The 144179-nt window shown below is 39.1% G+C and overlaps 1 protein-coding gene, 1 non-coding gene and 1 pseudogene across 2 annotated transcripts; 1 reads left to right on the forward strand and 2 right to left on the reverse strand.

The window, feature by feature from the left end:
- The first annotated feature begins 32663 nt into the window (after window positions 1–32663).
- Window positions 32664–96875, forward strand: TNKS2 (tankyrase 2). Its single transcript, XM_047759861.1, has 27 exons — window positions 32664–33234; window positions 50003–50227; window positions 52837–52932; window positions 54360–54396; window positions 54835–54910; window positions 55289–55383; window positions 57482–57548; window positions 59768–59954; window positions 61007–61128; window positions 63584–63675; window positions 63760–63838; window positions 66579–66750; window positions 69238–69317; window positions 72322–72467; window positions 73934–74099; window positions 74857–75076; window positions 77818–77927; window positions 79191–79379; window positions 81408–81660; window positions 83063–83145; window positions 84200–84320; window positions 86069–86166; window positions 86968–87042; window positions 89768–89873; window positions 91454–91640; window positions 93072–93228; window positions 94526–96875. Exons 1-27 carry the CDS (start codon window positions 33036–33038, stop codon window positions 94586–94588), a joined length of 3501 nt encoding a protein of 1166 aa, XP_047615817.1. The 5' UTR covers window positions 32664–33035; the 3' UTR covers window positions 94589–96875.
- LOC125116196 (60S ribosomal protein L15-like) lies at window positions 47070–48942 on the reverse strand (annotated as a pseudogene).
- Window positions 96876–143344: 46469 nt separating the features above from the next.
- LOC125117169 (U6 spliceosomal RNA) lies at window positions 143345–143451 on the reverse strand. The gene has a single exon (XR_007132527.1). It is a non-coding gene; the product is annotated as a U6 spliceosomal RNA (small nuclear RNA).
- Window positions 143452–144179: the final 728 nt, after the last annotated feature.

Raw genomic sequence — 144179 nt, forward strand, 5'->3', positions numbered from 1 at the left:
GCAAGTGCAGCCCAAAAAAGAAAAGGGGGAAAAAAGTAAAATAAATACTCAGATCTAATATAAAGAAAACAGCAAGTCTTTACTAAGAGGCACAAAGGGTAGTTGGAAAGCTGGAAAGATGTTCCATGTTCCTAGACTAGAAAGACTTAGTGGTAAGATGTCAATTCTATAGAAAGTAATCCAAAGCAACACAATGAAAATTAAAATGCCAACAGGATTTCTCTTCAATTTGACATGACTCAGAATTTCATCTGCAAGAATAAATATACAAGAGAGAAAAAAAAAAAACAGAGCAATGTAGAAGGACTATCAATGCTGAGAAACCCGTCCAACAAGCACACAAAATGTACTAAGAAACCATAAAAATGTAAGCATTAGGCTGAAATTTGGGCATAGACAGATCAGTGGAACAGAATTTAAAGTCCAAAAAATGACCCAGATATGATGACAGTAGCATCTCAAATCAAATGATATTCTAAGCATAAATCAAAAGAAGTCAAAATAATTTAAAAACTGGCAAAAAAATATTAAAATTCTTTCTAGCAGAAAATACCACAAAGAAATGGCAAATTGTTGAGAGAAAAATACAAAACATGACAGAAAAGGGATTAGTTACTCAAATACAAAAGGATCTCTAACAAAATAATGTGCCTCAGAAAAACATTAAATCATAAAATGCATTTTTAATTGATAATAGTTGATTTACAATATTGTGTTAGTTTAAGGTGTACAGCAAAATGGTTCAGTTATACATATATATTATTTTTCAGATTCTTTTTCATTACTGAAAGATATTGAATATAGTTCCCTGTGCTATACAGTAGGTCCCTGTTGTTTATCTATTTTATGTGTAGTAGTGAATGTATATTAACCCCAAACTCCTCAGTTATCCCTCCCCCGCACCCCCCTCTGGTAACCATAAGTTTGTTTGTTTTCTATGTCTGTGAGTCTATTTCAAACGGTGCATTTTTAAGAAATAAAAATAATGAGCAGACAAAAAGCAAACATAATATTACCAATTAATCTGAGAAATGGGAGTTCCCATCGTGGCGCAGTGGTTAACGAATCCGACTAGGAACCACGAGGTTGCGGGTTCAATCCCTGCCCTTGCTCAGTGGGTTAACGATCCGGCATTGCCGTGAGCTGTGGTGTAGGTTGCAGATGCGGCTCGGATCCCGCGTTGCTGTGGCTCTGGCGTAGGCCGGTGGCTGCAGCTCCGATTGGACCCCTAGCTTGGGAACCTCCATGTGCCACAGGAGCGGCCCAAGAAATGGCAAAAAGACAAAAAAAAAAAGAGAAATGCATATTAAAATAATGAGACAAAGATATCCCCAGCTGTCAAATGGTCAAAGATAGTATCAAAGCATAGTAACAGTATTTGGATAAGTGACTTTTGATTGCATTTGGCCAGTGGGAGGCACCAGCAAGAGATGGGAAGCAGGAGAGAGATTGGAATTTTTACTTCCCATATTCAGGCTGACCTTTGCTGTGTTTGTTCCTGTACCTTAGGCCAAAGTACCCCTTAAATGGTCCTCTCTTACAGCTACAGCTCCCCCAGTAACAGCCCCCTCCTCAGACTAAGGGTGGAAAAGTTTTCCTCATGTATCCAGTCATTAGATGCGCCATACTTGCTGGTTTCTCTAACCCTGGCCCTACACCTCAGTAAATGCTCCTTCTGTTAAGTTCCCTTTAATAACCCTCTTGAGGAGTTCCCTTTGTGGCTCAGCAGTTAACAATCCTAACTAGGATTCATGAGGATGCAGGTTCTATCCCCGGCCTTGCTCAGTGGGTTAAGGCGTTGCTGTGAGCTATGTTACAGGTTGCAGATGCGGCTCAGATCTTGCATCACTGTGGCTGTGGTGAAGGCTGGGAGCTGTAGCTCCCATTCAACCCCTAGGCTGGGAACTTGCATATGCCATGGATGCAGCCCTAAAAAGCAAAAACAAACAAACAAACAAACAAAAAAAAACCTTGAGTGTGGTTTCCTACAGTATGAATGTATTGTTTAAATCTCCATGTGTGTGTATGTGCATGGGCAGATACAAATGTAGACTTAGACACAGGTAGAGACACTCAGAAAATATCAGAATGTGCATACACCAAAATGTGTCAGAACAGATAACTTAGAAATGCACACTTACATATACCTACGCATATCTATCTGTGTGTATAAATTCAATGAGTGATAAATAATGCAGAAAAGAATTAGTCAAAAATGATGCCATTGCTTGGCTTTTTATACAGAAACTTCATTTAGACCTTCACTATACACAGACTATATAAAAACTTCATGTAAAAAAAAATTAAAACCTTAAAGAAAATATAAATTAAAATTTGCCCAGTCTCTGAGAGGAAGGAACTTATAAGCTCCACAGGGAACTTGGGAGGAGAAAGTCTGAAAAAGATGCATCAATTTAACTTCTAAAAATGTAATTTCTGACCACAAACAAAACTAAAATATATACAAAAAATCATATATATATAAATTATGAAACAAACAAAAAAGTCAAATTATTAATATATGTAGGACAGTGACCAATAAGGGACATGAATCAAAAACCCACAAAAGAGAAGATGACAGTTTTTATACCTCCATTCCAAACTTTCAAACCTCATTTCTCACAACACCTCTTTGAACCTATGCCTGATCCTTTGGCTCTAGAATTCTCATCACATTCCACCCCAACATTATCCCAAAGCCCCACATTCCCACAAATTCTCAACTGCACAGGCAAGCACCTCACCTGGCAAAACCGCAGCCAGGACCCCCCACCTCTGGGCCTGCACTCAAGTAACTGAGGTTGCTAGGAATAGCACACAACTGTGCAGACTGACCTCCCTTTAAATTAGTGACCAGCAATTTCACACTGCCCATAAAACCCAATAACTTCCCTGATGATCTTGCTTCCCTACTTTTAAAGACAATAATTTGATTTGAGAGCCTTGTTTACAAATGGAATCCACTTCTGTGTCTTTCATTCACTTTTCAACCTCCTCCCATTTTCCCCCTTTGCTAATGCACTGGAATAAAATTTTCCTTACTCAGCTTGCCAAACTCCAGAGACACTTTTCAATCCTCATTTTATTAAACCTCTCACTGACCACATTCTCCACAGGAAACACCCTTGTCTTCCCAGTCCATGAAACATCACCTCCTTAATTTCTTCCTAACCTTCCTGCTTGCACTATCTAGGTCTCCTTTTCCAGTCTGCCCATCTCTCCCCAGTCTTTAAAGAGTATGTGTGGTTATTCCAGGCCTTTATTCAGGGGTCTTCTCACTCTATCCTGGATGATCTCACCCATTTTCATTTATTCTACCATCAGTTCTATGCTACAAACTCCCAGATTTTCATCTCCATATTCTCTCTGACCTCAAGACTTATATCCCCATTTGGATATCCCATAAGCTTCTCACATCTAATATGTCCAACACAGAACTCTTATTCTTTCTAGACCCTCCCTGACTGATCCAAGCCTGTTGCTCCACATCTCATTAAATGGCACCTCCATTAAATTGGCTGCTCCAACCAGAAACCTGGAAGTCATCATTGATAGTTCCCTCTTCCTTACTTCCCAAATCTAATTCACCACCAATTCCTGCTAATTCTGCCTCCAAAATAGATCCCAAACCCATCCTCTTCTCCTAAGGACTTGGTCCCATCCCAGCCACCCCCATTTCCCTTCTAGACTATTTTCACAGCCTTTTGATGGATCTCACTTCTGTTCTTACCCTTCCCAATCTGCTCTTACCCTGGCCAAGAAAAAAATATTCTGAAAAAAAAAAATCTGACCAAAACTCTTTCGTGGCTTCCTGCTAAAATCAGTATAAAAATCCAGAATCCTCACCATGACTCTATGTAATCTGGCTCCTTGTACCTTTTTGGCTCCATCTCATAGCCTTTCTAACTTATTCTCCTCCAGCCACACTGCTCTTCTTTCAAGTCCTCAAATGTATCAAACTCTTCCCACTTCAGGGAGTTCACCTGTGTTTTTCCATCTACTGAACCACTTTCCATGGCTCTTTTCTAGTCTCTTATCTTTCTGGCCTCAACTTAAATGCTATTCCCTCAAAAAGGTTTTTCCCTACCACCACCGCCCTCGATATAAATTAGGTCTCTCTACCCAAGGACATAGAAAACAGACTTATGGTTACCAAAGGAGAAGGGGAGTAGGGATAATTAGGAGTTTGGGATTAATACACACACACTTCTATATATAAAATAGATAACCAACAAGGACCTACTCTATGGCACAGAGAACTATGCTCAATATTTTTTAATAACCTATAAGGGAAAAGAATCTGAAAAAGTGTGTTTGTGTGTGTATATATATGTTTTTTTACACACATACATGTATAAAGTTAGTTTTGCCATCACATGCCCACCTTCCAGCTGCCTATGACAGAATGCTACCTGCCTTAGTGACAAAAATCAGCAACCAGCATGCTTCTCCCTCCACTTCAGTGTTAATGAGCCATCCTGCTTCTTCCCTATTTGGAAATCATGGCCAGATGCCTCTAACATGCCAAAGGGAAGGGTGTAGGAACTTTGGCACCCTAATTTTAAAAGGGTGCCCGTCCATGATGTGAAAAGAAGACTACATTCTCCTCCAAGTGTGGGCGCTGCCTATTTCCTTTGTTGCAGTCATGAGTTGATGTCTTTGGCAGAGAACAAATCAAGTAAGCTTTTCCAGGACGGGCTTGTATCTTGGAAATACATCTTCCAAAACAAAAAGTCAAACTTCTAATTGTTTCTCACACATTCACCAACTCAGGTCATTTTTTAAAATTTGTTAAGGTTTCTTTGAAGTATAGTTGATTTACAATGTTGTTTTGTTTCAGGTGTACAGCAAAGTGATCCAGTTATACATATGTTAAAATATTTTTGAGCAAAGCAAACCAAAGGAGTTCCTTGGTAGCCTAAGGGATAAGGATCCAGCGTTGTCACTGCTGTGGCTCTGGTCTCCGCCAAAGTGTAGTTCCATCCCTGGCCCAGGAACTTCCACATGGCATACTCCCTTTTGCCCTTTACAAATGGCAAATCATTCAGATTTTTCATTTCTTTCTGGACTATTTCCTTTCCCTTCTCAATTAAAACAAAACAAAAACTTGTTTTGTCACCAGTCACTATTACATTACCCATTTTCCCTTTTCTCTTCTCTGGCTTCATTTTTCCTGTCATCCTCATGAACAGAAATTTTTAAAACTCAGCTGAATTGTAGGCAATCTATAATTGAGATTTTAAGGTCACCACATTAAAACTGGGTATGAATAGGATTTGACTCAAGAGATAATTTATTTCTTTATGAATCTGAATGCAGATTACTTAGTATTATTATAAAGTGCTTTTAAGGAGAAATGTAAAATTTTTTCCTCTGGAAACCTTGATTTTGGAAAGTTGCATCTTTGCATTGTGCTTGCCAATAGCATGTAATGATAACAAAAAGAAGCATGAGCTACTATAAACTCTGCTGGATTCAGTGACATAAGTTTATCAGGCAATCCAGAGCCCCGACTTCATCGTTAATCAATTCCAATGTCAAATGTCTGATTATCATATGATCTATTTAATGAGTAACTAGCTAGAGAGTAAGATCTCAGCTTGATTGCAGCATGCTATGTACAAACCATATCACTGGATTTTCTATTTTTAACGCAGTTAAAGAGTAACAAATATGTTTTTAAAGGCCTTGGAAAAATACCACATAGCTGGGAGAATTGAAAAACTAAAGGCTTTTAATTACAGGTTAAATTACCTCCATAACCTGCGCTTGATTTTTCCTTAATATCTCAGGAAGATTTGATATATTGGGCTACAGAAACAATAACTGTCTTCCACCAACGTCTACATTATTTAAGCCATGTTTGTCTTATGTAAGGACTGAGCCAGACAGATTCAAGCATACCCATGATTTTTATTAAGATGTTCCTCAGAATTCATCAACTTCTACCCCTCAAGAGCCATGTGACACTTAGATTGTGATTAGCTTTTCTGGGTCTCAGTTTTCTTATTTGTAAAACAGAGGTACTTCACAGGGCTGTTGTAGGAATTAATGAGAGAATATATATGATGGATTTAGTTGTGTCTCGAATCTAGTCAATTTCCCCAAAACCTCTCCCCATCTCTAAACATTCTTACTATTGTGAACCAGTAGGAATGGACATGAGCATCTTTTCTCTTCCTCCACAGCAATGAGTTGAATGAGCATCTTTTTGTTCATAAATGTTCTGGCAAAAACAGTAATTTGTGTGAATGTAATTTTAATTTCTATAGTCTTCTGTGATATATCTCATTTTATTTTTTTATTTTTTTGGTTCCAGCTTGAAGGAATTCTTTACTTCTCATTACTATGGGTTGGGAAAATCATAAAATCTGTTAAATATTAGTCCTTCACAGCTCCTTTTCAAGGGCAAATTCAAGAGCCAGATTTTCTAAGTTAGGTATGCCCAAACTTGCTTGGAACAACTTTATCTGAAGAGATTAGATATACATGCAAAGCAAATACATGATGAAAGGCTGCAGGGTTTGTTTGGGTTTTTTTTTAAATGTAGGTCTTTGTTTTTTTTCTTTTTTTGCAGCGGTGGGAGGGTGGGGTGGATTGCCCCAGGTACACAGGGTTGAGTTAATCATATTCTTCACTTCATGGCCCATTATCATCATTGGTTTTGCAAAACCTCGCCTTTATATTTTATTTATTTCCTTTAAACACCAATTCTCAGACCATCCTCCTTTATCCTCCCACAGGCAGCCATGCCAATAAATTGAATTGGGTTATCTTTTGCTCATTAAGTATACTTACAAAATATATTATTTTGTATAAACATAATTTTAATTTAGTTAAATAATGTTTTACTCTCCTATTTTTTCACTTGACACTCTGCTTTTTGGTTTTGTTTTGCCTCTTTTTTTTTTTTTTTTTTTTTTTTTTTAGGGCCATGCCTGTGGCATATAGAAGTTCCCAGGCTAGGGGTCAAATCAGAGCTGCAGCTGCCAGCCTGCACCACAGCCACAGCAACACTGGATCCTTAACCCACTGATGGAGGCCAGTATCCTCATGGATACTAATTGGATTCTTTTCCACTGCGCCAATGGAAACACTGACACTATGCTTTTAATTAAGTTCCTCTATCCTGCCATGTGTAAATCTGCTTGACTATTTCTAATTTTTGCCTTGTTCTATGATGAGCAACCACCACACCCAGCCACTTTCCTAGTAATGGACACTCAAGAGAGCATCTACCCAACTACCACTATAAGTAATATTGAAATTAAAACTCTGAGTTCCCCCTTTTACCTATGTGGCATTTCCTTAGCATACATACCCAAGAGCAGAGTTGCTATATGTGAAGGTATAGAAACTTAATCTTATCAAGTACTGCTGGATTATACCTGTCTACTGATACCAGTAGCACCTGAGAGTTCCTATAACGCCAAACTTGGCATGATATAGCCTTCTAATAAGTGGAAACATATCTCATTGTTTTAATTTGCATTTCTCTAATTATTGATACAGTTCAGCATTTCTTCATTTGCTTATTGGAGTTTCCTATATTGTAAGTTAGACAATTCATGTTCACATCCTTTGCACATTTTCTAATTAGAATTGTTGTCTTAAGAGTTCCTGCTGTGGCACAGTGGATTAAGAACCTGACTCTAGCAGCTTGATTCGCTGCGGGGGCAAGGGTTCTATCCCCAGCCCGGCACAGTGGGTTAAAGGATGCAGCACTGCCACAGCTGCAGCTTGTATTTAATCCCTGGCCTGGGAACTTCCATATGCCACAGGTACAACCATTAAAAAGAAAGGAAGAATTGTTGTCTTAGCTTTCAGAGCATTATCTGTTGTAGAAACTTGTCAAATTGTTCATGCCATGGGAACCTAAGGGTCATTTTCAATTAAAGTAAGCCAAATACGCACATGATCTCTCTAGTAAGCCAAATATGCACAAAATAATGCTTCCCATCTTTTTTCTTTTTTTCTTTTTAGGGCCGCCCCTGCAACATATGGAAGTTCCCAGGCCAGGAGTTGAATCGGAGCTCCAGCTGCTAGCCTCTGCCACAGCCACAGCCGCAGTCACACAAGATCCAAGCTGCATCTGCAACCTACACCACAGCCCCTCAGCAACGCCAGATCCTTAACTCACTCAGCAAGGCCACAGATCGAATCCACACCCTTATGGATCCTAGCCAGTTTCATTAACTGCTGAGCCATGACGGGAACACCCCCAGCTTTAAATTGGAGCATTTGGGTTGCTAAAGGCAAAAAAGAGGACAAAATTAAAGAAATGTCATTCAAAATTTCATCCCTTGTTGTAAAAACAGGTATAGGTTATAGTATTAGTAAAAGTTTGTACTCAGAGCATATCAATAAAATTGATATTTTTAGAAAGAAAGCATTAAGCAAAATTTATTCATCAGAAAACAGTATTGAAATCCGAGTATCTGGAATATAGCTGTGGAAGGCAATTACTGTCTCATAACCAGGTTAGAAGATACTTCACTCTACAGTTGCTCAAAACCACTGAAATTATGAGTTACTTCAAAATTCTATATACATTATACAGGCAATTGATGGCTTTATGTGTTTATCACCGGAAATACCCGCTACAAGGGGGAGAGGCTAGAGTTAGCCATAAGTCTATGAATCTGCGATGTGAAATGGAAAATGTATGGTGGATTTAGCAGTGATGGTATACCAGCTATCTATCAGAGCAAGGGATGTGCTGCTACGTAAATAAAAGAGGCAGTGTTTAAACGCAGGTAAACTACATATAATTCCCAGTCTTCACTCATTGTTACAGAAAATAGTGACAACTGTGACTATGATAAAGAGCAACTAACGAATACTCTGTTTGCAATGAGAAGACGTGTGCGCGCGCGCGTGCGTGTGCGTGTGTGTGTGTGTGTGCGCGCGCGCGCCTGTGTGCGTGTGTGTGTGTGTGTGTGTGTGTGTGTTTAGGGCCACACCTGCAGCAGATGCAAGTTTCCAGGCTAGGGGTTGAATCAGAGCTGCATCGTATGCCACAGCCAAGCAACACAAGATCCCAGCGCATCTGCGACCTACACCACAGCTCACAACGCCAGATCCTTAACCCACTGAGCAAGGTCAAGGATGGAACCCTTGTTCTCATGGATACCAGTCAGGTTCATTATCACTGAGCCACAATGGGAACTTCGATAAGACATTTTTCAAAGCATAAAACTTTTTCATGATGAAGTATGCCAGCTGATCACACAAGCACTTAAAATGAAGGCTGAGAAAAAAAATTTTGGTCTAGATTCTAATAATGCTAGCAAAGACCACTTTAAAGATTTCAAACTCTTTCCTTAAGCTGCACATCTCAGAAATATACCTAGCATCTTGACTAGCCAGAACCTTTCATTTTTAAAGTAAAACTGTCATAATGTTTATAACACTGAAGTTACAGTACCAAGATTTCATAAGAAAACTGAATTATAATGGCAATGACTCAAAGTCAAGATTTTCACTCTGCCAATACTTGATTCTCTTTATTTTTCAAGGAAAGAAATCTATGGCCTATTAGTAAGCATATTTTAACTACGACCAGATGCTGCAACAGAATATCAATAAATATTTCTCAGAGCCACATACAACCCAGGAGTGTGTTATTAGACATCCAAATGTTTGAAATGTTTGAAACGTTAGCATCTGACCAAGAAGAGAACCAAATGTGCTATTCAGAGGAAAGTCTCTCCTAGATTTTTGCATGTGTTCAATCCAAAAATCCAAAACTATCTGACAAAGTCAGCAAACATTTGTTCCTGCTGATGATGACTTAAAATTGTGAAGTAGCATTTTCTAACTCAGAGGAAAATAAAAAGTAAGAAAAGAGAATATTTGCATAAAACCCGACCTACCACCCATGATCAAACCAATCAGAGATTGTTATTAATAATTTTAATATGCTTTATTTTTAATGCTAATAGATTTTTAAGGCCAAATTTGATTATTTGCATATGCCCTAAAAATCCATTAAGTTCTCTGTGGACATCAAAAATTAGAGAAACACAGATTGATGCTAAGCTTTGATAAGGTAGTGTTTTACTGTGTGCCTCTAGGTATCACTGATTCACAAGCAGTATTCAAGGTTTCAGGTCGGAATCCATAGGAGAGACTCCTTCTTTTTCTAGGTATGGGTCCTGGGAATGCGTGTTATTATTATACTATTCTATTTTTATAAACAGAAAATTGGAATTTGGATAAGGAAAATGAGCAGAGTCATAAAGATTGTATATACCAGAAACAGACCTAACTCAGGTCTTCTCCTAACTCAGATTCTGCTTTTACACCATTCCTTCTCAGAACTGGGGCTTTGGGGTGCATAATGCTTTAGTTATTTAAACCATCAATTTATGGGAACTTAATATTCATCCAGGAACTCTAACTGGGTTTATGACTACTAACTAACTGAACTTCCTACATCACAACTAGGTGCTACTTGTTCAGCTTTCATTGCAAAATTTCCTGCTATTCTGCAAAATGTTTCTCTTCCTGCTACCTTGAAAGAGAGTTCAACACAGCTGAAGGAAGCATATATTTGAGTCCGGAGCTCTCTCTATTCTAAGGGTACTCTATTCCCTGGACCGTGTACAAAGTGCCAATTTCTCTCTCTACCCCACAAATTCCCCTCCCCCTTCACTTTTAGACCTGAGCATAAGATTAGGAAGCATCTGAATACTTTTTTAATATTTCTTTTTAAGCCTTAAACCAACATCGCATTTTGCAATTGGGCTAAAGGTTCATATTCATTCTATTTGCCAGTCTTTGAGTATAGCTTCTCCCACTAGATGGCTGTCTTTACCAAGAACTGTAAGAGCCATGACAGCTTGCAGCAATTTGCACATTTTAAAACTTCCCATTTATAGAGCTAAGTAGATATGCAGTCATTTAGTAGACTTACTAATACAAAGCTTCTATCTATGATTCCATTTTTAGCCTTCATTTTTTTGGTGGGGTTGGGGGGGGGCTTTTTATTGCCACACCTGCAGCATATGGAATTTCCCAGGCTAGGGTCCGAATCAGAGCTACAGCTGCCAGCCTACACCACAGCTTAAGCAACACAGGATCCAAGCTGAAAATGCAACCTACACCATAGCTCATGGCAACGCAGGATTCTTAACCTTCACTGAGTGAGGCCAGGGATGAAAACTACATCCTTATGGATACTAGTCGGTTTTATCACTGCTGAGCCACTACAGGAGCTCCTTAGCCTTCACTTTGGAGGAAAAAATGAATACATGTTTAAAATGTAACGTGGAGTTCCCGTTGTAGCACGGTGGTTAACGAATCCGACTAGGACCATGAGGTTGTGGGTTCAATCCCTGCCCTTGCTCAGTGGGTTAACAATCGGGCGTTGCCGTGAGCTGTGGTGTAGGTTGCAGACGAGGCTCGGATCCCACATTGCTGTGGCTCTGGCGTAGGCCAGCAGCTACAGCTCCGATTCGACCCCTAGCCTGGGAACCTCCATATGCCTCGGGAGCGGCCCAAGAAATGGCAAAAAGACAAAAAAAAAAAAGTAACGTACTTTTTTTTTTTTCTTTTTTGGCTGCCCCACAGCATATGGAATTCCCAGGTCAGGAATCAGATCTGAACTACAGTTGCTAGCTACACTGCAGCTGCAGCAACACCAGATCTTTATTTAACTCCCTGTGCCAGGCTGGGGATCAAACCCGTATCCTGGTGCTGCAAAGGTGCCTCTGATCCCATTGCACCACAATGGGAACTCCAAAAATGTAATGTACTTTTTAAAAAAACAGAAGATAAATTTTGTTTCTGGTTGAAACTGTTTTCTTTTTTAAAAATTGTACCTATAATGTTGTGTAAATTTAAAGTATACAATGTGGATTTCCTGTTGTGGCACAGCTGAAGCAAATCCGACTAGTATCTGTGAGGATGCAGGTTCGATCCCTGGCCTCGCTCAGTAGGTCAGGCTTCTGGCTTTGCTGTGAGCCGTGGTGTAGGTCGCAGACACAGCTCAGACCCCAGGTTGCTGCGGCTGTGGTGTAGATTGGCGGTTGCAGCTCTGATTCAACCTCTAGCCCGGGAACTTTCATATGCCTCTGTGTTGCCCCCCCCCCAAAAAAAAGTTAATTTGTCATATTTATATATTGTAATATGATTACCATCATAGCAATAATTAGCACCGCTATCACCTTACATAATTACATAATTATCATTTCTTTTTAGTGATTGGATCAATTCAATTCTAGTCTCTTAGCAAGTTTGATATTAATGAACAATATTGTTGTCAATACTCACTACACTGTGCTAATGTGCAGTGCTAATACACAGATTTCTAGGACTTATTTCCTACTCACTGCAAGTTTGTAGTCTTACACAACATCTGAAAGTTTTCTTAAAGAAATAAAGAATTTGGGGAGTTCTCATCATGGTATATCCCTAAAAGGGCAAAGAAAGAAAGAGAGAGAGTGAGTTTGGTGTTCCCATTGCGGCTCAGCAGTAACAAATCCGACTAGTATCCTTGAGAATGAGAATTGGATCCCTGGCCTCACTCAGTGGGTTAAGGATTCAACATTGCTGTGAGCTGCAGTGTAGGTCCCAGATGCGGCTGGGATCCCAAGTTGCTGAGGCTATGGTATAGGCTGGCAGCTGAAGCTCCTATTTCACCCCTAGCCTGGGAAATTCCATATGCCCCAGGTTCAACCCTAAAATGCAAAAAAAGTAAAAAGAAAAAAAAAGAATTTCACCCAGAAGAAAGACTGAAAGATATATAGAAAAAGCCTCTCTTTGTAATTATTGTTCATATTCTCAGATCAAAAAGTACTTGTTGGTTATATAAGTATATTATATTTGGAAGAAGAGATTTGCTATTACCCTTCACAGTCAACGTTTGTTTTGCATTTTTCCCCATGTGATAAAACTATTTTTAAGTTAAAATATAATCTACTGAGTAACATTTATCACATGCCACAATTTCTACTCCAATCATAAATGAGATTGTTTCTTCCTCTTACATGTTTTGTTATTTATTAGTATTTGGTGAGTTGTTATTTGATTAGTAGAAAAACTGCGCACCTTGTAACTTCTTATTGAAGTATAACATAGCTAAAGAAAAGTATAAATTGAAAGAGTATAACTTGATAAATTTTCACAGACTGAAATGAATGTAAATGTTTTGTGCAATTATAGATTTTATATTTTAAATTATATTTGCTATTTGTTTGATGACACCCAAGTGATGAGCACCTAGATCAAGAATTAGAACACTACTGCTACCCAGAATCCCATTCAGTCTCCCTCCTGGTCACCTCCCAATCGTTGTGACCGTTACCCTGACTTCCAATACTATAGGTGACTTTTGCCTGTTTTTGAAGCTTATATGAATCTTCTTGATTCTTTTATTTTAATTTTTTTAATTGAAGTATAGTTGATTTAAAATCTTCTTGATTCTTTTGCTTCCCACTGTGTTTGTTGGTCTCATCCATGTTGTTTTCACTGCTTTATATCACAACTTTATATTCTATTCTATTATTAGTGGGCATGTGAGGCTTCCAGTTTGGAACTATATGAATAGTGCTTCTATGAAGTTCTTGAATCAAAATGTGTATGCATTTATTTGGGTGGGTATATATCTAGAAGTGAGATTGTTGGGTCATGGAATTTGTACATATTCCACTTGGGTAGACATTGCCAGTTTTCTGAAATGGTTGTACCAAATCTACACTTCCACCAGCAGGATGTAAGTGTGCCATTGTTCTAGATCCTCCCAGCATTTGGTATTGTCATTCCTTTTTTTTTTCTTTTCTTTTTTTTTTTTTTTTGTATTTTTAAGGCCACACCCGTGGCATATGGAAGTTCCCAGGCTAGGTGTCAAATCAGAGCCACAGCTACCAGCCTGTGCCACAGCCACAGCAATGGAGGATCCAAGCTAAGTCTGAGACCTACACCACAGCTCACAGCAATGCCAGGTCCTTAACCCACTGAGCAGGGGCCAGGGATCAATGGATACTATTCAGGTTCATTACCACTGAGCTGCAAGGAGAATCCCTTGTCAGTCATTTTATATTGCAGCCATTCTGATGGATAAGTAGTGATATCTCATTGTGGTTTTACATTGCATTTCTTAATGAAATTTGTTTGCATTTTTGTTGAGTAAAAATGTTTCAATGTTTTGTTCATTTTTCTATTGTCTTTTGAATCATTTTAAAGTTAATCTATAGGAGTTATTTTTATGTATGTCTGAGACTTGTCAAATAAGTAATCAGACATAAATATATTCTCATTAATGCCTTCCACTCTGGGACTTGACTTTTTGCTCTCTTAATGGTATCTTTGATGAACAAAGTTCAGTTTATCCTTTGTTCTTTATAGCTAACATCTTCTTTGGTTCTATTTTCAAAACCCTTTGCTTATGAAATTACTGCTGTGCCTCAGCAGGTTAAGAACCCAAAATAGTGTCCTTGAGGATGCAGATTTGATCCCTGGCCTCACTTAGTGGATTAAGAATCTGGCATTGGCACAAACTGCAGCATAGTTCACAGATGCATCTTGTATCTGGTGTTGTTGTGGCTGTGGCGTAGGCTGGCAGCTGCAGCTGTGATTCAGTCCCTAGCCTGAGAACTTCCATATGCTGCAGATGGGGTTGTAAAAAGAAAAAAGGAATCTTTGCCTATTCCAAATTCATGGATATATTTTTTTTTGTCTTTTTGTTGTTGTTGTTGTTGTTGTTGCTATTTCTTTTGGCCGCTCCCGCGGCATATGGAGGTTCCCAGGCTAGGGGTCGAATGGGAGCTGTAGCCACTGGCCTACACCAGAGCCACAGCAACTCGGGATCCGAGCCGCGTCTGCAACCTACACCACAGCTCACGGCAACGCCGAATCGTTAACCCACTGAGCAAGGGCAGGGACCGAACCCGCAACCTCATGGTTCCTAGTCGGATTCGTTAACCACTGCGCCACGACAGGAACTCCCATCATGGATATATTTACTGTATCATTTCTTCTTGGAGATTTATTATTTAGCCATTTATATTTAGATATAATCCATCTGCAATTGCTTTTTGTGTATGGTGTGACATGGGAAAAAATTCATTTTTTTCATATGGATATCATGTCCCAATACCATTTATTAAATAGGCCATTGCTACTATATACAGTTTCACCTTTGTCACAAATACACTCATTTGATTCTTTCTGGACTTTCTATTCTTTTTAATTTTTCTGTTTTTCTATCCTTGTACCCATTATTTTCATTATTGTAACAACTAACAGGTCTTCATATCCCATAGTGTTGGTCCTTAAGCCTTGCTCTTTTTCAAGGTTCTATGGACCGCACTTGGTCTTTAGCATTTCCAGATAAACTTTAGAATCAACTTGTCAGTTTCTACAAGGAGAATAAAACAACTGCTGGGATTGTTATTGGAAGTGGATTAAATCAAGAACTGAATTGGGGGAAAATTGCTATCTATGGTGGCTTTATAATATGTCAACTTAGGCAAGCAAAACTTTATCTCACAGTATTCCCTTCCCTGTTTGCTTTTTAGTTAGAGTGAGCCATGGGAGACTTTTTTCTTATGAGATTTAAAGGGCAGAAGTGAAGCAATGGTTGTAATTTTCATGTTCAGAATTCCAGAGCAGGTATTGCTAGACCTCCCCCACAATGCCACTTATCTCTTGGCTCCCCTTGCTGGTGTGGGAACAGCAGTCAGGCCTATAATTACCCCAACTTCCTCTGAATCCTCTTTCAGCTTCTCTCACTCCTGGGCACCAGTATCTTCTACAGGATGCCCACAACATCAGGGTTGGAGGCAGTGAGAGCTGAGCTCACTCAAGTGTCCTTGTGTGTTGCAGCTTGGCCTTGTTCTACCCATTTGATATCCATCCTCCCTTCTCCACTGCCTGCCAAAAGGATTCCAAGCTCCATCATGAGATACTAAGACAACAGCTTTACAGAGACTGTTTAACCAGCTCCTGCATTATGTAAGATCAAATTCCTATTAAAAAATCTCATATATATACACACATATATTATACATACATGCACATGTATGTATATATATTATACATATATAACATGTTGTATTATTTCTTTTTTTTTTTTTGGTCTTTTTTGCTATTTCTTGGACCGCTCCTGCAGCATATGGAGGTTCCCAGGCTAGGGGTCGAATCGGAGCTGTAGCCGCTGGCCTACGCCAGAGCCATAGCCACAGCAACGCCAGATATGAGCCGTGTTGGTGACCTACACCACAGCTCACGGCAACACCAGATCCTTAACCCACTGATTGAGGACAGGGATCTTTTGTCCTCATTGATCCTAGTTGGATTCGTTTCTGCTGAGCCACGGCGGGAACTCCCAAGTCTTCTTATTTTAGCTTCTGCCGCATCTGCAACCTATACCACAGCTCATGGCAACGCCGGATCCGTAACCCACTGAGCAAGGGCAGGGACCGAACCCGCAACCTCATGGTTCCTAGTCGGATTCGTTAACCACTGCGCCACAACGGGAACTCCTGTATTATTTCTTTTTTTAATTTTATTGGAGTATAGTTGACTTACAATGTTGTATTAGTTTCAGGTATACAGCAAAGTGAATCAGATAGATAGATAGATTCTTTTTTCCCATATAAGTTATTACAAACTATTGAATAGATTTCCCTGTGCTATACAGGAGGTTCTTGTTAATTATCTGTTTTCGGTTTCTTTCTTTTTTTTTTTTTTTTTTTTGGCTGCCCCACGGCATATGGAGTTCCTAGGCCAGGGGTCAGATATGAACTGCTGTTGCCACCTAAGCCACAGCTGCAGCAACTCCAGATCCTTAAACCACTGTGCTTACACCAGGTATCAAACCTGCATCCCAAGGCTCCAAAGATGCTGCCAATCCTGTTGTGCCACAGCAGGAGCTCTGTTAATTATCTATTTTATACAGTAGTGTGTATGTTATTTTCATCTTCCTAATTCCTCCCTCCCCCCAATGATTTCCCCTATGGTAACCATGAGACTGGTTTTGAAATCTTTGAGTGTCTCTGTTTGGTTTTATTGTTATTGTTGTTGTTGCTGCTGCTGCTGCTGCTGCTTTTTTGGCTTTTCAGGGCCGCACCCTCAGCACATGGATGTTCCCAGGCTAGGGTTCGAATCAGAGCTGTACCCTCCGGCCTATGCCACAGCCACAACAAACCAAATCTGAGCCTACAACCTACACCACAGCTCACAGCAGTGCCGGATCCTTAACCCACTGAGCGAAGCCAGGGATAGAACCTGCAAGCTCATGGTTATTAGTCAGAATTTTTTCCACTGTGCCACAACAGGAACTCCGTTTCTGTTTATAAATAAGTTCTTTTGCATGATTTTTATTAGGGTCCACATATTAAGTAATGTGATATAATATTTGTCTTTCTCTGTCTGACTTAGTATCATAAGCTCTAGGGCCATCAATGTTGCTGGAAATGGCATTATTTCATTCTTCTTATGGCTAAATAATATTCCATACACACATATACACACACACACACACACACACACACACACCATCTCTTCTTTATTCTTCTGTGTTTTTTGTTTGTTTGTTTTTAGGGCCACACCCACAGCATATGGAAGTTCCCAGGCTACAGGATCCAATACGAGCTGCAGCTGCCAGCCTACGCCACAGCAAGAGCAACGCCAAATCCCAACTATGTCTGTGACCTACACTGCAACTCACTACAGTGCCAGATCCTTAACCTACTGAGCAAGGCCAGGGATTGGATCAGCATCCTCATGGATACTAGTCAGGTTTTTAACTCACTGAGCCACAACAGGAACTCCAATCTGTTCTTCAGTTGATGAACATTTAGGTTGATTTCATGTCTTGGCTGTTGTCAGTAATGTTTCAATGAACATTGGGGTGCATATATCTTTTCAAATTGGGGTTTTCTCTGGATAGATGTCCAGCAGTCCCACTCCTAGGCATATATCTGGAGAAAACCATAATTCAAAAAAATATATTTAACTATTTATCTTGTCTTAGTGGTTCTGCTTTTCTGATTGATCCCTGATTGACACAACATCTTCACAAATTGGGTCTTCCAACTCAAGAACATGATGTAGTTTTATATTACTCTGATCATTTCTCTCAATAATGATTTATAGAGTTTTCGTCCCTTTTTTTTTTTTTTTGTCTTATTGCTATTTCTTGGGCTACTCCCGCGGCATATGGAGATTTCCCAGACTAGGGGTCTAATCGGAGCCGTAGCCACCAGCCTATGCCAGAGCCACAGCAACGCGGGATCCGAGCCGCATCTGTGACCTACACCACAGCTCACGGCAACACCGGATCGTTAACCCACTGAGCAAGGGCAGGGACCGAACCCGCAACCTCATGGTTCCTAGTCGGATTCGTTAACCACTGCGCCACAATGGGAACTCCTTTTTTTTTTTTTTTTTTTTTTTTGGCTGTCCTGTGGCATGTGGAGTTCCTGGGCCAGGAATCAGATCTGAGCCACAGCTGCAACCTAAGCCACAACTGTGGCAATGCCAGATCCTCAACCCATTGTGCCAGGCTGGGGATCAAACCCACGTTCCAGCACTCCCAAGATGCCACCGATCCCATTGCACCACAGCAGGAACTCCATGATTTAGTTTTTTGATGTGATGGTCTTGCCCATCTTTCTTTATATTTATTGCTAGAAATTTAATGTTTTTGATGCATTTATAGATTTTGTTTTTTAAATTATATTTGCTGTTGTTTCTAAATGGCATATAGAAATACAAATTGACTTTTATATTTTGATCATGTATCCTGCAACCATGGTTAAATTCAGTTATTCATTTTAATTGTACATGGACCCTTTTGGATTTTCTACATACAAAACCATGTCATCTGAGATTAATATGTTTCCTTCTTCCTTTTCTTGCCTCTTTTGGACTGGCTAGGACCTTCATTACAGTGCTGGGTGGAAACAGTGATAGAGGAGTTCCCGTTATGGTTCAACAGAAATAAATCTGACTAGCATCCATGAGGACACAGGTTCCATCCCTGGCCTCACTCAGCAGGTTAAGGATCCAGCGTTGCCATGAGCTGTTGTATAGGTGGCAGATGCAGCCCAGATCTGGCATTGCTATGGCTGTGGTGTAGGCCGGTCGCTACAGCTCAAATTCGACCCCTAGCCTGGAAGCCTCTTTATGCCACAGATGCAGCCCTAAAAAAAAAAAAAAAAAAGAAGAAGAAGAAGTAGAAGAAGACAAACAAACAGTGATAGAAGGTACCCTTGTCTCATTGCCCATCTGAAGAGGGTGTTTTAAATACTTACTCTTATATATTATGTTTATTATGTTTTCTTCAGGTTTTTTGGTAAATATTCTTTATCAGATAAGATAAATTTCTTCTTTTGCTAAGAGTTTTTAATCATGAATGATTGCTGCATGTTCAAATGCTTTTTTTATGTTTACTAACATGATCATATGAGTTTTCTCTTTTTTCTGTTAATATGTTGACTTACAGTGATTAAATTTTATTTAAAGTCAATTTGGTCATGATTTATCATCCTTTTTATATATTGATGGGTTCAATTTGCTAATATTTTGCCCAGACTATTTATATATCTGTTCTTGAAAGAAATTGGCTTATAATTTTCATTTCTTAAATGTCTTTTTCAAGCTCTGATACCAAAACTTATGTTAGCTTCTCAAAATAAGTTGTAAGTGTTCCATCTTTTTCTATTGGAGTTGTATAAAATTAATATTTCTTCTGTAAATATTTGGAAGAATTCACCCATAAGGCCATGTGACTGGAATACTTCTTTATGGGAAAGTTTTTAATTTCACAATCAACTTATTTAGCAGGTATGAGACTATACAACATGTGCTGTATATGTTATCTTTATTGTATTTTAATATCAGATCTGTGGGAATGTCTTCTTTTTTTTTTTGTCTTTTAGGGCCACACCTACAGAGCATGGAGGTTCCCAGGTTAGGGGTGCAACTGGAGCTGTGGCCTCCCTCCTACGCCAGAGCCACAGCAATGCCAAATCCAAGCCACATCTGCAACAGCTCGTGGCAACGCCAGATCCTTATCCAACTGAGAGAGGCCAGGGATCGAACCCACGTCCTCATAGATGCTCATCGGGATTGTTAACCACTGAGCCACAACCGGAACTCCTTCTTTTTATTTCTAATACTGGAATTTTTGTGCTTTCTTTCTTATTTCCCTTGACTTATCTTGCTGGAGGCCTGTGAATTTAGTCTTTTCAAAGATCCAACTTTTTGTTCTGTTTTTCTATTGAGCATTTGTTATATTTTTAATTAATTTCTGCTCTTGTTTATTTCCTTCTACTTTTATAGATTTATTTTGCTGATTTTTCCCTAATTTTTCAAGATAAATATTTATTTATTTATTTATTTATTGGGTATAATACTATTTTATTAACACTTAAAATTTCACAGACAATGCTGGATTCTTGAAATAGACATAGGAACAGAGCTTTAATGGTGCAATGTTAAACACAGCATATATACTAACAAAATTTAAGAGATGGTATAACTATACCTCTGTACACAAGATGGGGACAAGTTCTGCAAGGGGAAGAAAAACTCCGGACTCAACAGAGGTCCTTGGCTGCTGACAGAATCTCCCCTTGACCTCAGACACAGGACACACCGAAGAGTCTGTCATTTTATGAAAACCACTGACTTCAGGACCAACAGTAACAGGATTGGAAAGAACTAATTCAAGACTGTGGGAGGGCAGTATGAAATGAGCTAGGTTAGCTGGGGGCTGTTGTAGATAGAATGGTTCATGAATTCTGAAATCGCTGGTTCCCAAACGAGTTCCTAAGATGCTTTTCCCAAACAGAGAAGATGAATATTTAGATTCTTCATTTTCATCTTCCTTCTTTTTTTAACTTTTTAAAATTTTTTGTTTATTTATTGTCTTTTTAGGGCCACACCCATGGCATATGGAGGTTCCCAGGCTAAGGGTCAAATCAGAGCTACAGCTGCTGGCCTACACCACAGCCACAGCAATGCCAGATCCAAGCCGAGTCTTTGACCTACTACCATAGCTCATGGCAATGCCAGATCCTTAACCCACTGAGTGAGGCCAGGGATCAAACCTGCATCTTCATGGATCCTAATTGGGTTCAATAACTGCTGAGCCACCATGACAACTCCAAGGCATGCTTTATGACCTAGCATTTGGTCAATTTTGATAAGTGTGCCACATGTACTTGAAACAAATATGTATTATGTTGTCATGTGTAATGTTCTATGTATGGCAATTAAGTGTTTTGTTAATCATGTTCAAACCTTCTTTATATTATGATATTTTGTTTACTTGTTCTAACAGATATTGAGAGATCCCTGTTAAAGTGTTTCCCTATGACTGTGGATTTCCCTATTTTGCCTTTTAGTTCTGTCAAATGTTTGCTTTCTGCGCTTTGAAGCTATCTTATTGAATATATATGGATCTAAAATTGTTATATCTTCCTGAAGGAGTCACATCTTTAAAATTATTCTCTCTTTATTCCTAGTAATGTTTCTTGCCCAAAGTGTTCTTTTCAAATATTAATATAGCTACATCAGTTTTTCTTTCATTAATTCTTTGTCTCAAATGTTCTGTGTTCTTATATTAAGGTGGTTTTTGTTTGGTTGTTTGGTTTTAGGGTTTTTTGCTTGTTTCTTTTGGTTTTTTGCTTTTTTAGGGCTGCACTCATGGCATATGGAAATTCCCAGACTAGGGATCAAATTGGAGCTACAGCTGCCAGCCTACACCACAGTCACAGCAACCCAGATCCGAGCCATGTCTGTGACCTACATCACAGCTCACAGATCCCCCACTCACTGAGCAAGGCCAGGGTGCGAACCCTCATCCTCACTGATCCTAGTCAGGTTTGTTATCACTGAGCCATGAGAGGAACACCAAGGTATGTTTTTATAAGAAGATATTGGAGGATTTTGTTTTATGTCCGAAATGATAATCTTCTCATTGTCATATTTAGTTAATTTATATTTAATATAATTAAATGTACAGTTAATGTAATGATTAGCATGTAATAGAATGGTAATATGTCTACTGTCTTATTTCTTGTTTTACATATACTCAGATGGTTTTTACTTTTCTTATCTTCTTTTGGATTGGTTAAATAATGCTGTATTATTCTGTATTTTTTTATCTATTATTTATACTTTTTAAGAGATTCTTTTAGTGGTTAGTCTAAATATTATAATTTATTACAGTGTTATTAGTTTTCTAGGGCTGCCATAACAAAATGCTATAGCCTGGATGGCTTAAAACAACAGAAATGTATTCTGTCAGAGTTTTAGAGACTAGAAATCCAAAAATCAAGGTGTCAGAGGGCTGATTCTTTTTTTTTTTTTTTTTTTTTTGTCTTTTGCCATTTCTTGGGCCGCTCCCGCGGCATATGGAGGTTCCCAGGCTAGGGGTCGAATCGGAGCTGTAGCTGCTGGCCTACACCAGGGCCACAGCAATGCGGGATCCGAGCCGCGTCTGCAACCTACACCACAGCTCACGGCAACGCCAGATGGTTAACCCACTGAACAAGGGCAGGGATTGAACCCGCAACCTCATGGTTCCTAGTCGGATTCGTTAACCACTGCGCCACGATGGGAACTCCCAGGGCTGATTCTTTTTGAAGGCTCTGAGGAAAACTATCCCATGCCTTTCTTCTAGCCTCTGGTGATAGCCAGCAGCTATTTGTAGATACATGATTCTAATCTCTGCCTACATTTTCATGTGGCATTCTTCCTATGTCTCTGTGTCTTTACATTACTGTTTTCTGATAAAGACATCCTATTGGATTATGGTCCCACTCTGCTCCAGTATGACCTTCTCTCTGCTTCCTAACTATCATTTGGAAACGACCGTATTTCCAAATAAGATCACATTCTGAGTACTGAGGGTTAGCATTTCAATATACTTTTTGGAGGAACACAAGTTAACCCACAACACAGCCCAAAATTATTGCTTTTACTACTTCCTTGACAGTATGAAGATTTTGGAACACTTTAATCCATTACCATTTCCTATCCGTTGTGTTATTGTCATTATGGACTTCATTCCACATATTTTAAATTGCAAGGAACATTACCTTTGTTTTTTTACACTCAAAATCCATTCATATTCACCCATATATTTAGCTTTTTTGTTGTCTTTCACTTCATCCACATTTCTTTTTTCCATCTTGGAGCATTTGCTTTCCCTTTTTCTGCTCATCTGCTTGTACTCCAATAACATATGCCTTAGACCTGTTTGCTATGTCCTATTTGTCTCAGATGAAATTCTCTTTTTCTCAGTCTAGTTCTTCCTCCTTTTTCTCTCCTTTCTTTCTTGGATATACTTATCATAATTTATTAAAATTTTTGGTTGATATCAATAATTCTGAATTGCCTGTCTGATGCTTCCCTTTTGTTTTAGGCCATTTTGTCCTGTTTCTTGGTATGCCTAATACTATGGTTGGCAACCAGATGTTGTGTGGAAAAGCTGTAGAAACTCTCAATGGTGAGGGACTCTCCAGAGAAAGTTCACCATTTCCCCTGTTAGGCAGGCAGATACAGGGCTAATCACCTTAATCCAGTCACAGACTGAACTGACTAGAGATTATGATGCAGTTTTACTACAGTTCTTTCTACCTCTCATCACTCGCATCCTACAGCATAGCCTGCAGAGTACCAACCAAAAGCCCAGGTAGTTAATGCCCCAGGGCCCCTCCTGCATGACTTGCCTTGAACTCCAATCCTTGACTGCTCACTAGCCTGGGTTAGCCAGAAACTCTACTCTGCTTTTCAGAAACTTTCTGCCTCATTTCTTAGCCTCCTGTATTTTACAGCTTCAGGATTCAGCAAATGCTCTTTAAAAACCTGACCAGTTGGGTTCAGTTTCTGCCCCTCCAGGCTCTAATGTGTGTTCCTTTAGACCCACAGATTACTAAATGCTCTGATAGTTTCTCTGCCTTCCAGCAACAGTCCTTTGCTCAAGACTTTTATTGCATTTTCAGCCAAATTCCCTTGAGCCCAGAATTGTGAAATAGCCCTTGGAAAAACATGTTTGCAGAATGTTAGTTCAGCTCTCCTTGGTATTCCCCCTCTAGAATCTTGACCTCTCAAGTTCTAAGTTGCCTTAGCTTTCCAGTACCCTTAAAGAGATTTTACTTTTTGTTGTGATTTTATCCAGCTTCTCTAGCTATTCTTAAAGGATGCATTTTTCTGCCCTAAGTTACTCTATCATACTAAAATTAGAAGTCTCAACAAGAATTTAACAGCTTCCCCCTCAGTGAAGCTATTGATTATGCATCAGGAAATTAGGTGGCTGAATAAGAGTTTCTCTCTCTTTTTTAAAATCAGGTATATATGGTCTCTACCAGCTGCACAGTAATTAGTGTGCCCTTTGGCAAAAATATAAATTTAAATTAATTATGAAAACTTATTGGAATATTTTGTCAAGAAACAAATGAGGAAAATAAGTGTACAAAAAACAAACATGCAATTAATAAAGCACATTGAAAACAAATTTTATTCAAGATTGAAGCAAAAACAAACTTGATAAAGTTTTCATAGAAATATTCTCATTATGTAAACATATGCTGTAGTAACCTAATAAAGTAATTTGCAATTTTTAAAAAAGATGGAAGCAAGATGTTAATTTTACTTCATTTATTTCATATGGGTATAAATGACCTAACTAGAATATTTACAAAATAAAAATAGGCTCCTTTCAAAAAGGGTTATATCTTAGTGAACTATTAGCAGAGGCTTTTTTTTAACCTCAGATGTATAAAACTAAATTGATAATATTAATTTAATGGCTTCAGGCTCTAATTTGTGTTCTTTCAGACCCACAGATTGCCCAATGCTCTGATGGTTTCTCTGCCTTCCAGCAACAGTCCAAGTTAAGGCCCCTTAAAATTTTTAAAATATATTTATTGTCTTTTTCTCTTATCTCTATCCCCAGTCCCCAATTCCATTTTCTTTTTTATTTTATTTAATTTTAATTTTATTTTATTTTTCCCGCCGCACAGCATGGGGATCAAGTTACTCTTACATGTATACTCCATTTTCTTTATACATCCCATCATAAGCTCTGTCTCTATGTATTTAATGTATGTTCTTCCAGGCTACCTTTCATTCATGTACTTGTCCTTGAAAATATGTGGCCTTTTTTTTGCATATTTCTTAATTTACATACATGCAATGATGCTATCAGTTGCATTCTTTCTCCGTTTTGTGCAGCCTTGTTTATGAGATCTATCCATGCTGCTCTATGAAAATCCAGTTCATTTCTTCTTATCACTGCATCATATTCAATAATATGCTTATATGTTTTCCTTATCCGTTCCTTTATGAAGGGCATGTAAGTTGTCTTCAACGCTTGGCTACCATAAGCAACTACCCAGGATGCAATAAACATCCTGCGTGGTTCTCCTTGTGCAAGAGTTTCTCTGGGTGAAAACTCCTCAGAGGGTTTACTACATCATAGCATATATACATACATTTTATTAAACGTTAGCAGACTGCTCTCCAGAATGGCAACACCATATCATTCAAGCATAAATAGTTTCCCGATATCCCCACCTTCACCTAATATAATCTAATAATCTTATGGGTGTAAAAGGGTCTCTCATTCTAATTCACACTGTAAATATGTCAGTCTTTCCCTCAGTAATCAATAAAGGAACACTGTAAACTAGCTATGATGGAAAAAATAAAATCATTTCAAAAATAAAAATTAAAAAGGAATTATATATATGTATGACTGAGTCACTTTGCTGCACAGCAGAAATTGGCACATTGTAAATAACTATATTTTAATAATAATAATAAAGACACTATGTCTAAAACAGCATTGAAAAAAAGAAAAAGAAAAAGGCATGGACCTGAATTTGTATTAACAAACATAACCTTGTTCACTACCCTTTTTCTGGCTCCCCTACCCACCCCACCCTCCCCAACAACAACTTCTTTTACCTTGAGCTGTAGATGGTATTTAATGAGGTAGCTTGGACCATTTGGGGGGAATTAGTGTTCCTGGATATCTACTATATATACAAGGGGTATATATGTTATTAAATTTCTGGGGTTTTTTTAAGCAATTCTAATTGGAATTCCAGGATTTTTGTGGACATAAGATTTTTTCTGATATTTATATAGAAAAATAAAGTCCACATATAGGAGAGTCAATTTCATAGAAGAGCGAAGAGGAGGAAACCCATCCTACAGGATATGAAAGTGTATTACAGAGTTGTAATAATAAAAACGTGTGTATCACAGGAATAGGCATATAGACCACAGAAAAAGAAGTAAAAATTCAAAAACTGATGGATATATGGGAATTTTGAAAATAATACCAAAAAAAAATAATAATGTGGAAAATGACACTGTCACAATTCTTCCTTTCTTTCGGCCACCACCATAGTTTCACTACGGACAGATATCCTTACCCCCACTGATTTGGGGTTTGGCCATAGGACTTACTTCGATCAATGGAGTATTAGTGAATGTGACATGAGGAGAGACTTTACACGTGTTTCGTGGCTTGACGTTTCTTGTATATCTTCCACCTGCCATAAAAAAAAGATAATTTGAATTTATTTCATTATATTAAAATTTGGGGTTGCTATCTATAATTCTGAATCACCTGTCTGATTTTTTCCCTTATGTTTTTGGTCATTTTGTCCCATTTCTTGGTATGCCTAATACTCTTTGGTTAACAGTAAGATAAAAAGTTGAAAAGTTGTAGAAACTCTGGGTAATGAGGGAATCTCCAGAGAAGTTTCAACATTTCTTCTGCTAGGCAGGTAGATATAGGGTTGATCACCTTAATCCAATCACATATTGAGCCGATTAAAGGTTATGTTGCAGTTTTACTACAATTCTTTCTATCTCCTCATCACGTCTATCCTACAGCATAGCCTACACAAAATAGTATTATGTATTTTTCAAAGATACGTACACAATTAAGGATATACACCAAACATATCAGGGGGAGAAGACTAGGTCTAGGGATTAATTAAAGGGAAAAAATAAAATAAAAGCAAATATTGCCAAAATGGATGGTGATAAATGGCACCACCTTAGTCAGCTTGGACTACCACAAAAATGCCAGAGATGGGGTGGCTTTAACAACAAACTTTTATTTCTCACAGTTCTGGAGGCTGGAGAGTCCAAGATCAAGGACTAGAAGATTCCATGCCTGGTGATATCCCTCTTCCTGGTTTGCAGAGGCTACCTTGTTGCTGTATCCTCAGGTAGTAGAAAGAGAGAGATTCTCTCTTGTCTCTTCTAAGGGCACTAATCCCATTATGAGGACTCCACCCTCATGACCTAATTACCTCCCAAAGTCCCCACATCCAAAAAGCATCACATTAGGGATTCAACCTATGAATTTGGCATGAGGGACACAAACATTCAGTCTATAGCAGCCATGAATGGCAGAACATGAATAACTAAATTTTCTACACCTATACGTGGTAGATACTGCAATGTGCCACCTGGATGCTTCTTTTGCAACAGAGGACTTATTCCCCTAAGTACTGGAGGTGCTTCAGGAAGACAGCCTGCAACTCTCAGCCCTCTTTGGGAATTGCTTTGCCTGCATAAAACTGGCCCAAGATCATACCTCCTTCCAACAGTAGCCTGTATTCAATGACCGATCAAGCAGGAGGTATAAGGGTCTGTTCCCCTTGCCCACATTTAGGCCACTTTTGAAGGGCCATCTGAGAGCCAGAGTTTGTCATCAGGTTGGTTGATTGGGACTGCATCTCAGATCAGTTTCTCCCACTACCCAATCCTGCTTCCTTCTCTTCCCTTTCACAATAACTGATCCCAAGACCATACCTTAGTAAGTGTCCTGCACGCTATTCTCCATCTCAGTCAGAGTCAGCTTCCCAAAGAACACAAGCTGTGACATGAACATTAGTATGTGTGTGTGTTAACCTTTGTTAACAAATGTTTCCTTATTCTGACCATTTTTCAAACTTTCAACAACAAATGTTTTATGAAAAAAGAAAGGTTTTTTTAAACAAAATAAGATGAGAATGTATTTCTGTCAGCTTTAGCAATAACAAAACATGCCAGATTTTCTGTGTTGAATATAAAATAGCTGAAAATACCTTAGATATTGAATATCAAAAACACCATCCCTATTTATCTAGAGAAACTCAAAGGAATACAAAAGATAAAAAGTAAATAGGCATATACCAGTTTCCATTGGGTAGTGAGTGAAATCATTTTGCAGTTGCTATCTCCTTCCCAAGCTCCTGCAACGTAACACTTGAGCAAAGGTCAATTAGTAACCCTTTTCATTCCCTCATAACGCCACAGCCATAGCAACATCAGATCTGAGCCACATCGGTGACCTACACCACAGCTCACAGCAACACCAGAGCCTTGTAACCCGATGAGAGAGGCCAGGGATTGAACCCACATCCTTATAGATACTAGTTGGGTTCATTACCATTGAGCCACAACAGGAACTCCCATACTTTTAGGTATTTGCTACAACAGCACCCCTCTTTTTGGTACCATAACCTGTTATGAGTTTCCTATGACTGCCATAACAGTACTACAAACTGGATGTCTTATAAAAACTGAAATTTATTCTCTTAGAATTTTGGAGGCCAGGAGTCTGAAATTAAGGTATTAGCAGGGCTGTGCTCTGAAGGCTCTGGGGAAGATCCTTCCTTCCCTTTTCTAGCTTCTGGTTGTTGCCTAAAATCCCTAGCATTCCTTGGCTTGTATATGCACCACTCTAGTCTCTGCCTCCATCCCCACATGGTCACATTCTGAGGTTCTGGGTGGATATGAATTTGGGGGACATTACTCAACCCTGGTATAAGCTTTTTCTGCACTTTCTTACTTCTGTTTTAACTCACTATCTCCAAATCTAATATGATTGCTTCCCTTTTAATGAAGAGAAAAATAAAGGTTGGCAAGGGAAAGTATCTTGCTTAAAATTAAGAAACATGTCAAATTTTGTCCCACGCCTACTTTAGTTATACATATAAATATCTCTGGAGTTATTTTTTTGTGCACATTTGTTTTGAGTTTGTTTGCTTGTTCTTCAAGCACCAGCTGATAATACATCACCTTTTTGGATTCCGTTAGCTTATCTTCTATTTAGGAGTTTTACATTTGTGCATCATTGAAAGTGGCCTGTAATTTCACTTTCTTTTCCTTACTTGCTTTGGTGTCAAGGTTATAACAACTTCATAGAATGAATTAGGGAGTATTTTCTCTTTATCTAGTCTCTGGAAAGAATTTGAACAAAACTGAAATTGTCTATTCCATAAAAAATTGACTTTAGAATTTGACTATACAACTCTCTGGACTTGATGTTTACTTTGTGGGAAACTTTTAAACTATTGATTGGTTTGATATCAGGAAATCCATAAATATAACTGATTACAATATAACAGATTAAAGAAGAAAAAAATGCAACTCGGAGTTCCCATTGTGGGTCAGCAGTAACAAATCTGACTAGTATCCATGAGGTTTCAGGTTCAATCCCTAGCTTCACTCAGTGGGTTAAGGATCCAGCATTGTCATGAGCTGTGGTGTAGGTTGCAGACACAGCCAAGATCTGGCATTGCTGTGGCCGTGGTGTATGTCACCAGCTCTAGCTGTTTCGACCCCTAGCCTGGGAACCTCCATATGCCATGGGTGCAGCCCTAAAAAGACCAAAAAAAAAATGCAACTCAATAGGTTTAGGGAAAAAAAGCATTTGATAAAATTCAACATCTAATTACGATAAAAACAACAAATAAGGAAGCATTTCATAAAAATTCAACGTTATTCATGATAACAATTCTGAGCGCAGTGCACATAGAAGGAAACCTCTTTTACCTGAAAAATATATAACTACCAAAACACTACTGAAACATTTCTAAACACTGAAACACACTGAAAACATTTATAAACCATTTCAAACACACTGAAAACATTTATAGAAACATCATTCTGTACAGTAAAGGGTTAGTTTTTAAAAACTCAAGACAATATCAATACTTGTATTCAACATCACATTGCATTAGAGGTCATAGTCAACACAGTGAGGCCTAACGCTTACAATGCAAACAGGAGAAACTTTTTCATACATTCACATTCACAAATGACAAGGCTGTCTAGGAAACTCCCCAAACACACTATTAGAAATAGTTTGGCACAGTTCAGTATTGTTGAGTATATTCGCACTGTTGTGCAACAAATCTCCAGAACTTTTTATCTTGCAAAACTGAACTTCTATTCCCACTCAACAACTCCTCATTTCTTCCTTACCCCAGTCCCTGGTAACCACAACTCTACTTTCTGTGTCTCTCTGCACTGGATACCTCATGTCATGGGTTAAATTGTTGGGGCCACCAAAATTTGTATCAGTTCTAAATGTGACTATAGTTGGAGATAAGACCTTTAAAGAGGAAATTAAGGTTAAATGAGGCCATGTGGGTGGCCTCTAATTTAATCTGACAGGTGTCTTTGTATAAAATGAGGAAGCTTGGCCACATGGACACTGGGGATATCCATGAACAGAGGAGAGGCCATGTGAGGATACAGTGGGATAATGGCTATCTGCAAGTCAAGGAGAGAGAATGAAAGAGAAATCAAACCTGCCAACACCTTGACTTTGGACTTCCAGCCTCAAAAACTGTGGAAAATAAATTTCTGTGGTTTAAGCCACCCACTCTGTTGTATTTTATTATGGCAGCCCTGAGAAATTAATACACCTCATCTAAGTGGAATCATACAGTATTTGTCTTTTTGTGACTGCCTTATTTCACTTAACGTCCTCTAGGTTCATCCATGTTGCAGCATATGACAGGTATCCTTTTTTAAAACTGAATAATAGTCTATTGTATGTATATACCACATTTTGTTGATCAGTTCATCTGATCATGGACATTTGGGTTGCTTCTACCTCTTGGCTATTGTGAATAATGCTGCTATGAATGTGGGTGTGCAAATATCTCTTCAAGGCCCTGCTTTCAATTCTTTTGTGCATATGCCCAAAAGAAGAATGACTGGATCATGTGGCAGTTCTATTTTAAATTTTTTGAGGAAATGTCATATTGCTTTTCTCAGCAGTTGCACCATTTTACAGTCCCACCAGGAATGCTCAAGTTTCCAATTTCTCCATAAATTTCACCAACACTTCTTATTTTCTGTCCTTTTGATAGTCGTCATCCTTATGAGTGTGTGGTATTATCCCACTGTGGTTTTAATTTGCATTTTTTCACTGAGAAATTTAGAAATTTGATACTTTTCAAAATGAGGACTAAGACCTCTTTGAGATACCATTTACACTCCATATGTTGGAAAAAATTAATCAGACAGTATCCAGCATTGATGAGGACAGAGATTTTTTTAAGACTCCTAAACTCAGCTAGTCTATTTTAAACAATCTCTTTGAAAACAATTTGGCTTTACCTTGTAAAGTGAACATTCATTCCTTGTGACTCAGTGATCCCACCCCTGGATAGTCCATTTCCTCAGTGTTTTTCAAAACTTGTGTTACCACTCATTTGTGAGTTCTGTAATCCATTAACTGAAAGTCATAACTAGCATTTTTCTAAACATTGAAGAAATGAATATTGTTTTATTATTTGATGACACTTTTGTTTTATGTATGAGTATGTTTACTGGCTGAAGACACAAAATGCATTTCTTATACTATAGGCAGTGGTCAAAATGTCTGCCTCTCATTTTAAATACTTGTACGTGTGCACCAGCAGAATGCACAGGAATATTCATAGCACTCTTGTTCATAACAAAAAATTGGAAAGAAACCAAATGGCAGCATTGTAAATTTGACCACATTCCCAAGCAAAAACTGAATTTGCCGAAAAAGAGGTTAAGAAATTCAGGGGAGGAAGAATATGCTTGCCTGCATTGCAAAGGTCAATATGTATCCCTTTACGTTTGCATTATCTTTCTTTTAAAAGTTTCCTACGAGTAAGGTTTAGCGTACGGGATGATCATGAACAGCTGCATCAGTACCTTAGGCGTGAAAATTAATAATGTGCTTTTCTTGCTTCGATAGTCAAAAAAGAAAAAAAGAAAATCACAATTCATTAAACTGTCAGCAATGTGTATACCCAGGATGAGCACACCTCAGCCAAGTCAACATAATATTGATTTATGGTGGGTCCTTCAATTAGTCCCGAGCTAATAACTATGGGAAAAGTAATTAATCTGAGCAATGCCTCTCCGTTATTAATTTATACTTGGAACAAACTTTCATCGCTTTCCTAATTTCCTAAACGATCTGGGGGCGGTTCATCCAAACTTCCCATCAAGCAAGTCATTCATTTCCGAGAAGTGGCTCACAAGAAACAACAAAATAGCAGTCCCCTGCTCCGGGCAGGGAGAAGGTTGGGGAGGTGGGGGTTGGGGGAGCACAAAAACAAACCAAACCAGAAAAGAAACCCTCAAGGAGAAAGTGATTGTGGAAGCTGAAAAAATGGAACATTTCCTCATAACAAGTCCAAAATAATATGTAAGATCGGAGAGAAAACTTTCGAGAGTTCTTTCCAGTGTTGTAACAGTAAGGAAATTCAGACCAGGAAATCCATTCTTTAAACAGAGACAATAAGCAGAATTGTTCGACTCCATCAAAAGCCACCACAAAGATGGCGGTGGGACGAAGCCCCTTCTTCTCCCGCGGCCGGAGGCTCTCGCCTCACATTTCCCACAAGCCCCTCCGCGCGGCCTGGCTCTCCGAAACCCAGCCGGCCGCTCTGCTGCCACTGCGCACGCGCGGCACGACGTCACGTGCGCTCCCGGGCTCAGCAGAGCTGGCAGGAGGGGCCTTGCCAGCTTCCGCCGTCGCGTCCCTTAGTGTCTCAAACGGCGGGTTCGCTGTGCCTCCACCGTCTCAGGGCATCCAGGGGTCGTGGGGCTGGGCGAGGGGTGCGCGGCAGCGCGGCCATGGGACTGAGTCGAGCCCGGTGACAGCAGGGAGTCAAGCGGCCCGGGCCCTGAGCTCCTCTCCTCCCGGGGCCCTCGCCCTCCTGCTCGCGGGGCCGGGGCTCCTGCTGCCGCTGCTGGCGCTGCTGCTGGTGGCGGCGGCGGCCAGGATCATGTCGGGCCGCCGCTGCGCCGGCGGGGGCGCGGCCTGCGCGGGCGCGGCGACCGAGGCGGTGGAGCCGGCCGCCCGCGAGCTGTTCGAAGCGTGCCGCAACGGGGACGTGGAGCGAGTCAAGAGACTAGTTACGCCCGAGAAGGTGAACAGCCGCGACACGGCGGGCAGGAAGTCCACGCCGCTCCACTTCGCCGCAGGTAACCCAGGCCATTGCCGCCTCGACTCGCCCCAGACCCCACCTGCGCACCCAAGCTCGCAGGCCCCAAAGCAGACATAGTGCTCCTCTGACTCCGGCCTTTCCCATAGGACCCCGGTCCCATTCATCTCGATGTTGTCGAATGGGGACTGAGGAAATGGGGGTAGGGGAGTAGGGGCGAGCGTGCTGAACTCACTGGAAGTTTTGTTGTTTTTGCTTTGTTTTGTTTTGTATCGACAATACCTGTACCAACTTCCGGTCTTACTAACCTGAAAGGCCTTGTACACACAGAGTAAGAGATGTAATAGACCTTGTGATTTTAAAGGCCAGTTAACTGTAAAATCTATCGTTCTTGCACGTTCCACTGTAACACTTAACAATCCTTTGGTATACAATCTTAAAGGCTTTTATAAAATGCAGGAGTGTAATTCAAGAAGAGTAGCTTAATTGACCATTGACACATTACCTTTAATGGGTTTATCAGGGTAGCAAGTTTCTAGAGAGACTAGAACTGGAAATAGTCGAGTTTGGGAGAACTGAGATCTGACTTAGGCTGGGTACGATTGGGTAGTCCCTGCCAGACACAACTTAGGGTGGAAAGTAGAATGAGAGGAAAGACGGTGCAGGTTCTCTAGCTTGGATTTAGAATTTAAATTGGTACTAACCTCGGCGCATTCTGAGATTTAGATTGTTTGAAGTACTTTCTTTTAATTTTTGCTAGGTTCACTTTGTAATATAAGCTTTTTAATTTAATTGAAAAATTTAAAAATTAAAGATGAAACAGCTCATTTCTACAAGGCATTTATGCTTTTCTTTTTGAGGAAAGATCGTGATTATCCTCAAGGGAGCCATGCACGATTAAAAGTGGGAATAGAGTGTCATACTTCCGTTAGTCCTGGTTTTTCATTTTGGGTATTACATGCTTGTTTAAAATAATTTTTTGAAAAAGCAGAACTATATGTTTTAAAGCACTGTTTTTTGGAGTAGGAATGATGTGCAGAGAAGGAAAGATTTCCGTATTCACAGACATTGTTGGGCTCCCACTGAGAAGCCTTTTAAGGGAGAAGATTTAGGAGGCCATTGGTGGGAGAAATAGAAACAAGACTGTAGGCAGCAGAAAGGGAATGGGGAAGAATTCTAAAATCAAATCTACTTTTTCACCATTTTGCCTAAAATTTTGGTGATCAGTGCTGCCTCTCCTCAGCTAATTTGGATTGTCGTTTTTGTCCATGTAGTCAACATTTAAACAACTGATTTGGCAAACTTTCATACCCAACTGATACGTAATCCAAAGGGTAGTGTTACTTAGATTCTGTTCACTTGATCTGTGGGATAAAAATAACCAAGGAAGATCTTAGTTGCTACCTTTCAAGAATTTGTTGTATTAGTGAGTTCATCTCTGAAAATAGTAATATTTGGAGGTTTAAGGTTATGGATTAGCTTCTGATTGACCTTGTTCCTCCCAACCTCCCCACCCTCAGTTCTGTCCCAGCATTTCAAAGTACTTTTTAATGTAGATTTCATGTAGTTTGGTCAGACTGAAAAGGACAATTTTATTTTAGGAACCAACTCACCCATCATAATTTACCACATACAAGTTATAAGATAAGAATTTATGGTATAGGAGTTCCCGTTGTGGCTCAGTGGTTAACGAATCCGACTAGGAACCATGAGGTTGCAGGTTCAATCCCTGGCCTTGCTCAGTGGGTTGGGGATCCGTCATTGCCTTGAGCTGTGGTGTAGGTTACAGACGCAGCTCAGATCTGCCATTGCGGTGGTTGTGGTGTGGGCCGGAGGCTACAGCTCTGAGTCGATCCCTAGCCTGGGAACCTCCATATGCCACGGGTGCAGCCCCAGAAGACAAAAAGACAAAAAAAAAAAAATTAAAAGAATTTAAGGTATGAAAGTAACAAAATAAAAAAATTACTAATGGCCTGCATTAAACCAGAGCTTTAAAGCCTTGCATTTAAATCTAGATAGATACTTTTTAAAAAAATTAGTCTTATAAATTTAAGTTAGTAGTTCGATTAATGAGAAAGAACCTGTTTTAATTTTTAAGTAAAATTAAAGGAGTTCCCTAGAGGCCTAGCCGTTAAAGATTCAGCGTTGTCACTGCTGCAGCTTGGGTCATTGCTATGGTGCAGATTCCATCCCTGTCCCCAGGAACTCCCACATGCCATGGGCACAGCAAATAAATACGTACATACATCCAGCTGCATTTTCTCTTAATATATGGAGAATACATTTTATAAACTCTTTGTAGGTGGTGAGTTATCAGTCGTGCTAATGTGCAGCATGTCTTTGGAAGCTCAGTGTAGGTGGGACTGCGTAGCTGCCTGACCAAGCAGTTTTTTATGTTTGTACATTATAGGGTAAGTGTGGGAGTGGGAAACTCTTTTTCTTTTTTTTTTTTTTTTCTGCTAGTTAAATTTGTAGGTTTTATGGGGGTAGGCTAGACATGATTTTGTTTTAAGTTTGGTTTTAGTGAAGCAAGTAAAGCATTTATTAGGAGAGAATGTATGTGCAGAGAAAGCACAGGTGGGCTCAAAGAGAGGCAGGGAGGGATAGCCTTGGGCTTTGGGGGTTTAAATCACTTATATGGGGTTTTTGTGTTGATTTCTAAGGAATAGAAATGAGAGATCTGTGCAGACCAAAGAAAATGAATTGTGATATAACAGTTTAGAAAAAAACTTGGTTTGTCTTTTCATCTAAATATTTAGTTCAGCAAGTTTCTGCTGTGGTGCAGTGGGTTAAGAATCCGACTGCAGCAGCTTGGGTGGCTGCAGAGGTGCAGGTTCAATCTGGCCTGGAGCAGTGGGTTAAAGGATTCCAAGTTGCAGCAGCTGTGGCTCAGATTCAGTACCTTGCCTGCCAACTTACATATGCCATGAGGGTGGCTAAAAAAACAAACAAACAAATACTGAGTTCAATAAAAGGAGTAATCAGTTGCCAGCCCTAAAGGAGTTAAGGTCCTCTGATATTTAAAAAAGTAATCAACATAAACAGGAACTTTTCTCCTATTAGGTGCTTTGTATTATTGTATTAGATTACATTTCTTAGATAAGCACTTTCAGAAGTCACTTCTTATGAGAAAAATTGTTTCCTCTTCAGTCCTCCTGCCACCAGCCCCCTGCCTACCCACCCCCACACACACTGAGGATATGAATGATTTTTTTGCGACACATCACAAAACTTGTAGAGGCAAGTTGGTGGTGGGGAGGCTGCAGCTCCAATTTGCCAAAAGCAGTAGCATCTGAAATTTTTGACAGTATAATCCCTTAGAAAACAGCAGAGTTCAGTAAAGGAGATTGCTTCTCTGAACTTATTTCTGAAAAATGAAGAAAAGGGACGGAAACTTCAGGAGAAAGTCATCTTATTGTCCATCATGGCCAAAGAAAGAAATGCAGAGCATTCTTTAGAATCTTAGAACTTAAGGGGACAGGAGTGAGGGATATAGAATGCCCTGGCTTAAGAATCTTAAATATTCTTTGGGGTGTGCAGAAAGGTGTCATTCTGTAGAAAAATAGGCAAAATAATTTATTAGGTTCAAGAAATTCAGGTCCAGAGATGGTGGAAAGATTGTGTTTGTGTGTGTGTATGTGTAAAATTGGAGAATGACAGGTTGAAAAAGGATTTGCATTGTTAGAGTTTAGTGAAACAAGGTAATACTTCTTTTGTATATGTAGTGTGTTTTGTTACTGTTCTGTATTTGTAGTATGCTACTGGGCCATGAACTTTGGAGTAGTCAGACTTAATTTTAATTACTAAGCATCTGGAATTTATTATACAAGCAGCTGATTTGAAAACTAGAGCTACTTACTTATTTCCGAGATGAAAGATGACTAAAGTTAAACAGTGTTGCTTGTCTTCACATGTATGTAAGATAGTCAAGTAGAAAAGTGAGTGGATACCACTTGTGTGGGCTTGGCAGTCAAAACTAGGGCTAATAGGTGAAAGGTTACAAGAAGTCAGACTGCCTTTAATCTGCTCAACCATGGAATTGCCTGGAAATCTCCAACAGTGGCTGGATTGGCATCTTTCAGAGATGTTGTAGGGAGTTCCTGTTGTGGCTCAGTGGGTTAAGAATCCAGTTAATATGCATGAGGATGCAGGTTTGATCCTTGGCCTCGTTCATTGGGTTAAGGATCTGGCGTTGGCTGTGAGCCATGGGGTAGGCCGCAGACATGGCTCAGATCCCGCTGTGGCTATGGTGTAGGCTGGCAGATGCAGCTCCGATTTGACCCCTAGTCTGGAAACTTCCATATGCTGTGGGTGTGGCCCTAAAAAGACATACCCACACACACCAAAAAAAAAGAGAGAGATGTTGTAGAAAGGATTTCTCTAAAATGTTGGCGATTGGACCAATGTGTCAGAGTCTGACTGGTGTAAGAAAGTGGCATGATTCCTCCAGTTGAAGATTTTAACAACTGAGCTACCAAAGGTGTTATAACTTTTGTGATTATCATTGATATCCTTTTCCAGAGTGGTGCTACTGAGGTACCCAATAATGTTTCAAAAGCATTTCCTTCTTTTGTCTGTAGGCCAACGTCATAATTATGGGAAATGTACAAAATGTACCAATATTTCTTACCTAGGACAAAAATTAGAGACTCCTGTTTCCAGGATTGGTTTTTGTTTTGGGGATAATTAAATCCTATATCAGTAGAAAACCCCAATATCAAATAAAGACCAGTCTATTTAGGAATTCACAATTTTTTCTTTTTGACTTGTCAGATCTCTTAGTATATTATCAAGACTTGAGCTACACCTTTTTCCTCAGCCCTTGCTGGATTTAGAGGTAGGCAGTGATTTCAGTAACAACCAGTTTGGAGTACTTGTTTCAATACTGCCACATCCATATTGTCAGAATGCCATCACTCCAGAGGCCCTGGTATCCTTTTCTAAGTCTCGCCAGACTCTTTCCCAAGTTGACCTAGGCAAAACTTCTCCATGTATTCCTCATTCTAAAAAAAATATATATGCCGGAGATACTTTTTTCTGGATCTTAGTAAACTAAAGTTAATAGTAAATGAGAAGTTTAAAATGACATCTCTTAGAAAAATCTGACAAGAGTCCTGGCTGTGTAAATCAAGCTGAAGGCTGCTTGATTATCTATTTCCGTCTCATAGACGTCTCATAGACCTCAGGAGTCTTCTTCGTTTTGTGGCATTTGTTGACATTTACTGTTTCTGAACGTTTCCTTCTGACAAAGCTCTACTTGATGCTAGGCTACCTTTACATTGGCAAGACATCACTGTCATTTCATTTTGGACCAGCTGCCTCACCAATGGCCCATTCCACCTTTGAACTATAAAAAAGGGGAGATGGTGGCACTCAGTGAAACTTCCTAAGAGTCTAAGTTGGTTTCTCTGTATTGACTTCCAGTGCTTTACAACTTTTTGGAAGCCATTCAGATAAAAGCATGTTTCCCATATAGCGGCAAAATATGATACTGTTACAGTAGTCATGGTTGGCAAGACAGTTCCAGAAACTATGGCATCTAGATAGTAATGAAACTTGACAAAAGAGAAATTGAATAGATTGCTTTTGCCAGTTGTCACAAATTATTAACTTCATGTTTTCCATGGGAGTCATTTGCTTACTCTTCCAACAAAATATCAGACATGCACTAAACACGTGTTTATCAAGTCCTCCTATGTGCCAGATACTGGCCTTGGCCAGTGAGCAGAAACGAACAAGATACAATACCTGCCATTAAGTAACACAGCTTATTTATTTATTTGGCTGCACCCTCAGCTCGTGGAAGGTCTGTGGGCCAGGGATTGAACCTGCATCGCAGTTGCAGCAATGCCTGATCCTTAAGCTGCTGCACCACGCAGGAACTTCCAAGTAACACAGTTTATTGATCAGCAAATTTATTTTCTAGATAAGCCTGTTTTGTTTCACTGTCAGTGCTTTATAGTAGATTCAAACTCATTGTCTCACTTCATCAAGTATTTTGTTTGTTTAAAGATGAGTGCTGTTCCATAATTATAAAATAAACCAGCCATAACTACTAACTGAAGGCTTCTGATTCCTTTATAAAGAGATCCTTAGGATATGGAGATTGGCACTTATTCTAAGAATATGCCTATTCATGTTTTACTTGACCAGCGAGAACATGATCAGAATATATCTTGCAAAGCTATTTTTTCCTTCCAAGAAATGAGTACCTAACAGAAGTGCTTTGAACTATTCTTGAGATCATAAGAATGGGGATTTCAGGGGTTCCCATCATGGGGAAGTGGAAACAAATACGACTAGGAACCATGAGGTTTCGGTTCCATCCCTGGCCCCGCTCAGTGGGTTAAGGATCTGGCGTTGCCATGAGCTGTGGTGTAGGTCGCAGATGTGGCTCACATCTGGCATTGCTGTGGCTGTGGTGTAGGCCGGTAGCTTTATCTTCTATTGGAAGCCTGGAAACCTCCATATGCCTCAGGGGTGGCCCTAAAAAGCAAAAAAAAAAAAAGAATGGAGGTTTCATTAGGGATTGGCCTCAGTTTGGGAAGCCACTTAAATCTAAAGGTTTCACCAAACTTCCAAAGTAGATTTTAAAGGCTGGAATAAATGCCTACTGACCTCTCTAAATAATGCTCTTTCATGTCAAGAAGTGGCTTCAAACATTAAAAATCTCAGACTCTTTAATCTACTCTTAGGATAGCAGCATGACCTCTGACACATATTGTAGTTCTTACACTGTGACTTGGAAAACATGCCAGTTTCCTGATGGGTTTTAGACATCGTAATGGCTAGAGAATCATGTTGATAGTTTCTGAGGTAGAAGTCATATGTGTCTTGGACTGATAGTAACTATATAGATGAAATCATCTTAACCTTTTCTATCCATATCATTTCCCAAGCTAAAACTTCAATTTTAGTGTTTCATCATACACATCAGTATTGATTCTAACTCTGGCTTGAAGCAACCATCTCTTCCCGATGATTCTTTTCTCTCTCTCTCTCTCTCTCTCTTTCTCTCTTTCTTTCTTCCTCTTTCTTTCTTTTTTTGGGCCACACTTGCAGCATATGGAGGTTCCTGGGCCAGGGGTTGAATTGGAGCTACAGCTGCTGGCCTATGCCTTGGCCATAGTAATGCGGGTTCCAAGCTGTATCTGCTACCTATGCTGTAGCTTGCAGCAACACCAGATCCTTAACCCAAAGCAAGGCCAGGGATCAAACCCACATCCTCATGGATACTATGCCAGGCTCTTAACTCACTGAACCACAACTTCCCAGTGATATTTTAACAAAACACTACTGTGGACCTTTTTTCAGGGTGATCACTGATCTTTGGGACAGATATCTTCCTAATTTGACACTATGTCTTATAACAACCAGATGTTAAACTCCAGCTATTTCTTGTTTTGTCTTTTTAGAACAGCACCGGCAGCATATGGAAGTTCCCCAGCTAGGGGTCAAATCGGAGCTGCAGCTGCCAGCCTAAGCCACAACCACAGCCACACCAGAAACAAGCCACATCTGCAGCCTGCACCACAGCTTATGGCAATGCCAGATCCCTAACCCCTCAAGGGAAGCTAGGGGTCGAACCCAAATCCTCATGGATACTAGTCAGGTTCATCACCACTGTGGCACAATAGGAACTCCTACTCCAGCTATTTCTGTGCCAGCTTCACACTCCTTTTTTGGGAAGTTACTCTGTAAGTCACCACTTTGATTACTTCAAATGTGTTGATTTCTACTGAAGAAATAATGATCCTTCTCAAAGTGCTTGGGTACATGAAGTAACTTTCCAAAGGAAGAGGTACTTTTACTACTTTTTCTTTATTCTGATTCCTTTTCTCTTAATCTCCAACTTAAGTCTTTTCTGAAAGCATTTCTTCGAGATGGGTGCTGAATGACTGAGATGTCAGAACCACTGATCGGGGCAGATGCGGGTGGCTCACTTGGGGAGGGCAGTGTGATCAACAGTTCCCAGGCTGTGATAAGGAAGGTTCAAGTCAGAGCGTAGTGGCAGCAGATTTGGCCTTTCCCGCCTTGAAATTTTCCCTCTTGGCTTCTGCAGTACCATTCTTAGTTTTATTTCTCAGTCTCCTTTTCTCATACCATAATGTATTCAGCAAATATCAGCAAATTGCCGTGTGGCCCACAGTGTGAAGGACATTGGGGAAGTAATGAACTAAGATAGACATTGGTCCAACTCTTTATGGAACTTAAAAAAGTTCAGGAGATAGCTACTGAACAGTAATTACAGATTTTAATAAGTGCCGAAGGATACTGCTATGGATAACAAAGACAATCCCTGTGGGTTTTTTGTTTTTTGTTTTTGTTTTTTTCCCCTGGAACTTACATTCTAGTGGAGGAGAGGGGGAAACCAGCTGAATTGAATGTGTGGGTGTGCAGAATGGACTGCTTTAAATAGGATCATCAGGGATGGCCTCCTTAAGGTGGAGACATTTAAACAAATTTGATAATGAGTAGAAATAAGGAAGCAAAGGGCAAGGGAGAAGCAGTCCAAGCAGACAGGTGACATGTACCACTGAAGTCATGTTGGCATCCTTAACTGAAAGAAAGCTGGATGGTAGCTCAGAAAGGAAAGAGTGATATGAAACGAATTTTGTAAAGTAGATAATGGCCAGTTCATGTAGCAGGCCTTGTAGGCCATACTAGTGTGATTAAATTTTATTCAAAGAACATCAGTGGAAAAAGCCCATGAATTATTTTAAACAGGACTATGATGTGATTGTTTTTATTTGCTTATTTATTTTTGTCTTTTTGCCTTTTGTAGGGCCGCTTCCCACGGCATATGGAGGTTCCCAGGCTAGGGGTCCAGTTGGAGCTGTAGCCACCCGCCTACACCACAGCCACAGCAGCGTGGGATCCGAGCCACATCTGTGACCCACACCATAGCTCACAGCACTGCCAGATCCTTGACCCACTGAGCAAGGCCAGGGATCGAACCCACAACCTCATGGTTCCTAGTCAGATTTGTTAACCACTGAGCCACAACGGGAACTCCTGATGTGATTGTTTTTGAAAGATTACTTGGGACAGAGTAGAAATGAGAAGCCAGTTAGAAAACTTTTGCAATAGTTCAGGCTAGAGACAAGGGTGGTTAGGTTGGGACAGTGTCAGTGGAAATGAAGAGAAGGTAGGAACATGTTGAATCTGAGATGCCTTTGAAATATAAGGTGGAGATAATGTCCAGTAAACAGTTTGGAATTCAGGTGAAAAGTCTAGACTGGAGATTTAAATTTGCAGGTTGTGTATCTAGATGGTATCTAGGTAGTACTTAAAGTCATAGGAAAAGATGAGATAATCTTAAGAGGGGAGAAGAGGGTAGAGAACTAAATCTTTTTTTTTTTTTTTTTTGGTCTTTTTGCCATTTCTTGGGCCGCTCCCGTCGCATATGGAGGTTCCCAGGCTAGGGGTTGAATCAGAGCTGTAGCCACCGGCCTATGGCAGAGCCACAGCAACGTGGGATGCGAGCCGTGTCTGCAACCACAGCTCATGGCAATGCCGGATCCTTAACCCACTGAGCAAGGCCAGGGATCGAACCTGCAACCTCATGGTTCCTAGTCAGATTCGTTAACCACTGAGCCACGATGGGAACTCCGAGAACTGAATCTTAAGGAATTCTTGCATTTAAAAATTATATGAAATAAGCAAGAAATCCCCACAGAGATAGGACATGTCCAAAACTTGAATTCATCTTCTGCCATGATCCTGTTTTGTCTACAGCCTTCCGCATCTGAGTTGATACCAACTTCACCGCTCCATTTGTTAGTTCGGAAGACTTGGAGTCATCCTCCATGACTCCTCTCTTGCCCCTGCCCTCTCTTACCTCCTCACCCCACATCCAGTCTGTGAGCAAACTGTGATGGCTTTACCTTCAGAGAGCCACTTAATATTCCGACAAGTGCTCCCACATAATGGTCTAAACCAGCATAATCTCTCATCTACTACCTGAACCCCCTTAAAACTAGTCTCAAAACAACAGCCAAAGGGTACTTTTCAAATGTAAGTCATATTATGTAATTGACCAGCTCAAAACTCTACAGTGACTCTCCATTTTCCTGACAATTAAAAAGCCAGAGTTCTTAGAGCCATCCTCAAGTCTTTCTAGCTGTTTCTCATTTCTTCTAACCTCATCTCCCACTATGCTACCCTTTCTCTCTCAGTTCCAGTCACTCTGGGCCTTCTTATTTCTGGTCAATAAGGCTTACTTGCTTTCAAGTCTTTAATCAAATGTCACCATCTCTACAAGGCCTATGGTGATCTCCCTAGTCCACTTTATGATCCCCCTAATATACTCACCCTTATGACTTCTTAGTCTATTCTTTTTCTAATTACCTCCTGATACACTTATTTTGTGCATTTATTGTTCACCTCCCCTACCTCCATAGAAGTTCCTCAAAGGCAGAGATTTGGTCTGCTTTGTACAGTAGTATGTCCCAGGCACCCAGAAAAGTGTCCATTACATAGTTGATGTTCCTTTATCACTTAGGAAGTGAATGGAGGAGACAAGAAAAACCAGTAGTGTGGAAACTCTGGAGAAGATATTTTGCAAAGGAGGTAGTAGTCATCCAGTGTTGCTAAGAGGCCTAGTCAGATGGGGACAGACATATGTCCTTTAGGTTTGGCAACGTGGAGATTGTAGGTGACCTTGATGAAAGCAGTTGTAAGGAAGAAACAACACTGAATTTCGGAAATAGAGAATTGATGACAATCCTTAGAGGTTTGAATATTCAGGGAGCAGAGAAATGGGTGAATTCAGGAAGAATATTTTTAATAAAATGGAAGATATAGAATATGTTTACATACTATTAGGAATGATCTGGTGGAGATTGATGGGGAAAGAGCGAAGACCTTGAGAATAAGACAGGGTACTGCCATGCATGCTAGGATTGATCTTTGATAACAGTACAGTTATTTCAACAAAACAGAAAACTAGTGCTCTCTAGTCAGTTTCATTCATTTTTCACACATGGCTTCAGACACCATTCTTGTGGTGGTGACTTCAGAATGTCAGCCTCTAGTTTAGACTAATTTCCTTTGTTCAAAATCCACAGAACCTTCTACTTACTGGGCATTTGTTCCTCAGGCTGGTCATTTCCAAAAACAATCTTATCTCACAAAACATCCTGTTTTACTTTGTATCTGATAGTCCTCCTCCATACCTTATCTAGTTTCCCTAAATTAAAGAAGTCACCAGATAGTGTCAGTTTTCTCTTTTCTCCTTAGTTATTCCTGACAACATTGTGTGTAGTAGCAAAAGATTAGAAACAAACAACCTGACTACTCATGAGGAAGGAACTAAAAGAACTAGTGAAATTTTGATACTTGAAATCAATAAAATATGTGCTGATAGTTGATTTCTAGGATGTTACTAGGGTTTTGTTTTGTTTAAGGAAGATGCAGAACAGAATGTGTGTGTGTGTGTGTGTAAGTATTTGCTTGTCCTTCAGTATTTTTCATACCCATTCTAAGGGTTACATCTGGAATAGAGGAATAATTCCCTTTGGGTCTTTGTGAAGGAGGAGGAGGAGAATTCAGCCTAAATAGTACTGTTTTAAATTGAATTCAGTTAATTTACAGCTCTATGAGTGCCAGCTGTGTACCAGGCATTGGGTATTTTTGCAATGAACAGGACATATGTTGGAATTTTATATAAGATTTCGTTAGGAAATGCTCACTCAAAAAGATTTTATGCACCACTGTGTTCATCACAGCATTCTTTCTTTCTTTTTTTAATTGAAGTATAGTTCATTTACAGTGTTTCTGGTGTATAGCAAAGTAATTCAGTTTTATGTGTGCATGTATTCTTTTTCATTATAGTTTATTACAAAATATCTAATATAGTTCCCTGTGCTATATAGTAGGACTTTCTTGTTTATCAGTTTTTTATATAGTAGTTTGTATTTGCTAGTCCCAAACTCCTAACTTATCCCCACTTTTCCCCTTCGGTAACCGTAAGTTTGTTTTCATGTCTGTGAGTCTGTTTCTGTTTTGTAATAAGTTCTTCTGTAACATATTTTAGTTTCCACATGTTAGTGATATCATATGATAATTGTCTTTGACTGATTTCACTTAGTATGATAATCTCTAGGTCCGTCCGTATTGTTGCAAATGGCATTGTCATTCTTTTTTTTTTTTTTGGTCTTTTGAGTGCTGCACCTGTGGCATATGGAGGTTCCCAGGTGAGTGGTCAAATCTGAGCTGTAGCCTCTAGCCTACGCCATAACAACATAGGATCCAAGCCTCATCTATGACATATACCACAGCACATGGTAATGCTAGATCCTTTAACCCACTAAGTGAGGCCAGGGATGGAACCTGTGTCCTCATGAATGCTAATCAGATTCGTTTCTGCTGAGCCATGACGGGAACTCCTATTTCATTCTTTTTTGTGGCTGCGTAGTATTCCACTGTGTGTGTGTGTGCGTGTGTGTGTGTGTGTGTATACGCACACACACGCACCCCATCTTTTTTTTTTTTCTAGATTGGAAACCATGAACTTTTTTTTTTTTTTGTCTTTTTGTCTTTTCTCGGGCCACTTCCATGGCATATGGAGGTTCCCAGGCTAGGGGTCGAATCAGAGCTGTAGCCCCAGCCTACACCAGAGCCACAGCAACACGGGATCTGAGCCATGTCTGTAACCTACACCACAGCTCATGGCAACTCTAGATCCTTAACCCACTGAGCAAGGCCAGGGAGGATCGAACCCACAACCTCATGGTTTCTAGTCAGATTTGTTAACCACTGAACCACGACGGGAACTCCTGGAAACCATGAAATTTTATTGACATCAGCTACATGACTTTTCTCAGTAGCCGTATGGTATTGCATAAAGTGGCATTACCAAAGAAAACACTACCACTGATTAGACTTAGCAGTATTCCTCCCCCCCAAGGTGGCTTAGAGAGAGTTCATTATAGTCACAAACTAATACATAAAACATTTAAAATTTTGATCTAAGTTTTTTCCTGTCCTCCCACACTTGAAAGGTATCTCATGGACACCAATTTCCCAATCCTACCTAGCATTACTAGCTTACAAACCTTAAGGCTAGTAACCCCCATCTCATTTAATGTTCAGTTTCCATCAGTTTCAGTATATACCAGTATAAATACCATGACTACTTTGCAGTATTCTACAGATCTGAATCATGGGATTGAACCACAAATTCCACCTTTTATGTGACCTTCAGTGGTACCATGGAGGCCAAGGCAATTTAATTTAGGTTTACCAGGATTCATTTCATTTTAAGAGAATCCTCTTGGAACAGGTTTATTCAGTTCTCTTAAAAATGGTGGCATTCTTTTACTTTTCTCACTTTTGAATCAGCAGCTATATAAACAGATTAGATTAAGTCTAAAAACATGGGCCTCAGTCAGCTTTCATTATTTTTCTGCATATGATCATGATAACGGATTAGGACATCCTTTACATTTTAAAGGAGAATTCAATTTATAGTTTGTCCCTGCCCAAATCCATAAAAACAGCCACTTTTAAAGTAAATTAGCAGACCATTGCATCACTCCCAATGAAGCTGTAGGTTTCATCACATGCACCAGCAAATCTACATGGCTAGTTTTTGCCTCTTTTACAGAATTTTACACCTATTGTTGCAAACAGCATTTTAAACAGACATCAGCTCCCTAATAAAAGCAAGGCATTTCCTTTATTAGAAACAAGATACACCGTCACTTAAAATCTTTAAACATTATTGTACTTTAACTTTGAAAATTTGACCATGCATTCAGTGAAACAATATTCAGACAACTAGTTTTAACAGACAAATTAAAAAACACTTCTAAGCAGACATGAATGTCCTGAATTGTTTATTAGGTAAGAATTTTACAAACATTACTTGGATTAGCAGTAATGGTGGAGCTGGAGAGTATTGGCGCCTTCTCCAAGCTGCATGGCCAGAACCACCAATAGTCTGGTGGAACTTGTGGCCCTCCTCGAGGCCTCGGCTCTTTCTTCCTGCAGAATTCAGCCCTCACATCTCCCTATGCTTGTGGACTGGTTTGGTGATCCACTGGGTGTCAGGATTTCTTCTGATAGCTTTATGGAAGGAATCAATGAGGATAACCTCAAAGAATTTGTACATAGAATCTTCACCAACCCAGTAAGAATTCAGGACCTTCAGAACCCCACAGTGGTGTCCAGCTTGCTCCTCGGCAACAGACTGAAGGCTTTGAGCAAACTTTAGCTGGTTGACACCATGGTGGACAGGCTTGCCATAGGTGGCACCCTTAGGAACTGGGCATTTGCAGGCACCGCGGTGCACACAAATCCAATATATGACATAACCTTTCTTGGCCTTGTACCCCAGCCTACTTGCTCTGTCGGGCCGGGTGGGGCAGGGTGCCCTGTGGAAGGCGGAGAGCTGGTGGTACTGCCAGCAGCGTACGTGGAGGAGAAAGCACATTATGTCAGACTGCTTCTTCCTCCATAGCTCTTGGATGTACTTATATGCGCCCGTTTCAGCTTACTTGATGGCTGCCGCCAGTTGGAAAGGCACACCACATCTTCTTTGTCTACCTGTTGATGGATATTTAGGTTGCTTTCATATGGCTGTTGGAGGTAGTACCATTGCAGCATTATTTACAATAGCCAAGACATGGAAAAAACCGAAGTGTTTATCAAGGGGTGTATGGATAAAGAAAACGTAGTGTATATACATAATGGAATATAATTCAGCCATAAAAAAGAATGAAATCTTGCCATTTGTGGAAACGTGAGTGGACTTTGAGGGCATTATGCTATGTGAAATAAGTTAGCCAGAGATCAACAAACTCCAAGATCTCACTTAGGTGTGAAATCTTAACAAAATAAAACAAAAAATCCAAACACACAGATACAGAGAACAGATTGGTGATTGCCAGAGGTGGGGGGAAGGGCACAATGAGTAAAGATGGTCATAAGATACAAATTTCCTTTAAATAGAATTCCTTATGGAGTTCCTGTCATGGCGCAGTGGTTAACAAATCCAACTAGGAACCATGAGGTTGCAGGTTCAATCCCCGGCCTTGCTCAGTGGGTTAATGATCTGGCATTGCCATGAGCTGTAGTGTGGGTTGCAGACGCTGCTTGGATCTGGCATTGCTGTGGATGTGGTGTAGGCCGGTGGCTACAGCTCCGATTAGACCCCTAGCCTGGGAACCTCCATATGCCACAGGAGTGGCCCTAGAAAAGGCAAAAAAATAATTAATTAATTAATTAAATAGAATGCCTTCTTATAAAATAAGTCCTGGGGATATAATGTACAGCATGGTGGCTATAGTTAATAATACTGAATTATATATTTGAAAGTTGCTAAGAGAGTCTATCTAAAAAGTTCTCATCACAAGTTTAAAAAATTGTAACTGTGTGGTGATAGATGCTAACCAAATTTATTTGTCCCTATTGCACACATAGCAAAACCCGAAACTAAATATAACCTTATATTTCAGTTAGATCTCAATTTTTTTAAAAGCACCCCCCCCATAAAGATTTTATTAAAATCTGTTGCCTGGAAGCAGCTTAAAAAACTCTAGTCTGTAGGATAAAGTCAAGATGCCACCTTAGTGTGACATGTAAGTTTCTTCATCTGGCTTCTGCTTAAATCTGTGTGCTGACTATTGTGAATGATTTTGCTCTTTCATGCTTCCATGCCTGTTTACATTTTGTTTCTTCTACTTATGATCTTCCCTTGCTTAGCTTTTTCCCATTCTCCACCTCTCCTCTCCTCTCTGTTCATTCTAACGACCCCTTAATTTTTCTGTAAGCCTTCAGCTCAGATGTTATCACTGGAATGTCTTCTGGGATGTTTCTTCCTAGTCTCTGCTTTCTGCGAGTTTAGGTATTCATGCCTTTGAACTCTAGTGGCATTTTATGTATACCTCTTTTATGACAGTTATGTATATTGAAATTATTGGTTCTTAATGTTTCTCTACATCTTAAATTGTAAGCTCTTGGAGGATAGAGAGAATCAAAGATACTCATCTCTATGTCATAGAGCCTAGAAATATTTAGATGAAATAAAGAATCCAGTTAATCTCTTGAATCATCTAACTGTTCCCTCAGTTGCAACCAGACCAGCGCCAAACATACACTGCTTTCTGATTCAGCTCCACTCTGGTCTTTCTTAGGACTACATTCAGGCCTGGTGATTTTAAGAATATTTTTGTCAGATTTCACATGAGTGAGGTCTTCTCTCTCTCTGTCCCAATACACACATATACCTACCTCCCCATCTGCTTTAACATATGCCTGAAGTCCTTTTCTTTTCACAGTTAACTGTAAAAAGATTTTAGGTGCTATTGTGTGGGAATGGTATGAGATTAAAACTCTCATACTAAATTTGTGAAGCAGTATAAATGAGTTATCCGACTTTTTTTTTTTTTTTTTTTAATGGAGCCAGTTCCAGCAGAACTATGGGACATTGGTTTCTAAAAGAGGCTTCCTACCTAGGAAGAAGTTGCTTGTGTTGTGCAAAGTGGCAAAGTAAGGGCTTCTTTGAAGACACCTGATTTCATACTTTGCCTCTATCTTCACTACATAGACAAATATAAACTTTTCTGTTGCTATCTTACAGTCTCCCAGTTTAATAGAAACATGTTATGAGATATGGAAAAGGGATTCTGGAGAGACCCTTTGGTTTTCCCATTAAGATTAGCTAGTGATATATTTCACCTTTTCACCAGTGAATTCTTGAGTTAGTGAATCTGTTACTATTTTTGCATAACTTGTACTTAGTGATTCTAATTTGATGTATTTTCTTTGGAGAATTTAAATATGGATAATTCATTTTCTTCTAGGTTTTGGACGGAAAGATGTAGTTGACTATTTGCTTCAGAATGGTGCAAATGTCCAAGCACGTGATGATGGGGGGCTTATTCCTCTTCATAACGCATGCTCTTTCGGTCATGCTGAAGTAGTCAATCTCCTTTTGCGACATGGTGCAGACCCAAATGCTCGGGATAATTGGAATTATACTCCTCTCCATGAAGCTGCAATTAAAGGAAAGATTGATGTTTGCATTGGTAAGACTTTTTACATTTCAGAATTTTTCTGAAATAGTTTGTTATTATTCTCAATCTAAATTGAATTCGTTTGTTAATGTGATCAATTCTGCCAGGCTGAATTTAAATATTTAAGAACACTTTGTGATTAATTGGATCACAGTTTACTGAGTGTCTTTTTTGTGTGTGGTACTGAGCTTAAATTTTTTAGAGAACAGAAGTTCTCGTTGTGGCTCAATGGCCCCATATAGTGTCCATGAGGATGTGGGTTCAATCCCTGGCCTGCTCAGTGAGTTGAGGGCCTGGCGTTACCACAAGCCACGGCATAGTTCACAGATGCTGCTGGGATCCTGCATTGCTGGGGCTGGGGCCTAGGCCGGCACCTGCAGCTCCAGTTCTACCCCTAACCTGGGAATTTACATATACCGCAGGTGTGGCCGTAAAAAGAAAAAAAAAAATTTAGCAGACTACTAGAACATTTCTCCTCTCTAGAAATGTGAATTCTCTTGAGAATAACACACACACAAAGAACCAGATGGAGGCCATGTAGAAGTGAACAGTGTTAGAGGATCATGAGTGCAGAGACTGGACTGGAGTTGAGTCCTTCCTTCCTGAGCCTTTCCAGGAAGTATTGGGGAGAAATGTTGAAAGGTAAGTAGTGACTTCGTTAAGGAGCTTGATGTTAGGTAGGTAGTGTGGAATCATTGGCTTTTTTTTTTTTTTTGCCCCAGCTGTGGTCTGTGGAAGTGCGTCAGAGTAGTGACAATGCTGGATCCTTCTTTAACTCTAGGCCTCAATGATGACTTTTAAGGAGAGGACAGTGTGCTGAGAGTAGTATATTTTAGAAAGAGTGATCTGGGAGAGGGCTGAGTAGAATAGATGGCATTACAGAGATTAGCTCAGAAGCTGTAGAATAATGCAGATTATAAATGATGAAGGCATGAAGTAGGGTGGTTGGAGGAGAATAGAAATTGCAGAATAAGTAAAGGAGCATTTGAAGGAAAAATTATCAGTCATTGAGAATACTTTAATGAATGAAATAGGATTTGCCTGACAGGTTGATCAGTGACAGATAATTAATGTGAGAAGGCTGCTTATATGAGAATTTTCATTAACCTGGTTTGACTTTTCTAACAGAGTGACAGGTTTTGGACTCTGCTACCTACCTGTATTTTCTGATGCAAAATAGGAACGGTTGAAATCCTTGAGACAGATAGAAAGCCATTTCTGTGCACTAGGAAAAGTCCTGGGGCTCTGTGTTAGACTTAGGTTGTTCTTTCTCCCCCCACCTCTCCCTGCCAAACCCCAAATCACTTTATGTTAAAGTCACCATCTTAGTTTAAATTAGGTAATCTTTAAAAATAACTGAAGGATTACCTAGTAACCTCTGTCTAGTTGCTTCCTATGTGTTAAGTTGCTGCTGCCCTCTGCTCCAAATTGAGATGTATTGTAAGGAAAAGATGCATACCAGATTTCAAAGACTTAGAACAAAAAAAGGGAATGCAAAATATCTCCATTTTATTTTGCTTATAGTGTAAATATTGAAATGACAGTATATAGGTATATTGGGTTAAATAATGTTAAAATTAATATAACCTATTTCTTTTTATTTTATAATGTGGTGGAAACCTTAAAATTACTTTTATGGCTCACATTTTGTTTCTGTTGAACATCACTGTTGTAGATAGGAGTAGAGTGGAATGAACATTAACCCTGTCAAAGAACAGGAGCTGAGCTTCCCATTTGGCATGTATTTGCCTGTATTTCCTTAGCTCCTCATTTATAGAATGTGCTGGAATGTCTTTATATAACCAATAACATTATGTACAGAGGATGGCACAAGTCTTCTCTTTTTATGTGCTTTGGGTTGTAATGTAGCTTTTTTTTTTTTTTTGCTTTTTAGAGCCGCACACATGTCAAATGGAACGTCCCAGGCTAGGGGTCAAATTGGAGCTACAGGTGCCGGCCACAGCTCATAGCAACACTGGATCCCGAACCTACTGAGCGAGGCCAGGGATCGAATCTGCATCCTCATGGATACTAGTTGGATTTGTTTTCTCTGGGCTACTAAGGGAACCCCCTGCAATGTAGCATTTTTGATTGGGGCTTCGTTAACTCTATAGAGATGTGGGGAATTTTTTGTTTTTTTCTTCTATCTCTTTTAATTTTTTTTAAGAATTTATTTGAGGTGGGGTTTTTTATTTGCCTGTTTTTTTTGTTTTTAATCCTACAGATCCCTGTTCCTGGGCTATTCATAGCTTTAGAAATTTCATTTCCTGTTATGATAATATTATCTTTCTAAGATAGGCAGTGTTCATTTGGAATGAGAAAACAGAAAACAAGCTTTCAAGTAAACTTGTCTTTTTTTAGTTCCTTATGCACTCTATCTGTCCTTAGTCACTTTAACAAAAATCTGACATTGAGCATAGGGGACCTTTATTAAATGTGTCTAATACATTAAATAATGGAATATTTTATATATTCTTCAGAATACATTTACCATATTATCAGGATATGTGAAAAAAATATTTAAATAACTTTGAGACTCCAGACCAGAATTTTTTGAGAAAATGATTTGCTAAAATCAAATTGTCACAATTACTGTTTTGAAAGGTAATGTTATTTTGCAGTGCTCCTACAGCATGGAGCCGAGCCAACCATCCGAAATACAGATGGAAGGACAGCATTGGATTTAGCAGACCCATCTGCCAAAGCAGTGCTTACTGGTAAGTCTCTGTACTCTTGTGAGTATTCTGGGAAGAATATGAAGAATGAGCTTGCTAGGTAGATAGACAGTTTCCTGCAGTTAATGACCTCAACTAGATTTTTTAAATAGTGTCAGTTCAGTTGCTAGTCTTTTCTGTGTCTGGACAGTTGACATTTGATTCTTGTCTAAGAAAGGTAAAGCTTTTTTTCTTTTGTGTGTGTGTGTGTTTAAAGTTGTGATTCCTGTCTTTTTGGTGGCAGAAGCAATAGATAATTGTGTGTTACTAACCATTCCTTTGCTTTTCTAAACAAAATTCTGGGCACACCCATTTCAGTACCATGAAGAGTGCCAGTTATTGTGCTCTACTAGAGCATATTCATGTCCTTGGAGCCTATTAAGATACATAAGGCCAAGTTTAGGTTTATTTTAGACTGTCAAGCTTTTTTGTATGGTGGTATCTACCTCACATATTTTCTCCCTTATCAGAGTGTTTCTTCATAAGCAACTCTCTACTATGTTATTTTCTGAATTTTTGTATACTACATAACTAACCATGTAGAACCATGTCTAATAGTCAAGAGTCTGAGGGGCTCTGTTGTGAGCTCTTGTGCTTGGACTTTGTGATATTTCTTCTCTGTTACTGAGAAGATTTAGACTAGTCCCCCAAAAGGGTTCTAAAAAAGTGAGCTGTTATTGTAACTAACAACTCAGTGATCGTTTCCTCCTTCATTGTTCCATGCTATTCCCCAGTTTTATCTTTTTAAAAAATCTTGGGGCTCAAAAGAGCCTTGCGCAACAATCCATACACAATTTGTATTGGACACCAGTTAGGATTTTGTTTAAGCAAATCAGTAAACATTATTATTGTACTTTAAATTGTATTAATTTAAAGTTTAAAGTATTAAAGTTTTGTATTAAAGTTTGAATTCATAAAATTCAATGGTTATATTCATTTGGTAATGCTGTAGAGTATCTTTTATAATTTCTGTAATATTGGTATTTTGAGTTTTGTTTTATTTTTATTTTGAATGAAGTTGTGGATGCATTTTGTCCATTAAATAACATTGGTTTTAGGAAATTTGAGAAGGAAAAAAAAGAGGAAAAGATCACCACCTAAGACAGACTTTTGTTAAAATTTTGGTTTATTTCCTTCTTGGCATTCCTTTTTCCGTGCATATTATTTTCATGCAGTTGTGGTCGTATTTTGTTTTATAACATTGAATCATTTTTTTCCACTTTAATAGCACAGATATTCCATGTTCTCCATATAAATATTTTTAAGCTGCATAGTATTGTGTTGATTAACCATTCTCCATTTCTTGGAAATTTACTTATAAATTTTTCTATTTTAAATATAGTTCAGTGAGCATCTTTATGTGTAAAACTGGCATTACTTTTTAATAATTTTTTTTTTAATTTCTACTCTTTTGTTTTTCTAATTCACAGGTGAATATAAGAAAGATGAACTCTTGGAAAGTGCCAGGTATGTACTAGTGTTATAAATATGTACCATCGGAGTTCCTATTGTGGCTCAGTAGGTTACAAACCTGACTAGTATCCATGAGGATATGGGTTCAAACCCTGGCCTTGTTCAGTGGGTTAAGGATCTGACTTTGCTGTGAGCTATGGTGTAGGTCACAGGCATGGCTTGGATCCCTCGTTGTTGTGGCTGCGGTGTAGGCTGGCAGCTGCAGCTCTCATTTTACTGCTAACCTGGGAACTTATGTATGCTGCAGGCACAGCCCTGGAAAGCAAAAGTAAATAAATAAATATGTACCATAAATACTCCATTATTTATTTATTTATTTTTACAATAAGCGAACTCTTTTTTAAAAGAGAATTTTTTTTTAATGGTCACATGTTTCTAGATAGGATCTGATAAAAGAATACAAAATTCTAATACATTTTTTATATGTGCTAGGAGTGGCAATGAGGAAAAAATGATGGCTCTGCTCACACCATTAAATGTCAACTGCCATGCAAGTGATGGCAGAAAGGTACTTCCTTTTGCAGCTAAGTTTGTATGCATCTCTTGGTAACATGAAATTATGTTTATCTTTTAACTTAAAACATTTGACGAAAGTGCTGATATTTTTTAAGCAATAACTTGGATTAAGTCTTAACCTTAGTAAAACTTTATTAGTAAACATTTAGTTTTCTTCCTATTAGTAGTAGTGAACGTATAGACTTTTGTACTATGCCTTTGGTATACATAATGGATTTTGTAAAACCAAATTATCACTGTTATTTAGATAATGAAGTTATTATAAAGTTTTTTTCTGGATTTCTGGTTTTATATTTTGAAATTTTACCTCTTGATGTCTATTTTTTAGCTATTATTTGAATTTCATTAATTCGTCTGTTTAATATTTCAGTCAACTCCATTACATTTGGCAGCAGGATACAACAGAGTAAAGATTGTGCAGCTGTTGTTGCAGCATGGAGCTGATGTCCATGCTAAAGATAAAGGGTAATAATAAGCATTTGAACAAAAATGAGGATTTCTGAAATGTTATTGTCCTTAGGATAATCTCTGTAATCTCGTGAAAGTCATATTTCTTTACTAAACAGCATAAACATTTATTGAGTTCTAAAACCTTAAGGGCATGACTTATAGTGCTTAACTTTAGCAGCCATGAAGAGATACCTAACAATATAAATTCTCTACTAAGTTTGGAGTGATAAGTAGAAGGAGATAGTACTACAGGAGTTCTTAGAGGACATGCTCAGTGCTGGCTGTAGCATTTGGGAAATCCCTCAGGAAGAGGTGATACTTGACATGGACTCAGTTCAAGAAAATAGTGTTTAGGAAATATCACTCTATGCAAGAGAATTGGTTTGAGAGAAAATGCTAAAGCAGATATTACAGCATATCTAAGAAAGTGACTAGACCAGCTTGGCTGAAGCAGATGATTCACATAGGGGAGAAATAAAAGTTAAGTTTGGAAAAAAATGGGTAAAAACTAGCTTTTAAAGGACTTTGTATTCTAGCCTAAGGAATTCAGACTTGATTCTGTGATCCACAATAGCCACTGAAGGATCTTAACCAGAGGGAATGATTCTTCTAAAAGAGGAGTTTTAGGGAGCATATTTAGGCAGCAGTATATAGCTAGGGTAGATGGAAGGAGACTGGAGGCCAAAAGAGCAGCTAGGAGCTGTTAAATGTAAGAATGGATAAGACTTGTTGAATATCTGGACACGATCAAACAAAAGAATAAGAGAGATTACTACATTTCAGATTCTAAAGCTGAATGAGGGAGACCCAATGGTAATGCGTACTGAAATCCAGGAGGCGAAATTATTTTGAGGGGAAAACATTGAGTTTACTTTTAGAAATCTTGGTTTTGGAGTTCCCATCGTGGCGCAGTGGTTAACGAATCTGACTAGGAACCATGAGGTTGCGGGTTGGTCCCTGCCTTTGCTCAGTGGGTTAACGATCCGGCGTTGCCGTGAGCTGTGGTGTAGGTTGCAGACGCGGCTCGGATCCCGCGTTGCTGTGGCTCTGGCGTAGGCCGGTGGCTACAGCTCCGATTCCACCCCTAGCCTGGGAACCTCCATATGCCGCAGGAGCGGCCCAAGAAATGGCAAAAAGGCAAAAAAAAAAAAAAGAAATCTTGGTTTTATGAGATGTTGATGGGAACTCAGGTGGGAGTAGCTAGTAGATATTTGGAAATGAAATTAGTACTCAGGTAAGTAAGAAATCATATAATCAAAATAATGAGGAAAGCCTTGAGCCTTTAAGGAGAGGACTTTTAGAACCAAAGACTAAGCCATGGTGACCATCACTCAGTAGAGGCCATTGTGATAATGTCTGTGGTAATTAGTGAGTGATTCCCAAAGTAGAGCTGCTTAAAGGTATAAGTCAGGATTGTAAGGTTCCATTGTACCTTCCTGTGTGGAAAATTCTTCCTCCATTGCCATGAAGGAATTGTGTTTTATATTAAGGAATATAGTAATTTATCTTAGAGAATCTCAAATAAAAATGCTTCAAAGAAGAGCCAGTGTTTGAGCTCTGAGTTTGGGAAAGATGTAGAGAAGGAAGTAAGAAGGGAGGGAAATCTATCCTTTTATACCCAGGGGACAGTCTGGCATTGAAGGAACGCCAAGTGATTTAGTATACCTTTATCAAAGGGAAAGGCTAGGGAGGGTCAGATCATTGTATGCCAGGCTGAACAGTTGGAACCATCTTTTGAAAGCAAGGAAGAACCAATGAAGGACAGTAAAATGAATCAGATTTACCTTTTAGAAAATCTGGCTGTAGCTTGGAAGATAAATTGAAGTGGGGGTTCTTTCAATAATAGTACAGGGAGAAATAGTAAAGGCCCAGACTAAGGGTTTTGCAGTAGCAGTGGGGGTAGGTAGGGAGGTAGGTGATAGATTTGAAGAAGACTTGGGAGTTAGAATTGTTAGGACTTAGGGTTCAAATACATATTAGATTTTATACATTTTTGATTAGGCAGTCACGTAAGCCATTTACTATTTAAATTTTTAAGTATACATTTAATTAAAATTAAATACCTAGGGAATCAGTAATAATACAGGGTTTTCCTTCCCCTCTCATATTGTAGTGATCTGGTGCCCTTACACAACGCCTGTTCCTATGGTCATTATGAAGTAACTGAACTTCTGGTCAAGGTTAGTTCTTGTTCCCTTTTCCTCTAGTTCTATAAAATGCCTTGAAATACATAGTATATATGTTTTCTTTGTGTTTTTACTGCTTGGTGGATAATCATTATAAAATGTGGGTGATTGTTTGGTCAGCATCTGACTGCTTAATTTGTGGCCAAAGGTGAAGTTTCAACACTCTTGAAAATATCAGAAAGCAGTTTTTAGTGAACCGTATATTACTAAAAGCGCTAGCTACCTTGAGAGTAGATCCAAGGATGTTACCCACGCCCATTTCTTTTTTGTCCCCCAGCCTCACATATGTATTTGACCACATTCTTTGAACTTCTCCCACTCTGCCCATTCTGCCCCTAAAACTTGGCTCATTCTTCAGCAGCTGTCTTGGAACGGGAAAGAGGAAATTTGTTTGTAATGCGTCTATGCTTCCTTTTGGGCATGAGCTACCACAGAATACATTTTTCCACAGTAACAACTTTATTATAATAATTAGATACTCTAAGTAGTTCATAAGCCTTTTAATTATTACACTTTTTTCTTTTTTTTTTTTTTTTTTTTTTTGGTCGCACCTGCAGCATGTGGAAGCCCTCAGACCAGGGATTGAACCTGAGTCATTGCAGTGACAATGCTGGATCCCTAACCCGCTGCGCCACAAGGGAACTCCATGTTACACATTTTTAACTAATTCTTTTGCTTATTGTAAAACTGAATCTTTGGATTCAGTAGAACATTTGGAATGTAATTATGGATGAGAGTGAAACATCAGACAGATTGTATTGGGATTTGAGGAAAACTGAATGGTGTTTTCCTAAGATGTAGTATTCACCAGAGAAGAGTGGGAGGCTGTCTAGAGGCTATGAAGGGCATTAACTGAGGTAAGGGTGCAGTTTCCAGAGAGTCAAATTCGAAGAGTCAGGGGTTACCTAGTAATTTTAAAAAGCCATGTTAGTTGAAAAATAGTTTGCCACCATTGAAAGTACTAAAAGAGGAAGTAACTGGTTTGCTTTCTGAAGCAATGCCATGGAAAGGATTTTGTATTTGATAAGTTGAACTAAAGTAACATCTGGGGTCCATCTAACTCCAGTGCTTGAAAATGTCTAAAATTAAAAACTAACAATATCAAGTATTAGCAAGAGCGTGGAGTACTGGAACTCAAACATTGCTTATGACAATGCAAAAATGATACAACCATTTTGGAAACTGTGCCGCAGTTTGTAATCAAAGTAACCATGTAGGAGTTCCCTCTGTCGCGCGACAGGATCAGTAATATCTTGGGAGCATGGGATGCTGGTTCAATCTCTGGCCTGGCACAGGTGTGTTCGGGATCCACATTGCCACAACTGCAGGTTAGGTCACAGCTGCAGCTCGGATCTGATCCCTGGCCTAGGAACTCCATATGCCGTGGGGTGGCCAAAAAAGAAAAAAAGTAAACGTACATCTTCCATATGATCCAACAGTTCTACCCTTAAGGATGTAGTAGTCAAAAACAGGAACAAACTTGATAGAACAATATAAGTGAATCTCAGAAACATTGTGCGAAAGAAACGAGACATGGAGGTTCCCACTGTGGTACAGTGGGTTATGGATCCAGCATTGTCTCTGGAACGACACAGCTTCCATCCCTGGTGCAGCACAGTGGGTTAAAGCATCTGGTGTTGCCACAGCTGTGGCGTAGGTCGCCTGCAACACAAGTCTGTACTGTGTTACTCCATTTTTGTGAAATTCAAGAACAAGTGATTCTAATATATAGTGCTTATATTGTTATCAGAATGGGAGCAAGAATTGTCTATAAAAGGAGCTTAAGGGAACACTCTAGGATAATGAAAGCATCCTGTATCTTGAATTGGGTGATGGTCTCATAAATATATGTATATGTCAAGACTCATCATACTGTATACTTAAGGAACTGTGTTTTACTATATGTAAATTAGAGCTTAGAAAAGAGAAAAAATAATTCCTGGAAAAGATGCAGGTTAAATTTAAAGCTTCATTTTTAACCGTTTTTAACAATAAAAGAGTTAAATAGGCACTGTGGGTAGGCCAAGCAACCAGTGATTGTTTTTGTGTGGGTGAAAAATGTTTTTTGTTTCTGAAATAATTGCTTCGGAAAGTGACTTTGGGGGACAGTAATCTTTTTAAGCTTGCATGATGTTAAATTACACAGCATTAATAATTCTAAATCCTCTTAAAATTTAAGCTCTAAATGTATGCTTTATCTGCCCTACTCCTAGCATGGTGCCTGCGTAAATGCAATGGACTTGTGGCAGTTCACTCCTCTTCATGAGGCAGCTTCCAAGAACAGGGTTGAAGTGTGTTCACTTCTCCTAAGTTATGGTGCAGATCCAACTCTGCTGAATTGTCACAATAAAAGTGCCATAGACTTGGCTCCCACACCACAGTTAAAAGAAAGACTAGCATGTAAGTATAAAGTGATGAATGTTAGCTAAGCTTTTAGATTGGTAAACTAAAATTTTTTCTCTCTTGTTTGTTTTTTTGGAAATTTTAAAATAATAAAGTATTTTCATTAGCTATGGATATCTGTTGTTCAGAGTAGCATTTAATCATTTAGAAGTTTCTACTCATTTTGTTCCTAAGAAGCTATGAAAAGAAAGTGTATTTGTATTTATTTTTTCAAGTCAAGTTAAATGCTTTTTATATGTGTTTGTCTTATAGATGGCATGCTTTTGGAAAGAAGAAATTTGAGTTTTGTTTCTGTCTTTGATGTGACTTTGTGTTTATCTGCTGTGAAGGAAAAGTGTTATTTGTAGGACTGCTATCTTATAAACATAGTCCCCAGATCTTACCATCTAATATTCTTTGGTATCTGGACAGTCCTGTGCTTTTCTAACTGAAATAGATGTAGTACTGAGAAATAGCTACCTAGTTCAGACATAGTATTACTACACATAAATAGAAGCTTGTGTTAAGCTTGCATTATTCTGAAATAGTAAAGGATAGTGGGTGGTTTTTCAAGTTCCATGAATAAAGAGAAATTTTGAGAAAGTATCCTCTTTCATTTGTTCATCAGTAATATCCACCTTGTCTAGTCCCAAGTTTGCTGATGAGTGAGCAAAACCATCTGCTACTGCTATAATGCTAACAGAGGGACTGAGATCACCTTTTATTTTATTATTTATTTACTGAGAAAAGTTCTGTGCTTTGCAAATTCTCAGAACTCTCTGGTCTGGGAATGCATTGCAGTAATCCAGATATCAGACCAAAACAGACTTCGAGTTGGCCATGGGCTACATCTCTTGTATACACATGGTGGTGAATTGGGTCATAACCCAGGCGAACTGGAGTATCACTGTCTCCCTTTTCAGTGGTTATATTTGGAGAATCTCTTTAGAGCCTAATCTGGCTACTTTCATAGATAACTTTGAAAATAACTTTAAGAAAAATGTTTTTACAGATAAGTACCATAAATTTGATAATTCTCATGCAGATTTAAATGCTTTTTCTTCGTCTAGATGAATTTAAAGGCCACTCATTGCTTCAGGCTGCACGGGAAGCTGATGTCACACGAATTAAAAAACATCTCTCTCTGGAAATGGTGAATTTTAAACATCCTCAAACACATGAAACAGCATTGGTAATGTTTCAGGTTTAAGTTTTTAAAATGAAATAACTAAAACATGCTCAACTAATTGTAATGTCCTACTTCTTTTAATGATACAGGATAACCAACATAATATCCTACCCTTAATAATAGCATTGTTTTTAAAATATGTGGTTTTTAAGAATTAACACCTGCAGATATTAAAGAAAAAAATTTCAAATATTACAGAAAAAGTCAGCATTATATTCCCTCAAAAGGCAGTACTTTTGTTCATTTGAGCATCCTTCCAGACAAAAATTTTATTCACATACTGGTATATGTATACTTTTATTACCATAGTTATATATATCATTTTCTTTTTTATTAAAAGAGTATAAATATTTATGCCTGAAAATTTGAAAGCCACTGAAAAAAAAAATTCTGCCATCAAGATAAAGGCCACTTTGGAGTTCCTCTGTGGCTCATCAGGTTTTGGACCTGGAGTTGTCACTGCAGCGGCTCAGGTTACTGCTGTGGCACAGGTTCAGTCTCTGACCCAGACGCTTCCTAAGTGCCATGGGTTCAGCCTAGGGGTAGGGGTAGGGGTGGGGACGAGGGGAACCACTTAGTTTTCCTTTCGGTATTGTAAGTTTTTTCAAAATTAAAGTCTCTATATCTTCCCTGTATACTGTGTGAATAAAGTATCTATGAAAGGAGTCTATTCCCTGATAGAGGTAATATCAACCCTGATGCTGTAACAAAGTGTGAGAATCAGGCAGTCAATGGAGAAGCAGTCAGAAAAGAATGGGAGCTAGTAGGGGTAAGTGGTAGAAGACAGAAAAGGGAATGTTGTGATCAGAGACTACCTTTGAAGTAGAAATTTAAAAGGAACAAAGCTGTTTTGAGTTGCAGAATGTACTTTGGGTGAGGAAAGATGACTCTAGGTAAATTAATGTGTCTAGGGACAGATTTAACTCACAGTAGCCTTACTTACCTCGTATCTTTTATAGTTAATTTTCTTCCTTATGCCGTGATGTAAACTCTGTGAAGTTTATGTGGAAACCTATCTATAAAGCATTTTAGACCTTTTTGTTACCTATGTGTAAAAGAAAATTCATGTTAAAAAAATAGCAGTTTCAGACTCATAAGAAATGCCAGTGCAAAATCAAAATCATAACAGCATCAAGGCAATACAGAGAAACTTGGAAAAACTGACATGGGAAATTTTCTGGTCTGATAAGTTAATTCTATGTGTTGTTTTCCCCTATGTACTTTGCTATTAAACCACTCATTTTTGTTATTAACCTTAAAACATACAAAGAGTTGAAACTGTTGGTAGGTAGTTGTGTTGCAGAAGCAGTGTCTTCCAGGTTTCTAAAGCTTACAGGCTCTGCCTGTAACAGGATGGGGCAAAGGAGCAAATGTGCAATTTAAAGTGGATGAGCTCAAGAATTCTTGCATATAAGCTATTTCCATTCTCTGTGCCATCCTGATAGATATCCTGGGGTGATAATTCAAAACATACCCAAAGAACTATGTTCACCAATTACAAATGGTTTTATTGAGGGCAAAAGAATGATTTTTGTGATAGCAACACCATCAAAAAAATGAATCTGAAACAAAGTCTTAAAGATCGGATAAGCATTAACAACAGGTTAAAATCAGAGAACAAATTTCATATGTACTGTGTTTAGATGTGTGCACAGTTTAGCTTGACAATTCCATGAATTCTCAGGTTTCAGTTTTAACTTAACATTCATACTTTGATTTAGTCATTCACTTAGTCTGACATTTATTGAACATCTTTTGTGGTTATAATCCTGGATGTTGGGGAGACAAAGATCTGGTGCATGATCATGAGATGCTTAATGGGTTTAAAACTGTCAAGTCACTGCCTCCTGTTCCCTTTCTTCCTTGATGCATCATAGACATAGATCCTGCAGCCTCCAACTCAGAGTGTATCATTTTCTATCACTGATTTTACCAAACAGGTCAGATCCTTATTCTGCAGGAGCAACTCATGGAGAGAGAAATAAATACCACCCAATTTGTCAGCTCTTCCATTAGTGTTTTTACCAAGTATAATCCAGAGCTGATGCATACTCTGTTATTTCTTTATATAAAGAAATCCCAACCATTGGGGTGTTTTATTAACCTTTAAAAATTACCATAAACACCACACTCTTTGGGAACAGTTTTGAAGGACTGTTGGTCATAGTTTAAAGTTTTCATCAGAGCAGTAGTAACTTTTTCACAGATGTAGGACAACTATATAAAGCTTGATCAAAATATTTAATAACATACCACTTGATGGGCTTTTTAGGCCCTGTCAGAATTTGGTAATCATTACACATTCTGTCCAATGGAAAGTCTTAGAGCAAAATTAGGTCAAAAGTGAAACAAAGGCATTAAATAACTTCTTGATTGTTCTTAATTGGAAACACAAATATTCTTAATAAAAATAAGTTATGTATAGTCCTTGATTAATGCTGCAATTTAAATTATCTAGCATTGTGCTGCCGCATCTCCATATCCCAAAAGAAAACAAATATGTGAACTGTTGCTAAGAAAAGGAGCAAACATCAATGAGAAGACTAAAGAGTAAGTATGCTTTTAATGATTAAAAATTATTGATGCTTTTATTTTTTGGAAACTACATTCATTGTCTGGCTTTTTCTCTTTAAGATTCTTGACTCCTCTTCATGTGGCATCTGAGAAAGCACATAATGACGTTGTTGAAGTAGTGGTGAAACATGAAGCAAAGGTATACTTAATTTTTGGTAGTCTTTGGTAATCCAGTGAGTTATTTTCTATTTAGGGGATGAAACGCCTGACTTCCTAAACTATTTACTCTCTCATAAGTATAACTTTTTTCCTTAAAATAGTCCTGCAGATACTTTTTTATATCTTTTTGATAGAAGGTCTGTGGATTTACTCAAAGATGTGTTATTCCTATGTATCCTACCCTCTCCCTTCCTTTTTTTTTTTTTTTAATTATTAAAGTATGGTTGATTTACAATATTGTGCCATTTTCTGCTGTCCTCTCCCTTCCTTTTAACCACACCCAGCTCTGGTCACATTATCCTTCAGGTCTTTTTCTAACAGTATACTCTTCAGAGTATTCCCAGCTAGACACGTTTATCCTGACCTATCATCTTTCCAGGATTTTCTTCTGGCATCTTCTGTTCCTTGGTAACTATGATAACTCCTTTTATTTACCCCAGCCACAGCCTCTTACCCTCTGTTATTTCATGACTAGGCCAAAGAACATGGAACAGTAGGAAATAAATTATTTAAATAACTTGACTAAAAATATAACTCCTCATATTGTGAAGTTACTGTTAGTTGGCATTTGTACACAGTACATTTTATTCATGGAATGATTAGGTTTTCATCAAAGCTAAAAGTCACTGCTTACTGAGGAACTTTGAAAAAAAGCTCCTCAGTAAGTGTTATACATAGCATCTCAGACTGGAAGCAATAACAGTCACCTAATTCAATAATTACCAGTTTTTAGCCATAGATCCTTGCTTGCTTCAGACAAAATCTTTGGTAGAAATTCATTACATAGCAGAATTGAGCTGCTCTAATGAAGGGAGAAGAAAGAAATAGAGCTCCCTTTCCCCTGGGGGCCTCTGAGGCTCTTTTCTAAATGAACTTTGCAGAATGGCTTTCTAATCTGTCCTTCCTTGGGTTTCCACTCAAGGATCACTGTAGAATTTTATAGTTTCTTTTTGTGTTACCTCTCTTTGAATTGGGGGAAATTCTTGATAATGTGTAATCTCAATCCTTCTTATTGTAAAGTATTGAAAAAATAAAGTTTATTTCTGCTTGACTGCTTGGCATATCTCATTTGTCTCTCTCTTCTATAACTTTTCATTGATTGCTCTTTTCTTACATGTGGTGCATTACTTAAAGATCTGGATGCGTATTAAATTTGAGGTGTGAAACTTGGTGAAATAATCTTGACTAGGGTGACCAACCATCCAGGTTTGTCCTAGACTCAGGGATTTCTGGGAACACAGGACTTTCAATGCTAAAACTGAACAGGTCCCAGACAAATCGGGACAAGTAGGTCACCCTAATCTTGACACAGAGTGGTACCCAAATAAAATTTTCAGTCAGATGTAATTCATATTTCAGTGGGTTTTGGTACATGAATAAATAGATTAATTGCCCCGAGCATTTTAAGTTGATTTTCAGATTCCATAAGCATGGAGACTAATTCTTTATAGGCTACTTTTAGATTAAATGAGAAAGTGCTACAGTATACTCCTCTTCAGATAGTCTCTGATTCCTTGAATATGAATTGCACAGTGTCTCAAAACACACTAGTGGTCACAGGATTGATTACTGAGGAATTTGAGTTCTCAATTATGTTTTGAATTATTTTTCAGGTTGAAGGGTGGGGATGAGATAGGAGTCTTCTAGGTGATTTTTTTTTTTTTATTATGGAAAATTTCAAAAATACAACCAAGTTAAAAGAATTTTATAGAGAATGTGTATACACACACACACACACTCACCACCTAAATTCTGTCACTAGCATTTTAACATTGTTTTCTTATATATTTATCAATTTCACTCTCTATCCATCAATATCTTATTTTTTGACACACTTCAAAGTAATTTGAAAATTACTGTACATGTCTCCCTAAATTATTTGACTAGACATCAACCTGAGGTCAGTATTTTGATTATAGTTTTTCTTTGGATATGGAATTTACATGAGAAGAAGTGTACAAAATGTACATTCACTGAATTTTGCCTAATGCATACGCTGGTATAAGCAAAACTCATGAAGCTAGAGAACATTACCTCATGGTAAAGGCAGTGTTCTTGCAAAGAGGCAACAACCATTTCGATTTTTTTCCAACATAGATTTGCCTGTTCTGGGCCTTCATGTCCATGGAATCATACAGTATACACTCTTTTTCATAAGACTTTCTGTTTAGGATAATATTTAGGAAATTCAGATACATATTAGTGGTTTGTTCCTTTTTATTGCTGAGAACTATTCCATTGTGTGAATATATCATAGTGTCTTTATCTATACAGATTATATTTTACATGGTAAATAAGATAGAAGATTAAGCCAATAGAAATGAGTGTTTAATGCTAATTTAGTCTCTGGTTTTGTTACTGTTATCTTGGGGTTGGTCTCCACATTTCTGCACCTCAGAGATGCATAAAAATACATGCATTGGAGTTTCATGGGCATGTCTAGCTCCAAGTGGGGTGAATCTGTGAATACTTTATTGCTAAACATAGCTGTTACTCAACATTTCATCCTTTTAATCCAAAATTGGGTCTTCTGATGTCAGCCTTCATGAGTTGGTAACTTTCTACTCTAGATTTGAGTAAAAATACTTGCTTTGTTACTAGATAGTTGGCTTCATAAGAGAATAATAGAGATTTGTAAATTAGTAACAAGTGCTAAATACATGAGTGGATTGTTTAAATTTTGCACCACAGGCTAATTTTGGCTTTTTCTGATTGTTAAGGTTAATGCCCTGGATAATCTTGGTCAGACTTCTCTGCACAGAGCTGCACATTGTGGTCATCTGCAGACCTGCCGCCTACTCCTGAGCTATGGGTGTGATCCTAATATTATATCCCTTCAGGGCTTTACTGCCTTACAGATGGGAAATGAAAATGTGCAGCAGCTTCTTCAAGGTATCAAATGCTTCCATGCAATTAGTCTTTTTTTTTAATTAACCTTTAAATTTTTCTCACATATCCTGTAGGAGTTAGTAGTAAAAGAATTTTCAGAATTGTTGGCTGTTATTTCTTCTTAATCGACTCATTGTACTCAGTGCCCAAATGTTAAGTCTTTTATGATTTTGTTCCAATAGCACTTACCAATTTCTCCGAGTTAATACCTGGCTCTTAAGTTTTTATCTAGAAAGGTTTTAAGAGTGGGATACAATAGTTGCTATTTCTTTTTCTTTTTAGAATCCACTTGAAGAAAATTTGTGTTGAAGTACAGTTGATTTACAGTATCATGTTAGTTTCAGGCATATAGCACAGCAATCAGTTATGCCGATATACCTCTGTGTGTGTGTGTGTGTGTGTATACATCAGTATCAATATATACACACACACACACATATATATATACATACTCATATACATATTCTTTTTCAGAGTTTTTTCCCTTATAGTTAATTACAAAATACTGAGTATAGTTCCCTGTCCTATGCAGTAGGTCCTTGTTGGTTATCTATTTTATATATTATAGTGTGTATATGTTAATCCCAACCACCTAATTAATCCCTCCCCTGAACCTCCGTTCCCCTTTGGTCACCATAAGTTTGTTTTCCATGTCTGTGAATCTCTTCCGCTATTTCTTTTTAAAGAAAAGAAAACTGAGAAAGGTAGATGTCTCTTAGTAGAGTAGCCATAGTGATAAAACTCTAAAAACTGGCCTTGCCTCTTCACTCTGTTTTAGATCCTTCACATAAAGCATGTAGAATTTGTACAGGTTAACCAACTACTTGACTTATTAAACATATTTAACTATTGAATTCACTGATACTCATTACACTTTAAAAATCAAATCAATTTAGATTAAATGTCTACGCATACGGCATAGGTTAACCATTTCAGCCTAGATGTCTGGTCCCATAAATTTTAAAATGTCTTTGCCTACATCTCTTTATTTAACTAGAATTTAAGCTCTAAGCTCAAATGAGAAGAAATGCAACAGATCAAACCTTTTGTACCTTTAACAGTCACTTGATTATTATTACGCCTGTGATCTGGAAACCACATTTTAAGAAAAACACTGCTTGACTAGATGAAGGCAAATTAATAGGATAGATCTCCTGGGAACTGCTAAAACTGAACTAACTACAAGACTGCTCTCATGATTCCCTTTACTTCCCCGTATACCACAGTATTCATTTCAGTGTCAGTTTGGGGGGTAATAACACTAGTTTTATAAAGTTACCTGGTCATGGACATTTACAATCTTGGTAGGTTTATGCTTAGTGATGCTACTTGCCTTTCTAGCCGATTTCTTAGAGTAAATTATCAAAGATTGAATTTTCACGTCAAGGAAAATGTAATGATTCTTAATCATTTCCTTGGGTGAATATGTGTGTGTGTGAATTACAGAAGTAGTAGATGTCCTTTTAAATGCAGATTTTGGAAATGTTGTCACTGTAGTAGCCCATTTGCTCTTTTCCCAATAATGGATGAAAAAACGCCCAATATCTCATTATTTTAATTTGCATTTCTAATATGTATATTGCAGTATTTTTTCCATTTTGATCTTTGTCTTTCATGTTGTTTAATGCAGTGTTATTGCCTGACGGATATTTTTCCATTTCAGTTTTGGTTCTGCTTTTGATGTAATACTTTAAGATATTTTTCTACTTGCAGATAAAAAATATTCACCTATATTTTCTTATAGTATTTTTAAGGTTTAATTTTTTTATGTTTTTAATCCATCTGAAGTTTATTTGTTCTAAGATACAAGGCACATATTTTCTTCCTTTTCTATGAGATTTAAAATGAGCTATGATTGGGAGTTCCCCACTGTGGCTCAATGATAACGAATCCAGCTAATCCATGAGGACGCAGTTTCAGTCTCTGGCCCTGCTCAGTGGGTTAAGGATCCGGTGTTGCCATGAGCTGTCGTGTAGATTGAAGACATGCCTGGGATCATGTGTTGTTGTGGCTGTGGTATAGGCCGGCAGCCACAGCTCCAGTTTGACCCCTAGCCTGGGAACTTCCATATGCCACAGGTATAGCCCTAAAAAAAACAAATAGAATTTTAAAAAGAGCTATAAAACATAGAATTTCAGATCCGAAAATGACTTCACATATCTATCTTCTAGTACACCTTCTCTTCAGAACTGAAAAAAAATCTGAGGCCCAAAATGTTCAAGTAACTTGCTGCAATTTGCATAGTTGGTTAATGGTAGAACCATGGTTAGATCTCTAGCTTTTGCTATCCTCCTTACACCAGTCAACAGACTTGGTTATAGAGCAGGCCTCTTTCATTACCTGTTTTACAGTTTTTACTGCCTTTTCTCTACTGCCGTTGAAATTTTCTGCATAATTACCATCAAACTGTAAAAGAACTTTAGTCTCAAATAAGATGCTTCCCGTAAAGCTTGATCCCACTTTAATCACTTTGCTTCTCTTTCTTTTTAGAGGGTATCCCATTAGGTAATTCAGAGGCAGACAGACAGTTGCTGGAAGCTGCAAAGGCTGGAGATGTAGAAACTGTAAAAGTAAGAGATGATCTTATGTTTTTTATTTTGACAGTGTTTAAAGAATCTGTACTGTTAAAGTGAAAAATCTAGTTATTTATATGAGTGTTTTAAAAGGTCAGTAATGCTAATCTAGTTCTGCTCTGCAAATAAGAATCATTATGAAAAAAATGAAGGAAACTCTAGTTTCACATGCATGTCAATAAATACATCACAGTAACAAACTTAAATAAACTGCATGTTTATGAAAGTGGATTTTGTTTTGAGGACCTGTTGGAGTTCCCGTCGTGGCACAGTGGTTAACGAATCCAACTAGGAACCATGAGGTTTCGGGTTCGGTCCCTGGCCTTGCTCAGTGGGTTAAGGATCCAGCATTGCCGTTAGCTGTGGTGTAGGTTGCAGACACAGCTCGGATTCTACATTGCTGTGGCTCTGGCATAGGCGGGTGGCTACAGCTCCAATTGGACCCCTAGCCTGGGAACCTCCATATGCCATGGGAGTGGCCCAAGAAATGGCAAAAAGACCAAAAAAAAAAACCTGTTTGTCCCTTTAAGGATTAAGATACATCAAATTATTGTCTGTTATTATTTACATATAACACATAAGCAGAAAGGGAAGAAAAACAGTGTGTCACTCTGCATATATAGTTCTGGTTTTTTCATTTCTTTGCCCTTCTGTGAGGACCTGGTGTTTAAATCTAGTAACAACACAGTGTCACCACTTTCAGAGCCACTGTCTCCTAATCTTCAATTTTTCTGGTCTATATTTTTTTTTTCTTTCTCAGAAGAGCCAACTTGAGCCCTTCTATGGCCCATCTCCTATAATGGCCTTCACTGGAATAATTTTTGCTTTTACTGTAGAGTCGTATGTAATGTCTTAATGCCTATACCACATATTTCTGTTGCCTACAGAAACTGTATACTGGGTAAATAACTCAGAAGACTCACATAACAAAGAACAAGACTACTTTTCAAGTCAGCTACTTCAGCATGTTTCATGAATTAAATCTTTAGTAATGCAATAATATTAATTTCCAGAGCTATTAGGGGGAAAAAGCCTTGTTGTGTCCTCCCTCCCCACCATACACAGATTTTTTTGAAAACGGTAATTGTTCCTATTTGAGGGGGCACTGATGGTAAGAAGTTTTATAATAAGCTAAATTTATTGATTTGAGTCATGGCAAAAGTCACTCTTAGAAGCAATTTCACTGTATTTCTATACGATGTTCTTAATCCTAAACAGTCCTACCGCATAAAGTCAATTTTAGATTTTCTGAGAACAAAATGTGAACATTGGTCTCATCTAAACTTGAGCTCTGAGGAAGTTTATTCACTCTTTTCAAATAGATTTCTAGAATTTGATTTAAAAGTCTGTGTGATCATTTCCTACTGCTTTATCTGTGTAGATAGTATAGTCATCTTCAAATAACTTCAGGTTTATTTTTTTAATAATTTAATTTTTTCGGAGTTCCCCTCGTGGCTCAGTGGCTAACAAATCCGACTAGGAAGCATGAGGTTGCGGGTTCGGTCCCTGGCCTTGCTCAGTGAATAGGGGATCCAGGGGTCTTTGTTTTTATCAGGGTAGAAGGAGCCCAGAGGAAGAAGATGAAAAGAAGAGACTCAGGGCAGGAACTGGACAAACTTGAGAGCTAGGCGGTTAGGGTAGCCAGTGATAACTACCAAACCTAGCGGAACTTGACACATTAAAAATACTCATTCCTCGGAGTTCCCGCCGTGGCTTAAAGGAAATGAATCTGAGTAGCATCCATGAAGATGCAGGTTCAATCACTGGCCTTGCTCAGTGGGTTAAGGATCCGCCATTGCCATGAGTTGAGGTGTAGGTCGAAGGTGCGGCTCCAATCTGGCATGGCTGTGGCATGGCAGTTTCCAGCTCGACCCCTAGCCTGGGAACTTCCATATGCTTCAGGTGCAGCCCTAAAAGACCAACAACAACCAAAAAAAACTCATTCCTCAAGCCTGACTTCAGACCCATGAAACACCAACTCTCAGTGATGGGACCCTGACGGTGTATATCTAACAAGCTCTTGTTTGGGAAGCTCCGAAGAGCTTTATCAGACATGTTATTAAACGTGTTAAGGTAAGCCCACTGATAGCTGGTTCCTTTGGTTTATAAGGCTTAAGTTATCCTCAATCTTAAGGGAAAGGGTTTTTACTAATATTCTTTACTAAAATACTCTTTTGACCTTTTTTTAAGCACCGTGATTTATTTTCTATATTGCTTTCCTTCCCCAGATTTTCACACTTTTCATGCAAAATACTCTTGAGTATTTTGAGTGATACTCTTATAACCTTTCTCAGCTAGACTCCCTCATCTGAACAAAAAAAAAACCCACAAATTATTTGAGTGACTTTTCTTAATTCTCCCAAGGATGAATGTCATTCTCTTAGTTAGTTCATTCCATTTAATACAGTATTAATTCTCTAAATGTAATTCCTTGACTGCCAGCATCAACTTCACCTGGTAGCTTGTTAGAAGTGTGACATCTCAGGCCTCATCCTAGCCATACTGGATTAGGAAATCTGGAGGTAGGACCCAGGGCACATGAAAATTTGACAACTATTGTTCTAGAACAGTACATCTCAAACTTTAATGTGCTTACTGATCACCTAGAGGTCTTGTCAGAATACTGATTCTGATTGAGTAGGTGCAAGTCTAAGTTTTAACAAGTTCTCAGACGGTGCCAATACTCCTGTGATCCACTGTATATCTACATATATTGCCACAAAATGAAAGTTGCAGTTGCTGCTAATTGGTACTTTAGGTAAATAGTGGTAGTGGTAATAATAAAATTTACTTACTAGCTTTAGTAAAGAAGAGAGTTATAGATAAGAGAACTAGAGGAACAAGAAATAAGATGAATTAAGAATAAATAGCAAAGAGTTTCTGAGAATAGCAATATGATGAGACAAAAAAATAAATCAGGCATTTGAAATTTCTACTAGGTAAAGGAAAATAAGAAATCAGAGTGTGCAGCATCATGTGTATACTGTGTTTCATCCTGTAGAAATTGTGTACTGTTCAGAGTGTCAACTGCAGAGACATTGAAGGGCGTCAGTCCACACCACTCCATTTTGCAGCGGGCTACAATCGGGTGTCTGTGGTGGAGTATCTTCTGCAACATGGAGCTGATGTGCACGCTAAAGATAAAGGGCAAGTACTAACGATCGTCATGGCCTTGCTGACCCTTTATCAGACCATTTAAGGAAAATCTGAAAATGTTGTTAATGACAGTTGGTAGCTCTTTTATTTTCAGAGAAGTTTGTTTCCTAAAGTGGCTTAAATAGAACTTCTTCATTTCAGTTATGATTTTATGATAATTAGCATTTTTACGAAGACTTCTTGGTTGCATAATACCTTTTTATAATGGCTAAGGAGATTCAGCATTAGTGTATACTGATTTTTAATGTAGTAGTTTAATCAGTTTGCAGTGGATACTTGAGATTTTCCAGTTTATCTTAAAATTTTTTTTAAATATGTGATTCTCAATTCTAGATATTGAATATATAGATATTATATTCTCTGCAGTGTTTTGTTTTTTGTTTGTTTGTTTGTTTGTTTTTGGCTGTGCCTGTGGCATGAAGAAGTTCCCGAGCCAAGGATTGAACCTGAGCCACATCAGTGACAATGCTGGATCCTTAACCTCTAGGCCAAGGAACTCCCTCTGAAATTTTTTTTTTTCTTTTTACAGCCACACTTGGAGCTCAGCAGTTAATGAACCTAACTAGTATCCATGAGGATGCAGGTTCGATCCCTGGCCTTGCTCAATGGGTTAAGGATCTGGCGTTGCTCTGAGCTGTGACATAGGTTGTAGATGAGGCTCAGATCCTGTGTTGCTGTGGCTGAGGTGTAGGCTGGCAGCTATAGCTCCAATTTGACCCCTAGCCTGGGAACCACCACATGCCACTGGTGAGGCCCTGAAAAGACAAAAAAAAAAAAAAGAATACAGCCACACCCGTGGCATGTGGAAGTTCCCAGGCTAGGGGTTGAATTAGAGCTGCTGCTCCTGGCCTGTGCCACAGCCACAGCAACTCTGGATCCTTAAGCCGATGAGTAAGGCCAGGGATCAAATGTGCATCCTCATAGACTCTATGTAGAGTTCTTAACCCCCTGAGCCACAATGGAAACTCCTCTGCAATTTTAAATATTTTTAAAATTTCTTTCCTGCCTTTTCCTGCAAAGTTAATTCCATTTCTGCTTTAGATAAATGTTTTGGGTTCTATAAAATACAATCAGGAGTTCCCATCGTGGCACAGTGGTTAACGAATCTGACTAGGAACCATGAGGTTGCAGGTTCGGTCCCTGGCCTCACTCAGTGGGTTAAGGATCCAGCGTTACCGTGAGCTGTGGTGTAGGTTGCAGATGCGGCCCAGATCCTGAGTTGCTGTGACTCTGGAGTAGGCCGGTGGCTACAGCTCCTATTCGACCCCTAGCCCAGGAACCTCCACATGCCGAGAGGGAGCAGGCCTAGAAAAGGCAAAAAGACAAAAATTAATTAATTAATTAATTAAAATACAATCAGGAAAATGCCTTATGCAATTCAAGAAATTTATCAACTAAATGCAATTAAGTTAAAATATATTTTTGTGTTGTGTTACTTATTTAACTTTTCATTTCAGAGGCCTTGTACCTTTACACAATGCGTGTTCTTACGGACATTATGAAGTTGCAGAACTTCTTGTTAAGCATGGAGCAGTAGTTAATGTCGCTGACTTATGGAAATTTACACCCTTACATGAAGCTGCAGCGAAAGGAAAATATGAAATTTGCAAACTTCTGCTCCAGGTATATTTAAGAACTTACTGTGGACAGGATGCATTATGTAGAATATGTTTATGGTATTTCAATACCTCTGATGTAAACTTAAACCAGTAAGGGGGTAAGAATCAAAGTTAGCCAATTCTGTACCTAGATTTCAGAATAAATATGAATACTCTAAGCCAGGTCTTTTATTTTGGGGAAGGTTTTTTTTTTTTGGCCCCCACAGCATATGGAGTTCCTGGGCCAGAGATCAGATCTGAGCCACAGTTGTGACCTATGCTACAGCTGCAGCAATACCAGATCCTTTAGCCCACTGTGCCAGGCTGGGGATTGAACTGCGTCTTGGCACGGCAGAGATGCTGCCAATCCTTTTGCACCACATTAGGAACTCCTGTAAGCCAGATTTTTTTTTTTTTTAAGCACTAATGAAATCAGTAGTACACTGATCGATCTATACTGGCACCATGTAGATATTTTACAGTAAAAAGAAGTGTAGTTAAATTTATACTTTGTACAAACATTGAAATATGGTTGTAAAATCTAAAAATAGCATGTGCAAAAGGTAATTTCTAATAAAATACTACCTTGTTTTGAATGTAGTTTAAAGTTTTGACTATATTATTATAATTTTTTGCTTATTAAACTAAACATGAATAACAGTCACATTAATCTTTAAGGTGGAATCTCTGTTTAAAATATGGTATGGTTACATTGACTGTTTTCTCATTGACCAAGGGCAAAATTAAGCCAGTTCCCTCCTTTATGTTTTTCACATGCCCAGCATGGGGCAGACCCCACAAAGAAAAACAGGGATGGAAATACTCCTTTGGATCTTGTTAAAGACGGAGATACAGATATCCAAGATCTACTTAGGGGAGATGCAGCTTTGTTGGATGCTGCCAAGAAGGGTTGTTTAGCCAGAGTAAAGAAGTTGTCTTCACCAGATAATGTAAATTGCCGTGATACCCAAGGCCGACATTCGACACCTTTACATTTAGCGGGTAAGTCAGTGCAGTGTCACAGACTGAGGCTGGTGACATCTATGCTTTATTTTACCTGAGTAAAATGCTTCCTCTAAGTAAACTTGAATGATTCAAATCAAATATCCTCTAATACCACCATTATACTCTAGTACTAGCATGTTATATTTAGTAAGAACAGTTGAAAGAGGCTCTGCCAGTCTCTGTGTTTTGGAACATTTATTCCAGGTAATCATAATATTTGAATCATCTTTGATGAGTGTGTTTTGTCTCTTTTTTTTTTTTGCCATTTCTTGAACCGCTCCCGCGGCATATGGAGGTTCCCAGGCTAGGGGTCGAAACGGAGCTGTAGCCACCAGCCTACGCCAGAGCCACAGCAATGTGGGATCCAAGCCACATCTGTGACCCACACCACAGCTCATGGCAACGCCGGATCCTTAACCCACCGAGCAAGGCCAGGGACCGAACCCGAAACCTCATGGTTCCTAGTCGGATTCGTTAACCACTGCGCCACGACGGGAACTCCTGATGAGTGTGTTTTGCCTACAGAAACTAAAAATATGCTTGCTTGAGCTGGTCTTCCTCTTGGGAAGCTTTCCATTCTTCTGATGATAGCTGTTAGGCACAAGCCAAGACTTTTCAGAAGTTACATAAACCTCTTGCCAAATTATTTGTTGTATTAGTTTGTTAGGCCTGCCTTAAATTACCACAGACTAGATGGCTTAAACAACAGAAATGAATTTTCTCACAGTTCTAGAGATGTTGGCAAGGATTGGTTTCTCCTGAGGTCTCTCTTCCTGGCTTGCAGGTGGCCACCTGCTCCCTGTGTCCTCACGTGGCCTTTTCTCTACACACTATATAGGCGCGTACTGGTGTCTCTCTGTCCTAAAAATCTTCCTTTTATAAAGACAACAGTGAGTTTGGAATACAGCTGACCCTAATAGCCTTGCATTTAGCTTAATTACCCCTTTGAAGGCCTTACCTCCAAACACAGTCACATTCTCAGCTACTAGTGCTTAGGGCTTCAACATAGGAAATTTGCTGAATGCAGTTGCGTACATGACATTTGTTCTGTTTTCACTCACAAAATTGTCATAGTGTATGTCTTCCTTGCAGGTAGGCGTATTGTGATTTCAGTACAACTTTTTCAGCTGCATTGATGATACTAGGGAATGGGCCATTAAAATCACTGAGCTGCAGCTAATACTTAAGTGGAGTTGCAATATAGGCACATTTGACTCATACAATTTTATCTAAATACACATGGTTTAAAAAGAGAAAGGGGGAGTTCCCACTGTGGCATGGTAAGTTACGGACCTGGCATTGCTGCAGCTGTGGTGTAGGTCACAGCTGAGGCTCAGATTTCATCCTTGGCTCAGGAACTTAAATGTGCTGCAGGTTCTACCCTTTTGTGAAGTGTGGGAGACTGAAGTATACGCTTCTTACAGTTCCTTTTTAGTCTCCCACTGCACCTAGTGTTTAAGAAATTGTTTTAGTATATGTGGTTTTTATCTTTAAAGTATGACCCCGTGTAAGTTGGGACCCCTCTGTTCAGGGGAAAGAATTACTCCATCTATGTGTCTTTTTGAGCATTTTGGAAGTGATGAGCCACAAATACTAACAAGGTGAGAAAAAGCTTTTCTCCTTCACTGGCAATCAGGAGTTTCTAGTCTATGTAAGACAAGATGTGGCCTGACCTCTGATTTGAATTGTACTGTCCATATTTATTTATATTGACTTCACGTATCTTTATGGTAGCTTATCTAGAACATTTAAAGTTTCAAGTGATTTCTGGTTTTATGTTGGCAAAGTTAAGTTCCAGATTTGCTTTTTACACTATGATTATATGTCGGATAAAATCTAAGTACTTGACCCATGAACATATACTAAGATAGCTGACCATTGCTAAGATGACAACTGGAGAGTTATGGTACATTGTATTTTATTTTCAATGATTTTTATTTTTTCCATTATAATTGGTTTACAGTGGTCTGTCAGTTTTCTACTGCACAGCAGAGTGACCCAGTCTCTCTCTCTCTCTCTCTCTCTCTCTCTCTCTCTCTCATACACACACACACACACATTCTTTTTCTCACATTATCCTCCATCATGTTCCATCACAAGTGACTAGTTATATAGTACCCTGTGCTATACAAAGTGGTACATTTTACTAAGTTTTACTTCATGGTTTTAGCAGCAATAGGTTCTGCTGCCAGACTTGTAGAAATGTGTACCCCTATGTTCTCTCCAGCAAAAAGCATGTCCTACATTGTAGCCTCCTGGGAAAATGGGACCCTGAGACCCACACTGGTGTGTTGTCTTCTGCTCTGCCAGCCACTTGTGTTCCTAAGTTGACTTTTATATGATTGGATGCCTTTTGCTTGCAGCCTTGAGACCATGTACCTGAGTTCAGGAAGTTGTGTATACAGCAACCATGAAGGCAGGGACTTTGGTAAGAAGGTTTTAAAAGGAAAGATTTAAGTAAATCACTTAATATAACTATTGAGTCTCTAAAACAAATGGGTATCATCACTCAAAGCTCCCAGTTCTTGGGAGTTTTCTGGTGGCCTGGCAGTTAAGGATCAGGCATTATCACTGTTGTGGCTCAGGTTGGATCCCTGGCCCAGGAATTTGTATATGCCACAGGCACATGGCCAAAAAAAAAAAAAAAAAAGCCTACTCTTATTATATAAGTATATACATATATGTAACTACTTTTTATACTAACAAGTGAAAGTAATTTTACTTCTTTTCTAAATTAGCTGGTTATAATAATTTAGAAGTTGCAGAATATCTGCTACAACATGGAGCTGATGTGAATGCTCAAGACAAAGGAGGACTTATTCCTTTACACAATGCAGCATCTTATGGGGTAAGTTCTTTTGTGTTACTTTTAAAAATCTGAAATTTTCAAAGTCATAATTGCCATTCAAAGGGAATTAAGGTTGACTTTCTCATTTTACAGAGAAGTAAATAAGAGAGCTAAAGAAGTTAACTTTCACGTTTCAATTCTGAATCTATTATAGCTCTTAGCACAGGTCTGAGTGCACACAGTGAGTCCAACCAAACCGAAATAGAAATGTTAGAGTTTGGAGCAGAGAAAGGTGTATTCCAGGGCCATGCAGGAAGACTGGTGGCTCATGGCCCCAGAATATCCCAAATTTCCCAAACCAAAATTGCAAAGCATTTTTAAAGGCAAGGCGAGGGAGGGGCATTGTTGGTTGCTGCAGATGTCTTGGTGCAGAAGTCCTTTGTTCTTGTAGCTGTCTGGAGAGGGTCCTATAAACCTCCAAGAAGCAGAGGATATGGGGGAAGGGGCTGCCCCAGGAAGGCCTCATGGGTTCCTGCTCCTTTGCATAGAAATGCAGTATGTTTTGTCTTTTGTCACTGCGGTCTTTAGCACATACCTCATATTTTCAGTGAGATGTTGGTGATCTTGTTTATTTGTTAGGGCCCAGAAAAACCCACTAGAATTCATACAGATCTTTAGAGATCAGATTTGTTGTTTTGCTTTTTAATAACTTTCAATGTTAGTCATCAGTATTGACCATTTTCAAATGAATAATTGAGGAAGGTTGCTACTTATAACAAATAAATGAGAAATTATTAAGATCCTAGGAGTTCCCGTTGTGGCTCTGGTTAACGAATCCAACTAGGAACCATGAGGTTATGGGTTTGATCCCTAGCCTCTCTCAGTGGGTTAAGGATCTGGCATTGCCGTGAGCTGTGGTGTAGGTCGCAGACGCGGCTCGGATCCCACGTTGCTCTGACTGTGGCGTAGGCCGGCAGCTACAGCTCCAATTAGATCCCTAGCCTGGGAACCTCCATGTGCCAAGGGAGTGGCTCTAGAAAAGGCAAAAAGACCAAAAAAAAAAAAAAAGATCCTATTAGTTTAGTTCCCTCCTCTGTAGAATTCTTAACTATTTTCTAGTTTCTCAAGTTATTAAAATGTCTACTGTAATTTTTAATTAACTGCCCATAAGTTAGGGTGATGAGTTTTTCATTTCTTAAGTGAGTTTGAAACCATGGGGGGAAAAAAAAAAATATATATATATATATATATAACTAGTTTCTTTTTAAGAACTAAAGTGTGATAAAATATATCAGACTGTAACAGGAGTGTTTTCTTTTACAGCATGTAGATGTAGCAGCTTTACTAATAAAGTATAACGCATGTGTCAATGCTACGGACAAGTGGGCTTTCACACCTTTGCACGAAGCAGCCCAAAAGGGACGAACACAGCTTTGTGCTTTATTGTTGGCCCATGGAGCTGATCCTACTCTTAAAAATCAAGAAGGACAAACACCTTTAGATTTAGTTTCAGTAAGTGATGGACTCTGAAAAAATCTCAGTGCTTTCCTGACTTTTTAAAATTCACTTGGTATGTACAAAATGTCTTTACAGTGAATGTGGCAAAATCTGGTCTTTAGCCTAATTTAAATTTAGGACCTCTTTGGTAAGTAAATAAGTAAGTAAGAGTAGAAGTATCCCTTAGTTATTGTATGCTGAGTATTTTTAGAAGTGGGAAGAGAAGAATAAGATATAGATGTTTACATCAGTTGGGAAACAAAACAGGCAAGGCCCTCAGTGAATGCCATTACAGTGCATAGGGCACAGAGTACATCCCTGTGGGTCCTTAGGAACTTCCCCAACTAGAAACATTGCCCTCAGGGTGCAGTCACAAAGCCTGCCTCAACAGAGACTTTCTTCCCTCCAAACAATGTCTCATCCCAAAGATTTTGTTGGAAAACTGTTCATGAAACAAATTTGTTCCTCCACTTTTCCATGGGAAGTCCTTTTTTTCCTTCCTCTCCCAAGGAAGCTCCTGGAGGTATCTCCATTGTGGCCTCCACCCATCCTTTGGCCTCTGTGATTCAGGTGCCTGTCTTGCCTCTGCCAGTGAGGACATTGACCCAGAACAGTGGAGGGAAGAAGAAATTCTTCTTGAGGTGGAAAGGAAGGGGAGTCTCTCCTGCAGACCCCTTTCTACTGAGAGTGCAATTCCACTGTTGCAATTACATTGAGGGATTACATTGAGCGCCTGACCTAGTTGGGGTTGAATAGAATTTTCTCAGCAGGTTGACACCCAACCATATTTGCAACATTATTTCTTCAGGGAAATGTCCTTCCAGTTCCAAACTGCTTTAGAAGTGAACTTTTCTAATTCATTCTGTGAATATGTTAGTCCACCAGATATAATTAAGTGACATTGAAACAGGGTATTGTAGAGAACATGCATGGGCTTTAAAGTCAAACAGACTTGCCTTAGAATTCCAGCTCTACCACTTAGCTTGCAAATTGCCTAACCTCTAAACCTCAAATTATCTAATCTATAAATGGGGATAAAATGTATCTGGTTAATCTGGTAATAAAACAAGGTGGTATACTTAAAGTTCCTGGTATGGTATCAGGTACATAAAAGCATCCAATAAATTGTGCTAATATTATTTTTGAGTGCTATATGCCAACTCAGTGTCATGGGAGTCCTCAGATTCAGGGGAAGAAAAAGATGAGGATTAAAAAGGTATAAATGATTAGCCATAAAAACAAGTACTGATTTACATCTTGCTAGATGTTAACTACTTAGTGTCTTAATTGAGCATTGTAAAAGAGTACTATTTGTCACTAATTAAACAAACTAATATACCAATAAATTTGGGTTTTTTTTTTTCCCATTCTTGCAGATTTGATTAAAATGATTATCTTTGTTCCCTGCCCTTCGAAATGTTCAATTTTGAGGGACAAATATATATTGCTGGATATTTTCCAAAAAATATAAAGTTATTTTGTTTGCTAAAGTTCTGTGTAGATTGAATTACTTCTTCAGAATGATTGCCTTTAAAAGTTTGGGTTTTTTAAATTTTTTATTATTTTTATTTTTTTAATTGTTATTTCCCCAATACAGTTTTTTTATCTACTCTACAGCATGGTGACCCAGTTACACATACATGTACACATTCATATTATCATGCTCCATCATAAGTGTCTAGACATAGTTCCCGGTGCTACACAGCAGGATCTCATTGCTAATCCATCTTGCCTTTTAAAATTTATATAATTCATTTTAGTGCTTTTCAATCATGGTATCTTAGGATTTTTTTTTTCTTGCTTTGTTACTTTTAACTGTTCTATTTTGTATGTCGTGGAATAGATTTCTGTATTGTTTTATGTTTAATAACAGTTTAGCTGAATAGCACTTAATTTGGTTCACATTTTCAAATAACTTCATGTAACAAGCAATACTAGTGTAAATCTGCTGGATTTTTGTCATATTTTTTAATGTTATATGGGGTATAGTAGAATTTTTAAACTAGCTTATTGCAGATTTCATCTCTCTGACATGTACCCTAGGCAGATGATGTCAGCGCTCTCCTGACAGCAGCCATGCCTCCTTCTGCTCTGCCTTCGTGTTATAAACCTCAAGTGCTCAATGGAGTGAGAAGTCCAGGGGCCACTGCAGATGCTCTATCTTCAGGTCCATCCAGCCCATCAAGCCTTTCTGCAGCCAGCAGTCTTGACAACTTATCTGGGAGTTTTTCTGAACTGTCTTCAGTAGTTAGTTCAAGTGGAACAGAGGGAGCTTCCAGTTTGGAGAAAAAGGAAGGTGAGTCATTCAGCCAAAATAATTAGTATTATAGCAAAAAAGTCAATTTTTTATCCTTAAATACAGCTGTCAGTATCAGATTAATTACCATAGCCAAAAAGTTTTAGTCTTTTATTGTTTTCTTCACATTATTATTAGAATTCTTTTTTCTTTTTTTTTTTGCTTTTTTTGGGCCATACCTGTGGCACGTGGAGGTGGGAACTTGGGGTCTAATTGGAGCTGTTGCTGCTGGCCTCCTCCACAGCCACAGCCACAGCCACGCCAGATCCGAGCCGCGACTGCGACCTATACCACAGCTCGCAGCAACTCTGGATCTTTTAACCCACTGAGCGAGGCCAGGGATCGAACCCGCAACCTCATGGTTCCTAGTCGGATTCATTTCCACTGCACCTCACACATGGGAACTCCCTAGAATTCCTAATGAAATTTCTCCCTTTAAGTTGAGACTTGATGAGTGTTCTGTTGCTAACCTGCTCTGTAGATGTAATAAATAGGCATTTTGGAAGGTATAGAAGTCTTTTTTGGTTGAGTAGTTATGCCTTTATTTATCTCTTCCAGTGTGTTATTATAGAATTATGAAATATTTTTAACCCCACATCAAAATATCTAATTTTGGATATTGCTTTTTTTTTTCCTGGCAGGCCCACAGCACGTGGAAGGTCTTAGGCCAGTCTCTGTAAAGCTGTTCCCTTTACCTTTTGCCTGTTAAAATTCATCTCACTCTTGTGGAACATGTTTTCATAAACCTTTTTTGTAAAGTAGCTTTACATCCTCAAAGATAGGGAAACTTTGTTTTTTTAATTAAGATATGATTGACATAACATTGTTAATCTATGTGAAAACTTATTTTAAAGATACAGTTAAAAATACAAATTTTGGAGTTCCTGTCATGGTGCAGTGGTTAATGAATCCAACTAGGAACCATGAAGTTGCAGGTTCGGTCCCTGGCCTTGCTCAGTGGGTTAAAGGATCCGGCGTTGCCGTGAGCTGTGGTGTAGGTTGCAGTTTCAGCTCAGATCCCGCGTTGCTATGGCCGTGGTGTGTAGGCCAAAGGCTACAGCTCCAGTTAGACCCCTAGCCTGGGAACCTCCATATGCCACGGAAGCGGCCCTAGAAAAGGCAAAAAGACCAAAAAATATATATATACAAATTTTTTAAAAGACTAGATTTCTTTGTAACATGCAAGTGCCCCCATTGGTTAACTCTTTTAATGATGTGGAAACTTTAGTTTTCTCTGAAATTTTTGATGTTATGTTTAATATTATATCCTGAATGCTATTAATATTTTGTTTCATTTTTACATTTTTCATGCATATAATAATAGTACAAAACTTTGCTTTATAATGTTAATATACATTATTCTGATATGGAAATTCTGTGTTCTGATTGTTTTATTTTCTAGTGCCAGGAGTAGATTTTAGCATAACTCAGTTTGTAAGGAATCTTGGGCTTGAACACCTAATGGATATATTTGAGAGAGAACAGGTAAATAACATGAATTGTTTTGCTTGGTTTGGTGTTTTTTGGAACCTCAAAAGGAAAATAGGCATACTTAAAATGCTCTGAACCATTCAGCCTATTGGTGAGGAGGGTGTTTGTTTTTTTTTTTAAGCCTGGAAATCAGTCACTCTTCTAATTTGGCTTGATCTTACAGTATTTGTTTAGTTTATTAGCACCTAAAAATTGATTCTCATGTTGTAACAGTAAAATAGCTTTCTTGAATTTGAAAATATTTAGCTTATTCAGTTCTTAAAAGTGAGTTCTTGAGCTCAATTTGTTCAGTTCGCTTGTGTCAGTCACTAGCCACTCTAAGCCTAAGACTTTGCTAGCCACTGTGAGGAGGCATATAGATAGACCAACTGTGTATCTGGGCTTTTCTAGAACAGCCCCAATTTAAAGTTTTAAAGTATTCTGACAGAATACATTTACTGATTTTTTTTTTTTAATTTTTGAAAATATAATTACTATAGACTCAAACCCCAAAGGAACTTTTGATCTAGTTATAGAGCTATAGCAAGAACATATGAAGATTTAAGTGTTTGGCTTAGAAATTAGAAATTCAAAGAAAGGAAATCTTAATTGCCGAGGATTTTTTAAATGTCTTTAGTCTCACTAAGTGGGAATAATATATTTGAGGTAAAAGGAATAGTTTGAACAGTGCTGCTAAAATATCAATGTAGTTCAGTTTGTAGGAACATTACATTAAGACATTGTATAGTTTGGATGCAGAGTGATGGTGAAAGATGAAATAGTGTGCCTAAATGTGATTAATTTGAAAAAATGTATTTTTGTTTTGTAGTTCATTTCTGTTCAGGTTCTTATGCTGAATGAAAATACTGGTATTTTTGGTAGTTTTTGACTCAGTGTTCTGTTTAATTAGCTGCAGCTTTTCAATTTCAGTTTAATAACTCGTGTGATTTTATTTATAAATTGTTCAAAATAATCTGAAACACATGTATGTCTTAGTACATTGTGAGACCACTAATACATGAATGTCGTCTAAACAAGTCTTCTAAACAGTTTCATCCTCTTTTGTAAGATCACTTTGGATGTATTAGTTGAGATGGGGCATAAAGAACTAAAGGAGATTGGAATCAATGCTTATGGACATAGACACAAGCTAATTAAAGGAGTTGAGAGACTCATCTCTGGACAACAAGGTATCTCATTTTAAATCATTGCTATTATCAGTTTAACAGTTTGCAAAAAGGCAGCCCTCAGCCTACTGAATGATTATTTTAAAATTCATAAGAGTGTATTTAATAAGAAGAGTACTGATTAGAATTCCTAAAACCTGGGAACAAATCCTAAGTATACTACTGTTAGGCTTCCTGAGCTGCTGCCTTTAACTCTGTGAACCTAAGTAAACTTTCTTGGCCATTCAGAAATGTGGACATTGCTTCAGCTCTGAAGTTGTTTCTGTTATTTCCATTCACTTTTGAAGTTATTATAGCTCTAAAACTGTACGGTTCTAAAAGATCTGGAACTTGGATCTCTCTTAACTTATGGTAATGTAATAGGTGATGACTAGGTATTCAAGCCTGCCTATGAAGTAATGTCGTAAATCTCTTTTGTTGTAAATAGTTAAATTCTAAACTGTTGCAGTAAAATTATTGGAAAACAGCAATGTTGCAACTGAGGAAACTTAGTGAAACAACATTGAATAATATTTTTATTTCTCTTGAATGTTGATACTTAAGGAAAATGAAAATTGTGTTTGTTTACCAGTTGTTAACATTTCCTGTATGTAAGGTTCAGGGTATAAAAGGTGAATTGTTTTAGGTGTCATAACCACATTTTAGGTTCACTGTTAAGCTGTGAGAGAGTGATAGACACCAAGGTTAGAAGTATCCTATAATTGAAGACCTGGCTGTACAGCTGGAGTTAAAGATACACTTCCATTAGCAAAAATGAGGGAATTTTTAGGGAAGAATATATGCTAGCCAGGATAGGGCCCATCTCTGGAAGAAGAAAAAAGAGAGCTTTGAAAATTAGGTGGGGAGTTCCTATTGTGGCTCAGCAGTAGCAAACCTGACCACTATCCATGAGGATGTGTGTTCAATCCCCAGCTTTGCTCAGTGGGTTAAGGATCTCATGTTACCATCAGCTGTGGTATAGGTCGCAGACATGGCTCTGATCCCAAGTTGCTATGCTGTGGTATAGGCTGGCAGCTGCAGCTCCAGTTCAACCCCTAGCCTGGGAACTTCCATACGCCATGGGTGCGGCCCTAAAAAGAAAAAAAAAAAAAGAGAGCGAGAAAATCAGGTGGTACAAGCTAAGGAATGCTTTAAACTGGAATTCTAGAAGAGGATTGATTAAAGGTAGATATACTTTACTTGCCTGGGATATACTAGGGCAAAATGTTTAAAATTTGAGATAACCTTTGACATTTCTAGTATAGAAAATAAAATTTTATGAGATAATCTTTATATGATAAAGAGGAGGGAAAACTCATGGCTCCTTAGAATGTTAGTATGAAGAGGAACTAGACCTTCAGTTTTGTACTGACATTGTTGCTCTGCTAGAAAACACATGGATCTGGTAGAAATGCAATTAAAACTGTCTTGAAAGGCTCAGGAAACCATGACAGAGACAAATATGCTGCCCCTGAGTGGCAGAGCTACCAGCTACAATTGGATAGGAACATTCGTTCCTACATGGAGTAGCAACGTTATGGCACAGAATGACTGTGTCTGATCTAGCACATCAGGGTCACTTTCCTACATAAAGTTACCACCTTCCTCATCTTCATTTGAAGGCAGGATTCTATATTATACCCAATATGCTAAGTGGAACCGGTGGCAAGCTTCTGACAGTCACTCACCTTGCTGACGTGGTTATTTTGGGCTGATGCTAATTGGTTTTGTTTACCTTTTTTTTTTTTTTCATTTCCGATTTCATTTGCTAGGTCTTAATCCATACTTAACTCTGAACACCTCTGGAAGTGGAACAATTCTCATAGATCTGTCTCCTGATGATAAAGAGTTTCAGTCTGTGGAGGAAGAGGTAAATACCTTAAATAAATGCTGGTTTAATAGCTAAATTTCCCAGAAGCTTCCAGATCTACTTGAACATTTTGCAGGGTTTTTTAAACTGTCGCTATATTCTGTACCACCTGGAAAGCTTCTGAAATCAGTATTTAAGCTACACCATTTCAGTAAACCTTAATCCTAATAATGTGGTTCAGCATTACAGTTAATACTAACATAGGATTCTGTTGAAGAAATTGCTAATATTCCCTTCCTTCATGAAGGCAGTTGCAAAGCCCAGGATCTTGACAAGACCCAGAACATGTGGATGCTACTTATCCAGGAAATTTTTTTTTTTTTGGCTTTCCCAAAAATTCTTGAATCTGCCAAAATCTTTGAATAGTGTCATGCACTTCAAAGAACACCACACCCTATATGTGTGAGTTGAGCACCAAGATAGACAGTTGACTAAAACTTTATAGAGCTCTAAAGCTCAAGAAATTCCCAACTCTCAACAGAATGCAAATTGTGCTTTATAGGTTTAGTGCACCTATGCACTTGCTTGTTTCTTTTTCTTCCTTTAGTTTGTGTGTATGGTTCTTTCTAGTTTATTGTTTAGTTGAAAGACAGGCTCTTTGAATTGTACCATCTAACAGCTATCTCTAGAAAACAGTATTTGTTTTACAGAACTTACAGAACTCATTCCTTAAACAACAAAAATATTAAAAACTGGTTTTATATTCTCAAAAATAGAATCATGGGTCAAAAATCATGTTCTCTAAATCAGGAAAAACATAAAAGCTAATGCATATATATTTGAAATATTTTTTTCCATCAGATGCAAAGTACAGTCCGAGAGCACAGGGATGGAGGCCATGCAGGTGGAATCTTCAACAGATACAATATTCTCAAGGTAATAAGTTTGTGAAAATAAAGTTTGCTGGGACCATAGTTTTCAAACCCTGAAGCAGAGAATAGAAGGATCTGTGCAGCACAGTAAGTCTTTCACATGGTATCAAAGGATATTTTGGAGAAAGAACATGTCCTTGGAAGTTTAAGATCCTCAAGTCCCTGTACTATTTTCATAAACAGTAATTCAGCCCCTGTGGAACATATTTAAGTTTAAGGGTAAAATTTAACACGAGATAAAAATAAATCCTATAGGTTTAGGACTTTAAATATATAAGCTACTATTAGGGTACTCCATTGTAACAAGGTTGAATTTTTTTTGCTTTTTAGGGCCACATCAGCAGCATATGGAAGGTCCCAGGCTAGGAGTCCAGTCGGAGCTGCAGCTGCTGGCCTATGCCACAGCCACAGCAATGTGGGATCAGAACCGAGTTTGTAACCTAGACCACAGTTCACAGAAGCGCCAGATCCATAACCCACTGAGCAGGGCCAGGGATCAAACCCACATCCTCATGGATACTAATTGGGTTCATTTTCTGATTAGTCACAACAGGAACTCCCACAAAGTTGAAATTTTGTGGCTCATGGGAGGACTCCTACCTTTATAGGTATTTTTTTTTTGTTTTGAACTTATCCTATGTGTGACTATTCCAGGTTTCTGAGAGTCCCCATACATACCACTTTTTTGTAATTTCAGTATATGCCCTCTATACCTTCCATCTTTCCCAAAACAGTCTTTTACAAGTAATTTAAAGAATCAGTGCAGTTCCCATCATGATTCAGTGGTTAACAAATCCAACTAGGAACCATGAGGTTGCTGGTTAGATCCCTGGCCTTACTTAGTGGGTTAAGGTTCTGGAGTTGCCAGTGAGCTGTGATGTAGGTCACAGAAGTGGCTTGGATCCTGCGTTGCTCTGTGGTGTAGGCCGGCGTCTACAGCTCCAATTAGACCCCTAGCCTGGGAAACCTCCATATGCTGCAGGTGCAGCCCTAGAAGAGACAAAAGACCAAAAAAAAAAAAAAGAAAAAGAATCAATCACTCTTCTCAGGACCTTTTCCAACTTTGCTGGGGGTTTTTTGGGAGGGGGGTTGCTATGTAGCAAGCAAAAGTGCATACTCTACTTGAGATGTATAATGGTGTGTGTGTGTGTGTGGCCACAGCCACAGCATATGGAGATTCCCAGGCTAAACTCTGGGTCCAAACTGTTTCTGCGACCTAGACCACAGCTCACGGCAATGCCAGATCCGTAACCCACTGAGCAAGGCCAGGGATCAAACCCACGTCCTCATGGATACTAGTTGGGTTTGTTAACTGCTGCACTGTGACGAGAATTCCAAGATGTATAATGATTTTATATTAACCACATTGATATAGTCTTAATAATCATAAATATGACTTAGAATTAAAAAGTAGCCAATATCTTGCTAATACCTGAAGTTTAACTCAAAAGTTAATAGTATCAAATCTCTCAGCTGCGTTATACTACCATTTCATAATAATATACTATTATGAGTATAGTAATAGATGTTATTTTTTTTGAATCAGCAAATACTTTAAAATATTCATCAGGATTGCTGTGTTCATACTATTAAAAATCAGTTGATTTAAAATGAGTGTACATTATTCAAGTGAGAGGGTCATTATTTTGAGAGCTGTTTTCATTAGTTCATAGCATAGTATGACATAAGAATGACATCTTGGAATTTCTATTCATCAACATATATGTCATAATTTTTAGCAAGACAAATAATTATGCCTACTACAGGGAAATTTCAGTCAAGTCCATATTGTCTGCAAGTAGGAACAAAATGTGTAGATGTTTGTTAAAGGTAAGGGCAAGAGAGAATATGTGTTTGATTTCCAGAGTTACTGAATTTGAAAAAAAAAGTTCTTTCCTTCCTCTTTAAAAGTACGTTAATACAATATTTAATGAATTTTTTATCAATTGCGATTATAAAACTTATTTTTAATTCCTTTTTTTTTTCAACATTAACAAGATCTGTTTATGTCAGTTTTGTTCCTTGATTTTATGGCTGTATGGTACTCTGAGTTAATTTCAACCAAGACTAAAAACCACCAGCTGCCACCAGCTGGTGTTGTCGGACCAGCAGGGGGCTGTAGCACCCTTAAATATAGCTAGGAACCAGTACTAAGATTGTAAATTTCGACCCTGGAAATACTAATGAAACTAGCATCCATCTTTAACTCTCCTCCAGATAAAAATTATAGGACTCGGAGAGATAGGGAAAGGCAGAAGGAGCAGATAGGGACATTGGTGTGTATGTGTTTGGTGTGGCTATTTCAAATGCTTTTAATTAAAAACAGAGATGGTCTTTTGAGCCAGATAAAGCAGTGGGGCAAAGATGCTGTTCTCTTTCTTACACTTCTATACAGAACTCAGCCTGTCTTATTTGGAATTTTTTAGTGATGATACTAAAGTAATGAGAACAGAAGTATTTTAATCAGCTTACAGTTCTCTTGACCTTTATATAAGACTCTATATAGCTTTTTTGCCCTTTGTAGTTTTTGATTTTGAAAATGTAACTATTTTCATCTTTATGGTTGGGCCAAATTTTTTAGCTGACTAAAAATAACACATAATTTGTCTTTCAGAAAAAAAGTTTAGCTTCTTTTCTAGCCATATGGGGCTCATTTTTGGTGAAAATTAACAAGTGGTTAAACAATTATTGTGACCTAAAGATTTTATTTTTCTGGTTTCCGTTTATAGATTCAGAAAGTTTGTAACAAGAAACTGTGGGAAAGATATACTCACAGGAGAAAAGAAGTTTCTGAGGAAAACCACAACCATGCAAATGAAAGAATGCTATTTCATGGTAAGATTCCTCTCCTCTACTGTACCATCATCCTCCTCTACATCTCATTTTTTTTTAATAGAAATTATTTCGGTAGATTTTTACATTTATGTTTATATTTTCAACCTGTTTTGAATTTGTGTATTTTACAATGAATGGTTTATAAATAGGCTATCTTAATGGGAAAAATATAGAATAAGAATGTTGACTATTCATTTTTTCTTTGTATAATAGGTTTTATTATATAGTTACTCTGAAAAAATGGTGCGTTTACTTTTAACTGCTTGATTGAATTAAAATTAAAATCAAAATAAGCTCTGAAAATTGCCTTAGAAGAATGTATACATCCTATTCTGACTTTAAATTATTCTCTAAGTGTCAAGACTGCATTTAACTTCAGTTTAAAAGAGCCATTATCATTGAATCTGAGGAGTTTTCTGAGAACTTTCGTTGAATTGAAAGCACCATTACTTGTCATTCTTGAAATTTCCTGTTTATGTTGCAGGTTGGCAGGTGTTGATTGGTCTTTCAAGTTTATGGCAAAGATGAATGTTAATGTAGTGTTTATCAGGTCTTCAAACACGTTGCTTATAATAGCTCCAATCTGTGCCTTCATTTGCCTTTGATTGCAGAGTAAAGTTTTATAAAACATAGCATTTAAATTTCACAATCCCCTGGTAAAATCGCCATAGCAGACTGAATTGGTATATAATATCTAAATGTTACTTCTCATTCCAAAACCCTAAAAATGATCATGGTAATCTCTTGGCACAGAGCATAATATTTATTTATGTATTGGCTTGATGGTTGTAATGAATGATTTTATTCTATTTTATAAAAAGAAATGGTTTTGGTTTTTCCAAGTTAGTTCAAGTAAGTTATTCTATTCAGCATTTCTGTAAAATGGAATTCAGTGTATTTTCCAGTCTCTGCACTGATCTTAATGAATCTGTTGTTATATTGCATTTTCTACTCACTTCCTCACTCCACTCCCTGGCCCGGTTCCCTTGCTCAGTATCTCCACCCCTTGGTTAAGCTCCTTCTTTTTTTTTTTTTTTTTTTTTTTGCCTTCCATTTTAGAAGTTTTATTGAGAGGTATAGTTGACTTACAAGGTTGTGATAACTTCTGCTCTACAACAAAGTGATTCAGTTATACATATACAAACATTCATTCAATTTCAGATTCTTTTCCTAAGTAGAACACAGAATATTTGGTAGAGTTCTCTGTGCCACAGCAGGTCCCTGTTGACCAGTCATTCCATATACCACAGTGTGCATATGCCAGTCCCAAACTCCCAATCCATCCCTCCCCCTCCCAGGTTAGGCACCTTCTTGACACACATGCAAGGAAGAAGAAGAAAGTCAATATGTAGGGAATGAAGGAACACGCCACATTTGCAGATGGAATCCGGTATTAGCAAGTGATAAAAGGCAGAGAAGTGGATGGATAGGAGAGAAGAGGTATAAAGAAGAGAATGAGCGTGGAAAGATTACTTTGGCCACTTCTAAGCTGCAGCTCCAATTTGCCCCCTGGCATGGGAACTTCCATATGCTACGGGTGCAGCCATGAAAAGAAAAAAATTAATTGTTATCCATTTTAGGGTCTCCCTTTGTGAATGCAATTATCCATAAAGGCTTCGATGAAAGGCATGCCTACATAGGAGGCATGTTTGGAGCTGGGATCTACTTTGCTGAGAACTCTTCCAAAAGCAATCAGTATGTTTATGGAATTGGAGGAGGTACTGGGTGTCCAGTTCACAAAGACAGATCTTGTTACATTTGTCACAGGTAAGAGATCACTTGTTTTCATTTATTTTGATAAGAATCAAATAAGAACTGGTTTTACATTGGAGGCATTTTCAGGGCAAGGCATTGTTTCTGACAACTTTAGATATCCAAGGTAGACATGCTTCGGGTTGCTTTTGGCCCTCTCATCAGTAATAATAGCTAATAATTAAATGATCTGTATAGGCCAAGCACAGTTCAAAGCACTTGGTCTCTTCAGCTTATTTAACCATTAGAACACATGGTGCTTTAAAGAATATGGAATGGAAAATATCACTGGGCATGAAAGAGATTTTATTGTGGCCCTTGAAAATATGAGACTGTGGACTCTTTAAAAAAATCTAGTATTCAGGAGTTAGTAGTTACCCTGGTGGCCTAGTGGTTAATAATCTGGCCTTGTCACTGCTGTGGCTCAGGTTCAGTCCCTGGCCTGGGAACTTCTGCATGCTGCAGGCGTAGCCAAAAAAAAAAACATCCAGTATTCAAATGCTAAAATGTCATTACTTGCTAGACCTAATCATTTCCCGGAAATGCATGAGGGAGTCTCTCTTCCACTGTGGAAGAGTGGAATCCTCAATTTGTGATATTATTACTTTAAAAAGTTATAATAAAAGACAACAGTCCCTTTAGAAAGCACATTATTACCAAGGAACTACTTTGTATTTTTTCCTACTTCTAGTTACCCTAGTCTAACTAAGTTTTTAAAATCATTCAAATAACTTGGCCCTAATTGATAAAACCATCAAGTAAGATTAATTATTGAGAATTATTCTGTAGTTAGGATACTGCTTGTAAAGATTCTAAACAGTAGCCATCAAACATTGCAAGCTCATAATCAACCTAGAGGGCTTGTTAAAACACAAATTCCAAGACCATGCCTCCTGAGTGGTCTGGGGTAGAGCCCTAGAACTTGAATTTCTATCAAGTTCCTAGGTGATGCTTCTGACCTGGATATCCTAGAGCCGTAGTTCTCAGCTTTGACGGCACGTTGGAATAACCCAGGGAGCTTTAAAAACTATTAATGCCAGAGTGTCTGTTGTGGCTTGGTGGGTTAAAACCTGACGTAAGTGTCTGTTAGGATGCAGGTTTGATCCCTGGCCTTGTTCAGTGGGTTAAGGATCTGGCACTGCTGTGAGCTGTGGTGTAGGTCACAGACGCTGCTCCGATCCTGCATTGCTATGGCTGTGATGCAGGCTGGCAGCTGCAGCTCTGATTGGCCCCCTAGCCTGGAAACTTCCATATGCCACAAGTGTGGCTCAAATTTTAAAAACAAAAGAACAAAAAAAACCTACTAAGGCCTGTGTAGATGCCACAGACATGGTGGGGAAAAAAAGTGTTTATATATAAATGCATTAAAAGGCTTATACAGTGTATGTAAGATTGTCATATACTGCTTTTTCTTGAGAAAGTGATTTTCCTTTTTATGTGTTACAGACAGCTGCTCTTTTGCCGGGTAACCTTAGGAAAGTCTTTCCTGCAGTTCAGTGCAATGAAAATGGCACATTCTCCTCCAGGACATCATTCAGTCACTGGTCGACCCAGTGTAAATGGCCTAGCATTAGCTGAATATGTTATTTACAGAGGAGAACAGGTAATTCCATTCTATTTGTTCATCTTCAAAAAGGCTTTAGATATTTAACCTCTTACTAATCTTTTAAATTGACAAAATATATTACCTTAAGAACTGAATTTTAGACTTACAGAAAAGTTGCAAAAATAGTGAAGAGAATTCCTTTATACCCTTTACCCAGATCTTCCACATGTTAACATTTTAGCATTCTCTCATTCTCCTTCTTCATTCTTTCCCTCCTGAGTATGTGTGTACACAGGTTTTTTTTCTGAAATGCTTTGAAGTAAGTTATAGCCATGTTCCTTTACCTTAAATACATCAATGTGTATTTCCTAAAGACAAGAGCATCCTCTTAAAGTTGTTAAAAGTCAGGAAAATACCATTGATATAATTTTTTTTTTTTTTGGTCTTTTTAGGGCCATACGTGTGGCATATATGAACGTTCCAATGCTAGGGGTCAAATCTGAGCTGTAGCCACTGGCCTACCGCTCATGGCAATGCTGGATCTTTAACCCACTGAGCGAGGCCAGGGATCAAACCTGCAGCCTCATAGATGCTAGTCAAGCTGGTTTCCACTGAGCCACGACAGGAACTCCCTGTTGGTATAATATTATATCTAACCTATAGACCTTATTCATATTTTGTCAGCTATACTGGAGGGAGTTTTTTAGCTTTTGTAAAAATATAGTTAATCAAACTCCTATATTTAATAGTTAACTTATGTTGCAAAGAAATGTATAATTCCATCTTGCTCTTAGTTATACAGACCCAGTCAAAAGCATCTCTAGAACAGTGTTCTGAAGTTGGAATATATATCATAATCACCTCAGTTATTGGGAGTTCCTGTTGTGGTTCATAGGGTTAAGAACTCGACTAGTGCCCATGAGGATGTAAGTTTGATCCCTGGGCTTGCTCAGTGGATTAAGGATCCAGTGTTGCCCCAAGCTGCACCATAGGTCACAAATGCAGCTCGAATCCAACGTGACTGTGGCACAGGCCAGCAGCTGCAGCTCCATTTCGACCCCCTAGTCCAGGAACTTCCATATGCCCCACATGCGGCCCTAAAAAGAATAAGGGAAAAGAAGAAAGAATCACCTCAATTATTAAAAACAAACAAACACATATCTAGTACTCATCCTAGAGTTGCTGATTCAAAATCTAAGGGATCGGAATCAAGGAAAGGCTGTTTTGAGAAAATGCCCTTTGATGATTCTGATCCACACCACTAATTTAGAACCTCTTCCCTAAAAATTAAGAATTCTTATAATTATTTCAAAAAAATTGTTTACGAATATTTGAATTAATCTTTCTCTTTCAGGCTTATCCAGAGTATTTAATTACTTACCAGATTGTAAGGCCTGAAGGTATGGTTGATGGATAAATAGTCATTTTAAGAAACTAACACCACCGAACCTAAAATCATCTAAGCAGCTGGTGGCCTTGTAAGTTTTACTCCTTTGCTGAGAAAAATCATCTTGTCCACAAGCCTATGGCAAAAGTATAAAAAATGTGAAAGAGTTTTAGCATTCTGACTTGATAAAGCTTTAATAATGTACAGTGTTTTCTAAATATTTCCTGTTTTTTTCAGCACTTTAACAGATGCCATTCCAGGTTAAACTGGGTTTGTCTGTACTAAATTATAAACAGAGTTAACTTGAATCTTTTATACATTATACATTGATTCTAACAGAAACTGTAATTCCCCTCAACAGAACTCATTTTACTAATAGAGTACTGTGTTCTTTAAAGCACAGCCTTTACACTGAATACAGTTTCATTTGTAAAACTGTAAATAAGAGCTTTTGTACTAGCCCAATATTTATTTACATTGCTTTGTAATATAAATCTACTGTTTAGAACTACAGCGGTTTACAGATTTTTTTCATATGTCCTGCTCATCTGTACTTCATCTTGCATCATCATGATTGAGTGATCTTTTTACATTTGATTCCAGAGGCTATGTTGAGTTGTTAGCAGAGACATTGTCAGTTGGGAAAGACTGATTTATCAGATTTAATTTTCTAGTGGAAGCATATATCTCTTATTAGAAGTCTTTCCTATTTAACAGCTTGTTTCATGAATACTCTGGGAGTTTAATTTGTGATAATTTTTTATGTAAAACACACATTCCAAAGAGCTCTAACTATCATGGTCGTGATTACTAAAGACACTTTTTTACTGGCCTCAAACTCTGGGTCGCACATTGGAAAATTTTTCTCACATCATTTTGGGAAAATTAGAGCAAGTTCTTCTATTTTTTAGAGAGGCTAAATCCTGCCACTCAGCAATTATAGTATTCTCTTCATGGAATGTAAATAAGACATTGAATTTCAGAGGTGAGAAGGGTAATCCTGAAATTTTTCTAAACTGTTCCTTAAATCTAAAGAGAAAAAAAATAGCAAATGGGAGTGGGTAGTTTTTTCTCCTAAGTATTTTTTTCCTGTTCTTTTTCTTCATCCTTACTCTTATAGCCAGTCTATACACCATAGGTAAGCTCAGCCCAAAACCATGAAATATAGGTGTCCCAGTTCTCTCTTGGCCTCCTGAATGGGCAGGAGCAGTGAGATGGGTGCTTCTGCTCCTGGGTTGCCTCCTTAGGACGTTATGCCCGATTAGAAATATGCTTTGCTTGTGTACCACCTGGTGACCAGGCTTGTTTGGCAGCTGTAGAGGGGAATACTGTCCCATTAAATGCCATTCCTGTTTTTTAACGTAAAGCTATCTTTTCCATGAAATATGCTAAAGCATCTTGGTACTGAGACATGAGTTACAGCTTGGCAGTCTATTGACACTATTTCCCTCAGAAGTCAAGGCAAGATTGTTAACTATTTAAATCTTTGTTAATGAAGATGTTCTCCTTCACTCTCTGTGCCAGTGCACATTTGTTTTTTACATTTTGTTCAAACTAAATTAACTGGGCCTCCGCAGTAACTTGTACATAAAGTGCTAGAAAATCATGTTTCTTGTCTTGAGTAAGAGTTAATCACAGTAAATGCATATCTGGAGTTGTTCCTATGATGTAAATTGTGATCATTATTTAAGAGGTCAATTCCTGATCATGAAGTGCTTTTATATGACTCTCTATTAATTGCAAATACGATCCTAAAGTCATTTCTTGGAGTACAAGTGGAGTATGCCAAATTTTATATAATTTTTCAGATTCTGGAAGCTTCCAGGTTTTATAACTAGAAGATAATGAGATGCATTAATGGACTTAATATTTACGTATTTTATCTCTCAACATTTAGCCCATATTATTCACTATATGAGTGAATCTGGAATTATCATGTAAAATCATGTGGTCTTTGAGTTTATGATATTGCAGCCTATGTTGTTTCATCTGATCCACTGCTTAATTAGTGTGTTGTTTTTCTATGAATGATTATACTGTGGGTAATATGTTAGCATGGCAATATTTCAGATAGCTTTTTGTTTGTTAGGAGCTTGAGGGATTTGGGGGGGCTGGGGATTTCTTTGAAGATTTTGCATGAAATATCTTGCTTTATAATGATGAAATTGTTTTTTCTTTTGTCTTGTGATTTTTTTTTTTTTTGGAAGGGATTTAACTTTTTGTGTGAGTAGTACTATAATACCCATCTTGAGTGTCTTACTTGTACTGTATCACATTCCATACCCTCATTTAATTCTTAATAAACTATTCACTTGTTTTTCTGGGTAGCGTGGTCTTTATTAATTCTTAATAAACTATTCACTTGTTTTTCTGGGTAGCATAGTTGTGCTGTGGGTAGCATAGTATAAAAATGTTGAATGGTCTTTGGGGGAATGGATTTAGATTACAATAAACCACACTTGCAGGAAAACAAGGTAGTTCTCAGTCTAATAGTGGAAAAGACTGCAGTTTAAAAGTTTGAAATAGGAGTTCCCTTCATGGCTCAGCCATAACGAACCCAACTAGGATCCATGAGGATGCGCGTTCAATCCTTGGCCTCGCTGGTTTAAGGATCATCGTTGCCATGAGCTGTGGTATAGGTCACAGACATGGCTTGGATCTGGCATTGTTGTGGCTGTGGCGTAGACTGGCACCTACAGCTCTGATTCGACCCCTAGGCTCAGAACCTCCATGTACAGCTGGTGTGCTCCTAAAAATAAAAATGAAAAAATGAAAGTTTGAAATATTGGAGTTCCCTGGAGGTCTAGCAGTTAAGGATCCAGTCGTTGTCACTGCCGTGACCCGTGTTCAATCCCTTGCCCAGGAACTTTGCGTGCCGTGGGTATGACCAAAACTAAAAAAATTAAAAGTTTGAAATATTCAATGTCGTGACCATACCTGCCTCAGATGCTTTAAGGTGAAAGTAACATAAGATCATTTTAGACATTTAGTCCACCTAACACATATTTTGGCAAACCTTAAAGCTTATTCCTGGGGAGTTCCTGTCGTGGCACAGTGGTTAACGAATCCGACTAAGAACCATGAGGTTGTGGGTTCGATCCCTGGCCTTGCTCAGTGGGTTAAGGATCCGGCGTTGCCGTGAGTGCTGGTGTAGGTCACAGACATGGCTCGGATCCCACGTTGCTGTGGCTCTGGCGTAGGCCGGCGGCTACAGCTCCAATTCAACCCCTAGCCTGGGAACCTCCACATGCCGCGGGAGCAGCCCAAGAAATGGCAAAAAGACGAAAAATTAAAAAAAATAAATAAAAAAGCTTATTCCTGGGAATTCTGTCGTCTTAAGTTGGTGATGTTTATGACTCTTAAAATATAATAAGGTGTGCATTTTAGATTTCATTATGCTAAGTATATGTGTGATCCGTTCCCTGCGTTCCATAATGAGAATAATGGTGCAGATAACCCATAAGTCATTTGGCTTTGAAATATTTTTCATCAGCTTGGTCTTCCTGCTTCAGTTGGGATAATATTAAGTGTTCGCTTGCTAGTTGCTAAGTATGAATGCCATTGTATGATGTGATCCTCTTGTTTGCCAGGGGATGAGGAAAGAGAACTTGCAAATAAATTTCTGTAAGCTTTTATTATTAGTATCCTTTTTCGTTGTTGTTGGCTGGGCCTGCTGGCATGTGGAAGTTCCCAGGCCAGGGATTGAACCCCATGCTACTACAGTGACAATGCTGGATCCTTAACCCTCTGCACCACAAGAGAACGCCTGTTATTAGTATTCTTGACTGGCCCTTTGCCTACTATCCTATCCTATTAGAGGACTAGAGTAATGGAGGAAGCAAGTGATAGTAAACATTCTTCACCAGGAGACCTGTCAGATTTTTTATAAAGTTACACTGTAATGTGGCCTTTTCAATACCTGCTGAATTCCCACCTGCCTCCTCCTTTTCATGTTGCCAGCTAAGGAAGACTGTGACCTGAAATACTTAATTATACCTTCTTAAGAGATTCTTGCTCTCCACATACAAGCCACCATTGTCAGAAGTGTCTTCTCCACTTTGCTGTCCACCCACAGTTGTCATCAATGTCACAAAAATCTGCACAGAGAGCCCCCCAGATGTTCTGACACATTGTAGAACAGTGCTACGTGTAAGTAGCCTACAGGTGCAGTTGGTCTGCACACTTTGTCATTCCACACATGTAATGCAGGATAACTATGGAATAAGAATGTTTAAAATGATTGATGGGAATCTTTTTAAAATGGAGGGTAATGTGCGAAAAAGAATATATGACTAGGTCACTTTGCTGTACAGTAGAAAGTAACACTGTAACTATAATGGAAAAAATAAAAATCTTTTTTAAACGATTGGTGGGGAGAGGAAAGCATAAAAGTTGTTAGAAAAGATGGCATTATGAAAAAGACCAAGTAGATTTGCAAAGCTAAGTATTTTAAAACAAAAAAGTCCATCATTAAAGAAATTAAGAGCTCAGAGGAGAGATTAAACCAAAAATTGGACATATATGAAGAGAGAATTGGTTAAGTAGAAGGTAAATAAGGAACATACCCAGGTTAGAACAGAGGAAGGGGGTAGGAAATAGGAAAAGGCTTAGAGACATGGAGAATAAAATGAGTTATTCCAATATAAATAATGTCTATGGGAAGAGATTTGAAGATTTTTCCAGAATTTATAAAGGAAATATGAATCAAAGAAGCATAGGAGTTACTGTTGTGGCTCAGCAGGTTAAGAACCCAACATAGTGTCCTTGGGGTTCAATCCCTGTCCTCAGTGGGTTAAGGATCTGGTGTTGAACAAGCTTCAATGTAGGTCACAGATAAGGCTCAGATTTGGTGTGGCTGTGGTGTAAGCTGGGCAGCTCCGATTTGACTCCTACCCCAGGAACTTAAATATGCTGCAGGTGTAGCCATAAAAAAAAAAACTAAATTAAAAAAGCATAGCAAATACTTAGAGTGAAAGCAAGTCTGCTTCTAGACAAAATAAATGTACAGTTGCCAAAGATGGAAAGATTCTAAAAGACATTATCTACAAAGGAATAATTACACTGGTAGCAAGCTTTTCAGTGACAGCAATATAGGCCAGAAAACAATAAAATAACTTGTAAGTGCTGAAAAAAAATTGATGTTAGCTTTGAATTTTATACAGAGTTATTTTATCATTCAAAAGAGGATGAAAAACTCATTTTCAGGTTTTCCTGAAAGAATTTAAATAGGATTGTTCTTCAGGAACAAAGGCAGTTGAATCCAGAAGGAAAGAGTGGACTACAAGAAGCACATTAAACAAGGAAATTGGTGGAGTTCCCATCGTGGCTCAGTGGTTAACGAATCCGACTGGGAACCATGAGGTTTCGGATTTGATCCCTGGCCTTGCTCAGTGGGTTAAGAATCCAGCGTTGCCGTGAGCTGTGGTGTAGGTCACAGACACAGCTCGGATCTGGTGTTACTATGGCTGTGGCATAGGCCAGTGGCTACAGCTCCAATTCGACCCCTAGCCTGGGAACCTCCACATGCCGTGGGTGGGGCCCTAAAAGGACAAAAAGACCAAAAAAAAATTTTTTTGGTAAACAAACAGAAATCATACTCATATGTAAAAAGAAAGTATGTACTTTATTAACTGATAAGGAATAAACCTCAAGATTAAATAAGCAAGAAGTTGACCAGTGTGTATGATTTGCTACTCTTTGTATTAAGTAGGGAAAAGTACAATATGTGTCCTTTTTTACACATTTAGTACCTCCAGAATACACTATTGGGAGGACACCTAGGTGTCAGAGGGATAGAGGTGTTAAGGAGACTTTTTACTGTATGTTCCTTTATTCCTCTTGAATTTTGTAGCAGGACTAGCTTTATCTATTTAAAACTATAATTAAAATAAGCATTGTTGGAGTTCCCATCGTGGCTCAGCAGTAAAGAACCTAACTAATATCCATGACGATGTAGGTTCGATCCCTGACCTCACTCAGTGGGTTAAGTCAGTGGGTTGCGATGAGCTGTGGTATAGGTCCCAGACGTGGCTTTGATCCTGCGTTGCTGTGGCTATGGTATAGGTGGGGAGCTGCAGCTCGCATTCAACCCCTAGCCTGGGAACCTCCATGTGCTACAGGTGTGGCCCTAAAAAGCAAAAAATTTTAAAAAATAAGCATTGTCTTTAAAAATACCGTAGAAGTAATAAGTAGATTTGGGATTTCTTTAAAAAAAAAAAAAGTGGAATTTAAAGTATTATTTGACAATATTATAAAAGATGGGAGAAATTTTAAGATGTTGATGAACTTCAGAGTTTGCTAACTGCATATTAAAATTTTTAGAATAATCACTGTTGAATAGAAATAGAAAAAGGTAAACAAATGAACACTCCAACAGAAATGGAATTAATAGATGACTCATGTACTTTTTCTTTCCCCAAAGGTCTGAAAGAATCTAGGGTGAATAGAAAATATCTGCAAAGGGCTAAGAATAGGCTAGACATTCCTGAAGGGAAAAAAAAAACATGAGGACCAGACATCAGGAATAACATTTAAATGCTCTAGTAACTAAGTATACTATTTGTGCAGGGATAAATTCATCTGACCAACTGAACAGAGTTATAAATGGGGTTTTTGTATGCACTGGAGGCAGCACTATAGATCACATGGAAAGAAGGGACAGTTCAGTAAATTGTTATGGAACAACAATAAATTGCATATGGAAAAAATGTACCTGGATGCATACAGAAAAATAAATTCCAGATGGATTTTATATGCAACTTAAGATGAAAATCAAAATATAGAGGACTTTCTGACTTAGAATTAAGAGCTTTTAACTGAACCTCAAAAGAATGCTAATCCTAAAAGGAAAAAATTGATAAATTTGTATTAAAATTAAGAACACCTGTTCATGGAGTTCCTATTTCAGCTCAACAGGTTAAGGATCCGACATTGTCTCTGAAGATTCAGGTTTGATCCCTGGCCTGACTCAGTGGGTTGAAGGTCTGATGTAGGTTGTAGACGCAGCTCAGATCCGGGGTTGCTGTGGCTGTTGCGTAGGCCAACAGTTGCAGCTCTGATTTGACCCGCTATCCTGGGAACTTCGATGTGCCACAGGTGCAGCCATATAAAAGGGAAAAAAAAAAAAAAAAAAGATTGCCTGTTCATCAAATGACCTCTGTAAAGAAAATAAAGAGGCAGATCACAAAATGTGAGAAAATATTCGCAACACATTTAAAGGGCAAACAGTTCACATCTAGGATGTATTTAAAACTTAAAAAAAAATGAGTAAAAGATAAATAATGGGGAGTTCCCATCGTGGCTTAGTGGTTAACGAATCTGATTAGCATCCATGAGGACGTAGGTTCGATCCCTGGCCTTGCTCAGTGGGTTAAGGATCCAGCGTTGCTGTGAGCTGTGGTGTAGGTCGCAGACACGGCTCAGATCCTGTGTTGCTGTGGGTGTGGTGTAGGCCAGCAGCTACACCACAGCCTGGGAACTTCCATATGCCTGGGAACTTCCATATGCCCCAGGTGCAGCCCTAAAAAAAAAATAATAAAAGACAAATGGTGGAGTTCCTGCTGAGGTGCAACAGGATCAGCAGCGTCCCTGGAGCCCTGGGACACAGGTTTGATCCTCAGCCCAGCACAGTGGGTTAAGGATCTGGTGTTTGCCACAGCTGTGGCATAGGTCACAACTGCTGCTTGGATCTGATCCCTGACCTGGGAACTCCATATGGCACAGGGTGGCCAAAAAAAAAAAAAAAAAACTTTAGAAAAAAATAAGTATTTCTCAAAATGGGAAACTCCGCTAACTACTAAGCATTCCAAAAAATGCTTAGCTACAATGGTAATCAGGGAAATTCAAAGTAGGTAACCTGCTTATACCATTTTATATATGCTGGAATTAACAAAGGTAAAAAAATTTGGCAATGCAAGTATTAGAAGATGTGGGGAGTTCCCGTCGTGGCGCAGAGGTTAACGAACCCGACTAGGAACCATGAGGTTGCGGGTTCAATCCCTGGCCTTGCTCAGTGGGTTAACGATCCGGCGTTGCCATGAGCTGTGGTGTAAGTCGCAGACGCGGCTCAGATCCAGCATTGCTGTGGCTCTGGCGTAGGCTGGTGGCTACAGCTCTGATTCGACCCCTAGCCTGGGAACCTCCATATGCCGCGAGAGCAGCCCAAGAAAATGGCAAAAGGACAAAAAAAAAAAAGAAGAAGAAGATGTGGATTTCTTACTCGTTGCTGTGGGTCCAAGTACTTTGGAAAACAATTTGGCATCACGGGTAAAATGAAAAATCCTACTCCTGGTATAAAAAGAAGCTTTGCTCAGGGGCTCCAGGATGCACGTAAAAGAATGCGTAGCCTCGTTAGCGATAATGTTTATGTGATGACTATCTTCTCTTTGCTCTTTTTTTTTTTTTTTTTTTGCTATTTCTTTGGGCCACTCCCGCGGCATATGGAGGTTCCCAGGCTAGGGGTCGAATCAGAGCTGTAGCCCGCCGGCCTATGCCAGAGCCACAGCAATGCAGGATCCAAGCTGAGTCTGCAACTTACACCACAGCTCACGGCAATGCTGGATCGTTAACCCACTGAGCAAGGCCAGGGATCAAACCCGCAACCTCATGGTTCCTAGTCGGATTTGTTAACCACTGCGCCACGATGGGAACTCCTCTTTGCTCTCATGATCCACTTTTTACTGTTTTCCACCCTCCTCTCTGCCTTGGAATACTGCACTTCACAGACCCCATGGACAGATTCACCTGCCCCCTGGCTTCCTGTTGGGTTTGGCCAAAGGGGAATCCCACCAGGATTCTGGAGGGAGGAAGGGGTGAGCTTTGACATTTATTTTCCCAGCTTCCATCCTGCCCAGGTGTCTCAAGACAGCCTTGGCCCTGTTTGCTTCCCCCTCTCCCCCCCAGGTACTTGTCAGATTTGTTTCCACTACGCTATGTATGACAACAACTCCCCAAATTTTTTTAATTAAAAAAAAAATGTTTGCAAAGCGTATCTACTGGTACTAATTCCTTTAATTTTTTTTTTGAAAAACTTTTTATTTCTCCTTCACTTTTTTTTTTTGTCCACTCTTGAGTCATGAAGAAGTTCCCAGGCCAGAGACTGAGCCTTCGCCATAGCTGTAATCAGAATCACAGCAGTTACAACCAGATCCTTAACCAGCTGAGCTATGAGGGAACTCCTCTCTTTCACTTCTGAAGGATAATTTCACAGGGTACAGAATTCTAGATTAGAAGGAGCAGTTCTCTTAGCACTTGAAATATTTCATTTGGAGTTCCCATCCTGGCTTAGTGGTCAACATATATGACTAGCATCCATGAGGTTTCGGGTTCGATCCTTGGCCTTGCTCAGTGGGGTAAGGATCTGGCATTGCCGTGAGCTGTGGTGTCACTTGCAGACACAGCTTGGATCTGGCATTGCTGTGGCTGTGTCATAGGCTAGCAGCTACAGCTATGATTTGACCCCTAGCCTGAGAATCTCCATATGCTGCAAATGTGGCCCTAAAAAGTAAAAAAAAAAAAAAGAAAAAAGAAAAAAAATACTTCTACTTTTTTTTTGTTTTGTCTTTTCTAGGGCCCCACCCGCAGCATATGGAGGTTCCCAGTCTAAGGGTCAAATCAGAGCTGTAGCTGCTGGCCTACACCACAGCCACAGCAACATGGGATCGAAGCCATGTCTGCGACCTACACCACAGCTCATGGCAATGCCGGATCCTTAACCCACTGAGCGAGGCCAGAGATTGAACCTGCAACCTCATGGTTCCTAGTCGGATTCGTTTCCACTGCGCCACAACGGGACCTCCATCTTGCAAGATTTTTATTTTTGAGCTTCTGTAGTTTGAAAATGATGTGCCCAGGTATAGTTGGGGTTTGGGTTTTTTGTTTTTTGTTTTTTTTTTTTGGTTTGAGGGGGTTGCATTTATTCTACTTATTCTCTGAGTTTCCTCATTCTGTGGTTTTGAGTTTGACCTTAATTTAGCGAGTGATTACCAGTTACTGTTTCAAATATTTCTACTGTTCCTTTATGTCTTCTCCTTCTGGTATTCCCATTATGAGTATGTTATACCTTTTCTAAATATCCAACAGTCCTCGGATATTCTATTCAATTTTTTATATTCTTGGTTGCTTTTCTTTCCAGTTGTTTTTTGGGTTTTTTTGTTTGTTTGTTTGTTTTTTGGTCTTTTCTAGGGCAGAACCTGCAGCATGTGGAGTTTCCGAGGCTAGGAGTCTAAACGGAGCTGTGGCCACCAGCCTATGCCACAGCCACAGCAATGCTGGATCCTTAACCCACTGAGCAAGGCCAGGGATCGAACCCACAACCTCATGGTTCCTAGTCGGTTTTGTTAACCACTGAGCGACGACGGGAACTCCTTCTTTCCAGTTTTCAAAGATTCTATAGATATATCCTCCAACTCAGAGACTCTTTTCTTAGCTGTGTCCAGTCTACTAATACATACATCAGAGACATTTTTGTTTTGTTAGTATTTTTTTATCTCTAGCATTTCTTTTTGGTCCTTTCTTAGGATTTCCCTCACTTTGCTTACATTGTCCATCTGTTCTTGCATGCTGTTCATTTGATCCTTTAAAGCCCTTATCATATTAGTGGTAGTTGTTTTAAATTCCTGCTCTGATAGTTCCAGCATCCCTGCCATGCCTCATTTTGATGCTTGCTCTGTATCTCTTTATGTTTTTTGCCTTTTGTATGCCTTGTAATTTCTTCCTGATAGCCTGACATGATGTACTGAGTAGATAGGCCTTTAGTGATGTGGTGGTGAGGTGTTGGGGGAGGAGGCATTCTATAGTTTTAGGATCAGGTCTCAGTCTTATGGTAAGCCTATACCTCTGGACTGTGAGTTTCACAAGTGTTTCCCTTTTTTTCTACCTCCTTAGGTGGGAATGGATGACTAGGGCCAGCTGGAGTTGAGTATGCCCCTTCCCCCAGATCAGTTAGGTTCTGATATTATCCCAGCAGGTTAAGCTCTGTTAACTAGTTTCTCCTGAAGGCAAGCCTTATTAAGAACAGAGGGTGTTGATGAACTTCAAAAGGATTGCCCTTCTCTTACCCTGCTGGGGGCTTGTGAGGATTTTTCTCCAGTATTTACTGGGTCTGTTTGAGCTCCTAGAGATAAATCTCACAATATCGTGGGAGCTTTCCTTTGACAGGTTCCCGTATGACTTGTCTGCACTGAACCTCCAGCTATTCATCAGTTCAGGATTTCCTTCCCAGAGCTGGTTCCCCTGCAGTTTGCCCTCCTTGAGAGTCTCTGCTCTGGTAAGTCCCAACTCCCTGTATTCACCTGCTCGGCTCCCCAGTCTTGGGAGCTGGGGTTTGCTCTCTGTCCTCCCCTTTGTTACAAGTGCAAGAAGACTTGATTTTTTTCAGTCCGTTAGCTTTTTACTTGTTTGAATAGACTGGTGACATTCCAAGTTCCTTAAATAGGCAGCCTGGAAACCGACCATTCCTAGTCCTCTGTTGATGGACATCTGTTTCCAGTTCTTCACTTTAAGAAATAATGCTGCAATGAGATATACTCATGTAAGTCTCCTGTAAGATATTTAGTTACATATAACTAGAAGTAGTGTCTCTGGCTTATAAGATGCTGTGTTGTCAACTCTAGTATACTTTACCAAACTTTTTTTTAAGGTTTTTTTTTTCTATTATAGTTGATTTACAATGTTTTGTAAATTTCTGCTGTATAGCAAAGTGACCCAGTCATCCATACATACATACATATATATGTATATATTCTTTTTCTCACATTACCCTCCATCATGTTCCATCACAAGTGACGAGATGTAGTTCCCTGTGCTATACAGCAGGAGCTCATTGCTTATCCACTCCAAATGCAATAGTTTGCATCTATTAACCCCAAATTCCAGTCTCTCTCCTCCCCTCCCCCTTGGCAACCACAAGTCTGTTCTCCAAGTCCATGAGTTTGTTTCTTTTCTGTGGATAGGTTCATTTGTGCTGTATATTAGATTCCAGATATAAGTGAAATCATGTGGTATTTGTCTTTCTGTTTATGATTTACTTCATTTAATATTAGAGTGTCTAGTTTCATCCATGTTGCTGCAAAGGACATTATTCTGTTCTTTTTTTTTTTTTCCATCTTTTTAGGGCTACACCCCCCCCCAAACTGTTTTCAAAGGTTAAAGCAAATTACTCTCCCCTGAGCAGTGCTTGAATGTTCTTATCTCCTCATTTTCTCAATACCACCTGGTATCATCAGGTTTTTTCTTTGTTGGTATGTTAAGTGTGAAATATTAATTGTTATTTTAATATGTTGGTATCACATTCTTATTTTAAAAATGATGATGTTGGGAGTTCCTATTGTGGCACAGCAGAAACGAATCTGACTAGGAACCATGAGGTTGCGGGTTCGGTCCCTGCCCTTGCTCAGTGGGTTAACGATCCAGCATTACCATGAGCTGTGGTGTACATCAAAGATGCAGCTTGGATCCCACATTGCTGTGGCTGTGGCGTAGGCCGGTGGCTACAGCTCCGATTAGACCCCTAGCCTGGGAACCTCCACATGCCATGGGTGCAGCCCTAAAAAGACAAAAATAAAAATAAAAATGAAGATGTTAATGCACAACAGAGTTGCTTTTTGGTTTTCATTTTTTAAGTTTTATTGTGGTTGATTTACAATGTAATTTCTGCTGTACAACAAAGTGATTCAGTTATATATATATATTCATATATCCATTCTTTTTCAGATTCTTTTCCCATAGAGGCTATCACAGAATCTTGGGTAGTGTTCCCTGTGCTATACAGCAGATCTCTGCTAACCATTCATTCACATAAAATAGTTAAAATAGTGTGCATATGCCAGCCCTGAACCCCCAAATCCATCCTCTCCCCACCACCCTTCACCTGTCCCCTTTGGTAACCACAAGTTTGTTTCTATGAGTCTGTTTCTGTTTTGTAAGTAAGTTCATTTATATCATAAGTGACACCATATGTCTTTGTCTAACTTAGTAGACATTCACTTAGTATGATAATCTCTAGGTCTATCCATGTTGCTGCAAATGGCATTATGTCATTCTTTTTATTGATGAGTAATGTTCCATTGTGTGTATGTGTGTATTATCTTCATCCATTCATCTGCCGATGGTCATTTGGGTTGTCTTGGCTATTGTGAGTAGTACTACGGTGAACATTGAGGTGCGTTATCTTTCAAATTACGGTTTTCTCCAGGTATGTGCCCAGAAGTGGGATAGCTGGATCATGTGATAATTCTGTATTTCGTCAAAATTCTCCTTCCGGAGTTGCTGTCATGGCTTAGCGGAAACAAATCTGACTAACGTCCGTAAGGACACAGGTTTGATCCCTGGCCTCGCACAGTGGGTTAAGGATCTGGCATTGCCGTAGGCTGTGGTGTAGCTCGCAGATGTGGCTTGCATCTGGCATTGCTGTGGCTGTGGTATAGGCCACCAGCTACAGCTCCAGTTCAGCTGGGAACCTCCATATGCCTCAGGTGTGGCCCTAAAAAGACAAAAAAAAAAAAAAAGGCATTTTCCTATTTATTTCTTCTTGGTTTTTTTATTTTTCCTTCCTCAAATTGTGCTTTGAAATTCTTCTTCTGAGTCTTTGCTTTTAGAATATTGTGTATACCCCATAGTTTCATTGAACAAGTATAATCATAACACAGCCAGTCCACTTGCTTGTTCTCTTTTCTGCCTCCAGGAGGCATAACATATTCTGGTGACAGTAGAGTTCATGGAAAGATTAATGTATATGTATTTATGAATAAACAAGTATTTATGTTCATATGTAAATTTTTTACATTGATATCTCACTTTTTAGGCAGTAAATGTTCCCACAGCTTTTTGGGAATGACCAGATAATTCTTTGTCGTGGGCAGTGTCCTGTGCCTTGTAGGATGTTTAATAGCATCTCAGACCTCTAACCACTAGATGCAAATAGCGTCTTACTTCCCCAGTTATGACAACAAAAAATGTCCCAGAAATTCCCAAATGTTCTTTTGGGGGCAAAATTTTGCCCTCAGTGAAAACCACTAGGTGAGCTGTCCCCTTGAATTAAAAAAAAAGGTCTCCACTTCTCACATAATGGCCTCCCCTCTCACACAACTCTTCTAGATTTCAAAACCACTGCCCCCACTTATGTCTTTGGGCCAAGGGCTAGAAACATCTTCATTCTACTGCACTACCTCTTAACATTTCCCTGTACCCTGACTGTATCTTTGTAAATAGTTTTTTTTATTAAATCTTCCTTGAATTATTGCACTTTGAGTATGGCATCTCTCTCTCTCTCTCTCTTTTTTTTTTTTTTTTTTTTGCTTTTCAGGGCTGCACCCTCAGCATGTGGACATTCCCAGGCTAGGGGTCAAATCAGAGCTGCAACTGCCAGCTTACACCAAAGCACAGCAATGCGGAATCCAAGCCATGTCTGCGACATGCACCACAGGTCACGGCAATTCTGGGTCCTTAACCCACTGAGCGAGGCCAGGGATGGAACCCGAATCCTCATGGATCCTAGTCAGGTTCATTAACTGCTGATCCATGAAGGGAACTCCAAGTATGGCATCTCTTTTCTACTGCAACAGTAATAAAGAATAGTTACTCCATAACCTCTTCCTGATTGTTTCTTCTTTGCCAGGCTCTGGGCAGGCACTAGACAGAAGGCCTAGAAAGGATGTGGCACAGACTGCCTTTTGGGGGAGAGGTGCACAAGTAGGCATGCCCCCTAGTCATCTGACGCTTTAGACTGCAAAGATTCATAAAACCAGCCTCTAAACTTGTGACTCACTAGAAATCTGTGACTTCATGTTAGAGTGAATTTAGTAGTTAAAAGTCAGCTCTGAAGCAAAACAATTTTTGAAGACTGCGGAAGCCAGCTCATAAAGCCAGCTCATAAAGGTGTATGGAAAACCCCCGTCATGGTGCCTAGCACATGGTAAGTGCTACAGAGTGGTTAATTAATCAGAAGGATACCTAGGATGTTGAGTCTGTCAAACAGATTTAGGCATTTACTTAAGACATTTACATGACAGGTCAAGGAGACCAAAAAAAGTAAAGATACAGGAGACCTAAATAGCATAATAACATAGATCTAATTGGTAATATATATATATAGCTGTATTCCCCAAGTGCTTGTGGAAAAAAAGCACAACAATTTTCTATGCATTTGACCATAAGTGGTTATAATTCACTCTATCAGTAACTCACAGGGCAAAAATTAGATAATAATTGTCCTGGATGGTAAAAAAAAATCATTTGACAAATAAAAATAGAAGTATATACTCCCTACTATGTATATATAAATCAATTTTATATGTAAATCAAAAACCAGGCTCATGGAGAAACCCTAGAAGCATTTAAGTCAAGAGTCAAATAAGACTGTCCATTATCATTGTTTAACGTTGTTCCAGAAGTATTAGCTTATGCTGTTAGTCGGGGGGGCGGGGGGGGGGGGAGACTGAATTAAAATGTTATAAAGGAGAAAGTAAAAAGTGTTTGTACTTACAATTGATACTCTCTGAAAAAAACAAAAAACTCAACTGAAAAACCATTCCAAACAATTATAAAAAGGAGTTCCCTCCAAACAATTATAAAAAGGAGTTCCCGCTATGGTGCAGTAGGTTTAGATCTGGTGTTGTCTCTATGGCGGCACAGGTTCCATCCCTAGCCTGGCACAGTAGGTTAGGAATATAGCGTTACCACAGCTGTGGCACAAGTTGCAGCTGCGGCCTGGATTTGATCCCTAGCCTGGAAATTTCGTATGCCACAAGTGCAGTCACTAAAAAAAAAGTTAAGGAGTTCCTGTCATGGTGCACCGGAGCCGAATCCAATTAGGAACCATAAGGTTGCAGGTTTGAACCCTGGCCTCAATAAGTGGGTTAAGGATCCAGCATTGCCTTGAGCTGTAGTGTCAGTCTCAGACTCGGCTTGGATCCTGTGCTGCTGTGTCTGTGGCAAAGGTCAGTAACTGTAGCTGCAATTAGACCCCTAGCGCCTGGGTACCTCCATATGCTGCAAGTGCGGCCCTAAACAGCAAAAAAAAAAAAAAAAAAAAAAAAAATTTAATTTAAAAATTAAAAAATTGAATGAGTAGGTATAAAATTAATAAAAAAAACTAATAGACTTACTATTTACATGTAAAAAGTAATTGTAACATGTAACATGTAATGGAGGAAAAGATCCTATTTATAATAAATATGTAATACCTAAGAATAAACAAAAAGACTGGCACAAATAGAATACCATAAGCTATTCTCGGACAGAAAAGTTTAATATTGTAATGATTTGATTCTCTCTAAATATATATATTTTCTATGACCTAATAACATACCAGCCCTTTTGAGGGAAGGGGTAGAAAACTATACAAACAATCTAAAGCTACTGTGGAAAAATAAATGTACAAGGATTTTTATGGAAAGTATCTGGGGGAGTTCTCATCGTGGCGCAGTGGTTAACAAATCCGACTAAGAACCATGAGGTTGCAGGTTCAATCCCTGGCCTTGCTCAGTGGGTTAAGGATCTGGCGTTGCCGTGAGCTGTGGTGTAGGTTGCAGATGGGGCTCAGATCCCACGTTGCTGTGGCTCTGGCGTAGGCCAGCAGCTACAGCTCTGATTAGACCCCTAGCCTAGGAACCTCCATATGCCTCGGGTGCAGCCCTAGAAAAGGTAAAAAGACCAAAAAAAAAGAAAGAAAATAAAAGTATCTGGGAAAGAAGAGTACTAAAGGGCTACTAGCCATATCACATATTAAAAATATTTTAGGAGTTCCTGTCATGTCTCAGTGGTTAACAAATCCAACTAGGAACCATGAGGTTGCACGTTCGATCCCTGGCCATGCTCAGTGGGTTAAGGATCTGGCACTGCTGTGAGCTGTGGTGTAGGTCGCAGACTCAGCTCAGATCCCGTGTTGCTGTGGCTGTGGTGTAGGCCAGCAGCGACAGCTCCTGTTAGACCCCTAGCTTTGGAAACTCCATATGCTGCCGGTGCGGCCCCAGAAAAGACAATAAATAAATAAGTAAATAAAAGTAAAAAATATTTTAAAACTATTATTAAAACAGCAATACTGGCATATAAGCTAATCACTGGAATGGAATAGAGAGTCCAGAAATGTTCTAAAATCCGCAGTATATGGTGAAGGTAAGATATGAAATTGTGGGAAAGATAATATTCTTGCAACAGCTGAGGAGCCATCTGGACAAAATAAGTTGGACCTTTGCTTCACTTACATCAGAATATTTCAGTCAAGTCAAATATGTAATGATAGGAAATGAAACCACAAATTACAAGAAGAAAAATGTAACAGATCAATGTTAATAGCCTTGATACAGTGACAAAAGCCAGAAGCTTAATGAGCAGAGAGTTTGCTAAATCCAACTTCACAAAAACATTATGTCTGCAAACAAAATTAAAAGGTAAATGGCAAACTTGCAATTTTGTAAGAAATACTTGCAATACATAAACAAAGAGTTTATTTCTTGACTTTAAAACCTCCACAAAATCGAGACTTGAAACAGCAACAACCCAATAGAAAATGAACAACATACAGAAAAGGAAATTAAAATGGCATCTAAAGGAGAGAATTTCGGCTTACCTATATATTGTGATACCATTTTCTACCTCTCCTGTTAGTAAAGATGAAGGAATGATATTCAAAATATTTAACACCCAGACACTGGCCAGTCAGAACAGACTCTGAAGACTCCCTCTTCTGCCTGGTGTTAATCCTTTAGCTGCTGGATTGTCAGAAATTATGGGGGAACTACACCCCCTGAGATATCAGAGAAGAGCCCTCAGGGGACTTGGAGCAACAGCTAGTTACCAGCTGGTAAAATAGTATGCGGGTATTTAACAACCAGAACAGTCCTACTGGTGCAACAGAGCTTACCTATCAGCCCTGGTGGAAAATAACCTCTCTCGCTTCTAGAAAGAAAACTGAGCATTATTTGTCCAAATTTTCAATGGGTATATCCTTTGAGTAAAAGGATATGTGATAAGGAAACATATTACAGCATTATTTGGAAAGACAAAGTTATAAAGAACACATCTCTCCATCAATAGGAGACTGGTTAAATAAATTATAGTGCATTCATACACCAGGAAGTCTGGAGTCATGAAGAGAATGAGCCAGTCCCACGGATACTGATCAAGAAAGAGTAGAAAAAAGAAAAGAAAAGAAAAAAAGCTGTGTTCAGAACTGTGTATATGGAGTTCCTCTTGTGGCTCAGCAGAAACAAATCTGACTAGCATCCATGAGGACGCAGGTTCAATCCCTGGCCTCGCTCAGTAGGTTAAGGATCTGGGATTGCTGTGAGCTGTGGGGTAGGTCACAGATGTGGCTCAGATCCCATGTTGCTCTGGCTGTGGTGTAGGCCAGCAGCCACAGCTCCAATTCAACCCCTAGCCTGGGAACCTCCATATGCCGAAGGTGTGGCCCTAAACAGACCAAAAAAAAAAAAAAAATCATGTGTATAGTAAGTTACCACTGTAAAAAAAAAAAATAGAAAATATCAATATAGAGGCTTATTTGTACATAGGCTGGGAGCAGGGAATGGAACGTAAGTAAGTGGTAGCAGTGGTCTGAGGAAGAGCTCTGACAAAAGAGATGGAATGAATAATGTTCCCTTCTGTGTTTATCACACTTATATTTTGTACTTTGTGCACTCATTTAAGAATGTGATTTATTGGGAATTCCCTTTGTGGCACATTGGAAACAAATCCTTCTTGGAGAGGAAAATGGAAAGGCTTGGGAGACTTAATTCAGTTATGGTCATGTTCTTGCAGACTTACAGCTTAAAAGAACTCTTAGATATTACCTAACTCAAATCTCATCTTTTGGAAGTTCCCAGGCTAGGGGTCGAACCAGAGCTGTAGCTGCTAGCCTACACCACAGCCACAGCATCGCGGGGATCCTTAGCCCACTGAGCGAGGCCAGGGATTGAACCCGCCTCCTCATGGTTACCAGTTGTGTTGTTACTGCGGAACAACAACAGGAACTCCCCACCTTATTTTATTTTTTATTTATTTTATTTTTTATTTTTTTATTTTTGTCTTTTGTCTTTCTGGGGCCACACCTGAGGCATATGAAGGTTCCCAGGTTAGGGGTCTAATCAAAGCTGTAGCCGCCAGCCTATGCCACAGCCACAGCAGCCACAGCCACAGCAACGCAGGATCCGAGCCGTGTCTGCAATCTACACCACAGCTCACGGCAACGCCGGATCCTTAATCCACTGAGTGAGGCCAGGGATTGAACCCTCATGGTTCCTAGTCAGATTCATTAACCACTGAGCCACGATGGGAACTCCATCCCCCACTTTATTTTAAATTCCATTCCATCCTCCCACTTCTTCCCCAGCTCACTCCCAATCTTCCTGACCCTGCTCTCTTTTTTCCTATTACACCAAACATGTTCTAAATTTATAAAATCTACTTAATATGTCTAGTCTCAGTCTCCTCACACTAAAAGGTAAATTTCACAAGGGTGCATTCCACTGATGTAGCCCCACTGCCTGAAACAGTGCCTGGCACTTAGATGGTGCTCATTAAACAATTGCTCAGTGAGGGAATGGGCTCATAGGATCTTCACTCAGTTCTTTTAAAGTCTACTCACCATTAGATGGAGAAATAGCCAGTAGTGACGTTATAGCAGCAACAGTAACAACAACGACTGTTATTTATCAAATCCACTACTGCAATAACAATACCAATAATCATAAGTATTATTTTAATATTCACCACCAGAATAGTAACATCAATAATCACAAGTAGTTATCAATTCACTCTCAGTTGTATCAGTAACCACGTTTAACTGCGTATTAAAGCCCTGCATCATGAACCAAATAATCCCATATGGAGGGAACTGGAGCTCCAGAGTTAAAGAAACTTGTCTAAAGCCATGGCTGATAAATCTTTCAGATGTCCTTTCTCCTGTGTTCCTTGACCCTCCTAAGTGTGCTGTGCTCTTGGCAAGCAGTAAGTCAGCCCTGGGGAGTAAAGGCCCTGTGGGAATGTCACTGGGCCTGTTACCATACGGAGATGTAGGATGAGCAGGTCTCTGACTTTCCTGACACTTCCAGTCTTAGGTCACGGAACTGCCATGTGTCTCTCCTAGAGCCAAGTCAGTGTGTAGAATCAGTCAGAGGAGACTTATGACCCTAAAAAGAAAAAGCACCAACATGCCTTCAGATAGGCTTGGACCATGAAGGAAGTTGATAGCAATCTGACTGTGCCTGCACACACACACACATACACACACATACCTCAACCCCCCACCCCCCCACCCCCCACCCCCCACCCCCCGCCACCAACCCCCTTGAAGCAAATGCTGGAAAGGATGTTTTTACTTAGAGTTTCTAATCAGTTCAATCGTAAAGTGACCTATTGGAGAAACAGATGGATTCCAGATAAAGCTATAATCGAGAGGCTGAAACTGATTTCTTTGATAGTTTCAACCCTGCATTTTTGTCAGGAGAGAATAGTAGGAATTCTATTCTGGGGGGGGGGGGGGGGAGCGGTGTTCTGTCCCAGAAAGAGGAGAACATTTCTGCTCTGACCACTAAATAAAGGGAGAATAAATCTAGGCAGAAACATCTAGGCTGAAGTTTAGTAGATTTTAATATAAACAGCCTAGCATATTCCAGTGGAAGCGAATATAGTCAACTTGGATTTATAGTCAGGAATTAAACGAATCTGACGTGAGTCAGTGCGGGCAGTTGTTTGGGAACAAGATAGATCCATCTGCGTGCAAGGATTGTGAATGAATGAGAACCCATGGCTCAGTGGGCAGGCGGGGCAGAGGGGAGACCACCAGTCCAGATAATCAGACATTCACATTTCCCACTGTTTTGTTCTATTGTATCCAAATGTGAGAAGCTGCTTTCCAGTCCCCCACATACAAAGCTCTTTATTGGACTTTACTGAGGCATGATCCCAGCTGCTTTACTCAAACTGCCAACCTCAGAAGGAGTTTTGCTTGATGGAGTTTGGCAGTTTGGCTTTGCCCCTAAGTAGATTTATGAGCTGTGAAAGATGGTCAAATTAACACCCCAAGCATTCCTGATAGGATTAGAGGGTCGGAAGACATGCCGAATTTGCATACCACCCAGAGGTAGCACAGCATCTTTGCGACTTCCCAGCCCTCCTGGGTGGGGTTCAGAGAGGGCGAGGAGGAGGTGACACCCACAGCCTTCTCCCAGCTGGCAACACAAAGGGTCACCAGCAGATTCCAGATGATGTTATTTTACATTTAATATGTTCTAATGGCAGCATCTCTCAATCAAAAAGCCTGAACCAAAGTGGTAAATGCACACCCTTTCAGGGCTTGATGCCCATCCCTGACTCCCTCTGCAGAGAAAGAGCCAGATTCTTCTCTGGGGTGAGATTGGCTCCTCCAGCCACCCTGACAAACACTGGGGGTGGGCCCTAAAGCATCCATTTAGTAATACTAATTACTCATTGTTCTGATTGCAACAGTAAAGCACATTCAACGCAGAAAATTTAGGAAAGACTGAAAAATATAGCTAAGTAAAAATTACCCATTACTTAGCAACAGCTTACCATTAACATTTTAGAGTATTTACAGCCTGTTTTCTATGCATATTAGACAGGTAATTTGTTAGATTTGTTATGACCTGAATCATATTGTTCTATCTGAATCTTTTAATATTATATCCTTAATATTTTTCCATGTTACTAAATATCTCCTTTTGGAAAAACTCCTTTTTTTTTTCTGTCTTTTTAGGGTTGCATACATGGCATATGGAGGTTCCCAGGCTAGGGGTTGAATTGGAGTTGTAGCTGCTGGCCTACATTACAGCCATAGCAACACAGGATCTGAGCCACGACATACGCTACGCTGGACCATTAACCAGCTGAGCAAGGCCAGGGATTGAACCCATATCCTCATGGATGCTAGTCAGATTCATTTCTGCTGAGCCATAAAGGGAACTCCAAAAAAGCTTCTTTTTAATGACTGATTCAATTAAGGACTGTCATCCAGGAATCATTTAGATTGTATTATTTAGTTCTGCGAATCAGTTGTGTTAGAGAGAGGTTCTCAATGTTGGTTGAGAACAACAAAAAAACCTGGGGATTTTTTTTTTAATTCAGTGAATTTTATTACATTTATAGTTGTACAACCATCATCACAACCTAATTTTAGAACATTTCCATCCCAATCACCTGGGGAGTTTGAAAAATATTGCTGCGTGGGCCTCACCTTTAGAGATTTTGATTCAGTTGGTCAAGAGGAGACTTAAAGAGTAATGGCATTTTTAAAAGGATCCCAAGAAATTCTGTGCAGCCAGAGTTAAGAGCCGCAATAATTGATCCCTTGTTCAACTGAGCTTCCACCTGGGCTACCAGGTTCATGTAGACGAGGATCACTTTAGTCTTGTCCATGACTGTCTTCCAGGCCTCCAGCCCAGGGCTGTGGACATATGTTTTAAATGAATGCAATGATATCAATGGGAGTTGGTTGATTCAAGACCTGAGTTGCAGCCTGTTAGACCCACCATTGGCTTTTGGGGGGATGTGGTTCTTGAGAATCAGTTTGAGCCATGTTTGGAGGTAACTGGAAGAAACAGTGAAGATAAGCACATGATGAGAGACTAGGGTTTGTGGGGGTTTTAGCAAGGGTCGGGGGTAGGCTCAGCTGGACTTGGTGTAAGAAGACTGATTCAGTGTAAAAGGCAATTATTTATCCCTTGAAAGACCCAGGGATGTCAATTGTATGGGGCCATTTAAGAGCTTGCAATGGAGATGGGAGGTGGCCAAACCTAGGGAGCTGTTGAGACACCCATGTTCACAGCCGTGCTTCTATTTTCCTATAATTCCAAGCACGAAGTTGTGCTATAAATCAGAGCTCTGTGGCTACAACAGTGTTCAGAGGAGAGGGCCAGGAAAGATTGATGAGGATAAGGGGGAACTTAGAAGAAAGAGGGGATAAATAGCACCGATCAGTTGTGAAGACTCAGAAGCTATAGGGAAGAGATGCTGCTTTGGATTTTCTGCAAATCACTATTTGAAAGGATGAAGGAAAGCCCAAGGGCTGGCTTCTTTAAAAGAGTGTTTTATTTTTTTTTTCCTGGCCCTGAAGCAAAACCATAATGGCCATGCCTAGTATGAAGAAGGGAGAAGTCAAAGTGCAATCTTTATATCTTTGTTTGTTTTAAAACATTATTTAATTTTTGAGTAGGTATTATATTTACATGGTTCAAAAATATTAAAGTACAGGGAATTCCTACTGTGGCACCGTAGGTTAAGTAGGAATCCAGTGTTGTCTCTGTGGTGGTACAGGTTCGATCCCTGGCCTGGCACAGTGGATTTAAAGATCTGATGTTGCTGCGGCTGTGGCATAGCTCACAGCCACAGTTCAGATTTAATCCCTGGCCGGGGAACTTCCATATGCCATGGGTGTGGCCAAAAGAAAAAAAAGAGAATTAAAGTACCAAAAGATATTCAAGAGTTCCTTTTGTGGCTCAGTGGAAGTGAACCCGACTAGTATCCATGAGGATGTGGGTTGATCCCTGGCCTTGCTCAGTGGGTTAAGGAGCCAGCATTGACATGGCTGTGGCATAGGCCAGCAGCTGCAGCTCTAATTTGACCCCTAGCCTGGCAATTTCCATATGCCATGCAGCCCTACAAAGCAAATACCTAGAGAGAGAAAATATATATATATATATATCAATAAATTCTCTCTTCTGTCCCTATTTCTCAGTCACCCAGTTCTCCCACATTAGATAAATGCTATTATGTGTGTCTAGTGTGTGTACCCTACCAGAGATTTTCATATGTGGACAAGAAAATATGAATGTGTGCATATTTTAACCCTCTCAAAATTCATATTATATACACTGTTCTGTATCTTCCTATTTTTACTCAACAACACATCTTGAGGCTCTCTGCATAAATAGTACCTGGAGAGCATCCTCAGCTTCTTCACAATTCATGATATTACATTTTGTGGATGAGCCGCAGTCTGTTTTGCCAGTCTCCTACCAATGGATATTGACAAGTTTTCAAACATTTGCCATTTAAAAAAAAAAAATTGCTTCAGTGAATGATATGGTCATATCATGTTTTGAATGCGTGAGTCTATCTGTTGGATCAGTTCCCAGAAGGGAAACTGCTGGTCAAAGGATCAAAGGGAGTGATAGGGGATACCAAAGTGCAACTTAAAAAGGTAAAAGGTGGGAGTTCCCTGGTGGCCTAGCAGCTGGGGACGCAGCGTTGCCATTACTGTGGCTCCAGTTCAATTCCTGGCCTGGGAAATTTTATATGTATCAGGCACAGCCAAAAAATAAAATGAAATAAATAAAATGCACACAGCAAAAATCAAAATGTATAAGAGAGTGAAAAGTAAGCCTCCCTCCCACAACTTCCCCTGCCACCCAGTTTCCTTCACGGGAGTAACCAGCATTAATCACTCTCCTGTGTGGTTCCCCAGAGTCTGTGCGTAATCAAATATATTTATATGGATTTCTTTTTTCTCTTATTGTTTAACACAAGTACATAGTGGTACACAAGACACCTTGCTTTCTATTCTCTCAACAATATATCTCCAAGATACTTGCATGTCAGTATCATATTGCCACAGTCTCAAGGGGAATTTTCTAATCATACGCCAGTATGGTACAGTTGTAATTATTCTTTTTTAAAATTTCTTTTCTCATCCAGTTAGAAAGCAGTTTTGCTGACATCTGAGATTCTCATACAGTTGGAGGTTACCTCTGTTTTGAGGATGTGTTTAACTTGGGTTTGGTGGTATTCGCATCTCCATCTCTGTGAACCATGGGGTCAGGGAAGAAAGGTGATACTGTTTATGTTACCAGCATATCACCCAAACCCAACAAACTTCATATGTCTTTGCAGAAGAACCACTGGGAGGATGTTAGCCATCTGAGCTCTCCAGCAGCACCCAGGGCTAATTGGTGCAAGGCCAAGGGAACACTGGACCCGAGAGCTCACAAGAACCTCACATCAAAATGAAACACTCCAGGATCTTGTCTGGGTGACCACTTACCAAATGTGATCCTTATCAGAATCATCTGAGCTATCTGCAGGTTAAAAATAATCTCCCTACTGCTGCCCCAGATGGTCACTGATCATCAGAGTGGAGTCCAAAACTCTGTGTTTTCATGAGCTCCATGGATGACTCAAAAAGAGCTAATAATGCTCAGCCCAGATTTGAAGAAATGCTAGTGAGTAGAAAGAGCACTTCAGAGTCATGCAATCATTGGATTTCCTGTCATGGCTCAGCAGAAATGAATCTGACTAGCATCCGTAAGGACGCAGGTTCAATCCCTAGCCCCGCTCAGTGAGTTAAGTAAGGATCCGGCATTGCTGTGAGCTGTGGTGTAGGTCACGGACGTGGCTCGGATCTGGCGTTGCTGTGGCTGTGACTCCTAGACTAGGAACCTCCATACGCTGAGAGTGCGGCCCTAAAAGGCATTAAAAAAAAAAAAAAAAGATAAGAGTCATGGATTCCAGGGGCAGCTCTTTTTGTATAAGACACTCACTCTCAGACTCAGTTTCTCACAGTGTTAAATGGAGGGAAAGAGGTTCCCATTGTGGCTCAGCAGGTTAAAAATCCGACATAGTATCCATGAGGACATAGGTTTGATCCCTGGCCTCACTCAGGGTGTTGCCTCAAGCTGCAACATATGTCACAGATAAGGCTTGGGTCCTGAGTTGCTGTGGTGTAGGCCTCAGCTGCAGCTCCAATTAGACCCCTAGCCTGGGAACCTCCATATGCCTCAGGTGTGGCCCTAAAAAGACAAAAAAAAAAAAAAGCTTTTATTTCCCCTCTCCCTTTTAAAGTGCCTGTAGGCTTGGAACTGCCATTTAAAACAAGAGGTAAATTGCAAGAGCCCATTTCATGCCAAGGTGGAGAAGCATCTCAAAAAATGCTTAGCTGGGAGAGCATGTTGGACAAAGCCTTCCACCACCTGAGAGCAGCAGGTGGAGAAGGTGGCTCCTGGGTGGAGAGAGCCCTAGGTTCTAGCCCCCTACAGCTTGCCTCGTCTAACTTGAAGGAATATACTTTTTTTCCTTTTTTCTTTCTTTTTTGGCCACCCCATGGCATATGGAATTCCCGGGCCAGAGGTAAGATCTGAGCCACAGCTGTGACCTATGCCGCAACTGCAGCAACACCAGATCCTTTAACCCACAGTGCTGGGCCTGAGATCAAGCCTATGTCCTGGCACCACAGAGTCACCACCAATTCCATGTGCACCACGGCGTCAGCTCCAGAAGGAATATTCTTCAGAGTGGCCTCCTCCTTAGGTTGCACTTAAGCTTTCGCGATTAATGTAGTCATAAATTTGACAGGCTTTGTGCTGTTTTAATAAAGAGGGGGAAGCCACTTCAATGGCTTTAGAAACAATAGCTCGTTAACTATTGCCTATGATGTGACAATTACAGCATTTTTTTCCCCAGGTGTCAAAATGTTGCTTTTTCACCTTCTCTTTAGGGGAGGACCCGCCACTGTAAGTTTTAAACCCTAATTAGTCAACAGTGAGTGCTAACCAGCATTCTTTAGGACAGCCTGGTCTTCTTATACATCCAGATATGGATTTGTTTTGCTCCAACTTCGATAACATTTCCTGAATGTGTGCTAGAGGCAAGGCAGTGCAAAGAAGTTGGAAACAAGAGCGATGACCAGTAACTATAACATGCCTGCTGGGCAAGCATCTTCCTTGAAAAAACTAAAAAACATCAGCTTCCCTCCCTTTGCTTTAGTAATTCCCCAAACTTTGCTCTTCATTGAGTTTACCTGGGTTTTAAAATAGTTTTTAAAAACACTGTTGCCAGGCTTTCACCCCCAGACATTGTGATTTAACTGGGCTGTGACCTGGGCCACAGGGAGTTGTAAAAGCTTCCCAGGTTAGGGAACCACTGGCCTAACTTCTTTCTTCAGGTTTCAGCTCAGGATCTCCTCCTTCAGGAAGCCTCCCCTGATTCCCCCTCTCCCATCACCTTCACCCACACCCCTAACCCTGACCCATGAGCTCCTGTAATACCTGGTACTTACTCTTTCATAATACTGACCACTTCACTCAAGGCTCTTCCTCAGGAATCCTAGGAGATTCTCAAGGGCAAGATGGGTGCCTGGGGCATTTGGGGTTCTTTAGTTACTAAAGGAGTGAATTAATTTTCTATTTGGACATTTCATTTTAGTCATTCTGTACATGCCAATTCACCTTTTCCAGGGATAAGAAATCCCAAATGTCCATTTAGTGTATTGCCCACTTAGTCACACTTTCTCTAACTTTCATGGTCATTGGATAGGTAATAAAAATGAAGCATTTACATTATTATGTTTTATAGAATATTTTAAGAAATATTGTCAGCTGAAGCTATCAAAGATCAAAAATAAGGTTTTTACAAGAAGAATAAATTATTAGACTTGGTGCAGGAGCATTATTTAGGAAAAGAATATTATTTCCATTGACGTTACTATAAACTGAAACCTGGTTCTTCTATTATTTTGTAAAGCATATATTATGAGATATGCTTTATAAAATTAGACAAGGGCAAAGCAGTAAAAGTGTCTCGTTTTTGTTTGGCTCATGTGCATTCAATGAAAAGGCATTGTGCGTGAACACACATTTCTGAAGTTGTACCATGCCTTATTCCAAAATTTAGACAAAGAACTGGATCTGCAAACACAAGCCTCCTGTCACATCACAGAAGGAGTCGGATTACAAGGCTGCTGGGGTGGGGTGGGGGGACTCTTCAGAACCACAGTGATGGTCTCCACGTTCTTCGCCCAGCATTTCTAGATTCTGCGACATCCCCAGACTTCTTAATGTCTCGCTTTGTAACCCTGTGGGGCCTCGTGAATGGTGGCTAAGGTAACGTGACTGCGGAGCTCAGGGTTGACCGGGAGGGGCGCGGGCCTGACCAGTGGGAAGGTTGGAAGCAGAGGGCGACATCACCCCACCGGCATCAGGCCATCGCCTCCATTCAGCAGCGGAATGTGGGCGGGCAGAGGATGTGGGGGCCCCTCTGCCTGCAGTTAACCCTGTGCGCGCCCGCGGTGGAGCATCACCCAGCGCAGCGCGGGGCATCACCGGACACGTGGAGCACCATTTGCTCCTGAGCACCTCTCACAGTGGCTTCAGCTTGCCAAATTCACTTCCCTCTACATACATGCACAGCTCTTTTGGTGGCAAACTTTTTTTTTCTTTTTAATCTTGCAGTTTAATCACCATGGTTACATTCTTCAAGACCACATTTTCTCACTACAATTCAAAAATTTAGAAAATATTTTAAGGTAATCATGAGGCCTGAGAAGCATCCCTTGAACAGTGTCCACAAGAGAGATGCCAGAGCAGCTATATTTCAATTAAAATAATAATGACAATAATAATAATAATAATATTTTTTAAAGAGAAGGAGGGGAGCCAGCAAATCAGTGATCGTGTCTCTCTTTTCTTCCTCTCTGTAACTTTATTTATTTCTTTCTCTCTTTCTTGTCTTTTTAGGGCCACACCCAGGGCATATGGAGGTACCCAGGCTAAGGGTCAAACTGGAGCTATAGCTGCTGGCCTATACCAGCCACAGCAATGTGGGATCAGAGCTGTGTCTGTGACCTACGCAACAACTCATCCAATGCTGGATCCTTAACCCACGGAGCAAGGCCAGGGATCAAACCTGCATCTTCATGGATACTAGTCAGATTCGTTTCTGCTGAGCCATGACAGAAACTCCCCTCTCTGTAACTTTATTATATTCCTAAGTAGAGGCATGATCAGTTTTCACTAGTTTTCTTCAGACTTTTTATTTAGGAAATATTTAAGAGTTCCCTTGTGGCATAGCAAGTTAAAGGATCTGGCTTTATAACTGCAGCAGCTCCATGACCATGGCAGTCACGGCTATGGTGCCAGTTTGGTCCCTAGCCCAGAACTTCCACATTCTGCAGATGTGGGGGAAAAAAGGAAGGAAAAATTCAGATCTGCTGAAAAGTTAAAAGTGTATTATAATGAGATAAAGGAGCTCCTCTAGCCTACATCTACACTCACCACATGGTATGTTTTGCAATGGCTTTAGCATCTACCTGTATAGAGTTTTCTTTCTCCTGAATTACTTAGTAAATTGTGGATCTCATAACATTTTGCCCTGAAATAATTCACATGAAGGAATTAGGCATAGGATGTTTTTCATCATAACCACAATACTGTTATAACATCTAAGATAATTTTGAAAAAAAATGTATTATAGTTGATTACAGTGTTCTGTCAATTTCTGCTATACAGCAAAGGGACCTAGTGATACATGTATATATATTCTTTTCTCACATTATCCTCCATCATGTTCCATCGCAAGTGATTAGATAGAGTTACCTGGGCTGTACAGCAGGATCTCATTGCTTAGCACTCCAAGTGTAATAGTTTGCATCTACTAACCCCAAACTCCCAGTACATCCCACTCTCTCCTCCTCCCGCTTGGCAACTACAAGTCTGTTCCAAGTCCATGAGTTTGTTTCTTTTCTGTAGATAGGTATATTTGTGCTATATATTACATTCCAGATATGTGATATCATATGGTATTTTACCTTCTCTTTCCGACTTATTTCATTTAGTATGAGAGCCTCTAGTTCCATCCATGTGCTGCTAATGGCATGATTTTGTTCTTTTTTATGGCTGAGTAGTATTCCATTGTGTATATGTACCACATCTTCTTAATCCATTCCTCTGTCAATCGACATTTAAGTTGTTTCCATGTCTTGGCCATTGTGAATAGTGCTACAATGAATATATGGGTGCATGTATATTTCTCAATGAAAGTTTTGTCCAGACATATGCCCAGGAGTGGGATTGCTAGATCATATGGTAGCTCTGTATTTAGTTTTCTGAGATAACTCCATACGGTTTTCCATAGTGGTTGTACCAATTTACATTCCCACAAACAGTGTAGGAGAGTTCCCTTTTCTCCACACCCTCTCTAGCATTTGTTATTTGTAGACTTATAAATGATGGCCATTCTAACCAGAGTGAAGTGGTACCTCATTGTAGTTTTGATTTGCATTTCTCTAGTAATCAGTGATGTTGAGCATTTTTTCATGTGCCTGTTGGCCATCTGTATGTCTTCATTGGAGAAATGTCTGTTCAGGTCTTCAGCCTATTTTTCAGTTGGGTTGTTTGTTTTTTTGTCGTTGAGTTGTTTGAGTTTTTCGTATATTTTGAAGATGAAGCTCTTGTCAGTTGCATCCTTCGAACCTATTTTCTCCCATTCCACATGTTGTCTTTTTGGTTTTTTTATGGTTCCCTTGCTGTGCAAAGGCTTGTAAGTTTGATTAGGTCCCATGGGTTTATTTTTACTTTTATTTATTTTGCTTTGGGAGACTGACCTAAGAAAACATTTGAAAACATAGAATGTTTGTCTATGTTCTCTTCTAGAAATTTGATGGTGTCTTGTCTTATGTTTAAGTCTCAAAGCCATTTTGAATTTATTTTTGTGCGTGTTGTGAGGGTGTGTTCTAATTTCATTGATTTACATGCATCTGTCCAGTTTTCCCAGCACCATTTGCTAAAGAGACTGTCTTTTTCACATTTTATAGTCTTGTCTGCTTTGTCAAAGATTAATTGTCCATAGGTGTCTGGGTTTATTTCTGGGTTCTCTATTCTGTTCCATTGGTCTGTAAGTCTGTGTACCAGTACCACACTGTATTGATTACTGTAGCTTTGTAATATTGTCTGAAGTCTTGGAGAGTTATGCCTCCTCCTTGGTTTTTGTTCCTCAGGATTGCTTTGGCAATTCTGGGTCTTTTATGGTTCCATATAATTTTTGGATTGGTTATTTCTAGTTCTGTGAAAAATGTCATTGGTAATTTGATAGGGATTGCATTGAATCTGTAGATTGCTTTAGGTGGTATGGCCATTTTAATGACATTAACTCTTCTAATCCAGGAGCATGGAATATCTTTCCATTTCTTTGAATCCTCTTTAACTTCCTTGATTAATGTTTTATAGTTCTCACTATATAAGTCTTTCACCTCCTTGGTCAGGTTTGTTCCTAGGTATTTAACTTTTGGGAGTATGATTTTAAAGGTATTATGTTTTTATATTCCTTTTCTAATATTCATTGTTAATATACAGGAGGGGAACTGATTTCTGAATGTTAATCTTGTATCCTGCTACTTTGCTGAATTCATTGGTCAGCTTGAGTAGTTTTTGTGTGGAGTCCTTAGTGTTTTCTATGTATAGTATCATGTCACCTGCATACAGTGACCATTTTACCTTTTCTCTTCCAATTTGAATACCTTTTATTTCTTTTGTTTATCTGATTGCTGTGTCTAGGACTTCCAATACTACGTTGAGTAAAAGTGGTGAGGGTGGGCATCTTTGTCATGTTCCAGATTTTAGTGGGAAGGCATTCAGCTTTTATCCATTGATATTATATTGACTGTGGGTTTGCTATAAATGGCTTTGATCATGTTAAGGTATGTTTCCAGTATGCCCTCTTTGATAAGAGTTTTATCATGAATCGATGTTGGATTTTCTCAAATGCTTTTTTTCTCTATCTGTTCAGATGATCATGTGGTTTTTGTCTTTTCTTTTGTTAATATGGTATGTGACCTTGATTGATTTGCAAACATTAAACCATCCTTGTGAACTTGTGATGAATCCCACTTGGTCGTGGTGTATGATCTTTTTAATGTGTTGTTGGATTCAGTTGGCTAAAATTTGTTGAGAATTTTTACGTCTATATTCATCAAAGACATTGGCCTGTAATTTTCTTTTTTGGTAGTATCTTTGTCTGGTTTTGGTATTAGGGTAATGGTGGCTTCATAGAATGTCTTTAGGATTATTCCTTCTTCAACCCTTTGGAAAAGTTTAAGAAGGGTGGATATAAATTCTTTGCATGTTTAGGTGAATTCACCTGTGAAGCCATCTGGTCCTGGACTTTTGTTTGTAGGGAATGTTTTTATTACATATTCAATTTCATTTCTAGTGATGGGTCTGTTCAATTTATCTATTTCTCCTTGATTCAGTTTTGGCAGGCTGTATTTGTCCATTTCTTCTAGGTTCTCAAATTTTTTGGCATATAATCATTCATAGTACTCTCTTCTTAGGTTTTTTTTTTTTGTATTTCTGCAGTATCCATTGAGATTTCTTTCTTTTTTTTTTATCTTTTTAAGGCTGTACCTGCAGCATATGGAGATTCCCAGGCTGGGGTCAAATCAGAGCTGTAGCTGCTGGGCTACACCACAGCCATGAAATGCCACATCAAAGCCACATCTGTGACCTACAACAACAGCTCACAGCAACTCGAGATCCTTAACCCACTGAGCCAAGCCAGGGATTGAACCTGTGTCCTCATGGAGCCTAGTCGGATTGTTTCCACTAAGCTATGGTGAGAACTCCTCCTTTTTCATTTCTTATTTTGTTTATTTGAGTTCTTTCCTCTTCTTGGTGAGTCTGGCCAGAGGTTTGTCAATTTTGTTTACCCTTTCAAAGAACTAGCTCTTGGTTTTATTGATGTTTGTCATTGTTTTTTGAATCTCTATTTTATTGATTTCCTCTCTGATCTTTATAATTTCCTTCCTTCTGCTGACTTTAGGTTTTGTCTGTTCTTCTTTTTCTAATTCTTTTGGTGGTCAGTTAAGTTGTTGATTTAAGAGTTTTCTTCTTTTTTTGAGGAAGGCCTGCACCACTATGAACTTCCCTCTAAGAACTTGCTTTTGTGGCATCCCACAGATTTTGAATGGTTGTGTTTTCATTATCATTTGATTCAAGGTAATTTTTTAATGTCCTTTTTGATTTTCTCATTGACTCATTGATTTTTTAGTAGCATGTCATTCAGTCTCTATGTAGTCAGTTTTTTCTCATTTCTTTTCCTGTGGTTGATTTCTTGTTTCATGCCATTGTGGTCAGAGAAGATACTTGAAATAATTTCTATATTCTTAAATTTGTTGAGGTTAATTTTGTGACCCATTATGTTGTCAATCCTTGAGAATGTTCCATGTGCACTTGAAAAGAATATGTATTCTGATTTTTTTGACTGTAATGTCCTGAAAATGTCAATTAAGTCTAACTTTTCTATTAGGTCATTTAGGGTCTCTGTTGCCTTATTGATTTTCTGTCTAGAGGATCTTTCCATTGATGTGAGTGTAGTGTTAAACTCTCCTATTATTATTGCATTTCCATCAATTTCTCCTTTTATGTCTGTTTGTTAGTATTTGTTGTGTGTATTTGGGTGCTCCTATATTAGGGGCACGTATATCGATGAGTATAATATCTTCTTTTTGAATTGATCCCATTTAACATTAAATAATGTCCTTCTTTGTCTTTCTTTATGGCTTTTATTTTAAAGTCTATTATTTCCTGATATAAGTATTGCAACTCCTGCTTTCCTGTCTTTTTCATTTGCATGAATTACCATTTTTCATCCCCTCACTTTCAGTTTATATGTGTCCTTTGCCCTAAGGTGAGTCTCTTGTGGGCAACATATCTTAGGCTCTTGTTTTTTTAATCCAGTCTGCCATTCTATGTCTTTTGATTGGAACATTCATTGACATTTAAGGTAATTATTGGTAAATATTTATTTATTGCCATTTTAAACCTTGTTTTCTAGTTGATTCTATGTTTCTCCTTTGTTCTTTCTTTTTTTGGTTGGATGATTTCCTTTTATTTTATGCTTGCGTTCTCTTTTTTTTAGTTTCTTGAATGTATTATTTGGTTTTGATTTGTGGTTGCCTTGTTTTTCAAGTATATTAACCCCTTTCTATATCTGCTTGCTTTAGCCTGATAGTCATATAGTCTCAATCACATTCTAAATTAAAAAAAAAAAGTTTCTTATTTTCCTTACCCACCACACATATTTGATTTTGATGTCCTTTTTTAACATCTTCGTGTTTATCCTTCTACTATTCCTTGTGTTTATCATCGCTTTTACAATATTTGGGGTTTTTTTCCTTTTAGATCTGTATACTGGCTTTTTTTTTTTTTGGTCTTTTTGCCTTTTCTAGGGCTGCTTCCTGCAGCGTATGGAGGTTCCCAGGCTGGGGGTCTAATCAGAGCTGTAGCTGCTGGCCTACGCCACAGCCACAGCAATGCAGGATCTGAGCCACATCTACAACCTACACCACAGCTCACAGCAATGCCAGATCCTTAACCCACTGAGCAAGGCCAGGGATTGAACTCGCAACCTCATGGTTCCTAGCTGGATTTGTTTCTGCTGCACCATGATGAGAACTCCGGTTATCATTTTCTTTCTTTCTTTCTTTCTTTTTTTGTCTTTTTTTGTGTAATATTGGCTTTTTTAAGTGATTACTTTCCAGGTGTGATTTCCTCTGTCCTATTTCTTCTAATTTATTTTTATTTAGAGGAGAACCTATCAATATTTCTTTTAGAATGGGTTCAGTATTGCTGTACTCTTTTAGTTTTTGTCTTTTGGAGAAATTCTTTATTTCTCCTTCTATTATAAATGATATTCTTTCTGAGTAGAGTATTCTGGGCTGCACATTTTCCCCTTTTAGAACTCGGAATATATCTTGCCACTTACTTCTGGCTTGTAGTGTTTCTATAGAGAAATCAGCTGATAGCCTTATGAGGGTTCCCTCTTTTAATTAACTCTTTGTTTTTCTCTTGCTGCCCTGGTAATCCTCTCCCTGTATTTAACTTTTGCTATTTTTATTATAATATGTCTTGGTGTGGGCCTGTTTGGGTTCAACTCGTTTGGGGCCTTCTGTGCTTCCTGTATCTTGATATCTGTTTCCTTTAGATTTGAAAAGTTTTCTGCTATAATTTCTTCAACTACATTTTCAGTCCCTCTTTCTCTTTCCTCTCCTTCTATAATCCCTAGTATGCATAGAATGGCTCACTTTATATTATACCATAGATCTCTTATATTGCTTCATGTTTTTTCCTTTGGTTTTCTGTCTGCTATCCTGATTGGGTGATTTCCATTATTCTGTCTTCCAAGTCACTAGCAAGTTGGACTGAGGACTCAGTCCATCGTTCCTTCACATTTTTCATTCTGCTCTTCAGTGCCTTTAACTCAGCTTGTGTCTCTGCAAATGAATTTTATATTTTTTCTTTGCTCCTCATATTTTTTAGTTCCTTTCTAAATGATCTGCATTTCTGTTCATTTCTGCTCTTAATTCCCTCAGTATTTTCACTATCTCTCTCTCTCTCTTTTTCTTTTCTTTTTTTTTTTTTTTAGGGCTGCATCTATGGCATATGGAAGGTCCCAGGCTAGGGGTCAAATCCAAGCCATAGCTGCTAGGCTATTCCACAGTCACAGCAATGTGGGATCCAAGCCACATCTTCGAACTACACCACAGCTCATGGCAATGCCAGATCCTTAACCCACTGAGTAAGGCCAGGGATCAAACCATCATCCTCATGGATCCTGGTTGGGTTCATTACCACTGAGCCACATTGGGAACTCCTTCACTATCTCCTTTTTGAACTTGATATCTGTTAGAATGCAGAGGTCTCTTTCATTGTTTGCTCCTTCAGGGGAATTCTCCTGTTTTTTTAACTGGGTATGATGCCTGAGCATCTTCATTTTGCTGATGTTATTCTGTGAGTTTAGGGAAAAGAACTACTGCAGTCTTAGAGGCTATTTATATGCAAGAGCACACTTGGGTATTTTGTGAGGTCTTACTAAGTTTTTTGGCATGAGGGCTGATTTTGGTTTGGATGCTTGCTGTCTCTTTCTTCAGTGTGGGCAGGCTGTTATCCCCTTGATAAGCTGATAAATGTGCTTCCAGGGAGATGGAAGCACTGGGCCTGGTAGCCAGTGACTGGTCACTGGGCTCTTGACAGTAGCAAGGACCTGCAGAGAGGTGGTGCAAGCTGCTCCTAGTTGCAGGCCCTCTGGAGCCTGAGTCTTAGCACCCAGCCCCCTTCTGACCAACTCAGGCTGTGATGTCCCAGGAGGTGGTACTGATGGTCTGTGCACCTCTCTCTGCTTTGCCCTCCTCAGTCCAACTGCTGCACTTTTCTCTGAGGCTCTGTGGTTCCTCTGTCTCAGCTGATCAGTTAGGTGGCTTCCCAGCATGTGGGTAACTTTCCTCTTTCACAGCTCCCTCTCTGGAGTGATAGTCCCATTCTTATTCTTTTATCTCTCTCTTTTTTCCCTTTTGTTCTACCTGGTTCATGTGGAGGATTTCTTGCCTTTTTTGGAGCTTTAAAGTCTCCTGCCACATCTAAGATAATTAACTCAGCTTAATTAATGTCACTTAAAATATAGGCCAGAAGTTCCTGCTGTTGTACGTCAGGATTGGCAGCATCTCTGGAGCACTGGGATGCGGGTTTGATCCCTAGCCAGCATAGTGGGTTAAGGATCCAGTGTTGCTGCAGCTGTAGCATATGTCCACAACTGCAGCTTGGATCTGATCCATGGCCCAGGATCTCCATATGGCTCAGGGTGGCCAAAAAAAAAAATGTGTGTGTGTGAGTGTGTGTGTGTGCCATATTTAAATTTTCTCAGTTCCAAAAAATGCCTTTTAACTAAACTTTAAAAAAATTCAGAATCCAATAACATTTCATGCATTGCATCTAGTTATATTTTTTCACTTTATGGTAATTTTGTTATATAATAATTATTATTATTTTCAGGCTCCTTGGCACATTTTTGGAGTTTAAATTTGTGGACTGTGGTTATTCTAGATCTGTCTTGTCCCCAAGGCTAGTTAGCACATCTTTAAACCAACCTTTGACAGAAAGCCTTTATTGCTAAGTTTCTGACACAAATTGTGGGTTTCATATGCAGACCAACGTGCTTCCCTGCCCTGGGGGTCTGACCCAACTCTGATGCAACAAACCTTCCTTTCCCAGGTCTCTCTAGAGCCATGTGTCCCATAAAGGCTCTTGGTCTTTCCATTTTCTCTTGCTTCCCCTTTGGGTCCCAATGATTCCCTTGCTCTCCAACTCTGATCAACTCCAAATAAAACTATTCTGTTTTCTCTTTTTAGGTGACTTTTAAAAACAAACATGTTTAAATTCCTCAAGTCCTGTCATTCTTCTTGTCTCATATCTGAACCTCAGAATTCTTTTCCTGTAGTCCTTATTGCCTGTCTCTCGGGTCTGTTTAAAATAAATGCTGCTATATGCCAGACACTGTGTTAAATCCTCTTTATATATCTCATCTAATTTCAGAGCAATCTTATAAAACTAGTGCTATTAATGTCACCTCCATTTTATTTAGTTTTAGTTTTAGTTTTTGGCTGTGCTGCAGCATATAGGGTTCCCACGCCAAGCTGCAGTTTTGACCTTAGCCTCAGCTGCAGCAATGCCAGATCCTTAACCTGCTGTGCTGGGCTGAGGATGGAATCTGTGACCCAGCATGCTATAGACCCCTCTGATCCCATTGCACCTCAGTGGGAACTTTGACATCATTTAAAGATTAGGACATTGATGTAGTTCCTGCTGTGTTTCATCAGGTTAGGAACCTGACTGCAGTGGCTTGGGTCACTATAGATCCATGGGTTCAATGCCCAGCCTACCACAATGGATTAAAAGATCTGGTGTTGCTATGCTATGGCTTGGATTCAACCCCTGGCCCAGGAACTTTGGTATGCTGTGAGTGTGGCTGAAAAAATTAAAAAAAAAAAAAAAAGATTAGGACATTGAAACTTAGAATAAGTAATTTATCTAGGAAGTATGATATGTAAGATGTAAAGCTTGGACTTGATCCTTGGTGATGTAAATTTAGAGTCCATGTTCTTTTTTTCTTTTTCTTTTCTCTTTTTTTTCTTTCTCTCTCTCTCTCTCTTTTTTTTTTTTTTTTTTTTGGCTGCCCTGTGGTATTTGGAGTTCCCAGCCAGGGATCAGATCCAAGCCATAGTTGCAACCTAAGCTGGCAATGCCAGATCCTAAACCCACTGCACTGGGCCAGGGGTCACTCTGCATCCCAGGGCTCCAGAAATGCTACCTATCCTGTTGTGCCACAGCAGGAACTCCTAGAGTTCATGTTCTCCTAGTTCCAGACAAAGGTAAAGCCTGCACACTACCTTTGAGACGTTAGCATGTCTAGAACCCTCCTTTTTTGTTATTGTTTTTGGCCACACCCACAGCATTTGGAAATTTCCAGACCAGGGGCCAAAGCCAAGCCACAGCAGTGACCACACTGGGTCCTTAACCCACTGAGCTACCAGGGAACTCCTTTAGAGCCCTCCTTTTATTCAACATGTAAAGCGCCTGTGTAGTTAGGAGATGTTTCACCCATTCAGCTTACTTTGCTGCGTCACTATTTTCATTTGGTAGAAATTAGTAACCCTCATGTGCAAGAGCTGTGTATTGAACACAAGGCTAACATTTTAAGCAAATGATAGTTGGAGAGGTCCATATCAGCTAGCTCTTGGCTCACTGAGGCCACAGTGTTCTATAGTCCCACTGGTGACACTCTTGATAGTCGAAGACTATTAAATCAAGGGTTCCCTCATGGCTCAGCAGGTTAAGGATCCAGTATTGTCACGGCTGTGGCTCTAGGTACAGCTATGGATGGGTTCAGTCCCTGGCCCTGGAACTTCCACATGTGGCCAAAAAATATGTAACATTTTTTAAATTTAAAATTAAAAAAAAATTAAGAACAAGAATGTTAAGTCATCCCCTAAACCAGTGATCTCTCAATATCTGGAATCTCAAGACTATTATGACCTCCTAATACATTTTGGAAGAAAGACATAATGTTGCCACTTGGTTACTTTGCCATGTGAGGACATTCAATTTTTTAAATTATCATCTATAATACTAGCACCATCATTTTATAAAACAAAGGATATTTTAAACCTATTGTCCTCCTCGCCCCCCACAAAAAGATAGGAGGGACATCATCTCGGAATAAAGGATATTGCTTAATGTGATATATTCAGCTCCAACAAAAGTCACTACATTTTCCTGCTTTTCTCATTTTGTGGTAGACAAGTATAAGCCTCATGATGAACTGACTTTGGGTTCATCATTTTGCCCATAAAGGTGTATTCATTGGATACATCTTTATGTTAACCAGACCACTATCATGAAGTGTGCAGACCAAGATGGAAGGGACTAGGCATATTTGTCTAACAAAATTACTGATGTGTTAGGTAAGGGGGAAGGGCTGATGCATATAAGGGATGTAGGATTAGCAGAAAGTCACTCTGACTCAGCAGAATTAAGGATTCATAGCAGGTGAAGGACTGAGGTATGACTGGAGGGTGTTCAAGTTCTGTGGCCTGATGATGCGACAGCTGTGAAGTAATAGAAAGAGCTCGGTTCAAGTTCCAGCTCTGCTCTGTATCTTTGAAGAAGTCACTGGATGTCTCTGAACCTGCTTCCTCACTCATAAAATGCCATCTCAGGAGGTAGATAAGAGACATAATTGAGCCTCACTGTGGAGACGGCCCTGCATATCACAAACACATTTAGGAAAAAATGATTAATGACCATGTGAGTACCTCTGCTACCTGGGAGCATACCATGACCTATAACCTTAAACATCACTTTTGTGACAATATTGTTTAGCATTCAGGGGAATGCTTCTCTGTATTTTTTGCCCTGTGTCCTCAAAATAAAAGGAGGCTCTGTGTGAATACTTCTGATGTTGGAGATTGAATTACTTCCGAGTATGAGGAAGTTCGTCAGCAGAAACCCTTAGGTGTAAAAGATATAAATTGACTTGTCAAGCTCTTCCTCTCAGATAGCAGGAATGTAGTAAATTCTTATATTTGACCATTATATTCTTAAATATTTCCCAGTAGCGCCAAAAGACAATTTTCTTGCCTCTCTTCTGTGTTCCAATTCATGATTCCAGAAGAATATGTATGTACAGTATTCGCAATATACATGCTAACATGCCAACTAAAATTTTTTTCAATAATAAGCAATTCATATTATTCTTCAATTTGCATATATGTGTGTTGGATCTAACATGCATGAAGCTTGACAGCAGTGCCTTACTCTGGCAACTAGAAATAGACACTAAATGCCAGAATTGGAATTTTTTTTTGCTTTTTGTAGGGCCTCATGTGCAGCATGTGGAAGTTCCTAGGCCAGGGGGTCAAATTGGAACTCCAGTTGCCAGCCTACAACATAGCCACAGCAATGCCAGATCTGAGCTGTGTCTGCGACCTACACCACAGCTCATGGCAATGCTGGATCCTTAACCCACTAAGCTGGGCCAGGAATCAGACCTGCATCCTCATGGATACTAGTTTGATTCATTACCACTGAGCCACAGTGGGAACTCATGGAAATAATTTTATGCAAATATTTAATAAGATTTAATGAAATTTCAAAAATTAAATTACCATTTTAAGCTATATTTAAATGATTTTGATTTTAAAACTTGAACTTCCTTAGTTATAATTTGTATTCTCCTTTTAATTTAATAATTAAATTCAATATCTTAGGGAAAAAGTAACTTTTTTTCTTTTTATGACTGCACCTGCAGCATAAGAAAGTTCCTGGGGCTAGGGGTTGACTTGGAGCTGCAGCTGCAGGCATACACTACAGCCACAGAAATGCCACATCTGATCTGCATCTGCAACCTAAGCTGTAATGCCAGATCCTTAACCCACTGAGTGAGGTCAGGGATTGAACCCACGTCCTTATGGACACTATGTTGGGTTCTTAATTCTATATGCACGGGGCAGCCAAAAAAGAAAAAAGTTTTTTCATTGTCTTTGATGTTTTACCAACTTATTCATATAAAAATTATAGTTTTCGCAAATTTATGGTTACCAAAGGGAAAAGGAGAGGTTAAATTAGGAGTTTAGGATTAACATATACACACTACTATACATAAAATATATAACAAATAAGGGCCTGGTGTATAGCACAGGGAATTATATTCAATATCATGTAATTACCTAAAATGGAAAAGAATCTGAAAAAGAATAGATTTTTATATATCATGTATTTATTTTATTTATTTATTTTATTTATTTATTTCTATTTATTTATTTATTTATTTTGTCTTTTTAGGGCCACATCTGCAGCACATGGAGGTTTCCAGGCTAGGGGTTGAATCGGAGCTGTAGCTGCTGGCCTATGCCACAGCCACAGCAATGTGGGATCTGAGCCATGTCTATGACCTACACCACAGCTCATGGCAATGCTAGATCCCTAACCCACCGAGCAAGGCCAAGGTTCGAATCTGCATCTTCATGGATACTAGTTGTGTTCGTTAACCACTGAATCAGGATGGGAACTCCTATATCATATCTTTATATATATAAATGAATTGCTTTACTGTACACCTGAAACTAACAAATATTGTAAGCCAACTATTCTTCAATTTAAAAATTTAAAAATTGTAGTTTTCATATGTATATATTTAAAACTTTTTGTTCGGTGAGCTCCTGTTGTGGCGCAGTGGAGACGAATCCGACTAGTGTCCATGAGGATGCCGATTAGATCCCTGGCCTTGCTCAGTGGGTCGGGGATCTGGCGTTGCTGTGAACTGTGGTTTATGTCAGAGATGCGGCCTGGATCCTGAGTTGCTGTGGCTGTGGACTTGGCTGGCACCTGCAGCTCTGATTCGACCCCTAGACTAGAAATTTCCATAAAAAAATAAAAAGCAAAAAATAAAAAATAAAATTTTGTTGTTCAAAGATATAGTCAATATATTTATTAGCTGGTATTACGATTATTTAATACTTAGGCATATGAGAAGCAGACCTCCCTCCATTGGAACTCTTGCCTCAGACCCTGCAAATGTTGGAGGAGAACCTCAGAGGGAACTACGGTTTGGTGTATTGTCTCTGCCTAAATAATCTCAGTATTCCCACCCCTAGTTTCACAGCTCTGAGGACCAATCCCTTATCTCGATGGCCTCCCCTGGTGGCTTGCCCTCTCCCTCCAGCATTTCCACAGAGAGTCTAGTGGGATAGACCTTCTTTGGGATGTGCTCCTAGATTTAGCACACCCCACCCCTCCTGGGGACTTGGCATGACTTCCTGGGAGTTAGGTGGGAAGTCAGTTTAACCAACAGCACATAGTGCAGGAGGAGGTCTTTGATCGCCACCAGCTGTTCCTCCAGGAAAGTTAATAGGCAGCAATTGTTCCCTAACATATGTGGGGTTCAGACTTGGGAACAGGCACATCAACCCTTCTCACTCTTAGATCTGAGCTTTCACTTTCAATATTTAACAAGGACCAGGATGTCTGTGAATTTCAATGAAGATCTAACGGCAAAGTTTGAGATAAACAAGAAAATGATAAACAAAAGCACTTGTGTTATGGATATTGAATTTTGTAAAACCTCGGTCATTACCAAAATATGCAATGTTTTCTGCCTATTTCTGCGAAACCCATCATGTCTGGTTTTCTAAATTATTTTCAAAATTCAAAATCATTGACGTTAAACAGTAGTTATCATGATTAATTTTTAAATGCCAAATGAAACTGCATCACTCTAAGAGAAGGCCTCCTCTGCTACTTTGAACAAATTTACCACTAAGCAGTAGCCAGACTCAAGGCTGCAGCCAACTGCTCCAGCTGGCCCCTTCCGGCCCCTCCCCGACCACATCCTACAGCTGATCCCATGAGGCTGATTATCCCTCCCACAAATAACTTCAGCTCTCCAGCCTATACTCCACCCTGACTCTTCCTCAGGCAACCTACTGGCATTTAGGCACACATGCTCTTATTTTACACTGAGGGCCTCCTTCATTCTGGGGGACTTGAGTTTTTGTAACAGTGGAAGTGCCAACCATTATTCAAAATGACTTCCCCCTCCAGATTTTCCGGAGGGTTTAAATTTGTGGATTTTCAAAGGGCTTTGCAGGAACATCCAAACCCATCTAAGAAGCTGGTTGCATACCCACCTGACTGAGCTAAGGGGTGAAGATGTGACTGTCTGAAACATCTTCCTTCCTCAGGGCACAGGGCTGGCAGCAAGTTTTCAAAATACTCCAATCTTCTGTATGTGTCTACATCAGTGTGTTTGTGTGATGTGTGTGTGTGTTCTGTTGTGTCATGTGTCCTTTTGGTTTGATTTTTTAAAAAATTTAATTGAGAGCTCTCCCACGCCTTGAGAAATCATTGGAAGAGAGAAAAGGAAGAAGGTAAAGAGCTACCTCTAAATGCTGGCAACTATTTCATCCTGCGGCACCCCAGGAATACTTAGACATGGTTAAACTTAGACGGTTTAAGCCTCCCAGGGATCACCACACTGGCCATCTTCCCTTCACCATTCCCCCCCGCATCTTAAAATTAATGTGTGAGGGCCCTCTCCCTGTCTCGATTCGGAGAAGAATCGTTCTCATTGTGATCATTGTGCGTGGGAACAAAAGAACATATGGATCAAAGGTTTGAGGTCCTCAGCCCCACCACAATCACATGACCACCCAGCTCAAAGGCAGCAACTGTCAACCCAAGGGCTGGTTGGAAGTGTCTGGCCTTTTATGGAGAGTCCCTGTGGTTACCTAGAAACAGTCCCCTCATGTTATTTACACGGTTTTGCACTGTGCTGCCAACAGTCTTCTGGGAGATTCTGTATTTAGCCATTTCAAGTTTTACCCTTAATGAAAGCCTCCTTTTTTCCTTCTCTTTCTGACACATACAATCCTGTATCCCTCCAGTCTCCAAATTCATTTTGGTTTTCCTTTAGAACTTTAGAACCAGTTTGCCCAGTTCTCAAGCCACAAAATCCTCTTGGTAGTTTGTTGTACTCCTGTTTAAATGTATAGATTATTTATAACTTGACTTTTTAATGTTAAGCCTTCCTTAATGATATTAACACATTGTGTTTTCATTTACTCAGGTCTTTCTGTTCTGCCCTCAGAACTATTTCTGTGTTCTTCAGATAGCTCTTGCATATTCCCTGTTGAGTTTATTCTCAGGTATTTACCTTGGGTTGCTGTTATTAACGGCATTTTACATTATCTTTTCTAACTGATGTTGCCTGTGTATAACAACCACCTAATACTTTTAATATGGCTGAAGCAGCATCTTGCTTTAAGAAAGGGAGAGGAGGGCTTCGGTCTTCTTTTACGCCCCGCTTTGAAAATTTGAGGGAGGGCAGAGTTTGTATGTGGTAAGCCAGAGGTCACAAGAGGGACAAACTTGGGATAAGTTCATCAAAGCTCTGCAGCTGGAAATATCAGGCAGGAGTCAGGAGAGCTCTCTTTGAAGCTGTAAGAAAGCCGTGGAGTTGGGAGGGCAGCTCTCAACTGCCCTCCAAGCCCTGAAATATTCTCATCTCCTTTCAAGTCACCGTCACTGAAGGACATCTTAATGTCCCCTTACTTCCACTTAGGGATGCGAGCGCTCTATTTTGTCCTCCTCATAATTCTCTCTTCTATAACTACGTATGTCTTGCTTATCTCTTTTTATGCAATTCCCAGCTGAGATGGAGAATTGCTCACCACCATTTTGCATAAGTGCCCCTTTAAGACAGAATCCCTTTAGACTGGGCTCATCTAACTCCAGGAGAACTTTATCATAACCGATTACATCTGCAAAGACCCTGCATCCATATAAGGTCAACTTTGAGGCCCTGAGAAGGGTATGAATCTTTGAGGCCCTGAGAAGGGTATGAATCTTTGAGGCCCAGTATAATCCCCTTCCTCCACACTTTTGTAAAGAGTTCCTTAGTTAAATTCTTCTATTGCCCTTTTCTGACTGTGTCATGTGTTTCCTATAGGAACACTGATGATACATGTATACCTTAGAACTAAGAAATGTGGAATTTATTTCTAATAAAAACAACATTATAACCTTGTATTAGTTAAGGCAAAGGTTAATCTCAAAATACAGAGGCTTAAATAAAAAATACAGTCAGTTCTCACTATTTGCAGTAGTTATGGTCTATGAAATTGGTGTGAACACAGAATTAGCAAATACTGACCCATTCCTTCTTGGTGGAATATAGATTTGGATTTCCACACACCTGTGGCCACAGCATTCTCCTCAAATGGCCCATTCATGCCTTGCTTTATGTGCACTTCTGTTTAAAGACACTATTTAACATATATTGCTGAGTTATTAATATTGAACTCATGACCAACAGCATTCTCACTCAGGCCTGAATTAAGCTTATGCAACATGTATTTTCTCTTTAAGGCGTATTACAACTTTCTTACACAGGAACACTAGACAGCAGCGATTCAGCACTGTGCTTAGGGGGCATTTTAACCTGTGAAATCACCAACAAAGGACACAGAAATGTGACAGAACATAGATATACACATACCAGGAAAAAGAAGCTTGTTTACAGTATAAGAGCTGAAACAAGAAAGCAGAGCTTTGCTTCCTTCAACCTCAGCTAAGAAAGTGCATGTTGGACAACTCCATGCAAGCATTGTCTACAAATGACTGCAAAAGTGCCATGGAGTATTGATTTGGGGGTTCTAAATAAGTTTCAACAAGTAGGAGAATTTACAAATACGGAACCCACAAATAATAGAGATTGACAGTATGTCATCTTTTTCTCTCAAGTAAAAGTCTGGCCCATGTAGAATACTGAAGCTGTTTTCCATGAGGTTAATCAGGAACCCAAATTCTTTCTATCTTGTTGTTCTGCCACTTTCTAGGGTATTATATTCCTCTGCATGGTTAAAATTGAATTTCCAAAATATCTACCTTCCACCTCCAAAAGTGGAAAGGAGAGGAAGTCCAAAGCAAGTGACTCTTTTAAAACATATCAAAGTTGCACACATCACTGGCAAAACTTTATTTGATCACACTTAACTGCAGAGAAGTTGAGAAAGGTATCAGGTTAGCATGTATACAGGAAGAAAAAAGAGATTAGATTACATTTTGGGTAAATAACTGATAGTTTACCAAAAAGAGTAATTTCAAAAATAAAAGAGGGAGTTCCTGTTGTGGCTCAGGGTAATGAACCTGACAAGTATCCATGGGGACGCAGGTTTGATCCCTGGTCTTGCTCAGTGGGTTAAGGATCTGGCATTGCCGTGAGCTCTGGTGTAGGTCACAGACGTGGCTCAGATCTGGCATTGCTGTGGCTGTGGTATAGCCCGGCTAGAGCTCCGATTTGACCCTAGCCTGGGAACTTTCATATGCTGTGGGTGCGGCCCTAAAAAAAAGCAAATTAAAAAAATCGATAAGATATATTTTAATCCTGAAATTATAAGCATTATCATATCATAAAAATCCTCAGGAATTTTGTTCTAACCCTACCACCACCAAGCCACTCACCTTCTCTAATAAATGTCTTTAATGCTGTAAATTTCTCTGTAGGTCCTGCTTTAGCTACAACTCATGAATTTTGATATGCTCTGTGTTCATTTTTATTCAGTTCAAAATATTTTCTAATTTCCATTGGGATTTCCACTTTGACCCATGGGTTGTCTAGGAGTGTGTGGCTTTATTTCCAAATATTTGGACATTTTCCAAATCTCTTCTTGTTATTGATTTCTAGCTTAATTCCTTTATGGTTAGAAAACATAGTTGTTATCATTTAAATAATTTTAAATGTGTTACAATTTGTGTTATGGCCCAGATTGTGATCTTTGTGAATATTTCATGTATATTTGAAAACATCGTGTATTCTACTATTAAGGGATGCAGTGTTCCATACTTGTCATTAGGTAGAGTTTGTTGATTTTTTTTTTTTCAGGTCTTCTATATCCTTAGGGATTTTCTGTCTTCCTCTGTTAATTGCTGAGTGATTAAATATTGAAGTCTGAAGATGCAATTCTGGATTTATCTATTCTCCATTTATTTTTTTTTTCTTTTTTATTATTATTATTATTTTTTTTGGTCTTTTTTAGGGCCACACCTGTAGAGTATGGTAGTTTCCACGCTAGGAGTCAAATCGGAGCTGTAGCTCCTGGCCTATGCCACAGCCACAGCAATGCCAGATCTGTGCCAGATCTGTAACCTATAGCTCACGGCAATGCCAGATCCCTAACCTACTGAGCAGGGCCTGGGATTGAACCTGCGTCCTCATGGATACCAGTCAGGTTCATTACTGCTGAGCCACAACAAGAACCTCTCTATTTCTCCTTTTAGTTATATCAGTTTTTGCATCATGTATTTGTAATTCTCTTCTTAGATGCATTTATACTTAAATTGTTATGTCTTTTTGTGAAACAATTTTATCACTATGCAATGTTCCTCTTTATGCTTGTTGTTTTGGAGTTTAATTTGTTGAATACCACATAGCCACTTGTGACAGGCAAAAAAATGCCACTCTACCAAAATTGTCTGTGTCTTATCCCAAGATTTGTGAATAAATTATTTTAGATGGCTATGGGGAATTAAGGCTATAGATGGAATTAAGATTGTTCATCAACTGACCTTGAGATGAGGTTATCCTGGATTATTGGGATGAGATCAACATATTTATAAGAGTCCTTTTAGGTAAAAGAAGAAAGCAGGAGAATGAGAGTCAGAGGAAGATATGGTGATTGAAGCAGAGGTCAGAGTGAGATGATTTCTGACTTTGAAGATGGTAGGGGGTCATGAGCCAAAGAATATGGATGGCCTCTGAAAACTCTGAAAGACAGGGAAACAGATTCTCCCCTGGAGTCACCATTGTTTATCTCCTCATAGGCTGGCCTGAATGTCTGCTGCTTCTAGCTTGACATTTTCAGGGAATCTTGTTTTGGCCTTGAACCTTGTCCTGTTGAAATTTACCCCTGGAATTTTCTTTCAGTAAGCAGAATGCAAAAAGTTAGGACACATCTTTCAGGTAACAGTACACTCAGGCAAAGAGATATGGTAGAATGGTAGAAGACTGGCATTTTATGAGCCTAATAATATCCCTGTATAGATTAGCTTTTTGGATTGAAAATGCAGGGCAGACTGACAACATGCCAAGCATATTGTGACCAGCCACTTCCCAGGACTTCCAAGCACATTTACAGTCAAATTGAAACAGGCTTTTAAAGCAGACATCTCTTTGCAGACAGAATGAAAGAAAAAAATAAATGGAAACCATATCCATAGAAAAAGGGAATATGTTTGTGTATAATCAAAAAGGACTTTTTTGTGTGTGACAATTGAGGGGGGAAGAGACAGAGAGTTTATTGTTATTGCCGATGAAAATTCAATTAACTATAAAGTTAAGAAGAAAAAAAAGGAATTTTGTTTGAACCAAACTGAAGATTATAACCTGAGAAACAGATTCTCAGAAAGCTCTGAGAACTCTTCTGCCTATTAGAAGTTGAAGGCAAAGTCATATACATTTTTGAGACAAAGGATTGTACATCAAAATGACACAAAGTTGGAGTTCCCCTTGTGGCTCAGCAGAAGCAAACACAACTAGTATACATGAGGATGCAGGTTTGATCCCTGGCCTCGCTCAGTGGGTCAAGAATCCAGCATTGCTGGAGTTCCGTCATGGCTCAGTGGTTAGCGAATCCAGCTAGGAACCATGAGGTCGGTTCCATCCCTGGCCTTACTCAGTGGGTTAAGGATCCGGCATTGCCATGAGCTGTGGTGTAGGTCACAGACGCAGCTTGGATCCCGAGTTGCTGTGGCTCCGGCGTAGGCCAGCAACTATGGCTCCGATTAGAACCCTAGCCTGGGAACCTCCATATGCTGCAGGAGCGGCCCAAGAAACAGCAAAAAGACAAACACACACAAAAAAAGAATCCAGCATCGCTGTGAGCTGTGGTATAGGTGGCAGATATGGCTCAGATCCTGTGTTGCTGTGGCTGTGGTGTAGGCCAGCAGCTACAGCTCTGATTCAACCCCTAGCCAGGGAACTTCCATATGCCCCGATGTGGCCAAGAAAAGAAAAGAAAAGGGAAAAGAAAAGAAAAGAAAAAAAAGAAAAAAAGACACAAAATTCACCAAGGAGTCCAGATAAGTGGATATAAAGCCAGCAGCTAGTCACCGAGACCCCCCAAACAGATGGGAAATAATACTATTCTTTTATTTTTTATTTATTTATATTTATTTATTTTTAAATATGGAATGTTTCATGAATTTGTGTGTCATCCTCGCACAAGGGCCATGCTAATCTTCTCTGTATCGTTCCAATTTTAGTATATGTGCTGCTGAAGCGAGCACAAAAACACCACTCTTTAAAAAAGTTACATTGCTAGCATCAGAGGAAAAAAAAAAAAAAGACCTTTTGGGCTGAGCAGGCACTCCCATCTTTGAAAAGCTTGGGTTAAGGTGTAATGCAGATACACATGGCACCCAACGGAGGGAGGAGACCCAAACAAACACGGAGAGAGAATTTTATGTTTAATTTTTTTCTTGTCCTGCCTTAAAATATGAATTTTTTTTTTCATCATTATTATGGGTTGGATTGCGTCCTCCCGGAATTCCTTTAAATTCCTCAGAATTTGAACTTATTTGCAAACAGAGTCATAACAGCTGTATTTAGTTAAGATGAAGTCATACTGGAGGAGTGTAGGCTTTTGATCTGGTGCCCTTACTAAAAGGGGGAAATTTGGAGACAGACACCCACAGGAAGAAAGCCATGTGAAGAAGAGGCAGAGATCTAAAAGCCAAGGAATGCCAAGTATCACCAGTGAACCACCAGAACCTGGCAAAGAGAGATGGAGCAGATCCTGTTTCACAGCTTTTAAAAGGAACCAACACTGCCAGTACCTTAATTCTGGGACTCCTAGATGGCAGGATTTTGAGACAATACATTTTTCTTGTTTAAGCCACCTAATTAGTGGTACTTTATTATGGCATTCCTAGAAAGCTAATAACTTTTTAAAGAAGTATAAGCAACACCAGATCCTTAACCCACTGAGTAAGGCCAGGGATCAAATCTGCATCCT

This window comes from Phacochoerus africanus, chromosome 15 (assembly GCF_016906955.1).
Source record: "Phacochoerus africanus isolate WHEZ1 chromosome 15, ROS_Pafr_v1, whole genome shotgun sequence".
NCBI lineage: Eukaryota > Metazoa > Chordata > Mammalia > Artiodactyla > Suidae > Phacochoerus > Phacochoerus africanus.

What these genes read in the sequence shown, in the direction of transcription:
- TNKS2 (XM_047759861.1), top strand. Translation starts at nt 33,036, where the DNA reads ATGTCGGGCCGCCGCTGCGCCGGCGGGGGCGCGGCCTGCGCGGGCGCG. An exon ending in GACACCTTTACATTTAGCGG is followed by an intron (nt 75,077 to 77,817) that starts GTAAGTCAGTGC and finishes TTTCTAAATTAG; the next exon opens with CTGGTTATAATAATTTAGAA. An exon ending in CAGTTTGGAGAAAAAGGAAG is followed by an intron (nt 81,661 to 83,062) that starts GTGAGTCATTCA and finishes TTTATTTTCTAG; the next exon opens with TGCCAGGAGTAGATTTTAGC.